The sequence below is a fragment of the Ambystoma mexicanum genome, chromosome 3p, assembly GCF_040938575.1.
Source record: "Ambystoma mexicanum isolate Mex_15411 chromosome 3p, UKY_AmexF1_1, whole genome shotgun sequence".
In the NCBI taxonomy this organism is placed as follows: domain Eukaryota; kingdom Metazoa; phylum Chordata; class Amphibia; order Caudata; family Ambystomatidae; genus Ambystoma; species Ambystoma mexicanum.
Genome location: NC_090925.1, coordinates 448,694,825 through 448,839,003, shown reverse-complemented (window position 1 = coordinate 448,839,003; position 144,179 = coordinate 448,694,825).

Sequence of the window (144,179 nt, the reverse complement as noted above, 5' to 3'; positions counted from 1 at the left end):
TTGCACACTTTTTCCATTTATAAAAAAATGCGTTTCCTAGTCTGTAGCACCACTTTTCGATTGTACTGAAAACTTAAGAAAACATTCTTAAGTTGGAAAAGTGACAGTCTTTTAAGAAATGCTCGTCAGTGCATGGTTGCAGATTTTTCTATCAAAAGGGTACATTTTAATAGCTTTTGCTGTGAGAAAGCACAGCATCTCGCCTCAAATTCCTCCACCCACCTCAGAATGGTGGTGCTGGAAACTGGCAGAGAGAATATATTCTGTCTTCATACTTTTATCTCGAGCTCACATTTGGACCCTACAAATGGACCTGTGATGTCTCTATGAGTGTTCAGTGTTCTGGTAAAGGCCAGCATTCTTAGGCACAGGTCACTGTGAGCTTTGGTATTGGTATAAACTGAACACATTGCATAGTGTGGTGTAGGGTGTTAAAGCAAAGGACCATCCCACACAGTTGCAGGGGGTTCATTTACATGACACTACTCACCACGGTAAAGAAGGTTCAGAAGGTTGAACTTGTATGAAGGCATTGATTCTGTTCTATTCCTCTCCTTACTCGGGCAGTTCATAAAATGATGTTCGCAGCTAATGTGCCTTATGGACATTATTTTATATATTGTATTCATTGTTAAACTCTTGCAATCAACTTGTTTTCACAGACAGCTGAGCTCATGTTTCCATCTTTATTCAACTGCATTGTTAATTCTCTGCTGCATTTCTCTGCTTCTGATACTGTTTCAAACTGTCTGGGAGTTATTTGAAAGATACACGTGGAATTCACTAATACGATCCCCAGAAAGATAAATGAGCCACACGCAAACACCGGCACGAAATTAGTCACCCTCACTCTGCTGCAGATCTATCCCTCGAATAGGAAGGCTGCAAGTCCCACAGCTCAAGCCAATCCTCTCTATCTTGATCCCATTGGCTGAAATGGAGGCACTATTGTTTGGCATGAGCCATGTTCTGAAAGATAGTAAAATGACATCTTACTACTTCTGCCTTGCATGAAATTTCGGTGGGTTTATAGTATGGAAAGAGTGAAAATGCTAATGATGTTAAACAGGATAAATGGCCATAATGATGATGATAATGATTGCAAAACACCTGCTGAACATTTGAAAGAAACAGCCCCATCAGGCTGCTGATAATGAGTTGCATAAAGAGAATGGACTACAAACAGCGCATTGTACATTGATCCACACATAGCGGATTCTGTATCTGAATGCTGCACCAATTACTGCCGCTTCCGTGTGCGTAACTGGTGGGAATGCCCGGCATCATATTAAGCTAATTTGGCTTCCTGTCTCTGCAAATAATCTTATTGTTAAGGTCCCACTGTCTGCCTGCAGACAAGCTGTGAATTTAAAGAAGCAACGTGAAACGTGTTCCTAAATGTACATACTGTGCCTTTTACCCGTAGCATCTGCTCAAATCATTGAAAGTTTAGTTTTAGGGAACAGAAAGTCCAACTGAGGGATAGTGAAGCTTTTCTGAGGCCTTTGAAGAAAAATGATTCGATGCTGTTAACAAGGGGACAGAGCGGACTTACATCGCCTTAACGCTGTTCATCGGATTTAAAAAATGAACACACGATGTACTTTCCATTTATGATTTTGTTACTCATGTGTTTGATAAACTACATACGCAATTACATCATAGTCGTGTTGTTAGGAGATCACAACTCCCAAGTTCACTTCTTCCTATAACTCTTAGTAGCTTTCACGATACAGTCTGCCTCATAGTATTTGACCCAGAAAAAGGCATGTCTGTGTTTATCTGCATCCATGCCATTTTGTTGCTGGTTCCATGCAGGGAATGGGATGCAGAGCGAGCAATCTGTTCTTGGTGTTTACATGCACCATGCAGGGATTGTACTAGCGTCAGTGCCCACAACACACTGATGAGTGTGGAGAGGCATGCATCGCTATGGATTCTGCCCGTTCATTTCCCTTTGGAAAGAGTAGGTTAGGCCCATAGGGATCAGGTGAAATGGCATTGGTCATGTTCATGATATCGATCAGTGTGCGGGCACATACACGCACAGAAGTGATCCAGTCCGATTTCCATATCTAGTGCATTTTAAAATGTGGACCTATGGATCCGCGGAATTCTAGTGTCTATAGCTGCTCACCGAAGATAATCTGGATAAACTATTAAAGTAGAACCCTCCAATGTAATTGGATGTGCTGGGGTAGCCAGCCAGCCTTCCTTCCTTCCTTCCTTCCTTCCTTCCTTCCTTCCTTCCTTCCTTCCTTCCTTCCTTCCTTCCTTCCTTCCTTCCTTCCTTCCTTCCTTCCTTCCTTCCTTCCTTCCTTCCTTCCTTCCTTCCTTCCTTCCTTTCTTCCTTTCTTTCTTTCTTTCTCATCCCCCTCCTTCCCACCTTCTTCCCCTTCCTTCCTTCCTTCCTTCCTTCCTTCCTTCCTTCCTTCCTTCCTTCCTTCCTTCCTTCCTTCCTTCCTTCCTTCCTTCCTTCCTTCCTTCCTTCCTTCCTTCCTTCCTTCCTTCCTCCCTCCCTCGCTTCCTTCCTTCCTCCCTTCCTTCCTTCCTTCCTCATTTCCTTCCTTCCTTCCTTCCTTCCTTCCTTCCTTCCTTCCTTCCTTCCTTCCTTCCTTCCTTCCTTCCTTCCTTCCTTCCTTCCTTCCTTCCTTCCTTCCTTCCTTCCTTCCTTCCTTCCTTCCTTCCTTCCTTCCTTCCTTCCTTCCTTCCTTCCTTCCTTCCTTCCTTCCTTCCTTCCTTCCTTCCTTCCTTCCTTCCTTCCTTCCTTCCTTCCTTCCTTCTTTCCTTCCTTCCTTCCTTCCTTCCTTCCTTCCTTCCTTCCTTCCTTCCTTCCCCACTTGGTGACAAAACTGTGTATGTTTACTCTAAAAGAGCAAATTGATGCAATGTGTCTGGAGTTTGATAAATGCTATAGCTGACCCTCTTTGATTCCCCTATAACATGTGTTGGAGCATTTGCGTTGACGAACTGAAGATAACAAATGCTTCTCTTAGGTTTATAACAGAGCAAATGTTTTCAACATTATAATTTGACTCACGTGATTTAATTGTTTGACAAAATCTGTCTACGATGTATTTATCACAATAAAGACCAGCGACAATTTAGCAACTGAGCATTCTCTTTTCACTGGACGATGGTTTTACATTTTATGTATTTAAATGCCCGTCTGCGTCCTCCCTCAAGATCGACCAGTCTTACTAGATTCCTAAAAAAATTGAACCAGGGCTTCACATCTGAAAACATGATATTAAACAGAAATATATCTAAAAGAGTGGTTAGGGTAGAATAATTGTCTACGGGCTGCATGGCGTGGAACGTGAAGAAATGAACTATTATATTTGAAACTGTCATCAATGCTATAGTGATGGTGTGTGCTCACCCTTTTAAGGATCCTTTCTGCAGACTGAGGCATTCATATATCAGAAAAAAAGACTTTGGCTAATTATTAAAGGAGCACAGGCCCACTTTGTTTATGGAGTGCTTAGGCTGCATAGGTAACAGTGTTCCTTCCATGGAGTATAATATTCGCATACTAACATTGGCCCTGAGGGAGGCTAGTATTATAAGGTGCCTCCTCCTTGACTGAGACCCAGGCACCATCATTTAATGTAATATGGGATCATTCAATGCTTGAATAGTATTTTAGCATGTTTGAAGAGTGGAATGAAGGTGCAGTTTGTAGGACTGCTGTCCTGCTTGATCCTGCATGATTGTAAGATGCTTCCAGAAGAGCGGCTGTGCCATGCACAATTTAGGGACATTGATTAGTAGGAGAAAGGACAATATAACAAGACATTCTAACAAGGCACAAACAACCTTGCCAATCGGTGGAAGGAAGACTTGGAGTAACTCGCCGTTCTACTCTCTGTGGCTAGTTAATTGTGGATATGAATTGCAAGGAAGGCTATCTTTCTTTCTGTAGATACAATTCATATTCTTTGTTATTTCAGTTTCATAAGTATTATCTTCGTTAACCCTGCCTTATCGTAACATCCATAATTTACCAGTACCTCCAACACGACTCGGCACTCTACATTTAAAGTTTCCCATCCAATCACGATTGCTTCCTGGAATTTGAATAGATTAAATAATCCAATGAAACAACGTTGTTTAGCAGCCCTGTAAGATGTTAGAGGATATGTAGTCTTCCATCAGGAAACACCGTTTGTTCCCACAGAAGCGGCAAAGCTTCAACACAAATGGATGGAACACGAATGCCCCAGCTGTGTCATCTCACCCTCTTTCAGTGTGAGCATACTATTTGGGAAGACATTGACAATTATCATCTCAGATAAGGAACAAGACAATACTGGATGATGACTGATCCTGATAGCTGAGATCAAGGAAGCAGAGATAACTTTGGATCATTCTTACTTTCCCTGCAAGAACATACTGGCATAGATAGAAAAACCCATTCCACCCTTTCCATGTGGTAATGTAACTGCGGGAGGCAATTTAAATTAACGCATCCCAAGAAAGAGATAACCTGGCAAATGATACATAGTCCCTTTCTTCTTTTATGCAAAATCGGGGCCTCAGCGAGACCTGGCAAACACCCAACCTTTTAACATGTGGTAGTTCACCCCTTCATAATACATTTTCTAGGACTGACTTCTTTCCGCTAGATCAGCAAATCTGGGAAACATTAAATCAGATCATGCACAGGTAGCCGCTGCTGCCGGAATCATTTTTTTTCCGGTGCCCGGGACTGGGCAATTACCGGGCATTATGGCCCCGGCAGACCCGGGAATTGCCCATTCCCGGGCACCAGAAAATATTGCTCCCCATTCCCATATGAGTCCCATACTGGACTCAATGTGAATGGGGAGGCCAGATGCACCGACACCATTCATGAATGGTGCCGGTGCATCCGACATGGTCTGCTCGCGCGTGCCGGTACGCCCCCCCCAGGGTCAGACCTGGCGGGCGGAAAGGCAGCCACAAGCAGGCCTCGTGGTTTGCCTTTCCGGTAACAACAGTACCGGCATGCTTACTAGTATGGTTGTTACCGGACCAGCAAGCTTATAATGAGGCCCATTGACTTTATACTTAATCTGGCTTGTTTTATTTCCATATTTGGACTCGCTTTGTAAAGTACAAAATGGCTTCTGCAAATGTGTTTCAGAAACAGCCATTCTACGTCTCGGTTTGAACTTTTCAAACAGTATTCAATGGTTTATTTTTGTGGAGAGGGTTCAGGCAGTTTGAAGTGATCTCTCAGTGATGGGTGCACTTGTGGTGGCATGAGATATAAAATAAGGGATCCAAGTCATTGAGAAGTCATTGTGGCAAGGTAGTGTGACAAATCCATTTTATACCAGTACCACTTTATTTTCGGAACCCTGACCACAGGCGAAGGATATAAAAATGCAGCTGTGGCACATCAGCATGTAGGGCAGTGTGACGAGGCAGTTTGGCAGTTTGTCGGGAGGCAGATAAATACAAGCAGATTGTATTGTAATGTACACCTTCCATTTCCCTCTCTCGTTTGTCCTCATGCATTTTCTTTGTTCGTTTTTCTCCATGGGAGTAAGTTCAACAAAATTAAATGAAATTGAGTACTGGCTGGTAGAGTTGATAAAACAATATATGCCAATAACCCAGACAAATATTGTTTGGCCCTGCCGGAAATGCTCTGCAATGGAGAAATCCTACAATATTGGCGAGGCCTTTTGCAGAGGAGATGCATGGATAGATGCTATTTGCTTTTTTGGACCATTTATATTCTGTGAACCTCAATTTAAACCTAAGTTTCACATTACAATTAATATTTTTTAAATAGAATTTTGAGGTAACCTTTATCATGACTAATTTGGTGATGGTGCTATTGCTGTGACAAAACACCTACTAAAATATATTAAACTAGCTGTTCTTGGCGTAACATATGCTGCTCTAGTATATCTTAAAGGTCAGTATTAGTCCGTAATTCATAGGGTCACTGCTGTCCCCTTCTTAAATATCAGAATTATCACTGATCGCTTCCAGGCGTAGGTACCTGTGACGTATAACCTAACATTGATACATTGCATCAGCTGATTACGAAAAATACCTAAGAATTTTATATATATAATAATAATAATAATAATATAAACATTTACTACTCAGTGCACTCTTAAGTGCATCAAACAATAGAGCAGTGAGGGATTGTTTGGACCATGGCAGCCCCTTACCTTATTGGGTGTGCCTCACCCCTATGTGTTAGGTTTTTATTTTTGAACTTGCTTGCAATTGGGTTATGATGGATATTTACTAGTCCTCTTCGTATTTAAAATGAAATCTGAGGAAATGTAATGAAGGTTAATGCAAGTTAAGCTAAATTAACTTTAGTCAGTCAGTCAAATAACTTATATTCAGATTTAAAATAAAATCCATCAAAGTACAAACAGTTAAAATAAAACACAAGAAAATATAAACATGACCATAACAAATATTTCACACAACGCTGCACAATGACTAAATAAGTTCATAAGGCAATCATTAAATTCATTTGTTATTTCCTGACACTCAAGGCACCTTTCAAGTATTGAAGTAGAGTCCAGGCCGCCACAGGATGATTAGCCGCTAAAATAAAAACCATTGCTGGCCTCTCTTCCGAAACTATTTAAAATTATGTAGTATCAATTTCATTGTTCTATCCCTGATTGGCTTATAAACAGGGCAGAAAAATAGATAATGCATAAGATCTTCAGTTTTAGCATCACATAGCAAACAACCTGCATCATTTGAAATGTTCATTTGATCTTTTGACCTTTTAGCAGTAACCGCTGTTAGGAGTCTCACCCTGATTATCATAACTTGCTCTCTTTTGTATTTATTCCACAAAAGGTATTCTGAAATAGTGCACATGAAAAATGAGCATATGAAGGGTTGGACATTTTCTGTAGCTCAATGTATTCACGATCGTAATTCAAATGAGCAGAGATTCTGTAATATTGCTTTCCTATAGAGGATATTGATAATGGAATAATTAACTAGGCAATCTGCAGCATTTATTTCAGTCAAATGTTTCTTAGCATAGATCTAAGCAATTTACAGATAGGTTGCCTCAGACTGTACAATATGGTCTAAAAGCAAACACGTCAGGCAGCGTTCATATTTAGCCAGACTCTGAACCAGAGTTTATTTAATTGCTTCACTGCAAATCTCGTCTTCAATATAGTGCATCCCCACTTTTATTTGGTGTATAGCAAACAACGGGGCTGAGTTAGTTAAGCCCAATAAACATTTAACAATGATTCTCTTTTAGTTGTAAGCCCTTCACATCTGGAGTTGCCCATTAAGTTGTGCCATATATAAAAACTGATTTAGCCTTGGAAGAGTATATATCTCAGGATTATACCTACTGGTTGCGCTTTGTATGACTTACCAACATGCAGTACACCTCCACAGTCCTGTGACATTTTGGTTTTGGATTGCTGAATACGTGAAGTCCCATTCAATAATTATTTCAGGCCCCACAAAAAAGAAGGGAAGATTGCTATTCCTGTGACTGGCCTGACATACCAAAATAGCCGATTTATTGGTGTTGATGGATAGAACCAAATTGGACATAAAATCAATGTAGGCAGTAATCAATATGTTTAGTGATTGTGGGGTTCTTGCACGTAAAATGGTGTTGTCAGAGTACACTATAACTGGGATCGACATGCCACCCAATTTAGGACATCTACATTAAGTTCTACTAAACTCTTCTATAGAATATTGACATATTGAGAAAAGAAAAAAGGGGCGAGGACACAGCCCTGGTGCACACCGGAACTGACAGAAAACTATGGTGTGCAGGTCTCACATAGGATTTATTGTATGTATGCAACCTGGCAAGAAAATTAACAAGCTCACCGGGACAGCCCTTTGAGGCCAAGATCAACCACAGTCGTATCCTGTTTATCCTACTGAATGCCGATCTCACATCCGTAAAGGATAAATAGAGTTTTTATTGTTTTGGAAGAAGTGGTTTAAGATTGTGAGGGACAATTTAAGTGCCTGGTCTTGGGTTCCTAGCCCTTCCCTGAAGCTTAATTATTCACACCAAGAATGTTATTACGTGTAACCCAATAGTGGAGTCTAACCAAGTTCACCATGCAAAATATTTTGAAAGAAGAATCCAACAAAGCAATATTGCGATAAGAGGTTGGTACATTTTGAGTGTCTTTTTTGTAAAGTGGGCACATAATGGCTTTGGTCCAGGAATTAGGAAATACACAAGATGTAAGCATCAAATTAAATATTACTGCCAATAAAATAGCCCCAAACTCCTCCTGTACCTGGAATAATAATACATACATGCGGTCTGGACCAGGGCTCTTATTCAGAAGTTGCTTCTTTAGAGCAATCACCAACTCATCTACAGAGAATCTAATAGAAGGTGGCATAATAGGATGCCCAGTATCAGTGGAAGAGGAAGGACTAACAGACACAGAGATAATCAGGTCAACATCCATTTGTTTATACAATGAGGAAACATAGTCAGCCTAGTCCAAATCCTGCTCATTTTGATTCAGGCAAATGGGCATGAATTAAATATTTGGAGCACCATTCACCAATTGCCAAACATGCTTTGAGTCATTATTCATGGCAGCTTCGAGTTCTTCCCAAGTAAATGTATCCAGTTATTTTTTTCATTGATTTATTTGACTTATCATTGTTTTATACAGAGATCGGCTCCTAATAATAGAGGCTCTGTTCAAAGTCGGTACCTTCAAAACTTGAAATATTCTTCTTTGCAGGTGTACAGGGTTGATCAAACCAATTATTTCTTTGTGTGACAATTAAGAGGTTTTACTTAAAGAACACAGCTGATACCAAATTCAGAAGATCTACAAATCCACAGACAAATCATGAGCCGAGGCATCTGGGTCAAGGATTCTTCTGACTAATTATTGATTATTAGATATAATAACAGGATTAAAAATATTTTGCTTGGACACATCCCACCTAATGTGTTTTACCATGGTCACCATATAATTCTCTAAATGAGGAAACACAATTTCTTAAATGACGACCATCTAATGGTTAAAATTAACTTCAACTTCCAAATAGTACATTTTACATCATAAAACTATTTCACGAAGCAGAGTTGCTCACAATCCCAATCTGCTGATACCTATTGGACTACTAATAGGGATTGTGATAGAGGGTGCCACATCATTTTGTAAGATTGGACAGTTGAGTGAAGAAGATATGTTTTCTGCTTGTGCATGACATAGAACTCACCTCCTCTTCTTGAAATATTGTTTCTATTATAGAAGTGCCTATACCTTTGAAAGATAAATTAGAGTCATCCTTGGGAACTATAGAGCTTGCATTGCATATTGGAAGTAATGTACAGAAATCATAGGACAATGATACATTGATAAAATAAAATAAGGGGCAATAAAATAAAATGTGAAGTCTGTCACAAGTAAATTAAGTAATAGCCTTGGGAAGTGTAGACATAAAAGTTGAATTAATGTGACTCTAGGTTGTATATAATACCTCAGTTCTCCTCATAAGATGGTTGATATGACTGGTATTTCATCAAAAGCAATGGTATAAAGAAGAAAAACTGCACATAAACCATAGATTGTCAATATCAGTCAGTCAAAATGTTTATTCAGATATACTAATCCATAAAGAGACAAGCAGAACCACTCGCAAGAACATTTCATCAATAAAATTCCATATCTTTATATGATTAAAATTGATAATTCAAAAATCACAATTTTCTTACTTTCGGTGCCCCCTTTAGATACTGCAATAATGCCAAGGCCACACAGCCCGAATCAGTTGCCAATACAAAATACATTGCAGGTCGTCATTGTGCAAATGAAAACTCCTTCATTACCGGTACATCGTCCTTGATCTAATGTACGAGTAAACTGGGCAAAACAAACAGAAATGCAAAAGGTCTTCCGGGTCCGTATTACAAATAAGGCAACAGGTGTCCCCTATGGGATTTTGCTATTTGGCTGTTTTTGCATTCAAGCCCATGCAGTCAAATCAAACTGTAGTAATCTCCTGCCAATCTGGTGGCCGTTGACTCAGGATTAAATACATTTGTTAGGAAAATACCGGAGTATAAGTAGCATGTTGTCTGTTTGCAGTATTAGACATCTTCTTGTTCTCCTGTTGTTCCTTCACGTGTCTTTTAACCTTCTCATTATACAATTTTTGCTGAGCAGAAGTCAACAAAGTGCAGGGAGCAGAAAATACAAGAAGGTTACAATTTGGAATTTTGGATTTTACATAATACAGCCAAGGTATTCCCATATGATTTTACTTCTTTGCAATCTTACTGATTATAAAATGTGTAATATGTGCTCTTAGGTTAGCCCAAATGCATATCCAGTGCAGTGAAGGGGCCAAGGAGCAATCATTCTCCAGAAAACAGATCCCCCATTCCGTATCAGCAGAACAATTAGCAGTCAGACATGGGAGACCCAATAAGCATTTCAGAAACTTATTCTCGGCCACTTGCAGATAAAAGGGGAGACACTTGCAGATAAAAGGTGAGACACTTCCCAGTGACTGGTGCATTCTTTCTCCACATGTGTTTCCCTGTCATAGAGGAAGAACATCTCATTCCTAAATAATCAAAGGCCTGTACCAATGTGATTACTTCCCCTTTACTTAGCATCTTACTCATTTTAATATTTCTCTTGCCACATGCACAAGCCATGATTGCTGATTTTGCGGTGTTTACTTTTAAATCCAAATTGGTCACAAACTGAGTATAGGCTAAGATTTCTTTACAGAGCCTTGAGGGTGTGGGCGATTAAGACAGTGTCGTCTACGTTTGACAAAATGGGTAAACCCTATGGCCCAAGCTCAGATAATCGGTCATGGTCTCTACAAGAACCTTCTCCAAACCATTAATATATAGGGTAAACAGGGCTGGGGCCAAACCACAGCCTTGTAAGATTACCAGGGCTATGTCAAAAAAGGAAGTGCACTGACCCTTCTCCCCAGATATTACACATGCCCTATTGTGCATGTGAAGAGACTTCAGTATTGATAATGGATCCAGCGGGCAATCCATGGACCTGAGCATCCTCCATAGTTTACACCTATTCACCTTATCGAAGGCAGTGCTCAGATCCATGAAGGCCAGATGTATGGGTACCCTTTTATAAAGCCTGCTCTGCTGTGCCCACTCCATGTCTAAAGCTCAGCTGGGTATCAGTTAATATGCTATTTGCCTCCATCCAGTACTCAAGTCAGGCCAAAACCACCCTGCCAAAGATTTTGAAGGAGGTATACAGAAGGGTAATGGGCCGGCATGAGATGGGGGCTTGCCCGATTGCCCTTTTTAAAAATGGGGAAAATGATGGCGTCCTTCCATGAATCAGGTATCACATTGGTTTGTACAATGGCATTAAAACAGACTGTTAATAAAGGAGCCCACACTTGTGCCATGTCTTGAAAAAGATCTGTGGGTTACGCATTCAGACCCGGCGCTCGATTATAAGCTTGCTTAAAGATTGCCAGTCTGACTTCCTCCAAAGTAAAGGGGGATATCGTTTTTGAAGAGGCCCCTTCAAGTTTTCACTTGGCCTTTGATAAAATTTTGAGAAATGTTCGACCAACGCCCCCATTCCTACCATTGTTTCTGATCCATTTAGGGTCCTTTCATAACACAGCCCCTTGGCCACAAACACCCCAAACCTTTCTTTCATTCTATTAGTTTCTTTGTAATTCGACCGTCATGAATGATATCAAGCCTGGAAGACCCCCTGTTCTTAGTATAGTAAACAAGGTCTCATAGGCTTGTGTGCATTTCAAATCTTTCTCTAATTTGTAACAGTTAATCAAATGTCAGTTGCCATCTGTTTGAAAAACAGGAGTACGTTCTATTAGCACCCGGTGGAGCAGGGGCATTACCAGTGGTAATCCCCCCACTCCGAGCCGCCTCACGGCTGGAGGCCGCCATCTTTCCTCGCTGGGGAACAAGGTAAGTTTGAAGTTTGAAATTGCCTTAACTCTTTGGTATGATGCTCCATTTTGTAAAACATGTAAATGCTGCATGTTAATAATGCTTTGCAGATGCAATTCATAAGAGATTAAGATGGAATCAACTTCACTTTTAGAAGGTGCTAAATGGAGGTGGAGTCTATAGGGTTCCATTTGTTTTTTGTGCTTGCATGACAATCTCATAAAGGTGTAAAATTAAGTGCACTTTTAAGACGAAGGAGCAACCAACAGCGAAAATGTTAATTCTGTGTCTAGACAGGAGACTTCATATTGTGCATTAATTCTTCACTTCTGACACCACAGCAGCAAAGAAAAACTTTAAACCATAAACAAGTTTCTTCAACTAAAAACTGAAACCGCACTCAATGGTATGTAAGGCAACATGGAGGTCAGGTCATGCCCTGTAGGCAACCAATAGATAGTGACCCACCCCCATATAAGTTCTTTCCTCGAACATCAACTCCTCTTTCTTTGCTGCAGATGCCACACACTAAATCACTTTCTTTAGTTGTGTACTTTGTTGAGAGTCATTGGTTTCAGTCAGGGGATTCCAGTTACATTGTAATGTTTTATTTAGCTTACAGGAGCATTTTTGTGTTTCCTTAATGACACAGACACTCATTAGCATGTCTATTTTGTGGTAGGAACCCCTCCCTGTTTTTTTACCTCACGCTTAAGTTAGACGTTCCTTTTTCGGGCCCTCCTCATGTGCGACCACTGTGTTATTTCATTTTAGGTGGCAGCAGTAACACACGTTCTGAGCTCCACCTCTGGGCGTTCTCTCTTCCTGATGCTTCAGGCCCAACGCGTGCAGGCCTGTCTTTTCATTGCACATAAAGTGGGCAGGCTATCCCTCATTTTGGGAAGCTTTCCCGACGCCGGCAGACCGCCCACGTTCAGCGCATCACATAAAGCCTGCTGGGCTGTCAGGCCTTGCCTGTCAATTGACTGCAAGGCATTTCCCTCCCTGACTGCTTTGTATGCACCCTGCATGGGCCAGCAGCTCTTGAAATTACATCTACTCAGTGTTTGTGTTCAGGTCAGTGCTGTATTTGGAGTGTGCCTCACTGCCATTATTAGCCTGTGCCTGCAGGTCCGCTATTACACAGTTTATTTGTTCCTTTTAAATAATTTTGTTTTCTACTAACTATTATCTTCATTTCTCCCCACACCGCACCCATAATTGTGGTTTTTGTCATGGTAGCTAATAAAGGGTCTGACGGAACCTCTTCAGCCAATGCCAGTACCCAAGTAAGACCTTCTAAGAAAAGTGATAGGTTGCGGGAGGATGCTGTTAGCAAAGCGGGTGAGGTAGCCTTTCCTGCCCAGCCTTCTGTGGCTCAAGTAATTCAAAGCCATCAAAACCAGACTGTCTAATACTTTTAGACACAACTGCTAGGCCTCACCCCTTATCATTCCATATCTGTTCTCCGTATGACTGCAGCTGAATTGTAACCATGCTGCCTACCATACGTGTTCAAACAATGTAAATAAGCAGGCGTACTGTAATGAGACAACTTCTCACACTTTTTTAACTAATGAAGGTTGACTGTAACCAAGCCACTCATCTAAATACCTGTAAACAAGACAAGTCTTGCGTGCTGATGTAACCTAACCACCCACTTATATGATGCAACTACGACATATTCATGTAACAGTGACTCAATGCCCCTGGGCTGTGTGAGTGCTGTATTAATTCAAATAAATAAATAAATAAAACTTCTTTAGACTCTGCCGTTCAGGATCTCAATTCTACGCTGGCCTCATCCTTTGATAAGCTCTTTAATAAGATTTCTGACTTTCACTCTCTGTCTGAGGAAGGTTCTTTGATTCCTGTGCATGTACCCCGTAAGTGTTCCAAAAAATCGAAACATTTGGAAGGACAACTCAGTCCGTCTTGCTCTCTAAGTCACCTGCCCCCTCCCCGGTTAGGTGTCAGAAGTGTATGTTGGCCCAGGAGCTTTCCTAACATGCCCAGCCAGCTCCCTCCTGGCCGAGTCACTCAGGGTTTCCTGTTAGTGCCCCTTCAGTTCCCGTGTCTTCTGAGGACACTTCGGAGGACTCTCACTCTCCTACTAAATGACATAAGAAGAAGGGAGACACCGTGGGCCTCTCTCAGAGGCCATTGTTGGACTTACTGGGTTTCGTTTTTTGACCCTTCCCTCATTCAACATCCGGGGTCAGCGGAATGGCACCCCTCGGGCGGTTTCTGCCTTTTTGAATCATTTGGTTAGACGTCCTTTACCCAGGGAGGACAGGAACAAGCTGCATTCTGAGTGTTCCAGACAAGGTAGCCCTTACCCCAGACATCGACCAGTCCATGACCAGTCCATCGACCAGTTCTACTGCTTCTTATATATTCTTGTTGTTTAATGTAAAGCGATTTGGCGTAAAGCGCTATATAAAAGTTAATAAATACAAATACAAATACAAATACATGATCTCTTTCTGATCTCAGAAGGGTAAAGACCCCAAGAAAGGGGTGGATAAGGCCTGGAGGAGCTGCTAGGATGCGTTATAGGGTGTCTTAGGCCCCTTGACTCAGATTTTTGAGTTGGCAGAGGAGGCCACATTATCATGGGTGGAAAATGGTCAGGTCTAGAGAAGAGGATGCATATCATCTCTCTGGAGTTGTTAGCGGGCTCCTTTGCTGTCAAGAGTCTTCTCAAAGATCAGGGGGATTGCTGTGTCCTCCTTTGGATGGACAATATTTTGTCAGTTCGGTGAATACATCATCTGGGGGGAATCTGTTCCAGGGCTCTGGTGAATTTGGCAAGAGAGTTCTGCATTTTTGCCTAGAAAGGGACATTGTATTGAAGGCGGAATATCTCCCAGGAGTCAAAAATGCATTAGCAGACTGAAATTCCAGGCACCTCCAGGACAGGAGCGACTGGATGTTGGACAAAGGTGTATTTGCCAAAGATCCTTTCCCTCTGGGGTCCGATTCGGGTAGACCTCTTTGCCTCAAGACTCAACTGTCAAGTTCCCCGTTTCTACAGTTGGAGACCCGATCCCAATGCATTGACAACCAATGCTTTCCTCCACGATTGGTCAGTTCCCCTGTCTTACGCCCCCCCCCCCCGTTTGCCATGATAGCCAGGGTACTAGCTCAAGTGTGCAGGAAAGCTGCGATGCTGGTAATAGTGACCCTCTTTTGTCCCTCTCAGGTGTGGTTTCTAGCTCTGGTTGAGTTAGCAGTGGATATTCCTCATCTTCTCCCTCTCCAATCTCATCTCCTTACGGACCCGACAGGTCTCCCTCATGAGCTGGTCCTTCGGGGCATCTTTCCCTTATGGTTTGGAAGATTTCAGCTCTTCCTGGTGATTCCAGGGACTGTCACAGGACTCTATCTGTATCATCAAGGACTCCTGGACAGCCTCTACCAAATCAAGCTACTCTTCAGCATGGAGTCACTGGGTTAGCTGGTGTGTGGCTCAACACTTAAATCCCATTTCCGTCCCTTCAGTAAAAATGGTTAATTTTCTAGTGGAATTATCTAAGGAGGGTAACGCTTACAAAACTATCAATGGGTTTAGGTCAGCATTTCAGCTGGACAAGTGTTGGTAAAACGTGAAGCAGTGGGTAGACAGTTTTTGGTGCGCAAGGCCCTCAAATCTATTTGCATCAAGGTTCCTCCTAGGGCTAAGTATTCCATTTTATGGGATGTTTCTGTGGTGTTGGATTTATTTCATTATTGGCCTCACAATGATGAATTAACTTTCCAGCTATTTTTCTCCAAGTCAGCCATGTTGTTATTTCCATTAAGAGAGTTTCAGATATCAGAGCATTGGATGTTGATAACAAGGTGTTCACTCTGCAGAGGGTTACTTTCTTTGTGTCCAGAAGAACTAAATGTTTGATAGCCTCCATTTCTTACCCTGCTTTTCCAGGAGACAAAAACTGTGGGTGGTGCAATTCTTAAAATATTTGGAGTTAAAGACAGAGGGGCTACGACCCCCAGATACCTCTCAGCTGCTCATTTCTTATAAGAAGCCCCACAAACCTGTGTCCCTGGCCACGTTAGCTAGGTGGGTTATGAAGGAAGCAGGAGTTGACACTTCTTCTTTTGGGCCTCATTTGCTTAAGGGTGCTAAGACATTTTACCACAAACGTATTGATCATGTTCCAATGAATGTGATACAAGGGCTTTAAACTTCCATAATATGAAGTTGAAAGACAAAAAACCCAGAGATCTGCACCAATTTAGATTTTTTTTCCAAAGATGAGGAAAAGAGCCGACGCAAGACAAAAGAATGCAGCAACGTAATTAAGTGATTCAACCCATGAAATGTGAACTAGAAGACATGGCAATTACCAATGGAAAATGTTAGATCTTGCCTGATTTGACAAAGGCAGTATTGCCGAAACACGTCTTATCGCAAAGGGCACCAAATCCTATTTTTAAAACTACATCTTTGGAAAAAAAATCTAAATTGGCGCAGATCTCTGTGTTTTTTGTCTTTCAACCGCATATTTGGGCGTCTTGGCCTTCCTCCGCCTAGCCCAGGGAGATGCGACAATTATAATATGATAAAAGGACAATAAAACAATCCTTTGATCAATAAAGAATAATCAGCGTTTAAGGAGTTGCCGACTAGACCAAGCTCAGGAAAAGCCAAATCCTTGGAATCATAATTCCATGATATGAAGCCTCCTGTCTTGACATAGCAAAAAGCAGGCGTTAAACAGCCATCCCGCAAAGGGAACCTTGTAATCAGGCGTTAAGGGTCGGCGCCGTTTACTGCGCCGTAAACCCCTTAACGCCTGAGTTGGAAAGAGGCCCATAGAATGGCTAATCCCCTCTCACTAAAGTGAGAGGGGATTTAGATTCTCTTAAAGACAAGGAGGTGAGTATTATCCCACCCAACTGCCCTTTTCATTTGTTTTGCATACAGCATCGGGGTGAGGGGCCCAGTCCAAGAGATGCCTTTGACGTCCCGAGATGCGGCAGTGTACGAGGTCCTCAGAGCTGGTCGTGGTAAATGTTTCCGTGCTACAACATCTGGTCTTCAGGATTGGCGTCTGGTGTGATGCAGCTGCAGAAGAGAAGTTGAAGTTTGAGGAAAGAACTTATATGGCGGTGAGTCACTGTCTATTGGTGCCTACAGGGCATGACCTGGCCTCCATGTTGCTTTGGGGATTCTTCCAGTAAATATCATTGAGTACTGTTTCAGTTTTTAGTTGAAGAACCTGGTTTACTGTTTAAAAGGTTTTTTTTGCTGATGTGATGTAAGAAGTAAAGAATTAATGAATAATACTTGCTTCCTTGTCTTTAATAGAATCAAACCCCCTCTCACGTTAGTGAGAGGAAATTAACCATTCTGCTTCATGACTCCTCTCTGACTTCATAAGGGGTTGAACATGGGCCGGGATGGTAAAGCGATGTGAAGCGCGTTATGCCTTGCTTTTACGCCTTGGTTTATCTCTCCGACTATTTAACAATGGCCCTCAGTGTCCATTCATTATGAGGCTTCCATTTAGGCACCCAGATGCGGTAGGAACACGGTGGCAAATCCTAATCTTTCCTTTCGTGTCAGAATTTCAATTGAAGCCATATGCTTTCTGGAATCTTGTGGCTTGTCTCTGATGGTGTTCATTTGTTTGCGTCTATGCTGAGTCTTTTCCACAGGACATATGCAGCTCTGTTTGGAAACCAAGTTTTTTACCACTGGATTCAGTACAAACCATTTCTAAGTGTTCAATGTACAAAAGGGCTTCCATTACAGCTCCTAGATGAGCCAGTCTAATATCGATTGAACTCGCTTCTGCGAGCCAATATAGTACGTTTTTTTTTTAGTTTTGAGATCACCAACATATGATATGATATGTTTGACTGAATGCTTAGTGCTAATGTGAGGCTGAATTCAGCGAGTTAAAAAAGTCCAATTCTCATTATTTAAACGGCAAATTATATACATATCACCATGCAACAGCTTTCCAGTAAGCCCTGTTTACTAATAATGCTATATGCAGAATCGCATCATATTTTATGTGCAGTAGGTTGAAATTCAAAGCTGCTGTGTTTGTACTTTCAAAAGCTATTTTTTTCACCGAACCCATTTAGAGGTGTGCTTTGTTCTGTTCAGGGAATCTCACGTCAGATGCACGACACGAAGACATCCTATCCCCTGCCGTACATTGGTCTCACCATCTGTCAGGCTGGATTACTGTTTGCCTAGCAGCTGTTCTGCTCGGCTGTTAAAGGTGCAGCACTTGATCACTGCACGTTTTAGTCAGAAGAATACCAGTTGGCTTAGTGTTTACAAAAACACTTTCAGCTGTTGCCTAATTGCACTGATTAATCGGTCTGCTATCCTGCTGCAAACACATATTCCTTCTCGAATGTTTTCAGATCACCTGGCGCACTTCATTGATGTGCATTTTTGGCAAAAAGTTGAAAGCCTCATATCTCTGTTGCAATACTTTAAAAGTCTGCGGCATTCCATTACCCGGACCATTCGGATAGTTATATAATAGGACTTGCCATGCCATAACTCTTTACTAAGATTCCCGCAATAATCACCAACTCGCACACTATGATGTCAGGCAGCCGACCTAAATGAACCATAAACGCCTTTCTAGAACCTTCAACTCCAACACCCACGCCACACAGAGATGAATTCCTGGCAATGAACAAGCTGCAAAATGACACATGTGGGCGGGGCGGGGTACGAAGTGAGTGGACAATCGAGGATTCTTCCATGAGGGACCAAGGACTTCTGCCCACTTCTCACATAATCCTTCTCTATCTATATCTGCATAGAAGCTACTGTTCTGATGCCAGTGCACGCTGAAAACAGATAGGGGAGCACTGTATGTAGGTGTCAGGCAGCTGATGCAATGTCTTTCACTGGTCCAGCCCAGCTTGATACTGGTTACTCGAGGGCAACGCACTCATTGTAAGAAAGGGATAGTGCCATTTGTTATGTCCTGGACCCTGGGCACAGGAGACATCAGTGACAGCATTGACCATTACGGATACTGCCCTGTTGGAAGGCCCTGCAGGGCAGCCCCTTTGCCTGCCACACAGGGCCAGCATCGCGCTGCAAGAAACGACACAGCAGGCAGGAGTCAGTTGGTTGTGACTGACTAGCGAGAAACCGCCCGTCCCTTTTATTGGTTTAGTCACATGGTGCACACACATGTGACATCAGCACGAGCCCTTAGCAGGGATTCATTATTACATTAAGGGGAAGCACACCCCACTCCTCCTCAGGGCCATCTTAAGCACTTTTCGGGCCCTGTGCATGGGCATCTTTGGGGCCCCCCTCCACCAAACCAAAGAAATTAAGGGATCAAGAATACTGGTCAGGCCCCTCTACCCGCAGCCATCGTGCTCACATCCTATGGGTTGATATGCTGCCTCGCAGCATAATAAGCACATTTACTCCCTTAAGTCCCCTTAGTAGCATTTGAAGACCAACATTAGCATTCTACAAAGGGGTTACTGTTCTAGTACATACAGGATAAGTTTTATCAATAACATCCAGGAAGGTAGATGTAGTGGTAATGCAGGACCGTTTGTAAAAGGTACATGTAACCCATAATAGACAGAGAACTCACATCAGCTACCTCACAGAATGCAAAGGTGCCTTTATCCAGACAGACTGAGATTAGAAGTGGGGTGGATTTCAAATAGAGTTGCTATTAAATATCAAAGGAACAAATGCCTGTGGTGTGAGATATAAATATGCTCTCTGTTAACACAGTGAAACCATGAATAAGGCTTTTATGAAGATCATACCATGAGAAGGAAATCACTCGGAAGGGCTGACAATTTTGAAAGGTTTAGGGACTGGCAATATTGAGAGGTTAGGCAATACAAGATTAAATGACATGCCCAGGATCACACATTGGTTAAGGGGTGCAGCTGGGATTTGTGCCAACTCTGCAATTTCTGCATTTGAATACTTTCTTTTCCAGTTCTTACCATGTACTGAACAATCTCATTTTATTAAAAAAACAGACTTGAAAAGTACACAAATCATTACCAAACATGACCATTTTTGAACAACATATTATAAAAAAAGGGGGTTATGCAAAATGGGAATGATTCTAGCTTCATTCTCTCCATCATTAAGGGAAGTATTTAAGAACCAGCATACCAATCAATGTGATTAACAAATTTAATCTGGGTGTGGCTTTGGTATTTTAAAGCTTTAAATACTTCCAAAACAATGGCTTGTGACATTTGCATTTATAAACGTGCATAAAAACCTTTGATTTTTACCAAAAAGCAAACTGTTTTTTTGTTTCAAACAGACCTTCAAATATGCTTGCCTGAGATCTGCAACATATGGCCCACTCTCTTGTGTCTGGGAGGATAGGTCAGCGGCAACGTGTTCGCCTTAGAAGCAAGACGACATGGAGCAACACAGGTTTGATCCCCGGGTCAGCGCTTAGAAACCTCTGGGTATTAAGCGTGTTATAAATAACCTATCATATCATATCACAACCCTTCCATCCAAGTGGCCTACATATGAAGAAAGATCAAGTAATGGGCTAAACGATACCAGCAGCATGGAAGAAGGCAAACCTCACAGCATAGTAATTTAAGATATATTAGATGATTTGACCAGGATCACTCTATTGTCTGCTGGCAAATCCAGAATACAAACATGAACGCTGTTGTTCCAAGTCTTGAATTTGGATACTTATTCACCTCTTGGACTAACAGTTTATGCCATCGTTGGAGGCGATTGCCTAGGTTTTACAACACCCCATCTGAACAAACCAATTTCTAGACCATCACCATACGGATGATATGTTAGTTTCTATAGCAGCCCTTATCTGGTACAGGTACATTGCTGATAATAGCAGAAGTTGTTCTGCAAAACCAAGTACATATGCAGGCAGGTTTATAAACGTCAGACATAGGAAAGGCTCAGTCAGCCTTGCTGGAATGTCATATTCTAATTTTGCATATGAGCACATATCTCTACAATGGGTGCTTCACACACTGAGATAACTTCTGAACCACTGTGGCACTCAATTTATCAAAATGCATTTCACCATTACCTATTGCACATGATCAACATAATTCCCACAGGAAGACACAAATGCTATAGAGTTGTGCCATTAGGAAACACAAACTATGTATACCACAGTGAACACAGAAAGCAATGCATAATGAATTAATTGATCAAGGCAGAATGCACGTGCCAAAACAGAATGCCAATGGGTTTAGAACCTCAGCAGCACCCCATAAAATATCCTGATGTGTGTAATTTAAAACTGGTGAACAATGGAATCTTACTTCTTCAGATCAGCTAGCCTTGTGTGGCCCCCTCCAAATTGGGGGCCCTGGGCAAGTGCCCCTTTTACCCTCCCATAAAAACGTCTCTGCTCCTCCTTTTACATAACAAAATGAAACAATGACAGGCAACACTGGACACACAACGAATTGACAGTCACGAACAGTAATACTTGGAATCATGGGTGCAAACAATAATCACCTACATTGCGACTGTGGTAGGACAAACACTATATACAAGCATACTTTGAGAGTTTCACACACAACACATATACTGACCCTTGGTACACATTTGAGGGTCAGAATTAATAGACTGTTGGTGGTACATTGGTGGTTCCACCACATAATAAACGGACCCTTTATTAACCTGGGTGAGTGGACCGTAAACCATTAAATGACACCATTGTCATCTCCTGGCACCATATAAAGCAAGCTGGCATCTGCAGGAGCACAGCTTCACATAATCATTTTAACTGGGATTACTTTGAGCATATACATGACATGCGGGTGCACAGCATCAAAATGCATGTTGCTGAGTCCACTTTAAGCACTGGTGGGCTGCAGGAAACCAGTTCATATTTGCACAAGCATCAGTTGAAGACATTAACACCACAGTTCAGGGGCCGGCAAAGCCGCACCGGGGGCCACATCAGCCCAGTCGATAGATGGTAGGGCAAACAGCAGCACTAGTGGCAGGGTGACAGTCCACTCCTTTCACATTCCCTTCCAGGCAGGGGCTGTGGTACAGGAAACAACACAAGCACTCTTGGGAGCAGCAACCCTCATTGCCATTCCCTTTACTCAAAAGTTCTTCTAGCAAGGCACAGACCTTTTTTCCTCTTCCTGTAAATGAGGATGCATGCGCCTGAGCTCTCATCAAGCTTTATGAAGGGCAATGCAGCAGCAGCATGGGCTGTACTATGTGTGCTTTCTGGCGCCCTATGGCGCATACCTCATCTGTCCTCCATATTTCACACTCATCGCAAGCTGCCCCGGGATTTTCGGAGGACTCATGCATGTTATTGTCCTTGCGCCGACAAGGAGCGCCACATTTTATTTCATTGTCAGGTGGCCCAGGATGTCCTCAGTACAGCCGGCCCTTTACTTTCAAAGGCTCCAACACGGAGCATTATACTTTCCCCATCTTGCACTAACACTGGCCTGCTTGATTACTTTCACCGCTGGTGGGCCCAGTCATGCCCCAGACTTGCCATTTTCCTTTTTACCGTAGCTCCAACACAGAGCACCTTGACACTCACCAAGAGGTCGGCGCGAGATCGGCCACTTCTTTATCCTTTTTTTCCATCCCGCCCAGCAGGGGCAGCGGCATCACGGGTCGCAGCAGCATCACCCACCTAGTAGGAGTCTGCAGATACCGCACAACTTCCTCATATTCCTTTCTTCTGCGGGTCGGAAGCATGCCATCCACTATGCAACATCGGACGCTGTGCCACTCACTCTCTCCTGCAGGCAGGAGTTTTATCTCAGTGCACAGAGCACTTTCCTTCATCAAGCACACTGCTCCGAGAACAGCAACCTGGCGACGCACTGAACACCATTCACTATGGGTGCGATCCCCGGTCGAGAGCTGAGGCGCTGGAGAGGTGCCGCAAAAAGTGCTCTAAAAATCAACAATAAATAAAATTAATACAAATATATCTAGCTGGGAATATTTATGTTTGTAAATCCATGTCCATAGGAGAGAGCAATGTGGAGCCTCTGAGCTCTGGCCATTGTGCCATGGTAGGAGATAGATGGATGTCTCTGCTCTGTACATGGCCAGCAAGGAGTGAATTAAGCAACGTGAGGTTGGAGCTGGAACGCATTCAGTCAGTGGTGAACCATATGTTGTACTCACAGTAGTGCAGTTAATTACGAAAAAAGTGAATCTGACTGCATGCTTTCTGCAGAGCAATATTGTGAGAAATTGACTTCTGCCCTGCAAGACCACAAGGATGTTATGTTGATGTCGCCCTCCATTATAATACATTCTGCTGGAGTAAAGGAAATTACGATCAACCATGAGACAGCGGCACACCGCACTTTACAGCCTTTGTTGGGGTTTCAGGGGAGTCCACAGGAGCATATTACTTCTCTACAATGGATTCAAGTTAATGCCACTATATCCAAGGAGCTTAATATGTGTAACAGATTTTCTGATTTCTGTACATGGGTGGAACTTCTGGATAAATGCGTCAAAAAATATAATCTGGTTAAAATAGATACATTTAGCCAAACAGATCATCAACATTTACCAGCAGTCCAACAGCACCCGAATAAAAACAAAACTTTGTGTCAGACAAATATAAAGAAAGTAACTGACTGCCTGAGTCCTCAAACGTATATCAAACTCAAATGCTGTGACATCTTCCTCAGCATTGGTAACCAGCCAGTGACCACAGGATCTGAATATTATGGGGTCGATTCATGGAAATAATGTGTGCCGAAAATTCCCGCGCAGAGGTGCCAAATCGTGCGAATTGCAGTAAAAGTGCGAAAATCGCAGTGCAAGTGCGAAAATCTCAGGGAAACTAGCGCACATCGATTCATGGAAGTCCGTGCACGTGAAAAACATTGGATGTGCGCTAAAAATGTGCGCCGCGCACACCGGCGCATAGGTCATCCAACAGCGTGCGCCACGGCCACTGCGAAATCGCACATAGCGCGGCGCACATCACAAAAGTAGGCGGGTCACGGGGCGTAACACTCGGAATGGGGAACAACGCGTGAAAATATGGGCGTCACGGGGGAAGTACAGGAGGTAAGTGCGCGGAACGCCCACACGCTTACCTACAACCCGTATTCATGGAATCGAATAGGGCAAACCAGCGCACGGTCAAAGACGCGCACAGGGCCAAACAAGTACGCCACAAGAAAGCAGGCGGTAGCGCCCCTGCGACTGAAAAAAATGTGCGCCAAAATGTGCGCTAACAAAAAGCACTTATATACAGCCATGATGAATGGGCCATACAGTGGCCCTCTAGGACAAATGAGGTGCAAAGGGGCACTGACAAACACGGACACCCGCTGTGTGAAAAATAGCGTGTGCGCGTGTTCCCTGGTGCACGGGAAGTTCCACACGCGATTGGCCTGGGTACATGTACTTCGGGGTGCGTGGGAACTTCCACACGCGATTAGCCTGGGTACGTGTACTACGGGGTGCGCGGGAAGTTCCACACGCGATTGGCCTGGGTAGGTGTACTTCGGGGTGCGCGGGAAGTTCCACACGCGATTGGCCTGGGTACGTGTACTTCGGGGTGTGCGGGAAGTTCCACACGCGATTGGCCTGGGTACGTGTATTCTGAGGTGCGCGGGAAGATTCACATGCGATTTCAGCAGGGTACGTGTATTTCGGTGGTGCCGGGGAATGCTACACGTGATTTGGCCATGTGGGTCCTCCCAGGTGTTCCCTCTACACACTCCACGGCCCCTGCAGGCAGCCCACACCACAGGGTACTACCCTGCACCCCTGCTCATGTCCCACAGGCAACCCATCCACCATGGCCATGCCCACCAGTCAACCCACACTTCACCTTGCACTACTGATCACCAACACATGTCTCCCATCACCCCCACCCCCTAGCAGTGCAGGGGCAGCCTCCACCAGGCTCCCACACATGTCCCCCTGCACCCCCACCCCCCAGCCACAAGGGGCAGCCTCCACCAGGCCCCCACTCATGTCTCCCATCACCCCCACCCCCCAGCAGTGCAGGGGCAGCCTCCACCAGGCTCCCACACATGTCCCCCTGCACCCCCACCCCCCAGGGGCAGCCACCACCAGGCCCCCACTCATGTCTCCCATCACCCCCACCCCCCAGCAGTGCAGGGGCAGCCTCCACCAGGCCCCCACTCATGTCTCCCATCACCCCCACCCCCCAGCAGTGCAGGAGCAACCTCCACCAGGCCCCACTCATGTCTCCCATCACCCCCACCCCCCAGCAGTGCAGGGGCAGCCTCCACCAGGCCCCCACTCATGTCCAACTCATGTCTCCCATCACCCCACCCCCCAGCAGTGCAGGGGCAGCCTTCACCAGGCTCCCACACATGTCCCCCTGCACCCTCACCGCCCAGCCACCAGGGGCAGCCTCCACCAGGCCCCCACTCATGTCTCCCACCACCCTCACCCCCCAGCAGTGCAGGGGAAGCCTCCACCAGGCCCTCACTCATGTCTCCCATCACCCCCAGCCCCCAGCCACCAGGGGCAGCCTCCACCAGGTCCCCACCCATGTCTACCACCATCCCCACCCCCAGCCACCAGGGGCAGCCTCCACCAGGCCCCCACTCATGTCTCCCATCACCCCCACCCCCCAGCCACCAGGAGCAGCCTCCACCAGGCCCCCACTCATGTCTCCCATCACCCCCACCCACCAGCCATCAGGGGCAGCCTCCACCAGGCCCCTACTCATGTCTCCCATCACCCCCACCCCCCAGCAGTGCAGGGGCAGCCTCCACCAGGCTCCCACACATGTCCCCCTGCACCCCCACCCCCCAGCCACCAGGGGCAGCCTCCACCAGGCCCCCACTCATGTCTCCCATCGCCCCCACCCCCCAGCAGTGCAGGGGCAGCCTCCACCAGTCCCCCACTCATGTCTCCCATCACACCCACCCCCCAGCAGTGCAGGGGCAGCCTCCACCAGGCCCCCACTCATGTCTCCCATCACCCCCACCCCCCAGCCACCAGGGGCAGCCTCCACCAGGCCCCCACTCATGTCTCCCATCACCCCCACCCCCCAGCTGTGCAGGGGCAGCCTCCACCAGGCTCCCACACATGTCCCCCTGCACCCCCACCCCCCAGCCACCAGGGGCAGCCTCCACCAGGCCCCCACTCATGTCTCCCATCACCCCCACCCCCCAGCAGTGCAGGGGCAGCCTCCACCAGGGCCCCACTCATGTCTCCCATCACCCCACCCCCCAGCCACCAGGGGCAGCCTCCACCAGGCCCCCACCCATGTCTACCACCACCCCCACCCCCCAGCCACCAGGGGCAGCCTCCAACAGGCCCCCACTCATGTCTCCCATCACACCCACCCCCCAGCCACCAGGGGCAGCCTCCACCAGGCCCCCACTCATGTCTCCCATCACCCCCACCCCCCAGCCACCAGGGGCAGCCTCCACCAGGCCCCCACCCATGTCTACCACCACCCCCATCCCCCAGCCACCAGGGGCAGCCTCCACCAGGCCCCCACACATGTCCCCCTGCACCCTCACCCCCCAGCCACCAGGGGCAGCCTCCACCAGGCCCCCACTCATGTCTCCCATCACTCCGGGGCAGCCTCCACCAGGCCCCCACTCATGTCTCCCATCACTCCCACCCCCCTACAGTGCAGGGGCAGCCTCCACCAGGCCCCCAACCATGTCTCCTATCACCCCCACCCCCCAGCCGTGCTATTTGCCTGGGTACGTGTACTTCGGGGTGCGTGGGAAGTTCCACACGCGATTGGCCTGGGTACGTGTACTACGGGGTGCGCGGGAAGTTCCACATGCGATTGGTCTGGGTACGTGTACTTCGGGGTGCGTGGGAAGTTCCACACGCGATTGGCCTGGGTAAGTGTACTACGGGGTGCGCGTGAAGTTCCACACGCGATTGGCCTGGGTACGTGTACTTCGGGGTGCGCGGGAAGTTCCACACGCGATTGGCCGGGGTACATGTACTAAGGGGTGCGCGGGAGGTTCCACATGCGATTGGCCTGGGTACGTGTACTTCGGGGTGCGCGGGAAGTTCCACACGCGATTGGCCTGGGTACGTGTACTTTGAGGTGCATGTGAACTTCCACACGTGACTGGGCCTGTGAGAGTGGGGTACGTGTATTCCAGGGGTGGGCGGGAATATTTACTCGTGACTGGGACTGGGAGAGCATGCTACGTGTATTCCCGGGGTGGGCGGGAAGATTCACACATTCGCCTACGACGTGGTGAAAAATAAATGGTCCAATCCTGAAACACGTACGCCAGCATGAAGCAGGCGTACGTCGACCCGCGCAGCATAACAGTGCGCGCAAACAACAAACAAGCTCATACGCCAGGATGAATATACCGTTCCTAGCAGCAGTGGCCGTGGGTTACCAAAGGAGGAGGAGGAGGATAGTGAGGGCCCGAATTTTCACTCCCAGAACCAGCCTTTTTGGGATGCCTGATGACCAGGTGTATGGGAGGTACAGGTTTCCACCACACATAATACTGGACCTGGTCAGTGAGTGGGAGGATGACCTCACATCACCCGCCCTGTGCTCCCAAGCACTCAGCCCCCTGGAGAAGGTCCTCAATGTACTGCACTTCTTGGCCACAGGATCATTTCAGCGGACAAGTCCCATTGTGGGTGGGGTGTCACAGGCCACGCAGTCACGCTGCCAACACCAGGTCTTGAACATCATCGCTGCACACCCATCAGTCCGTAGGCACATATACCTGCCCAGGACACCTGCAGAAAGGCAGGCTGCCACCCTCGATTTCTACGGTTTGGCACAATTCCCAAAAGTGCTAGGTGCCATTGACTGCATCCATGTGGCACTACGTCCCCCCAGGGCATCTGAGCACATCTATAGGAACCGCAAGCACTGGCATTCCATCAACGTGCAGGTAGTATGTAATGCTAAGGGAATCATCACCTCAGTATATGCCAACTATCCAGGGTCCACCCACGACAGCTTCATTTACCGAATGTCTACCCTAAGCCGGGACCTAGAAGCTGGGCGGCATGGCGATACATGGCTGCTTGGTGAGTATGAATGCCACTGCACATGCATGCATGTCAGATGCAGAGTTATGTCACTACCCCACTAATGATACCCATCACCTCCTCACCAGGGGACAGTGCCTACCCTCTGAGCACCCACATGATGACGCCAATTCGGAACCCCATCACGCTTCCAGAGGTAAGATACAACACAGCCCATATTGCAACCCGGGGCATAGTGGAGCGCACATTCGGAGTGCTCAAGTCACGCTTTTGCTCCCTTGACCGTTCTGGCGGGCAGCTGTTATATGCACCCCCAGTAGTGTGCAGGATCATAGTGGCAGCATGTGTCCTGCACAATGTTGCAACATGCCGAGGCCTGGCTGTGGACATGGTGGTGCCCCCACATCCCCAACCACATGCACGCCCACTGCGCATGGGAGGGGAGAGGGCACGGGGTGAGGCAGCCCGTACGCAGCTGGTGGCTAATTACTTCACATAGAAATCACACCCCAGTGGAGTGCACACAGCCCTGGCACATACCATCTGATAAGCAATGATGACTCGACCTGACAATTAAGACGAACAAAGGGACAGTCAACTGTCAGAACCATAGCAGCCTGAGATTGTTCATGTGGAAGTGTCACAATGTGTGCAACCCTACCTACACAAACACCACTAATGCAGTGTCATCAAAAAACACTTCCATGCTGCAGAAATGATTACCCACTCGAAAAATACTACATGAAAACAGTGCCATGTCACCCAACCCCTCCCCGGCACAGCCACACAACACACCATGGCATGTCATGCAATGTGAGAGGAAAGAAATGAATCCCCACAACATGCCCCAAGTGTCACCAGCTACAGTGTCCCTAATGGAAACATGTCCACACATGAAATGCTCACAGTAATGCAGGACCTACAACACACATTACCAAATACTTACCAAGAATACCAATCACCTACACAACCTCCAACCTACCTTAAACATGACATTGCAGACTTAAAAATTTGCTAGCCTCACTACCTGATGATGCCAGCCCTCCGAACACTTCCAAGTATACAGTGTTAGCGCCACGCAAGAGTGTAGGTGCACTGCTTACAACATGGACTCCACTTCCAAGGTGGACCGCATTGTGAAGACATGAGGAATGGACCTGCAAATTAGGAGGATGAGATGGATGCAGAGGCACATATCAATACACCATGCAGTGTACAATACAACAACAATATGCACTATGAATGTATACACAATATTGACTACAGACTGCCCACACAGCTCATGGGAGTCCAATGTCACCATGTATGTCAATGTCACATGGGCACACCCTTTGCAAGCCCATGGAAACGGGAAGCAGGAGATTTGTGTGTCACAAAAACCCAAGCATCTGAACCAAATTCATGACAAGCCTGCATGTGCCCAGCCACAATGCAGTGTATGCCCACGGGAGCCACACAAGGCAACACACTGTCCCAACAAAAAAAACAAAAAAAATAACAAAACAAAAATAATATCAAAAATGGCCATTAATGGGCCCGGGGTGGGGTGGGGGAGGCCACCCAGGAGGTCCGAGGACAGGGTGCACACCAAAACCCACCTGTGTGGATCTTGCGAAAATAAAACACCTCCATGGGCTCATGGGCTGCACGGCTACCCTACTGTGGGAGTATCACTGCTGTCGCTCTCCTCTCCCTCTGCAGCTGCATCAGGAGGTGGTGGCACTATGGGAGGCAACCCACGCAAAGCCCTAGTCTGTTCCTTAATGGCTGCAAGCATGCGGGTGTGGTAGGTCTCGTTCTGGAGGATAAGTGTGCGGAGGTCCCCATGCAACAACTCACGGGATGCCCGGACCTCCGCCCTAGTTGCCTGCATCTCAGCTGAGAGCGTACGTGTGAGACACTCCAGCTGCTGTTCTGTCCTTCTGTTTGTTGAAGCCTCAAGCTCAACAAGAGTCGTCCTGAGGTGAAGGAGTTCCACCCTCAGGGCTTCCCTGTGGTCCTGGGACTCTATGGAAATGGCTTCCTGCAGAGTCGCCAGTGCCGCCCGCCTGTCCCTGTCGGACGCCAACATGTCCTCCCTGTGTGACTGGCAGATGGAGTCGGTTGCCTGCTGTAGTCGCTCCATCAGCCTTTCGGGGGGGACAATGGAAGTGGCCACCCTATCCATGGCCTGAGCCATCATCTCTGATGCTGCCTGTTGGGTTACCATACCGTATATGGATTGCTCCCATGCGGTATTGCCAGGTGGCTGACGGCCACCACGTCGGCGGGCACCACACCTGTCTGGGGCAAGGCGAACTGCGCCTTGCTGTGCCGGCACTGCCTGAGGCTACAGGACTGCATTCCCCCTCTGATCTGCTGGCCCAGGAACAGGATCAGATGTCGCGGAGTGTGACCCTGCATCCGTAACCACCAAAGGCGTACCTGCCAACACTGACATCCCCATTGAGGGTTCTAACCCTGGTGCAGGTGGGTCGGACAGAACAGAATCCCTCCCAGGAACACTCACCTGCGACGGCACATAGGTCTCATCATCCGAATCGACACCTGAATACAGCTCGGGGGAGGTGCAGCCAGAGACACCCCTTGAGAGCACGACCTGCAGCAGTTGTGGGTTCTCACCCACCACCACACCACGTCCTTCACTGGTGGTCGGTCGGCCCTCAGACCCCTCCTGGGTCTGCACCATCTCCACAACCCCAGCAGTATCAAGTGCGTCATCCCCTGCAAAGACATAAAAGAAAAGAAATGGAAACAGGGATTAGCACTATGGCACACAATTAGGGCTGAAAGGCTACAGAAACAGTACTTGATTGACACATGTCCCACATGACTAAAACCCTCCCATGCATGCACAGTCACTGCATGTGAAGGGGAGGCAGATGGCACACATTGATGACACCCAGATGGAAGATGAACACATTTGCTGCATGCTGCCTAGCAGTGGCATCACACATTGGCCAGTGATTGGCAGGTCAAATACACATGCCATCACACAGATGGCATGTACCCTAGCCATGAAGTAAAGAGGGAGAGGAGGTCACCAATTGTTCATTCAGTCCAGTTTGCTCATGTAATTGATTTTTTCATTGAAATGGTTCAAATGTTTAACCTGCAGCTGCCAGTCCAAAATGGTCCTATAGCACAGGGACATGTCTAAACTAATCATACCACTGTACCATAGCCATGACAGACATGTGACAATAGGACTGAGAAATCCCGAGTAAAAGTGGTGGCATGCAAACAATCTGCCTGAATAAACAGAGGTAAATAAGCAACAATGTTGTGGCAAGATGACACTCCAAGGGCAACTGGCGTGGTGTTGGGCTGGATGTCTAATGTTGGCAGAAGGGATGCTGCTATACCCAAATGCTGGTGCCAAGAATGTATAGGAAGAGGCACATGGGTGACCCAAACCACTCAGGCACACACATCCTCACCTGGCACCCAAACAGAAGCCCTCCCACACACACCATGCACATGGATGACACACACATGCATGTGCACTCACCGGACAATTCCTCGTAATCTGCCAGTTCTCCCACACCTTGGATCTGTTCCTCCGTGATGTAGGTCCCAGCAACCTGCTCATGTGGAGTGAGTTCTATGTCGTCTGCTGGAGACCCACCTCCAGTCACTAGAGTTGCGGCATGACTTGAAGCCAGCTTATTCTTTGCCCTGTGCTTCAGGTCATTCCAGCGCTTGTAGCATCCATTAGCTGTGCACCTCACGATTCCAAGGGCACTTATGATGTCCGCAATGGTCTGCCAGTGTGCCTGACGTTGTGCGGGTGTGGTCTTGGATCCTGCAACAATCACCATTTCACGGTCATGTGCGGACATTCAGTTCGGCCTCATTGAACCTGTGCTTCCTTGATGGTCCGGACTGTGTAGCCGTGTCTGGGGCATCAGCCACTACTGGACGAGCACTCTTCCTCTTCGGCTTGGAAGGTGGTGGGGATCCTGAGTGTGCTACGCCGCTCTGGACACTAGGGGCAGGAGCATGGGATTGCACACTCAGCATGGGAGTTGGTGCAGGCATTAGCTCAAGTGTGATGGTGTCAGGGGGAATGTCAGCATGATGGACTTGGACCGACACTGTCCTGGCTGGGTGTGTGAGAGGTGGGGTGGATGGAGCCGCAACTGCCCCTGCAGCCTCCCCAGCCTGCCTACATGGGGCAGAAGATGACCTAGCTGCCCCTGATCCACGTGGCCTGATGACACCAACGTTCACCTGCGCACGTGGCCTAGACCTGCTGACCTGGAAATCAGCCATGGAGTCACCCTGTGCCAGGTCTAGTTCCACAGTGGGCTGGTCCAACAAGGGCTGAGCATGGATGGTGTCAGCCACGTTAACCTCAACCGGGGGGGGCATGGGTGTCCCTGACTGCTCCTCCACACATGGGGGGCTAGGGGCACCCTGCAAGTCACGGCCACGTCCCCTACCGGATCCATCATGACCACCACTTGGGGCTCGGCCACCTTTGCCACCCTTATGGCTTGGTCGCCTCCCAGCCATGGCACTGATGTTATTGTGCGTATGGGAGTCGATGTGAACTATTGTCCTGGGCAATTGGGGGTCAAAGGGGTTGGGTACCAGATGGTAATCGTACCGTAGTGCTCTAGCAAGTCTGCATGTCACCCCTGGGGAAAGATGACGGGTCACGCAATGCACAGGCACCCCAAAAAAGGGAAATAAGGTGCACGCAACCCCTCCTAGACCACGTGCGTGGAAAAATAAACCTGCACTACGCTGTGGACCCCAGAAACACAAGAATGGACGTATGCGTGTCACACGCAGCCTAGAATGACCTCTGAAGGGGTACGCGACACACCGGGCAAGCACAGATTTTAAATACGTGCGCGACTCACCGTCTGCCAGGAACAAAAGCGTGAAAAATATGCGCGTGTGCGCGTTGGCAACACCCCCGCCAAAAGAAGAATTGTACGCTGCCTGAGGAGACAGGACAACAGTAGAAGGGAACGCTGTTTGAGGAAACAGGCCCAGGAAAAAGAGGAAAAGAGAAAAAGCTGTCAGAGGTAACAGGGAGTACGAAGTGGAAACGCTGTGAAGTAAATCGTGTGTGAACTGACAAGTAGTACAGTTTTCACCCACTCGCTCTCCACGAAAAGCACGTACAAGGAAATGGCGTTCTACACGTACCTTTTATACACACGTCACAGACGCGCATACGCGATGAGGCCATTTCCACCAATTACGCGCTTTGACACTCGGACGTTTATCTCTTTTTTTTTACACGCGCCATTCTCTACGGCCATGCACGTGACGTCACAGCTGCGCATGGTGGCCTTTGGGCCAATGAAATCGCATATTCGAGCACACGTGGTAAAACTGCACGTCCGAGTGTCATTGCGTGTAATCGGAGGGAAATGAGCGTACACGCGATTGGCCTGGGTACGTGTATTTCTGGGGTGCACAGGAAGTTTCACACGCGGTTGGTGGAAATCCACGTGTGCTCTGTCATCACGTGTAATGAGGGAAACACCCGCGCGCATCATGTCACAGACGCGCTTACGCGCTAATGGCCTTTGGTCCAATGAAATCGCATATGCGTGCTGACGTGCATACGCGCTAAGGGCCTTTCCTCGATTTACACGAAGACGTGCAGGATTTTCACATGCCAAATCACTCCGTATCAAGCTGGCCACGCGTAAGCACACGGAAGACCACGCTCCTTCCCACAAGGCCGAATTACTGCCCCCCAGAGCTCCGAGCACGCTCCCACCTTCCATCTGCTGCTGCCTGACTGCCTGCTGCCCACGTGCCCTGCCATTTGCTGCCTGCACATCAGCCAGGGGTGCTGTTGCTGTGACCACCCCTGCTGGAACCGAAGACTCCCGACTGGGATTCCATCACTCCACAGCCCAGCCCCAGGACCCAGTTGCCCACCCACTCCTGCCTCTGGGGTTGTCATGTTGGGCACTGCAACATCTGGCACCACTGACAACCCCCGGCCAGAGAGGCAGAGGGGCACCAGCTTCAGTGCCAGGGAAGTTGGTGTCCTGGTGGAGCAAGTCCTGGGGCAGTATGATGCCCTCTACGGAAGTGTGCGCGCCGACAAGGAAGGACGGACTCGGATCTGGACGGACATCGTGACTGCCATCAACGCGGAGGGGGTGGCAGTCCGCGACTTCCAACATGTCAAGAAGCGCTGGGAGGACTTCAGGTCCAGGACCCTGAACAAGGCCCGGCGCCTCTTGAAGGCAGCAGATGCTAAGGGGCGTCGAGGCCACTTGTGGGAAGATCAGATGAGGGTCCTGGAACGCATATCCCCAGCGCTCCACGTCCAGGTCCTTGAGAGGCAGACCCGTCTGGAGTCGAGCGGTAAATGTACATGCATCATGATTGTAAGCTGTGCATGTGGTGATGTGCCAGTAGTGTGCCGGTTGCACATCTGTTTGTATGGGGCCGAGTATGGGTGGGGGTGTACAGGACCGTGAGGCTAAAACATGCGAGGGCTGTCATGTGTGAGACATGGATGGTGCTTGTGTGTGTAGGCTTGCATGCAAAATGCAGTTGTGTGGGCACACATGTTTGGATGAATGTGTATGTAAGTGGGCATTTTAGTGATGTCACGCATGTATGTTGTTTTCAGCTGCATGTATCAGCACTGTGTATATGTGCATGTGTGTGTATTTGGCAAACAGTGATGCAACATGGATGCATGTGACAGCGGGATGTGGAAGCCTGATTTGCAGATGTGACATGGATGCCCATCGGAACACTGCGACAGTTGGATGAGGTGTACACATGCGTGCAAGTGTGGTGGTGTGTGTGCATGCGTAGTGCACTCCCTGTGTTGCATGTGATGTCTGGCTCACCTTTGCCTGCTCATGCCGTTGTATGGGTATGGATGGTGCTGGCATTTGCGATGTGGCTGTGGTATGGCTCATGTGTGCAAGGTGAAATGACATGTGTGTTGCCGATTGTGATGCCATGTCTGAGGTTTGCCAATGCCACTCATGTGCAACTGTCATGTGTGTATGTGTCCATTGTACAGTGCCCTGATGCCTGTGTTTTATTTCTCCCTGTCTGCAGCGTCAACTGTTGAAGAGGGCGGAGAAGGTGCTGTGGAACACAGCGGCGGGGATCGCACCGCCAGTCAGAGAGGCAAGGCCCGGCTCCCCTCCCAGGTTGTGATCTCGTCGGGGAGTGAGGAGTCCGGTGCCGCGTCCCAGGCCGCAGCTGCCAGGGGGAGGTCCAAGAGGCGGAGGTCAGAGTTGGACTCCTCGGCAGCAGAAGGGGCAGCTGGGACCCCAGAGGGCCCAATGGGGGAAGATGGCACGGAGTCATCCAGGTTGGTGGGGGGTTTGGTGGCGGAGGAGGCCGTGCAAGCAACAGAGACGGGGTCTGGAGGTGGAGATTCCACTGGTGCTAGTGGTGCAGTGCAGGACCAGGGACAGGAGGCAGCACAGGTCGCTGCGGAGGTGCCTGTGTGCAATCCTGTCCCTGATCCTGTCACTGCATCATCTTGCACCAGCAGGGATGCCTACGTCCAGACCCGTTTTCAGGCAGGGGATGAGCTCACAACAACTGGCCTTCTTCTGCCTGCGGACGTGGCTTTCCGAGTCCGGGTTGAGCCTGTCCTGACTGGTGTGGTGTTGCGTCAACGGGCCATGCGAGGTGACCTGCAGTCTTTTCATGAGGAGACTGCACGTCATCTCAAATGGCTCATTGACCGCGTCGGCCTACTGGGACAGGTCACCCAGGCCAGATTCCTCTGTTTGATGGGGCTTGCTACGACCCCCTCCTCAACTGAACCCCCTATGCACCAGTCGTCCTCCGTGCCATCTTCCCACCCATCAGTCACTTGGGTGCCCTGTGGAGCTGCCTCTGACGGTGCGGCCAGGCTGGTGGAGGAGGCATCCCTGCCACAGTCGGGAGTCAGACGTCCAGCAGGGGTGGCCACATCAACGACTGCACCCCAGCCAGCGGAGGATGTGCAGGCAGCAGGAGGCAGTGCACGGGCAGAGGCGCAGCAGCAGCAACGTGGTGGGAGCAATGATGGCTCGGGGCCTTACACATCGGAGGGGCAGGCATCGGCCGGAGGGCAGGAGGACCCAGGATGGGAAGTGTCTTCCGTGTGGCAGCGGTCGGGCCACGCCAAAGATGCGGAGCGGCAGCGGGCGGAAGAGGCATGGCTCACGATGTTCAGAGCGGAGAACTCCATGCGGAGGGCCCTGAGGCGTGCCGAGTGCCTCGAGGCAATCCGCAGGGAGTTTGGGGGGAACATGTGGATGGCCCTGCGGACCCTCGGGGCTATGGAAGAGGAGCGCCTCTGGGACATTGAGCAGGAGTTCGATGATGCCCTGGCCCGGAACATCCCGAAGTGAGCCATGGGACTAGCCCGCTGCCCTTGTAAATAGTTCTATAGTTAGTGTTTGGTTTCCTCTGGTTTAGCATTTTTTTGGACCTTTTGGACAATGGGCCACATTTTTGTATATAGTTATTTTTTTTAGGTAGTGTTATTAGATAGGTTTCATGTCTTCGGTTGGGATCATGGACCCTGGATTGTTTATCTGTACATAGTTGACTTTTGGATTTTCAATTTTTATTATGATTTCGCCATGAAGCAATGGTTTTCGATTTTAATTTTCCATTGGATTTACTTTTGTGGACTGTGACTTTGGACACCTTTACTTTGCATTATGATTTGTGGTTTTGCATTATTTCACGGACCTGCTGTTTTCTTTTTTTAAAATTTCTATTATTGTTTGTTTATTTTTGATTCAATTTATGTTGCTTTTAATACATATTTTTTCTTCAAAGTTCAATGTGTAGTATCATCTCATTGGTTTCATGCATATCATGATATGGGTTTTGACATTCACTGACACCCATTGGGTGTATGTGAGGGACATGTGTTCATATCCAAACTTGCAATTGGGCTTCTATCATGTTTTTGCCATTTCTAAGTAGGTGGATGCAATACTCGGGTGGGTGTTTGGCATTTGGAGGCTGACCATAAGGGCCAGGGATCTACATTGTGGTGACATGTTGGCTGGGGGACATGAGTGGGGGCCTGGTGGAGGCTGCCCCTGCACTTCTGGGGGGTGGGGGTGATAGGGGACATGAGTGGGGGCCTGGTGGAGGCTGCCCCTGGTGGGTGGGGGGTGGGGGTGATAGGGGACATGAGTGGGGGCCTGGTGGAGGCTGCCCCTGGTGGCTGGGGTGTGGGGGTGATAGGGGACATGAGTGGGGGCCTGGTGGAGGCTGCCCCTGCACTGCTGGGTTGGGGGTTGTGGTAGACATAGGGGGGGCCTGGTGGAGGCTGCCCCTGGTGGCCGGGGGGTGGGGGTGGTGGGAGACATGAGTGGGGGCCTGGTGGAGGCTGCCCCTGCTCTGCTGGGGGGTGGGGTTGATGGGAGACATGAGTGGGGGCCTGGTGGAGGCTTCCCCTGATGGCTGGGGGGTGGGGGTGATGGGAGACATGGGTGGGGGCCTGGTGGAGGCTGCCCCTGGTGGCTAGGGGGTGGGGGTGCAGGGAGACATGAGTTGGACATGAGTGGGGGCCTGGTGGAGGCTGCCCCTGGTGGCTGGGGGTGGGGGTGATGGGAGACATGAGTGGGGGCCTGGTCGAGGCTGCCCCTGGTGGCTGAGGGGTGGGGGTGATGGGAGACATGGGTGGGGGCCTGGTGGAGGCTGCCCCTGGTGGCTGGGGGTGGGGATGATGGGAAACATGAGTGGGGGCCTGGTGGAGGCTGCCCCTGGTGGCTGGGGGTGCAGGGGGACATGCGTTGGTGGGCAGTAGTGCAAGGTGACATGTGGGTTGGCTGGGGGGCATGGCCATGGTGGATGGGGTGCCTGCAGGACATGTTCAGGGTAGGCCCCTGTGGTGTGGGCCACCTGCAGGGGCCGTGAAGGGTGTAGAGGGAACACCTGGGAGGACGCACACGTGCAATTCATGTGTGGTGCTCCCCGCGCACCCCTGTAATACACGTACCCTGATGGAATCGCGTGTGATACTTCCCGCACACCCCTGAAATACACGTACCCTGCTGTTTTTGCGTGTGATACTTCCCGCGCACCCCTGAAATACACATACCCTGCTGCTTTTGCGTGTGATACTTCCCGCGCACCTCTGAAATACACGTACCCTGCTGTTTTTGCGTGTGATACTTCCCGCGCACCCATGGAATACACGTACCCTGATGGAATCGCGTGTGATACTTCCCGCGCACCCCTGAGATACACGTACCCTGCTGCTTTTGCATGTGATACTTCCCGTGCACCCCTGAAATACACGTACCCTGCTGCTTTTGCGTGTGTTACTTCCCATGCACCCCTGATGCACACGTACACAGGACAATCGCGTGTGGAACTTCCCGCGAACCACTGAAATACTCGTTCCCCGCTTCGCGTTTGCTGTTTGCCAGCCCTGTGATCTGGTCCAGGGTTAGCGCAGCCCTTTGCGATTATTTGGGGATTTTGAAGGCTTTTCCTTGCGCGAGGGCTTTCTTGGGGGCGTAACTGGCGCTGCTGCAGGGTCGCTGCGCCACGCTGCACCACAGCTGGTTTTGGATGCGAAAATCCATGAATATGCTGTGCGCGGAAATCGATTTTAGCGCAAGGGCACGCTGTGCGCCAGCCGAGTGCGCCACTTTTGTGCGAATTTCTATGAATTACCCTGTATATCTCCTGTCGATGCATGCAATTCTAAATTAAGTCATGTCTGTCCTCGTCGATCCGTAAATGCCTGAACTAATCCGGCCATTTCTCGAAGTCTGCGAGTGGGAAAATCTCAAATGCTGTAAGTGATTTCAATCCGGCACTTCACCTACGTCAAAGCCTAGCCTGTAATGCACAACTGAAATCCTTATTTATTTGTGTCTAAAAGTTCTTTTATTCTGAACGATGTACCACTCATATCACGCCCCTCCCTTGGAACCCCCCTGGTCACACTGAAGCAGGAATCAGGCTGGTTTGCAAAGTTAAAATATGTATTTATGTAGTTACAATATAATCACACTATGTTTAATGGGTATACAATAATCTCCAATGGGGTGAGGTAACACTAAGCAATCTCTTTAATCACAAGGAGTAATAATGAGAAAAAAAATCAGCACAGAAATAATACTCTTGTGTGTGTTCAGATCAAATAGCACTATGGTTACTATTTCCCCCTGCACACCCCTCAATCCCCCTCAATAGGCAATGAAAATAGACAGGAGGAGAGAGAGCAGGTATTCAGGAATGCAGAAGTAAAACAATATATCAATCCCAATTTCCCCCCAGCAAACACAAGAGAGAAACACAAGAGAGAAACAGAACTGATTGGCAAACTGTCAAAATGATTTTAAAGTTACCTTGACTGGAATGTGCAAAACACTAAATATGGGCTAAATTGTTGAAATTGTTTAAATTCTTATGGGAGCCGCTTTAGATAGTTACAGACAAACACTAGCAATGATTTGTCACTAATAAGCAATGTGAAAACTTAAAATTGAGGTTGGGTGCAATCAAAAGCTGTTTTACACATGATAGAATTTTCCTAAAACCAAATTTGCGACAAACTTTTCCATGTGCGGTAATCGCGATTGCGGGGAAACTATACGGATTTGAGATGCGATTTTTGCTTCTATGGAAAGCTGTGGATGTTGGCTATAAGCAGAAGTTGTTTTTGTTTCCAGCATAAACAGTGAGGAAGTTATGGACATTTTAGTGGAGGTTGTTTTTCTGAGATATGCGCAAGAAAGGGAAAACAGGGAAATGCTTTCAAAAGACAAACGGGATTTCTTTTACACTAGGTTATGACTATAGAAAAAGTGAATGCCACACATGAATCTCCATCAATCCTGGCCAAGGACCCTTCATGTGGTGGATAATCAATTTCTTTCTGGGATTCAATATATTTATTCACAACCCTAATGATTTATGATTTTAGAAAACAATTGAGAGAAACTAAGCACAAGAAATGCTCGGACAATTCAAAAATACTCCTAACACTACCGGTTCTGAATATAAGAGAGGATGGGTTTAGGACAGGGAGTACTATGGACAGTACATATGCTAGTGACACAGTCCTATCTATAGATACTCACTATATGGGTTTGAAATGGAACAGTCAGGGATTCTGGTCAGGGATTCTGGTTCTGTGACAGACTGCTGGGCACACCGGATTGGACTGGATCTGCACTGGTTCTGTCACAGCTCGGCACAGGACTGAATCGGGTCTGCAATGGTTCTGGTCATAGCTCGGCACAGGACTGAATCGGGTCTGCAATGGTTCTGGTCACAGCACAGCACAACTGGATTGGATCTTTTGGTTCTGGTAATAATTATTTTAGCAGGAAAGCAGTTACAGCACAGCCCAGCTGTTTCTTTGGTTCCCCTGTGGTCTCTAGGATTCTTTCCGATTCTGGAAATTCAAGGCCTAGTTCAAAATGGTTCAACTAATGGAATGGGCCTTTCTGCTTGCCAAGTTTCTGAAGTCAGGAGCAAGGAAAATAGATGGTTCTCTTTCAGGGTGCTCCGCCAGCAATCGGTTAGTGGGTGAATCTGTGTGTATTTCTGAGTCCTCAGCTGTCTCTTTTTATGCATATGATAAAGGGGTGTGTGTGTTAGTTTATCCTAAGCGTGCCCCCTAGGTGCCCCCTAGGCAGGCAATTGGCTAGAGTCTCTTCTATCCCTTGATTGAAGAAGAAGAAAACAGGGTGTCACCATGATGATTTGGGTTTATAAATCAGAGAATCCTCCCCATGTTCCTTTGAACATAAAATCTACTTTTGGTACAATACATATTTACATGTGTACAATCTTTATAACAACAACATATATAAATCACACATTGTGTGTAGCAGATATTCCTCCAACCCTCGTCGCTGTTGGATCTTGTGTCTGCTTTTGACAGGATTTTGCCCTTTTTGTCTGGAATACAATATTTAGTTTATCCGAAAATGTGTACAAATGTGTGCATTGCATATGGGCATAAGAGTATGAGGTTTTGTGCTTTTGGCATAAATACATTTGGTGTAAACCATATTTTCCGCTACTACTTCCCAGAACATCTGACAGAGTTTTGGCATCTCTTAAACCGTGCATTCATAAATCACATTAACAAAACTTTTGTTGAAATATTTTTCACAATTTTACACAATAATTTATCAGTTTTTTTTAAAATGTAATTTTGCCTTTGTTAAACAGTAAATGGTAGTTTGTCTCCGCCTCCTTCTCCTTCTGGCAGCTCAGTAGCAATCTCCGCCCCTTCCTTCTGGGAGAGGCTGTTGATGACTCTTCACACTCTGCATATCCTTTCCGCCAGAGGAAGTCCATTGTACTCTTCCCCTGCAGCCAAGGATCTCCTCCCCTGATCTACTCATCACAGAGGTGTGAATTCCTGGTGGAGTGGAGCAGAAGGGAGGTGCCTGGCCTTTGTGGGAGGAACTGTGGGACTGGTTTGAGCCTTAATTTAAATGTCATTCTGTTACATTTTTTTACTTGATTTAAAACTTTCAATTTTCAAACAAGCAGGTAGAACACTTATTCCAGCTTCTAAACCATGGGATTTAAATAGTTACAACCTTGGTTACTCTTAATAACAGGTCACTTAGTTTTCAGACATTAGATTTCAATTGCACAAGTTTAAATCTTCTGATGCAAGCTACTGACAGCTGTCATACAGGCGGCCGCTGGTACTGCGCCAAGATTTTGACAGATTTCACAGGCAGGCACATTTTTGCTGTGAATGTTTTGATGACAGATTCCGCTTTTCATGACATTGTATGTTTATCATGATTTCTTGAATGAAGTGACTTTTAACACCCAACAAGCATATTGGATATTTGATGGTGTTTTGGACCGGCATTCTGTAGTTTCAGCAACCAAGAAAAGATTTAAAAACAAGATTCTGGATTTCTTTTAACAAAGCATTGCTTTTCATGCAGGCTCAATTTTTACATGTTTCAGGAGTGTGCTCTCTGTTCCACCACTGACAACATGCATGGTAGATTTGGCAGCCATCTTTTCGTGTAGCAAAGCGCGATTTCCGTGGGTTTTGGCGCACATAGGGGTTTTGCGACTATTTTGAAAATTCTGGCACCATCAGCACACATTGATGCCGCAGGGCAGAGCAAACCACAAGAGACTTTGTTAAGGATTAGCAAATTTATTATCACTAAAATAGATAAGCCACAAGAGAAATAACCCCGAGAGGGCCTACATAACAAAGTATTGTCATGGTTTTGCCAGAGTACAGGGCCGGGGGTTGTTAGAACTTCTGATTTGAAGGTGCTACATAGGTTTGAGGTAGACTGCTGGTGTGCCAAGAAAAAAAGGGATTGGATAATTTTTTGGTGGGACGCGGGAACAGTAACTTGCCACTTTTTTAAGCACTCTTCAATATTTGCCTAAATGCTTTCCTAACTTGAGACTGACAGTGGACTAGCTAGATGCCTAATCGTCCGCTTAGGAATATTTTATATAATATTATTAGAATTTCTGTGATTCATTTGCTGTTCTCAGATGCTTGTTTGTGTAGATCTTATGTTTATGTTTTGTTTTATGTTTGTGTGTTTATTTGTTTTGCGCACTTTATAATAATAATAATAATAATGATAATAATAATAATAATAATAATAATAATAATAATAATAATAATAATAATAATAATAAATAATAATAATAATAAGAATAAGAATGAGTACAGGCTAAAACACCCACTCAGCTCTCAGACTTCTAAAAATCAAGAGCCAATAGAATCATAAAGGTAAAACAGGCACAATCAAGAAATATACCTAGTTTGCCTTTTGTGGTAGCATGGGCCAAGGGAAGGCTATACTTTTAAGAAGGGTGTGTGAGAAAACTGAAGGTTCTGAGTAGTCTGTGGTCAAGTCTTTGTCAAGAGCTTAAAATGAAGTTGGTTGGAAGAAAAGTTATTTAAAAGAGTAGAAAAGGACAAGCCCTCAGATTAGCGAAAGATTTAAAACACTTTCACTGCGGTCAGACGGAATGAACAACCAGATTTGAATAGTACCTTACTAGAAGAAGAATGCTGTAGCTGAGGCAGAAGTTCCTGGCAGGTCCTGCAGGCTCACGGTTCCTGAAGCAACTGTCAGTCTGGCAAGAAGGAGGAAGACTGGAGGGTCCTGCAGTGCCCAGGGAAGAAACTAGCAGCAGAGCAAAGTGATGAATAAAAGGTGTTCTCCTTAAAACCCAAACAGGGTCCGGTCCTCCTGGCTATCCGGTTCACCGCAGCGATTCACAGAAAATTCGAACAGGGGAGGGAGGCCTTGCTTGGTGTTTGGCAAACTGGTTGGTCCAACCAGCTCAAGGGGAGAAAATTCCTTGCAGATCTTCCCTGGCGTTGAAGTTTCAGAAGATTCGGACCCGCAGCAGGGCTTCACCGGGAGGTTCAGTAGTTGCAATAGTCCTCTTCCTTCAGCTTCTCTTCGGTTCTCTCGATCCAGTGGCGACTCTGCCTTCCAAGTCCCAGAGACCTGCCTTTAAGCAGTTTTCCCCATTCACACCGCCTAGCTGTCAACCACACAGCAGGGTGGCTGTCCTGGCAGGACAGCCACCTAGCCAATCAAACTAGAGTGTGACTTGGGTCTCCAAGGAGACCCTGTGCAGGGGGCCTAAAATCCCTCCCTCACATCCTGTCCACCCAGACACTCAGGCACCTAAGGAGGGCTTCTCTGCAGAATCCCACCAAAGGACGGCGAACAAAGGAACAAAACCTGGTTTGGCGCGCAGAGCAAAACACGAGAAAGACCTTTACAAAAAGAAATGGCGAATAAACCCAGCCAGAACCAAATAAAATAAAAAGTGGTCCAGCGGATTAAAGTTTGAGGCTACCACCATAGCCTCTAACAGTACCAAGGCTATTTGCATAGTCCTCGGTAGGAAAAAAATGGTAGATACCACTGACACCAGCCAAATCTTAGAGAAAAGGGGAAGAAATAATGTTCCATGAGAAACAGACAAAAAGGAATAACTATTAACCCTTCCAGTACTCTATGGAAGATAGTTTGTACTGGGTCTGTAGATTTAAAAAGAATAGTAAAGTCAATGGCAACTTTACATGTTCTGGGAGACAGTAGTCAGTCCCATAAAATTGAGTTTAAGGTGGGAAGTCTAAAAAGACAACCCTCTGTCACTGCACTAAAGGTGCTGTGTGACAGACAGTAAAAAGATGATGCCTATGGAGTAGGTGAGACTCCACGGTCTATGAACACAAAAATGTAAAACACATGTAAGAGTGGGAAAAAAGGCTCACACTCTTACCAGGTGAAAAAAATAAATCATAGAAATCCAGCAAAGCTGCTGAGGGACTCAGTAGGTAACGGAAATTAGCCATTCTGGAGAATTCTCCCTAACACGGACAGTTCACTGTGAATGAAAACAGACTAACACCAGAGCTGTATACCCAACATGTCCCACTGCAATGGTCACGCAGCGTCAGACAATAACTGATCATTACACACACCTGACTTCCATCACACTTCCCCAAACAGATAAAAGGCTGAGCACCAAAACACATTCTGAGAGAGGCAAATCACACAATGAAACAGCAGTTACAAGATAGCATTTTAATACAAGGAGAAAGACGATGAGACCAGAGAGGGTTGCAAGGAGGGAAGTACCATTGACCTTTAAAGACCGTTACTTTTGTGAGCCTAGGAAAGTAAGAAACCTAAGACCAGAAACTAAGGCTGACCAAATCTGCACAGTGTTTTAGAGGTGCCCGCAGCTCTCCTGTGCCGATAAGTAATGCAGGGAGGAGCGATTGCTCCTGTGGTACTGTCCTTGGCTCCTACAACAAAGCGGCGTCAGTAGAGACAGCACAGTGGGAGAGTCGGAAAGACTGATTTCAAACCAGTTTGTGTTTTGAACCAAGGTTGCAAGTGACAACATTGTATAAAAAGAACAGTGGGTGAGGCATTAGTAACGGGCAACACAAATATAGTTGGAAACCAAAGGAGTGCTTGAACTTTATAATTGAACTTTGAGAGACCATGGAAAGATACCATAAACAGAGTGGTCTGGTGCCACTTGGGTGATCATTCGAAAATCTCTGTTATGTACCGTACTGATGCTGAGTCTGAAAAAAAGGAATATGGAGATCGAAGTGGTCATGCCAGGGGTCAAGCTAAACCCTGTGCACAGTTGAAAGTCTTCAATAGTTTAATGTACATCAGAATGGATCCAACCCTGTCTGAAGGAGACTAATTGAGTGAAAGAAAGGGATCGGATCCCGGCTCAGGGGGATCTGGGGTGAACTGTGAGTCATCCAAGAAATAATTCGCTGAACATTGTTTTGAGGGCGATTGGAGCCCGGAAGTGGGGGATCCAATGTTAACATTTTGTTATGAAAGGGATCTGACCCCAGCTGAGGGGAACCAGGGAAAACACCCAAATTGAATACCGATAAAAGGAAAAGAATATTTGGTGCATTGTTTTTGTACACCAGGCTCTCTGAGTCAAGAGGCTTGGACACAGAAGGTCCTGAACTGTGAAAATGGAACTGTATCCTCATGCCATAGAAGTCAGAGTGCCTGCTTTGATTGAGTGATCCGCCTATCCCTGTGATGAAAACGAGGGTAAGGGAGACCATCATTACCCCACTTTATTTGTAAATTAGTGGTAAGGATTGGCAATAGTTTTATTTTTAGTATAGGCCCTTTTATTTTGGCAAGACTCCACTAGGACGGCATTATTATTATTTGATGGTCGTAGCTTGCTCCCATCTGTATATTTAGGTTTAGATAGGCGTTTAGCACATCCTTACCAAAGTTCAATAAACACCCTTGAACTGCGGTGTGAATGTGGTCAGTAGCAACCCAAACAGCCAAGGATAACAGTTCAAAATAAAGGAATGTCCAATCAAGGTTCTATAAACATATATGCTTTGATTAGAAACACCATGTACATTACTAACTAGCTCACCTCTTTAAAGGAAACACTGAATATGCACAGATAGAATAGATGTAGTACTCTGGGTGATGAGAACGAAATGCCACAATGTTCAAAAGGATATTTCTTCAAGTTGCAAGAAGGGAGGAAAATTACCTAGTCAGTCTCTAGGGACCAAAGAAGGACCTGGTGGGGGGAGGGTGAGCTCATATTAGTCAAATATCTTTATGCAAATTTCGTGTGGGTTCGACAGGGTTGATGCAGGATTCTCGGCTTGGCCAGCAGTGTCGGCTAATCTCACGGGGTCAGGTCACAGATGCAGCAGTCGCGGTGGTCCAGCAGCAAGCAGGTGTTGAGTCTGGGTCAAATGGAAGGGGAGCTGTGATCTCAAAGTGTCTACTCAAGATGTGCAGATTGCATGATTAAAAGGTATGGTTTGGTGGTTGGGGACCAATGGTGGTCAATCTGGTACCAACAAGCACAGGCGAGTCAGTTTGATGTGACGGCTTGGAGGTCGCTGTTCAGGGAACATCAAGGTCGGGTCATTTGACCCACAGGAGCATTGGTGAAGATGCTTGCATTTTGGATGGCGACTCAAGCAAAGCAAGGCAGTAGTACTTGCGGCTCGAACTGAGGTAAGAACACACTTATCCTTGTGCAGTGTGGCAGCAAGTTAGGTGGAAAAGGAGTCAGCAGTTCAAAGAACAATGGACGACAAAGGGCAACATCGATGGGTTCTGATGGATCGATCAGTGGCAAGGTACGCTCAAATCACAGTTCGGAGTGGATTGTTGTTGACAACATGGATTTCGGATTTTCTGGCTTCCAGGTGCTGTGAGTCCCACTTTAGGGTATTCAGAGCCAATATCAGTCTGTCCTTAGGCTCCCAAACACAGGGGATTCTGGCACACACCTTCAGGCAACCTGCAGCACAGTGATGCCCTAGGTTCACCACCAATGGTCCCAGGGGATGGTTATGGAGCAGATCATGCTTCTGCCTTTAGACTTCTGCCTTCACCCCAGAACTGTAGGACTTAGAAAAGGACTGCATTCTCAGCCGGATCCAACAAAATCTTCAGGATAGTTCAAGGTGAGCACAGATAGTTGGGAGACTTCTTCTTTTATAGGCAAATTGTACTGGTGATTGGTCTAAACTTGTCTGCTTTAAGGGTCCAAATCATGCCCTTGAAATGAGTGGACGTTACTCTTCTAATGTCACACCCAAAGTGCTTTTGCTCCAGAGGAAGTCAAGGGAACAGGAAATAGAAAGAGAGGCAGAGAGAATCAAGATGGTAGGACCGTCCAAAAAGTGCACAAACCCCCTTTGTTTTACAGAGCTCCGCATCTTCCTTTATCAACAGAAATGCAGCCCCCTCGCATGAGGCCTGGCTCTATCTGAATGTGTGTGCCACTTGGCTTTGACTCCAAGGCCAACGCCCTGTGTAGTTGCTGTCCTTACAAAGAATCAAAGAGAAGCAATCCCCCAAGACTAGTCCTGTCAGGAGTGGGCCTTGTCCTGAAGGAATACACATACACTTTTCACAGCTAAACTGGGCACAGGGCTGATACATGTGCACAAATGTAAATGTGGAATCAGCTCGAAAATGAGAGCAGCTCCACACAAGGTCTAAAAATCAAATTAAACCACTTAGATTTACCTTATCATGGTAAAATTAGCTTATCAGTCATTTACAGACGTGCATTGAAGGTTCACCATGATAAGGTAAATCTAAGTGGTTTAATTTGATTTTTAGACCTTGTGTGGAGCTGCTCTCATTTTCGAGCCGATTCCACATTTACATTTGGTAATACCCCATCCCCTGTGGGACTGACTAGTTTCCTCTGTCTCTTTTCCTTGCAGGCTGTTTGCCTGAAACTACCCATTCAACACGGTGTTGAGAAGAATAGTGGATGTTTTAAAGTTTCACTTGAAGAATGTTCGCCCAAAAGGGGCATTGAAGAACAGAAACATGTTGGGATTATATGTTTTTTATTGACACATTTAGGTTTTTGTGTATTGTGATATGTCATTTCGTTTGTGTCTTGGGTACGTGTTTATTTTGAAGCCTAGCTTTTTAGATTTTGTAGGTTTTAGTGTTAGCATTTACACTGTGTTAGGTGAGGGTAGGATTTTACGTTTTAATTTAAATATTTTGAATAAAACAAGAATATTTTTTGAAATTTGGAATGTTGCACGCAGTCTATGATGTCAAGACTTGTAGTGCCTGGAACATCTTTCAGAGGTTTCTATTTGATGGGGGAGAGAGAGGGGTGCAAGTAGAGACAGTTTACCATCTTATCCTCCTTTTATGATATATATCAATATTCCTATTATTGGAGTAAGATGTGGTACGTGTAAATAGGAATTTTTGTACCTATTTGAATACATGTTTACAGAGGCTCTTGTGATCTCGTAGGTTGTGAATAAGGAGATATTGTATCACACTAGGACACTACACTACTTGCCTTACAGCCATACAATATGGCAACAGCCTCAGAAAAGTGCCTAGCATACAGCGAGGATCAGGTGAAAAAATTGTTAGACACACTATCGGTTCTGGCAGGAACTAGCGAAAATGAGATCAATATTAACAACAATGATCAGTGGGACGAATCGGTCCAACTAAGGAAACGCCTCTTATGTACTCAGCTGCATGGAGCTATTATGCTCGAGTATTTGAAAAATCAGGCCCTTCCTCAAGGTCTCAAAGTGAGAAATGAGCCACGTCTATTTCTAGATAACAAGGAATTCAAATTGAAATGGAGTTACATATCAAACAAGTGTGGGATGGATTGGTTAGTCCTAATCATTGACACAGCTACTGAAGTCTCAAAGAACATAGAGATAGATATTATGAAGTTGGAAGAAGAACTCAAAAAGATCTTGATCTAGATGCTTTCAAAGTGAAACTAGAACAACATCTCAAAGGTTTAGTAGATTTTAAAAATGATACCACCCAAGAAAGGGTTAAAAGGTTGAAAAAAAATCTTACCAATTTCACCCATGAAAAGGCCTTCCCTTATGTTGTAGAGGGTCATAAATTTGGCAATACATTTCAGGTTCCCAAAAACAATAGACGTGTACATTTTAGGGACACTTCATATAGCTCAGGTGAAGAGAGCACAGGAGACAATGAACCTGCAGCTCAATCTAACCCGGACAGAGGCAGAGGAACGGGCCAGAGAGGGGGCAATAGACAAAAACAAAGGATGCCCTTTTTTAGGGCAGGGCCCCAATCAAGAAGTTTGGGATAATCAGGTCAGGACACGAAGTCGGACAAGGAATCAGTGGTGATTAACTTGTCTAACCATGTACTCTCCCCCGAAAAAGAGAATACTCTTATCAGGGGTCTTAGCTTTGTCATGACAAAAACCCATGATCCTTTTGAATTTCGTACTGAGTTTTTTACATTCATGCGTAAAGTACGCATCAATGAATACTTCAGTGAACATGAGGGTTACAATAGCAACAACTATAGTGGACAGTGGAATGCGTCGACCTTCTGTGCACCCAGCCATTCTCACACCGCTGAATTGACGGTTTTTGAAAGACAGGTGTTGGCGGAAGTCCGTAAGTTAGAGTCCTGTGAGAAATCCCATAACTCGAATTTCAGTAATCTTCAGAGAGCTTCTGCTTTAAAACTTGCTAAGGATAACAATCTTATCATCAGACAAGCAGACAAAGGGGGAGCAATTGTTTTGATGAATCACAGTGATTACATAAAGGAATGTGAGAGACTTCTTTCTGACAATGTGAGCTATCTGAAACTTACTTGTGACCCGTCTGCTAGACTGATGAAAATTATAAAAGAAAAAGTTACTTTAGCATGTGACTCTGAGATGATCAGCAAACAGGAATATGAGTTTCTAACTAGGGAACAAGGTAGGATACCTGTGTTCTACATTTTGCCCAGGGTACATAAGAGACTAGTGGACCACCCTGGTCGTCCTATAGTCTCTGGGGTCAACTCCATTTTAGAACCGTTGTCCAAGTTCGCAGATTTTTATCTGCGTCCGTTTGTTATGAAAATGCAAAGTTACTTGAGGGATACCACTGATGCCATCAACAAAATAGAGAACATAGAATTTGTCTCAGGCCGTTCCTTACTGATAGGTCTGGATATTCAATCCCTCTATACTATGATACCACAAAGAGCTACATTAGAGGTGGTTGGGGAGATTCTGCTAGGCAGAGAGGACGGACACCCTGTGAGCAGTGCCTTTATTTTGTGGTGTACAGAGTTTGCCCTGACCCAAAACTTCTTCCAATTCCAAGGTACTTTTTTCCAACAAATAGAGGGCACTGCCATGGGGGCGGCCATGGCCCCTAATTTAGCCAATCTCTATGATGAATATTTTGAAAAAATGGTGATATACCCAGCCACTAATCCTTATATCCATCATTTGAGGAAGTGGTTGAGGTATATAGATGACATACTTATCGTATGGGATGGCACGAGAGAAGAAGCTGAGTGTTTTGTGACTTGGTTGAATCAACAGAATCACTTTTTGAAATTTACAGGATCCATATGTGATTTTGAGACTCATTTCTTGGATATTACCTTCTTCCATTACAATGGAGTGTTAAAAGTAAAGCCCTACACCACGACTACTGATAAGAATTCTCTTCTGCACTTTAATAGCCATCATGCAAAGCATTTAAAAACCAATTTACCTTTTGGACAGTTTTTAAGGTTGAAAAGGAACAGCAGGAGGAAAGAGGCGTTCTGTCAAAGTGCGGATGCACTTACTCAGAAACTGTTAAACAAAGGCTTCCCACCCAGAGTGATTAAGACTGCCTCAAAAAGAGCATATAATAAAAATCGGGAGGCACTTCTGGAGAAAAATGTGAAAATGAAGAGAAAGATTGGCACTGTTTTTGTTGACACGTTTTCCAATTTATCTTACAAAATTAAATCTATTGTGATGAAAACATGGAAGAAGGTGTACAGAGGAAAAAGAGCTTTGCCCCCTTTGGTGGCTTTCAGTAAAAGTCAAAACCTAAGGAACATTTTGATTAGGAATGATGAAACTGAAACGAGTACACCACTGGTGAGACAAACTAGGCTGTGGGGTCTACCAGAAATAAAAGGACATTTTACTTGTGGCAAATGTAGTATGTGTGCCCAAACCAAAGAAATCAGATCAATACAAATTTTGCCGAATCTCAGATGGGTGTTTAATGAAATGACCAACTATAATACATCTAATGTTGTGTATTTAATTACGTGCCCTTGTGGCTTACACTATGTAGGCAAGACCAATAGACAATGCAAAGTCCGTATGGTGGAACATCGGAGCTGCATTAGAAATCAAGTGATTGAAGCCCCTTTAGTAAAACATTTCCTTGATATGAAACATGGCTGCAATGACTTTACGTGGCTTATATTGAAAAAATTACATGGCCACGGGAAAGCTGAGACAGACCAGAAATTATTGAACCTGGAACAGAAAATAATTTTTAAATTGCAAAGCAATGTTTTGGGGCTCAATGAAAGTATTGATTGGCATTTGGTTAGCCAAACATAAAAGTATGATATGATTATGTTTGTGCTTAAGTTATCTTTTGTAGTATAAATGTTGCAATTTTGGCCATGCTTGATCTTTTGCATTTATGAGTATTCGCCAAGACTACATTTTTAATATGCTTCTGCCTGACATCTGCAATGTATTGCCAGTTTTCCATGTCTGTTTTTGTGTCCCATTATGCACTTATTCCTTCAACACTGCGTGCATTTGTTGCTGGGTTGTTTCATGCAAATATGGCCACCGTGTTGTTTGCCAGCGAGTGCTCAACTGAATAGTGTAGTCCTCCTTCAGTGTTTACCAGGAAGTTGATAGCGTGTTACAACCCGGACCATATTACTATACTTGGTGTAAATGCATTGCGGGTGCCACACGGTCTGTTTTAATCCCCGCAAGTTATGAGCGAGGAGTATGCCTTTTTGAAATTAGAGGTGAGCATGCTGTCTTTGAAATACACTATTCACGTTACGATCAGTGATTTGGGTTAGTTCTATGCATTCTTCACCGCACTTCTCACCTGCTGAGTAGATGGCTGCTGTATACGGCCCCTTGCAATTTCATGGCTTTTTAGCATGTTAGCGCACACTTTCTATTTTAAAAAATCTTGTGGGATAGGATCACATTTGTACGGCATAACTTTTGCAGTTAGAAGCCCGAATACATGACCATGGGTGTTTGGGGTGTGGGATCTTTTTGGCACCCTTATAGGCATAAACATCTAGCACCTTGGTTTCCACCCCAGACTCTGGTAATCGTGGTGTATCAGTATGATATGATATGATATGGTATTTGTAACGCGCCTATACACAAGTGTTTCACAACATTTTGTTGTGATCCTGAGTTGGCTTGTGATCGCTCTTTTAAATTGCAGATTGACGCTGCGTCATTTCGCAGTTATTTGTGGACTGGATACGGTTGTCACAACAAGGGAGTCCCTCCCTGTGCCCCACGTTGTGGGTTTCTTCACCTGTGTGGAGGTAATTCCCATTTGTCATATTTTGAACATATCATGATTGTTGTTCTTTAGTGACCTGTGGCTGAAATGGTATGGATGATGTGTTCTTTCTAGGTGTGACGATAACACGAAGTGTTTTGGTTTTTCAATGAAGAAAAATTAGCTTATCGGTCATTTACAGACGTGCATTGAAGGTTCACCATGATAAGGTAAATCTAAGTGGTTTAATTTGATTTTATTTTTAGACCTTGTGTGGAACTGCTCTCATTTTCGAGCGGATTCCACATTTACATTTGGTAATCCCCCCTCCCCTGTGGGACTGACTAGTTTCCTCTGTCTCTTTTCCTTGCAGGCTGTTTGCCTGAAACTCCCCATTCAACACGGTGTTGAGAAGAACAGTGGATGTTTTAAAGTTTCCCCTGAAGAATGTTCGCCCGAAAGGGGCATTGAAGAACAGAAACATGTTGGGATTATATGTTTTTTATTGACACATTTAGGTTTTTGTGTATTGTGATATGTCATTTCGTTTGTGTCTTGGGTATGTGTTTATTTTGAAGCCTAACTTTTTAGATTTTGTAGGTTTTAGTGTTAGCATTTACACTGTGTTAGGTGAGGGTAGGATTTTACGTTTTAATTTAAATATTTTGAATAAAACAAGAATATTTTTTTAAATTTGAAATGTTGCACGCAGTCTATGTTGTCAAGACTTGTAGTGCCTGGAAAATCTTTCAGAGGTTTCTATTTGATGGGGGAGAGAGAGGGGTGCAAGTAGAGACAGTTTACCATCTTATCCTTCTTTTATGATATATATCAATATTCCTATTAGTGGAGTAAGATGTGGTACGTGTAAATAGGAATTTTTGTACCTATTTGAATACATGCCTCTTAAAGGTACCTGCTTGTTGTAGCTTGCCCTTTTTCAGGTTGGCTTGAGGCACAAACCTGTGCCCATAATGATGAAAAATCAGCAGCTACATATTTACTGAGGGAGATGTTCCCAATTTTGGGATAATGTGATGAATTAAAGTCAGACAATGGCCAACACTTTGCTTATGAACTACTCAAGGAGGTTACTCCTGGGGGAAAAGTGTTGCCTATGCTCAGTGTACCACCCACAAGCCAACAGTTCAGTAGAGAGTTTAAATTGCTTGCTTAAAGAACGCTTGGCCAAGCTGACAAAAACACTTGGCAAAAACTTGCTACATTGCTTACTGCTCTCTTTCTTTGCACTGTGCAAATCACCTGATCCTCACGTGACACTGCACACAATTATTACTGGCAGGAGAATGCTTGCGCCTCTTATTCCTGCATGTGCAATTTCAAATGCTAATAGATGAGCCCATATTATTGGTGAATAATTCCAGATCTACTTGACAGAACTTACAAAAGCTCTTAAATATATGTCTTGTCAGGTGCACCCACGGTCACGCTGGTGGGCCAGTGACACTGCACTTCCATACATGGCGGAAGGAGAGACTTTTCCTACAACAGCGCTGCCTCTCTACTCAGGAGATAATGTAGTGGTCAAGAATTTCACTAGGAACTGGAAAGAACCTCGCTTCACAGGCCACATGTTGTGGTCTACTGCACTACCACAGCTGTCAAGGTGTCGGACAGAAGGCCATGGATGAACCTTTATGACATCAGCAGAGAAAAGAAGAGAAGCACAATTTTATGGGGAGTATAGCACAGCTTTCATTGACTTGTTGTCTGCTATTAGGTTGTACGGAGGCTTGCAGAGGAGGTAGACAATTAGCCTTGCAGTAGTGCTGGTAATAATATAAAGCAAAAGAATAATGGGCTATGGTTTGTTCTGCCATTTTTCTGTCTCTTTCCTTTCTCTGGCTTCTATTATACAAAGGGTCAGATAGCCCTATAAAAACATATAAGAAGAAAAAGAAGGTTTGTATAGAAGGAGCCAAGTACCCCCACTAAATGATCCGCCCCTATGCTGCCTGTATGCCTGGAGCCAGAATATGAGACACATGCAGTACCAGTGAGGATGCCTGTACCACAAAGAATCATGGAAATAAGGTAATCACTAAGAAAACCATATGTGCACTCACGAAAATATGATGGCCATTTGAACAAAATCCTGGAAGAAGTGTGAAAATGAGCAGGAAAGAAGACTGGTGACATCATGCAAAGCAGAGCTGATGCACCCATAAAAGAGGCAAGAGGTTGAAGAATATAGAAATTCTATAGGATCTAAGGAGGAGGTGTTAAAGATGAGCAACATTTCGAGCTCAAGATGAAGATGCTCATGCTACATAAATGATGAAGAAAATGTGAAGTAATTTTATATTTGTACAGACGCAGTAACACAAGCAGACAAAGTATTCTTAAGGTTGGCTACTTAGTGAATAGATTGCAGCGATGTGCCAATGTATACACATAGGAATGTATGGAATATGGATGTTCCACAGTGAACTTTATCAGAGTCTGGACCCCATGAATAGAAATGCTTTTTTTAGTGTGGCGCAGTTGGAAAACAGATAATGGCCTAGGAGAAATCAAGAAAGGCTTGGCTGGCCCAGCACCAAGAAGTCGATAACACTGTGGGCCTGGGTGTTCATTTAGTAGTTACAAACGTGAGAAAAGAACACACCCCTGTCTGAGGTGGGGTGGAAGAACACTGAGTATGTCAGAGGTTCATCATTCAATAGTATTTAATACAGCAAAAAGCTCTGAAACGTAGTCTCCAGTCACATGGTCAGATGAAAATAGACACTGGGTTGAGCTACACTGAAACCAGGAGACAGACTATGCCTATACTACCTTTTATTCTCAGTCACAGAGAACATTTACAAGGCCACGTTCAAAGCATAATTCACTGGAATCCGGAAAGAATGAAGATGGATGCTAGACTAATTGGGTGGGAAGCTATGGTCAAGACCAGCTCACAAGCACCTGGGGTACCAGCCTGTATGCTGCTAGAGTGTTTGGAATATTACAGAGAGTTACAAGTGTGCCAACCAATTATAGAGGGCCACGTAATAGAGAGCCCTATAGTTTGTATAACCAATAGGACGTTGTGTATTTGATGCGTTGCATCAAGAACACCCTTATCTTGTCAGCCGAAAGATCAATATTTCTGTATTCTTGAGAGATCTCAGGAATCGACCTGTAATAAATTGGCTACTAGAAGAGATTACCAACCACATTTGTCTACTACTTGAGCATCTGATAAACTTGTCTGATTAAAGCTACTTTTTCCTTCCTTAAAATTAATCACAGCCAATATGTGGAGTATTGAATGTAATAATAATGCAGCAGGCAAGAGAGCTCAGTGAAGTGTAAGGAACCATTGCTGTTGGAAACTGATGTACTGGTGTATAATATATGCATGCATTATATTCATCAATATTCTTCTTTTTCTGCTACTAGCGTGTGTGGAATATTACAGAGGGTTACAAGGGTTCCAACCAATTATAGAGGGCCACGTAATAGAGAGCCCTATGGTTTGTATAACCAATAGGACGTTGTGTATTTGGTGACATTGCATCAAGAACACCCTTATCTTGTCGGCCGAAAGACCAATACTTCTGTATTCTTGAGAGATACCAGGAATTAACCTGTAATAAATTGGTTACTAGAAGAGATTACCAAGCAAATGTGTCTACTACTTGAGCATCTGATAAACTTGTCTAATTAAAGCTACGTTTTCTTTCCTTAAAAGTAATCACAGCCAAGATGTGGAGTATTGATAGTAATAATAATGTAGCAGACAACGAGAGAGCTCAGCGAAGTGCAAGGAACCATTGCTGTTGGAAACTGATGTACTGGTGTATAATACATTCATGCATCATATTCATCAATATTTTTCTGTTTCTCACGATACATACTATTTATTATGTTCATCCAAAGAAAGCAGTAGTTCCCATGTTTCTTCCTGCACGAAAAGAAGGTACAGGTGTTGCAATTTGATGAAAACCAAGGCCCTACATGATTGTGCCTAGTCCAGTAGTTCATGTGGAGGTACCAATTTCACTGACATGTGTCCCTATGGTTTCCCCTGGAGGAAGGAGTGCTATTGATATATTTTGTGAGATACTCATAACTACTCACCTGGCATGGAAGAGAGCTAAGCGACTTATAGGAAATGATGATTATGAGTTAAATAATTATCTTGACAGCACAGCACATTTGGGGAACAACATGTGATATCAGCACATGAAAGAGGTGGGAATGAGTACTTCTGAGGAGGATTGCTATGTATGTGCACTCCTGCCTTACACTATGGGAAAATCTAAGATATTCATAGCCATTGAAATAGATGTTCAGGCAGCACATTGCCTGACTCACCTTGCACTCTGCCATTCAAGAGGTCAGTTTCAGGGTCGAACAGCATCCTTGATATGGGTGACAGAATGGTCAGCACCTGATGAAGATGATTATTTTCAAGACATAAAGACAAGAGCAAGAGCACACACAAGAAATCATTTGATAAGATACGAACAGCCTGGTATGAAGGGAGGAGGAATTAAATGGGAAATAAACAGGAAACTCAATTGCCAAGGGAGAACTGAGGAAGAAGTTTGAAGCTGCAAAGAAAGAGGACAAATGCAGATCTGGGGAATAGTGCTTTGTTCAGATGTATAGGAAGAAGGTGTAGTCATATGCAGAGCTGTGGCAGTGACTGGCCATTGCAAACCACTTATTGAACTAGTTGAAAATGGATGCAAACCTTTATGGCCAAAGCTTGCAAAGCTTTTGTCGTGGGTCGAAGACAAAGGAGAACCGTTGCAGATAGTGTCTTTGGCTAGTGCACAGCTATGTTTCAGAAATTATGGCACATGAAAAGTCAGAGAGAATCAGCAATGTGGACAAATCTTTGAGGTGCCAGGAATGAAGCACGGGACAGCAGTGAAAATGGATCACTACTGGGCATGCAGATTTAGAGTTTATATGAAGCTGCTCAGAAATTGGGGAGGACTGTGTTCTATAGTGATCGTCCATGTTCCAGTGTTGTTGATTCCTAAAAGTGATTTGAACATTGGGGAGTTTCCAAAAGCAGATGTTCGCCTGAGGATGAAGAGGTCTGTTGAGCTCCTGAGTCGAATGAAGAGGGAGAAATATTTCTCAGCTAAGTAGATAGAAGCGTTTGATGCCATTCCATATGAACACAGATTGTTCACTCAGACTTCATCAATATTCACGACAATATTATTGCCCAGGATCCAGACGGCAGCAAATACCATATGTTTACAGAAAACCAGTTAGGAACTTTTGCAGATGATCAACTCCACCATGAAAGGATTCAATGATATCAAGGAGAAGCTGAGAGCCATACGACTGATGACTCTACAGAATAGATATGTCCTGGACATGATCACAGCTATACATGGGGCTGTTTGTGCCAAAATAGGAGAACCATGTTACACGTTCATACCTTCTCACAACAAGGAGAATGGCATCTTGAGAGAGGCCATAACGTTGCTGACAAACTTGCATACCAAGATGGAGGATGAAGTAGAAGACATTGCTGATGACAGTTGGTTAGGATCAATCTTTTCATGGGTTCCACAATGGATGGCAAACAATTTAAAATTCCTTGGAGCCCTTTTGGTAATTATTATGTTTGGATTCTATGTGATCAGGATAATAATCACAAAATGCAAGAAAACTGCAAAGAAGGCAGTAGGATTAAAGATTGTGATTGATGTAGAATCAGGATGTGAACCTAAAGATCTGACAGATGAGGAAATCAGAGAATACGTGAAAGCCAGTAAGTATCCATGCTCCTGAAGGAATTACATCCTTGTACCCAAAGAACCACATGAAGTACATGGGGAAAAGGATCGATTGCAGTCCCAATGGACAATGCATGCTTATCTCCTGGAATAAGGATGAGCATGTGAAATCAGCAGGCTTTTCGAAAGGAGTCATAAAGATGTAGGTCCCAAAGAAGCACTTCTTCAGGCAAGGATGTCTAGATGTGAAGATTGATGAGAGAGTGTTTGATGAATTGCCCGGAGAGGGGGGGTGTAGAGAAGGAGCCAAGTACCCCCACTCAAAGCACCTCCCCATGCTGCCTGTATACTGGGAGCCAGAATGTGAGAAACGTGCAGCACCAGTGAGAATGCATGTACCACAAAGAATCATCGAAATAAGGTATCCACTAAGGAAACCATATATGCACTCACAAAAGTATGATGGCCATTTGAATGAAATCCCAGAAGTGTGAAAATGAGTAAAAAAGAAGACTGGTGACGTCATCCAATGCAGAGCTGACGTACCCAAAAAAGAGGCATGAGGCTGAAGAATATAGACATTCTATAGGATCTAAGGAGGAGGTGTGAAAGATGAGCAACATTTCGGGCTCGAGATGAAGATGCTCATGCTACCGAAACAATGAAGAAAATGCAAAGTCATTTTATAATTGTAAAGGTGCAGTAACGAAAGCAGACAAAGTATTCTTAAGGCTTGCTGCATAGTGAATAGATTGCGGTGATGTGCTAATGTATACACATAGGAATGCATGGAATATGGATGCTCCACTGCATTTTAGCAGAGTCTGGACCCCGCGAATAGAAAGGCTTTATTTAGTCTGGCTCAGTTGGAAAACAGCTAATGCAGGAGGATAAATCAAGAAAGGTTTGGCTGGCCATGCACCAAGAAGTCAAGGCCAATGTGTGCCTGGGTGTTCATTCAGTAGTTACAAACATGAGAAAAGAACAAACCCCTGTCTGAGGTGGGGTGGAAGAACACTGAAGACGTCAGAGGTTCATCATTTAAAAGTATTTAATACAGCAAAAAGCTCTGGATTGTGGTCCCCAGTCACATATTCAGATGAAAATAGACACTGGGTCGAGCTACGCTGAAACCAGGAGACAAACTATGCCTATACTACCTTTTATTCTCAGGCAGGAAGAACATTTACAAGGTCAAGTTCGAAGCCTAATTGACTGGCAGACTGCAAGAGTGATGATGGATGCTAAACTAATTGGGTGGGAAGCTATGGTGAAGACCAGCCCACAAGAACCTGAAGTACCAGCCTGCATGCTTCTAGTGTGTGTGGAATATTACAGAGGGGTACATGGGTGCCAAACAATTATAGAGGGCCATGTAATAGGGAGTCCTATAGTTTGTATAACCAATAGGATGTTGTGTATTTGATGACGTTCATAGTGACTTGTATTAGAGGAGGGCTTTGTTGCCCACCTGATGTAAGAGACCCAATCACTATCCCTGTCAGTATGGAACATATACTTAGGTGTTCCCTCTAAGCCTATCACTTCCCCAAGTAGGTTTTTGTAATTTGCAACGTAGAATGACATCACTGATGATGAGTTTTTACCATATAAACTGTGTCTTTTATGAAACTCGCTGAGAGAAATCGAGCGTAGGTCTGTGTACATTTGTTGTGCTCCCTGTTTTAAACAATAGCAAATAAAACAGACTAACTCTGCCATCTTCCTCAGTCGGTCTGATTATTGATGTTTGGGTAAATTCTGCATCCCCCTCTATCTCAAAGTATTGCTACCTTGTCTTAAAGGGCCCTTAGGTACACAGGTTCAGGGTATTTAATGTAGATGTGTTTCACAATGACATTTGGGGCTGGCAGGACACGACATCGGGTAATGTGTGGTATGATGATACACGTCGTGTGGGGTGAGAGAAGGCTAATGCCACTTGTTACGTGTGCTCTCTCATCCCACACATCACAGGGATGCCCAAACTTGTTTGTCCCGAGAAGTGACAGTGGGATAGGAGGGGTGCACAATGCCAGTGTGTAAAACACAAGGTCTTTACAGGGCAGACAGAGTCCATTCACTGGATAGATGAAGGGGAGAATGTATATGCAGATAATTATATACAGCTAGGAAGATTTTCCAAAAGCGAGGCTACCAAGCACATAGTACTCAAATACATAACAGAAAATGCATGGGAAAGCAGAGCAGTTGTTCATGAATCACAGTAGAGTGCACTGCAGAAATGTGTTAGTGCATGATATTCCATGGAGGCACACAAGGCCATGGATGAGTATACAGGTATCAGTGTTTCATAATGGGAAAAACTGGAGGGGGGAATGGTACAGTGTCGAGCTGAGGGATTGAGGAGTTTGAGGGGGATGTAGTAGCAAAACTAAATGATAGTCGTAGGGCAATATGGAACCAATATCTACATGCTTTGACCTGGATAGATAAGAGACATCAAACGGCCCACATAAAGCCTCTAACATGAATTACCTTATGTTTCAGGTCCACTGGGTGAACATATCTGGGGGCTAACACTAGTGGCACCAAGGTGATGCGCATTCCAGCACTGCAGAGTGGGACAGTGGTGGTGATGGATCATTGGTGGGTGTATGGGACCCAGGCCTATGCCAAACTACTGCCTGATTGGGGGGAAATTGTTCTCCCTTGTCACGCTGCACAGGTGTGCCTGGGTAGTGTCCCGAGCAGAACTGATGCCCTTCAACGACCACCCAGTGATATTAAAAAGAAAGAAGATGGGGAAGAAAAGGCACACGAAGCTGGGCGCACACATCGAAGAGGCAGAGGCATAGCAGTAATTACTGGTCAAGCGCATTGTCACAATGTCTGGCTGTCATTGCGTCACAATTTTTATTATTTTCAAAGGCTTCCATCTTGTTTGATTCCTTCTCACTCCCTGGGGTCCAAGTGGCCACTAATGCCAAGTGGCTCCAAGTGACCCATTATGAGATACTGCAACTTGGCAAACTCGACTGAGAAGGGACTCAATGCGATGAAGGAAGAGCTTTGTGCAGCACTGGTGGCACTTTCAAAATCGCTACATATTGGATATGGATACTGGATATGTTAACAGCTATGGAGGGTGGCGTTTGCCACAAAATAGGCATCAGCTGCTACACCGTAACACCAGCAAGTGATGCAGCCAAAGGGCCGTCGATCGAGCAATAGAGGAAATGTGCACACTCCATGAGACAATGAAGCGAGAAGGCATGAATTATAGTTGGACAGTTGGTTTGACTCTTTGATTGCATAGATTTCCACATGGTTAGCAAATATTTTTTTAAGTGACTGCCCCAGTGCTCGTTCTGGTGCGGGCCAGCAGATATTGTGACAATGCAAATATAAAAAGGAAAGGAAGAGTGACATGATGTCCATGAATGTTGGTGGGGATTAGGGTAAAGCACAGGGTAAGAAATTGGATGCCACTCAATCTGGAGGAAAGGAGTGTGATACACAAGTAGTACTAACAGGCCCCCCTTCTAACATGGATGAGCATGATGCTTTTTGGCGGACCTGTTCAGCCAATGGTCAGGAGCTTATTATAATAGATTCATCCTTGAGGGAATATGTGGAAGAAGGGGGGGCATGAACAGGGTAACAAGGTTGTGGATCACCAAGATGGTAGGTAAGTAAGCAAATGGTGGACAGAATAGTGTTGATCGATAGATTGATTGAAGGGGGAATGCGGTAAAGGTGCAGCTACAAAACTGCCAAGTGCAGTGCCCCAATCAGGTGCATGACTGACAGAGAAGTGACAGGGCAGTCCTAGAGGTGGGGACATTGTTGACTGCTGTACAGTGTAACCTATGTGCCATATGCACAGGTGCAGCTAGAGAAGAACATGCGGTAGAGCAGAGTTGGGGGCACCCAGAGGGGCATGGGGTCGAGGGGCAGTTGTAATGAGTAGAAGTGGCAGAGAAGTGCAATATGAACCACAGAACTGCTATTTTGGAGTACAGGTCACAGGTAAGTAAGCAAACCATTTGTCTTTCACAGCCACAGGCAATGTGACTGGGGCGACATGAATTTCTCGAGCACTCAGCTACAGCAGTGTGTTGGAGAAATGTTGGAAGCAGGCCATTGCCAGAAGACCGTAGTCGCTGTGAAATTAGACCAGCAGATACTTTCGAGGTCAGCGAGTCAGGCAACTGGGTGCTCGATGGGAAATGTAGGGATTCAACAAATAAATGCAGTCAAATAAAAGCAAAATCACAGAGGGGCAAGTAGTTTTAAATCGTCCCTTGGCAGATAGGTCTGGGAAGAGGGCTGTGGTGGGAGTTGACCAATCGCCAGGAGAGTTTTGGTATCCCTAGGGATCAACTGAGTTTTGTGTCCTTGCTGATGTCTGCGGGGCACCTCATTGATGGGTTGCCATGTGAATGTTTCCCCTTTGCCGAGCTCAGGTCTTGTGTGTTTCATTAAAACTGACCAATGGCAGGATAATAAAATGTCAGTGGTCAGCACAATCACATAGTGTCAATAAAACATCATTGTGTGGGCAGTGTGGGAAGGTTTGTGATCTCACTAGGGGTGGTGTTGGACAGCAGGGGTCTGGATGGCCTGCTCCAATCATGAGTAAGTACTGTATGCTTCGCTAGAGGGGACTTACATAGTCCCATCAATAAGCTTTGTAGGAAGATCTAACAACTGCTGCAATTTTTATAGCTAAAGGAAGGTACAAAATGTTTGCCTGCAGTTTGCGGCATCGACAGCTCTATTTAAACAGTTTTGTTCCACTGCACTGTTTGAACCATGCTCTCCCATCTGCATCTGGGCCTGTAATAAACTGTGTTACTTCCTGTGTAATGTACACTCCTTTTTGGATTATGTTGGTGTTCAGGTCGTTATTTGCCTGTGGACAACCACTGAAACACTTATAAAGGCACTCTCTGCCTAAGAACTCATCTGAATCCTTGTGCGTGTACCCAAATCTCAGATGAACATCATTGTCTGATCCAAATCCTTGCACAAGTTCCAAATCAACTCATACGAATACAAATTCCAAATCCAGAAGTTAATCTCATAAGTATTCTGGGTTGAGATTTTCATGAGGTTCAATGGCCAGCTGGAGAAGAAATTATGTTTGGTGCTGTACGGTATTCCATGGAGGTCATAGCTATTGGGTTTAATCTTCTCTTTGGCATCTTGAACACACTTGTTGGGTACGTTGGACATCAGGTTGGCTTGATTGGTACACACCCAACGACGTTGCCTCCTCTCTGTTGGCCTACATGCAGTCACCTCTTTCAAAAGACATGTAATCTGATCTCTCCTGAACCCTAATTTGGATTTGCAAAAGTGGGACAATGACCTTAGAGAGTCTTTGGGGCTTACTGAGGTTGTAGTAATGGGTAGGTGTGTTAAGAAGGGATTGCTTTGTTATTAGGATTGGGGTGAAATATGTGCTGTTAAAATTGTGGACTGGGCGTTTATATTTCATTGGGGAGGGAGAAGCATATTGTTGGAATTGTGTAGTGGGCAGGTATATCCATTCCATTGGGTAAAGGGAGCTGTGTTGTTGGGTTTAGGAAGGCGAGATATGATCATTCATTTAGCAATCAGTGATATTTTTTTCCGACTGAAGAGTTGGAGTGTTGTTAAACATGCGATGGAAAACTTCATTGTTTCAGCTAGGGGTGATTTGGTGACTCTTAGCAGGATGCATTTGGAAAACTCAAAATTTGGGTATCTATCGCATTTACTGAAAAAGAGCAATGCCATTGTATGCACATATAAGATTCTGACTGCTGTCAGGTTTTGAACACAATGTCCTGATTGGGTGGGCACTGCTTCTCTTTGGAAATAATGTTACTTTCTATATCAAGTCTAGTTCTGGTTATGTGGTTCTGCTGCCAAAATGCCACCCCCCCCTGCACTGTGGGTTTGTAAGAAATAAGGAGAATGGTTCCTGGGTTGGGATGTCCCAGGAGTTTGGAAGGAACGCTTATGAAGAGCTCATGTATTCTTATCTGTATGGTTCTACATTCTTTAAAGATTCACAAATGGCATTACACAATCATTTTTGAATACAGTACTCTATTCCTTCATATGACCTTCGAAGGAACTTCAACAAGCCATTTGTGGAATGAGTATTTATTACAAAGACACTGGTCCGCATTACGACCCTGGCGGTAGCTGTGCCCTTATTAAGTGCAAGGCTGGAGCTGGTAATCATTTTTTACCGGGTCCAAGAAAAGGGCAATAACCGAGTCATGCCGACCATGGCGGACCCGGTAATTGCCCTTTTCTTGGACCTGGTAAAATGTATCCCCATTCCCATTTGAGCCCCATAGGGCTCAATGGGAATGGGAAGGATGCTAACAATGGGCCCGTTAATGACAGGCCCCTTGTTAGCATCCTGGACTGCTAGCGGGACACGCTAAGGACGCCTGGTCTGACCAGGCATTCCTTAGCGGGTTCCACAGCAGTTCTCGGAATAGGGCAGCCCGTAATGAATGGTGCCGGTCCCGTACCGGCACCGTTCATTACGGGACCGCCAGGGTCCTAATGAGGCCCACAGAGTCTTTTAAAAAGTCCAATGCATTTTGGTCCTAATGACTACTGTCCACGTGTGCCGGCCAGCAAGAGAAAGAAAAACACATGGACACACGGTAGGAAGAATAGACACCACTGCTGAAGGAAACTGTGCCTTACATTAAGGTCTGGAAGACAGATATAGGTGGGAAGAAATAGCCCCTGACAATAAACCAAAACATTATGCTGAACTTGGAAAACATTTGAAATGTTGTATTTTAAGGACACCACACCCGAACGTTTTCCCTGAAGATGGTCAACATGCATTGGACCTTTTAATACAGCCTGTGCCTTTGTAGGATTGCCACTCAGTCTAGACTACCCATATAGGAAGCGTGAGGGAGAGGCCAGGGACCTACACTGACTGAAACTAGTTAACACCAATATGGAGTCTGACAAGTGGACTCACAAAGAGCCCACTGGTCAGACCAGATATGTGAGCCTACTTTGTAGTGGTCCTGTGCAAAGAAGTCCCAAAATACAAAATGTCCCATTCACATTAATGCACTGGTACTCCAGTGGGTACCAAAAAGTACACTGGGCTACAACAACACTTACTGAGACCAAAACAAAAGTACAGCTTCCACAATCCTACACCCTAAAATCAAGGTATGGTGATAGAGTCATCGAACAGCGAAAATAGAGTGCCTGAGAGGCACCCCTGATACTGGGGTCCAGAGGGGAATCCCAATTCCATATACCTTAAATAAGGCAAAATGTATTGGAATGGCATGGGGTCTTCAGGAGAAGTCTATAAAATAGAGGGGGAAACCACAAACAGAAAGGTTGTGGGACCCTAGGTCCATAAAAAAGGGATTCCTTCTTAACACACAACCTCCCCAGTCATTAAGCATGAGTAACACATCCTTCGAGGGCTAGATCCTTTGACTATTCATCTGGCCAGATATGCCAGATAGCATAGCGAGTAGAGTGTTCATTTTGACATCCCTACAGAGCCTGCTAAGCAGGTTCGAATCCTGGCAGGGCCAAACCAAAACTTTCATCCTTGGGAGGTCGATAAATGAGCACCACACACTGTGGGTAATAATAAGCAGCGTTCAGATTCCTGCTGGTTTGTAGTGCTATATAAATGCAAATTGTTATTATTATCATTATTGTTATACCTGAAAATGAATCAAAAACGCTGCTGCTTAGGAGGAGAAATAAGGCCCCTGAACAATGCCAAATTCATCCTACTTGAAGCTCAGCAGAGAGAACATCCTCACACTGACCTAGCAGGGCCAAACCAAAACTTTCATCCTTGAGAGGTCGATAAATGAGCACCACACACTGTGGGTAATAATAAGCAGCGCTCAGGTGTCTGCTGGTTTGTAGTGCTATATAAATGCAAATTGTTATTATTATCATTATTGTTATACCTGAAAATGAATCAAAAACGCTGCTGCTTAGGAAGAGAAATAAGGCCCCTGAACAATGTCAAATTCATCCTACTGGAAGCTCTGCAGAGAGAACATCCTCACACTGACATACCGCTCTCACCCTTGTTCAATGGACAATTAATAAAATATGCTACCCTCTATTTCCTTTCTCATGATGTGCCTTCTATGACCATGTACACAATTAAATATTGTATTCAATGAATGGTTGGCTATGCATGGTCTGGATATCTAAGTTCAGGTGTGATGTAATACATGCCAGGACATTCTGGCAAGCTGATCCCTCCAACACCAGAATGAGCTGCTGGTGATCCCCGTTCTGATCTTCTTTCCCATACATGTTGATTACTTGTGTGCTTCCACAGCTAAATTTTTATAGCTTTGGCCATGAGATTGTCATATATAATATAAAGTGGGAACTTCACTTGGGGCGTGGCTTAGCGGCCGATGTAGTGAGACGCGCTGCCGAGGAGCTCCGGAGCGATCCTGACAAAATCCGAGAAAATCTAGCATAAATTGATTCCAGAAGACCGCCAAAGTCTCCCCGCAGAGACAGGAACACCTGCTGCCCACTCGGCGAAGCCCCCAGAGGAAACCGGGCAGTGGAAAAGCAGTTAGACCGCCGGAAGGAAATCGCCCAGCGAAATCAAAATGGCAGGCGTGCGAGCTGTGGGAGGAGCCCGGCCGCGTAATGCAGAATGAACTGGTGAATCCACAGGAGAGGGACACATCACGCGCATACCAAAAAGTGCGGGGTGGACCCGAGCCTGAATCGACCCCGCAACGGAGATCGGCGCAGCCGTTGGAAGCGAAACCTGGAGGTGGGAAGGCCCCTGACACGGTGATGCGACATACGCAGCAGGCACGAGAAGGCCCGACCCTGAAGCAACACCTGCGAGAGCCTAATGGATACACCCGCCGGAAGATCCGTAAAACACCGGGAGCAGGGCGGTAGACAAGCAGGGACTATGGCACGTTGAGTGTAGCCAAGACCGGTACCGGCGACGCAGGCAGAGGGCGGCTCCTCCGCGATGCTGAACAAGAAAGCGGAGGGGAAAACCAAGCAAGTAAGCATGGAGACTTTTACGACGGCGTCCGGACATAAACTGTTGCCGCCGGTGGATGACATGTCGCGCCCTGTGGAACCCGTCAACGAAGGCACGATACTGGAAGCAATCGCCTCCATGAAAGAATCGCTTGAAAACAAAATGGACACAGCAATCAGGGTCCCGAAAGCATCTCTAGAAAATAAACTGGATACAGTAATGGTAGATGTGGGCCTTCTCCGTCAAGATGCGAGGAACCTAACAGAGAGAGTGACGGCGACGAACAGCAGGTGCAGCAAAATACGGCGGGGGTTGTGGTAACGCAGACACAGATGTTGGAGGTACTACAGAGAATTAAGGTTCTAGAAAGGAGAGCAGAAGACGCAGAGGGGAGAGCGCGGAGGAACAACATCTGCATAATTGGTATTCCGGAATGTGAAGAGGGCAAAGACCCCACTGAATACATTGAGAACATGCTCCTCCAGGAGGTCGGAGTAGGTGCATTATCCCAGGGCTTTGTGGTAGAGAGGGCACACAGAGCCCTGACTGGAAGACCCCAACAGGGTGCCCCCCCGAGAGCGATGATTGCTAGGATCATCAATTACAAGGACAGGGAGAAAATACTAGCGTTCTCAAGGAAGGGGGGGAAATCATCAGGAACTCTTCCAAGATCACAATGTATCTGGACTATATGGCCATGGTACAGAGGCAACAAGCACAGTTCGGCCCGACAAAAGAACGCCTCAGGACCGCGGGGGTGAGATACATGCTCCTCTTCCCCGCTAAACTCAAGGTGATACACCAAGGCAAAACATGTTTTTTCGACTCCACTGAAGAAGCCCACAGCTGGATGGACTCACAAGGCTTCCCCCAGTTGAGGCAGAGAAACGCTAATAATCCTGGAAATAGACCCCGATGAGAAGCAACAAAGGCAATCTGGAACAAGAATATAAGCATTATATAAGTTAAATGGAGTTAGCAGTAAGCATGGAGGAGCAACCGCCCCACTTTAGCTGCATTGGCTGAGAAAGGCGGCGCCCCCGAGAAGAATGAACTATCAGTTTGGATGTCAGTTTTAAGGCATCACGCTGCGGCGAGTCTGCGCCCATTACAGGAGCATGGCGAGAGAAGCGGCGGAGCCCGAGCAGAGGGAGGGTGGCTGGGCGTTAGTTTTTCAGTTTTTGTTAAAGTTATGGACGTTGGATGGAGTGAATGGGCAGTACAAGGCACAAACTATGAAAGAACCATTGTAGAGAACACTGAAATAATACAGACAATTAGCGACCGGAGCAACATGGGACTGGACCCATGTGCAGCAGCAGTCGCTGCATCGAGAGGCATAGATCCGCGACCAGGACACCGGGGGAGATGGGCACGAGAGGAATAAAGCGTAGGGTGCAAGGACATGGCAGTGGGACACGGAAGCCAAGCAAACAAAGGAGATCATGGAACCGGATGAACTGACGATAGCCACCTGGAATGTGAGAGGACTCAATGCGTATGTCAAGAGACTTAGGGTTTATGCCTGGCTAAACCGGATGAAAATCAAGATAGCGATGTTGCAGGAGACACCTCACAAGGGACAGGCAGGCCAAGGTGGACAAGAAATGGGGAGGACAGATTTACAGCGCCACATATTCAAGCTACGCACGAGGTGTACTAATATGGATCGCACCGGGGGTCCCATTTCAGCTACTCAAACAAGAGACCGACACAGAGGGACGGCTGGTATTGGTGTATGGCATACTAGAAACCAAGGAGGTGTGCCTGGTCAACACCTACGCACCGAATACTGATGCAAGGGACTTCTTCAGGAAACTAGCGCCGAAGTTAGCGCAATATAGGGAGGCGACGTTCATCTGGGCCGGCGACTTCAACTGCACCTTGAATCCCCTCCTCGACAGATCTGATAATAAACACAAGAAGCCGGCACCTCCAGCCAAAGAACTGTGTGGGATCCTGGACCAGCTACAGCTAGAAGACGTATGGAGGCAGGTACACGGGGAAGGGAGGGGTTATACACACTACAGCGCACCACATGGAACATTTACACGCATAGACTACATATTCGCGGGCAGGGAATCACTACAAGATATCACGGGAATCACCATTAAAGCACGCACACTCTCTGATCATGCCCCAATAGTGGTGACATGGGCGCACACCAATAGGAAAGCCCCTATCCCAACGTGGCGACTTCGAGCAGAGGCCCTGAGGGAGGGCGAGTTTGAGGAACACCTCCGTGAGGTGATCGATGATTATTATGAGCAAAACGAGGGCAGTGTTGAGAGTGGTGCCGTATTATGGGACGCATTCAAGGTGGTAATTAGGGGAGCGGCAATAGGCAAAACAGGAGGATTGACAGGGGCGGCCATGAGGGAATTGAATGAACTCGAGAGGGTGATTGAATTGAGAGAACACCGAGCGGGATTAGAGGGGGAGGAACCTGGAGAGCTGATAGAGCTGCGGACCAAATGTATGTTACTTTGGGAAAAACTAGGGAGGCTAAACTATGGGAGGTACCTACAGCGGTTACACGCGGAAGAGGACAAACCTAGCAGGCTCCTGGCCTGGCTTACCAGACAAAAGAATAAAAAAGATCCCATAACGGTGTTAGAAGATCACACTGGGGCAGAGGTCAGGGACCAAGGGCACATTAACGCAATGTTTGCGCGTTTTTATGAGCAACTCTACGCCCCGAATCCGGAAATAGACCCGGAGGACATAAAAGATGCACTGGTAGAAATAGGGTTGCCGAAGCTGGAGGAGGAACAGGCCGAGATGCTGGACGCACCCCTCACCGTGGAAGAAATAGAGATGGTGATCGCAGAGCTTCCCACCGGTAAAACCCCGGGCCAGGATGGGCTTCCGGGGGAATTCTACAAGACGTACAAGAGCGCCATTGTCCCGAAATTGCTTGAGACATTCCAAGACGCATATGAGACCATGCGTCTCCCGATGAGCCTGTCGGAATCGATAATTGTCCCGATTCTCAAACCAGGGAAGCCCCCTAGGAAATGCGCCTCTTATAGGCCAATATCCCTTATTAATCAGGATGCCAAAATATTAACGGCGGTCCTAGCCAACCTCTTAAAACAAGTAATATCCACGCTGATCCACCCAGACCAAACGGGCTACGTTCTGGGAAGGAACACGTCCTGGAACCTCCGCAGACTTCACCATGTGATAGATGAGACGATTCGACTGCCAGACGACAGTGTAATAGTGTCCTTGGACGCTGTCAAAGCTTTCGATTCTGTGTGCTGGGAATAGCTAATGGGTGTACTCGCCCACTTTGGTATCGGGGAGGGGTACCTCCGGTGGATCAAGTTACTATACAGGGAACCCAGAGCAAGGGTGAAAATGGGGCGATTCATCTCCGAGGAGTGGAAGATACACAGGGGAACCAAGCAGGGGTGTCCGCTATTGCCAATGTTATATATCCTGGCTCTAGAGCCATTCGCAGTATTCCTTAGAGCAGAATATAGAGATACCGGACTGGACATAGATGGGGTGCTCCACCAAATCTCGCTATACACGGACGATATGCTCCTATTCGTACGCGAACCAACCACTAACCTACCCTGCCTCCTAGAGGCGATCGGGGCGTACACTAGGCTCTCGGGCATAGCGATCAATAAGGAGAAGTCTCTCCTCTTCCCTTTGGCAGGACTGAAACACGGCATTGTTTGCCGGACCTGGGTCTGATGTGGGCGCCCCGCACCTTTAAATATTTGGGTATAGGGATACATCATAATACCGTTGATACCCATGCATTCAACACACTCGCCGCTCTAGATAAAACACAGCGGTCAATGACCTTCTGGGGGACACTACCACTGGGAATGATGGGAAGAGCAGCCCTCCTGAAAATGGTGGTGCTGCCCCGCCTACTATACTTCCTCACGAACATTCCATACAACATACCCAGGGCCTTTTTCACCAAACTAAATACAATAGCGCGTTCATTCCTATGGGAAGGAGGGAGAACTAGAATCGCAATAAGGACCCTGCAGAAGGACTATGGAGAAGGGGGTATCAGACTACCGGACTTTGAGAGGTACTATTTAGCGGGGCAGCTGCAATTTGCAGTAAAATGGCTGGGGGAAGACGAAACAATAGACATTTTCCAACCTGCATTGAAACAGTATTACCTAAGGGAAATACTATGGCTCGATAGACCCCGGCTCAGAACCCTGCCGAATATGCTTAACATCGCAGCAGACTTATGGAAAAGAGTGTGGAAACTTCAAGGGGTAAACGATCCGCAGTCAACGCAAATCCCACTAGCGGTTCTCCTGGGGGGGAACACAAATACATTAGCAACATACCGAGCACACTGGGAAGCTAAAGGGGTAGCACAAATTGGAGACCTGAGAAGGGAGGGAAGGTGGACGGACTTCCACGAAATGGTAGATGAATATGAAGTACATACGGGTCAATTCATCCTATATACCGGCATGCTGAGAAACATCACAGGAAGATGGTCAGATTGGGAAGACCAGGACGAGGAAACACCATTAGATGTATTTTATGACATTGCAGAGTGAACACATACGACCTCTTGGTTGTACGAACAACTATTGAAGTCCAAGGACCCACAGGAACAACACACGAGGCAGCGTTGGGAGGAGGAGTTGGGGAAGCCCCTCAGCGATCAAGAATGGACTAGGGCCTTACGATACCCAAAAAAGGTATCCAGAAATGTGAGTTTTATGCAGGCGCAGCTACACGTCACGCATAGAGCGTATCTCACATCCAAGAGGATGAATAAAGTCCATACAGGGGCTCAGAGCGGGTGCCCCGCTGCTCGGCAGGAGGAGCGGACATGTTACACATGTTTTGGTCAAGATAGCAGGAAGTGGACTTTGAATCCAGGCGGAACACCCTGAAAAGTACCTGCTGGGCCTCTTCTCGAGAGGGGGTAAGCATGATTCACATTTGGCAAAGATGAAAGATTTGATAAGCATACTGGCCAAGAGACGGATAGCGATGACATGGAAGTCAAAGGAGGGCCCGCGTGTGGAGGCATGGTGGTCAGACCTTCAGAAGTGGGCGCAGGCAGAGACAGTGGTGTGGGCAAGAGCAGTGATAAGAGGGGAAGGGGAAACTGCGCACAAGCTGTCTGCATGGAACATACTAATGCAAGACCTTTTTGGCCACTCGGATGAGGGAAGCTCTGAAGACCCCTTGGAAACAGAGGACCATTAGGTGAAATAATAAGGCCAGCACCAAGCCCAAGAATGGAACATTGTGCATACCAGACCTGGTGCTCGACTCCACGGGAGGTCCAGACCGAACTGACATGGTCGCTGGGGAAACTATGAAACCACAATGGAAAGACAAGTTCCGCATGAAGTGCCAATAAGCCATCTACGTTAAAGTTGTTTGTATGTTATGTGTTTGTTGTTGTTCAAAAAAACCAATAAAGAAATTTAAAAAAAAAAGAAAAAGTGGGAACTTCACTTCAAAATCCAGGAAAGGTCACCTTATCTTTAGAGCAATGTATCTCAGACAAGGAAATGCACACACTAGTTCTTATATCATACCAAATCATTATTCTAGCAGGGTTTGAGAATGAGATGTTAAGACGGCACACATGACATGCACACCACTGATTCTCTATTTTTTTATCACAAACGTAGTCTCATGGAATCTTAAAGTTAGAACCTACAAAGTTAAAGAAACAAAATTGGTATTGTTGAATTAGAAAACACAATTCAAAAACTGGTAGTATTGATTTGATTTTACAATACATACTCCATGCATAGTCTAAATATGTGTTTACCTGCAGCTATTTCAATGACCAATTAAGCTTAACAGTGACAATTCACCACATTGTGCTAAAAAAAAGATTTTAGTCAGGGTAAAGTCCGTGTGTAATGCAGGCTATTTGTATTGCCAGTACTGCTTCGTGATTTTCCTACAGCTCCGTATGCGTATTTGCTTCCAAACTATGACAACATCAACATATTTGACCAATGTTTAAATGGTGCAATGCAAACTCATTTCAGATTGCTTCATGCTTAACAACGTTTGCCAAACATTTGAGTTTGAACACCCAACAAGGGTGTTGTTGAGGTGTCATACACGCACCCTTTGGAGTGCTAAAAAGTAGTTCCCTCCCAATGTTTGGTGAGAGGGGAAACTGGCAAGGCACCCACACATCTTGGTTGTATTCTGCCACTAGTGTCTTGGTTATCTTGATAGTTCAGTGCTTAAACTTTGACATAGTGTGTGATAACATATATATTTATGATAAGGCCTAGAACATTTTAGTTGATTAACTTGAAGAATTTGAGCGACCACTGACGGCTGTATCTTGTGCTCGACAACAAACCTTTCAATACCATCATCCACAGATCCTGCTGTATTCTTCTTTACACACTAACTTTATGGAGACTTTATGTCATTTCAAACATGGGAGACTGCTTATTTTGCAACAATTTGTAAGGAGCTTTGGTGACCACGATGCGATCATTTCTCTCATTTGTACCAGATTAGGGCAGGCAAGAACCATCAATTTCAGAAGGTTTACATTATTTCTAGCACATCAGCCTGATTCTTTGTAGTTCTGTCCATTTTAGGGAGACTAGTACTCAACATCAGAATTAGGGTGCAGTGTAAGGCAAAATGCAAATGATGAATCAGGGGAGAGGATCAGGGGGGCGTTATTGAAAATAGCCATTTGTTGCACGTTTTCACCTATTGTTAGCTAGTGCCTCAGCCCCAGCTGCTAATATTGAATTCACAGTTTGAATGTGAGTATGCTAGATCTTTATATCCATCATATACTGTGAGTTTTCAAACATTAATTCTAGCCACTCACCCAATCATTGAGCCAGAGGCATGGAGAACTTTGTCTGCAAGGTGCGAGAGGATACACAGCATTTACTGCTTTTGGTATACCATTTTCAGTCATGCATTTTATGCCTTTTCTTGCCTTGTTATATGTGTTATGCTGTGAACTGAAAGCAGGCAATTTATAGTAAAAGGGGTGGGAGCTCACTTCTAACTGCCCACTGACACCTCATAGATATGAGGTGTTGGGATGAACATCCAGCGTCCCACATGCGAGGGACAATGTAAAATAAGAAAACCTATAAAACCTGATTCTGAAACCACACTGTAGGCCAGAGGCACACACATCAGGTATAACGCACTGACAGTCCTGCCATCCCCCAGAAACACACACACATATAGACTTAGCATTCAGCTCATGCAGAATGATGACTAGGATTACCCAAGCGTGTGAATACATAGAGTGGTCCTCAGAATAAAGGTCGTTTGTAGTCCACGTAGGTTTCAGTAAGCCTCAGAAACACATGGATTATTACACACAGTAAAATGCATTTGGTTTCAGCTCATACCGCAGAGAGACACAGAAAAGGTCAGCAGCCTTTGACTGGGTGTAAAGTCCCACTGTGACTGGTCAGAATTATGAGGTGTTTTTCTTTCCCAGGCACAAAGTAAGAAGGCATGACTTAATCAAATGTTGCAGACCCTGTGAGGGGAAGTTGTAAACACTGCACAGGAATTGGCTACGAACTGGAAGGTGCAGCAAAGTCCGAAACATCTAACAAATGAAACATGCAACCAATGAACTTCCTGACCATGTTCTTAGAAACTAACAAATACACGGCCCAAGCTTGGTGGAAACGAGGTAATGTGCAGAGACACGCACAAGTCAGTCAGGCAGAAGAGTCACACTGCCCTCTGTAAGAAAATATCTACCTAGAAGTAGAAGAAAAACACCAGTCAACGTGTACACCTTGACCAAGAATACACAGAGATAGGCAAACTAGATGATATGAACCAAGGTATATATTAAGTTATGTAGGAATATAACCCATAGAATGTCCTGGCATGCATTACATCACACCTGAACTTAGATATCCAGACCATGCATAGCCAACCATTCATTGAATACAATATTTAATTGTGTACATGGTCATAGAGCAAGAGGCCAAGGAGCACACCCCATGAAGTCATGAAGGCACATCATGAGAAAGGAAATAGAGGGTAGCATATTTTATTAATTGTCCATTGAACAAGGGTGAGAATGGTATGTCAGTGCCAACCTTTTGAGTTTCATGGGAAAGCATGTGAAGTATTCTTTGTAGTTGCCACACTGTTCCCACTTCACAATTGTATTTGTTGAATATGATTAAGTGACCCTTCCCAGGACTTCTGAATGGTCATAGCCAATCAGCATTCAAGATATATGTGAACATTTTTAACATGTCTACTGTTCTATCAAAATTGTGGGAAACTAGATGACCCCAACATGAGATCATTACCACAAGATAGTCCTTAGAACGGTCACAAGGGAAAGGATAGGCCAATGGGGCTAGGTATTGTATAGAATAACCTATAGAGCAACCAAGATTGTCCAATCAACGAAAGTGAATTCAAATACATCTTGAAACAGTGTGTAAATCTTCACTCCAATTCTAATTATACCATTATTGAATGATTTGTGGATTGTTTCCCGCTGTGGTTGCATGTAATACACTGCTTTTTCTTGCTTCTGTGCACTTCATTGACTAATTTTGATTACTTTTTCAATATGGATTTTTGGGTCTTACCCTACAGAGGCCAGACATGTTCATGTAATTGTTTTAGCCAACTACATTCCGCGTTAGAGGGGCTCTCCCCAGAAAGTAATCCAGAAAGAAGAACACAATTTAGCACAACCCAGTGCAAGAAAGAACATAGCTCTATAGATCAATCAGCTGGTAAAAACAAACAAACAGACTCAGCTCCAGAGAACTGAACTGGACAAGCATTTCTTGATCTGCACCTAGTAGCTGGTACATTTTAAGGAGAGAAAACACATATTTGCATCAATCATATTTGTGCAATTTTGTGGGCAGTTCTAACATGGTGCTTGGGCACTCCTCCTCGGGCCACTAGGGAACCCTCTACATTGTCCACTAGCTTTGGCTGCCCCATTTCTTAGACCACTAATCATCACACCCTTTCATGATGTCATAATGCTACACAACCCGTCCCTCCTTCTCCTCTTTCTCCTTACTTGTGTCCTCTTCCCAAAATATGAGGTCTCTTTCTGTCTCCTCTTCCTCCCCTTTGTCATGCTCTACCAGACAGTCATTTTCTGTTGACTTTCTGTCCACTGATTCTACTGTGGGGCAGCCTGCAACTATGCAGGGCATGCTATCTAATTATTTTCCCTGATGTCCATGTATCTGAGGTGGCGCTGTGCGCCAACCCTCCTGCTTCTCTCACACTGCCCTTCCGAGCTCCACTTCTGCTTCCTTCACCACATCCTCTATCTGCTTTCATGCATTCCTTTCTATCTCTGCTAGTTGTTTGAATTTAAATGTATTTGCTCAGGTGTGGGTTCCCTTCCTATCTTTCCTGGTATTTTCTAAGGGAGAGTCGCTGACACCTTTCGTTTTCGAGATTGCTGCTTTGTTGTTGTCCCCCATTGGAGGTTCATGACAGGGTTTGGTATGCCCCGCTGCTGCTTGTAATGTCGGGTACACCCCATACAGGGGCAGTGCAGATGGATGGATACTCGTGTTTATGTTCTTTACGATTTCTTTAGGGAACTTTTCTGTCTGCTCCTCACACATTTTCCAGAGCTCTAGAATGTGCTGCCTGCTCTTCAGCTTCTCCCCTTTGTCTGTTAGCTAAGAGATATGCATAGATATGTTCTACAACGTCGCTTCCAAAGGTACCTCCTCTGGGCCATTCTATAAAACATGGCAAGCGTTTTCTGGTGAAATTCACTCAAGGCTGTGAACTGTGCTACAGCAGCCTATTGATCTTGGCTAATTGGCACTGCGAGCCGTCCGAGGCTCTTGCAACTACGAATCGTCTACGCGCTTCCTGGAGGAGGCGTGTCCTAAACTGCACATGACTGCATCACGTGTCGGGTTGCCACTTTAAAGCCCGGAGGCTGTCGGCCGCTCAGTGCAAGCGTTTTCTGGTGAAATTCACTCAAGGCTGTGAACTGTGCTACAGCAGCCTATTGATCTTGGCTAATTGGCACTGCGAGCCGTCCGAGGCTCTTGCCACTACGAATCGTCTACGCGCTTCCTGGAGGAGGCGTGTCCTAAACTGCACGTGACTGCATCACATGTCGGGTTGCCACTTTAAAGCCCGGAAGCTACCGCCCTTGTGGCTGTAAACCCGGTGGATATAAGCCTTTTGGCTGTTATACGGCTGTTGTGCGCTGGTGGCGCGGTCAGTGGACGGGAGACTGTGGAGTTGTTCCCTCTTTGATCCCGAACTGTGAGTTAAAACTTATGCTCCTTTCTAACCTATCACAGGAGTCCCTCTGAGCATGAGGGGTTGTATATTCATCTAAGTGTACACTAATACCTGCAAAGTGACTCCCTTGTAGGCACATATTTTCTCCAGCATAAGATCGAAATTTCTCCTTCGTTTGTCATACCTGAGGAACTTGAAAATCAAGCTGTGTTGCCCTGTGATTAGTAACTAAAGCACCTTATAATTTATATCGAGCGTTATGTCATCTACACCCAAGTCTGTAATATTTCCTGTGCTGGATGCAGCAAACGGCCCAATGGTCGCTGTTGCTACGCGATCCAAAAATAACAATCTGCAGAAAATTCAGTCAACAACGTCTATAACTCTGACACCGCGTGCAAAAACACGACAAAAAACTCAAATGGCAAACAGAGATATAAGACAGTTTTGCCCAACGGTTAAAAATTTCTCTTCGTCTCAACCTTTACCTGTTACGTCACAAGAACCTAATGACGAACCTATTGATCAAACTTTGTCTAATGCTGCTTCATTATTACAAACAGAGAATGTTACAAACTTGTCTCCCTGTTGCCATGACAAATCCAATGAATCGAGTCCAAACATATTGACTCTCGTACCAGTCTCAAATCAATTAGACCCGGTGATAAGTGAAGCCTTGCCCGTGCACAGCAATGGGGTTGATCAAAATAATCTGCCAATTTCCGATAACACCATGATCCAGTCAACTACCCAGTTGGATCACAAAAAAGATCCAAAAGTATATCTGGATCAAATCTCTGAAATTCGAGAGGAGGAAAGCATCGCAACCAATGAAGATGTTTTTCTAGATAGACAAAAGCAGAATATGCAGAGACCTGCAAATATATCTCCAGACAAATCGAATGTCGATTACTATAAACGTGGCTCCATGGATTCATCCATTTCGGAATCTGCATCTTATATACTCCCTACACCAAGACATCGTGAATCTTCTCATGAAAAAGGACACGTCCCTCCAAACACAGGTCTATTGTAAATCACTCTTACAGCAGTAAACACGACAATTCAAAGTTTGTACAAATTATTTGAAACTCTTGAAAATAAAATAACCATACAATCTGCCAAAATCGACCAAATATCGGCTTGGATTCAAGCTCAAGCGAAAGAAAAGGAGACTGTGTGTCAGTTTACTGAACCTGTGAATGATCTGTCTCAAGACATCGAGATCATGACCATCCCTGCAACCCAGTCTACCACTTTGCCCATGTTCAATGAAATTATATACCCAATTGAAGAGGCGGTCAATGAAAATTCACACAAAAACACTTCTTGGATAAGTGTTGAAAGTTCTCCTAAAGCATCAAAACGTCAAAATGATAGAGCTCAATATGAACTTTTTAATAAACATCAACGAAATAAGGGTCGATCTAGGCACCTGGTAACCAAACCTTTTCAATCTACAAAACGAACCACTAAAACAAATAATCGAATCATGCGACCACATACAGTGGACTTGACTGAAACTGTAACTTTGCACATAGATCCAGCAAGCGAAAATGACATATTGAGACACAAGTCTCCTGTTATAAATCCAATACATCCAACATTGAATACACAAAATACACTTCTTAAACAGTCACCTTTAAGTCAACTCGTTGCAGTATTGGAAAATCGGAAATTAAATGACCCTTTATCGTCCAACAAAAATACGACTCTTGATACTAATTTAAGAGCAAAATCAATTAATGTCAGTGAAAGTATGGATCATGCATCGTCGCAGCCAGTGGAATCTCAAATCGATCAAATCAAAGCAGCAGTAGACTTATATATCCTGCGACGTACGTCTGAATTAAGTGATCTGACAGCTAAAACAAATCTGCTGAATTGTGAGGGGCAAAGTCAAGTGAATAATGCCCATCACATTGAACAGGCTGCTGACCATGACAAGCTGAACTGTGCAGAATTCAGTGAACATGCATCTCAATGTACATCGGAGATCTACGACGTAGAAGTTAAAAAAACTTTCCGGAATAGTGTGATAAAATGCTCTGCGGATAATACCCATCTCACCGAACATGATGACGAACATGAAAACAGGATCTTCTCAGAACATAGAAGCCAAACTCCATCAAGCCGTAGCGGTGGACTGCCGCCAGTACATGCATCACAAATGGTGGACCCTTGGAATACTCAAAATGAGAAGATCAAATTAATGGTCGATTCCTACTTGGCAACTCATATGGGCTTAGCTCTTGCCACACAAGGCTCCATGGAAAAGTTGACAAAAGTTAGGTTCTCTGATGACGTTAAAGCGGTCAAAGACATTAATCCATGCCGAAAAGAAAAAGAAGCAAGCAGTGACTTGAACCACAATCAAATCCTTAAAAATCATGGTTCAGTGAGCAAACAACAAAAACTCGAGCTCATAAGAAAAAAAGAATTAGCGAGCTACCATACACTAATCCTGAAATGTCACGCGGCTCCTCATCCTCAATATGATTTGTCCCGTGCGAGTGTTTTAAACATCTTTAGCGATGTGCCTGAGCTAGGTGATCTTACATCTTTTGATATTAATCAAGTTGAATTTATTTGTGACACCAACCTGGGTATAGTCCGATTATGGATGAAATCAGGGTTAGTATTGAACGCTCTATGGCAGGCTCGAATGAAGCTTTTTGCAATGGGATTTTTACTTGCCCAAGATCCCGAAAGAAGAAATTATGAATATATCGTCGAAAAAGACGCAACTACAAAGTTATCATCAAATACCTGTCAGTGTGTAAAATGTAACGGCATTGATTTGGCACCTAAGATTCTGGGCATCTCGCAATCATAACCATCACTGACGCCAGAATTTACTGACAAAAGAAATGGCTTGATAACCTTGGTTAGCTGGAACACCAGAGGTTTTTCCCATCTACTCTCCAATGTCTATCCCGTTCTGGTTGACGCAGATATTATAGTTCTTCAGGAAACTTGGTTAAGTAACCCTCCCCTATGGGATCATCATGATATCTTAGTTAACCCGGCGATTATAGCCCAAAAAGGGCGACCCATGGCAGGATTATTAGTCGCTGCTAAACTGGGATCTAAATTAAAATTACAGGCATGGGACAATCCAAATAAGTTTATACAGTTGGTAAAACTTTCAAACGAAGTCCAAAAATTGGCATTAATCAATATTTACAGAAATCCAGCCGCTATTACAGATGACCGATTCTATAAAGATCTGTCCAAAATATTTGTCTTAATTGCACAAACTCCAGGAATAACAGATATCATTCTGGCTGGCGATCTCAACATTGATTTGGTCGCAAGCGCATCGAAGAGTAAAACAGCTGAATACGTCAAGTAGAACCATATTATGAAACAATTTAACATGAGAATGGCCAATGGATCGCTCCCGGGTGATATACCTCATCAAGTTACATGGTATAGAGGAAAGATGACAAGTACCATTGATTATATATATTTATCCGCAGGGTTATTCATGGCATCTAAAGAATTTGAGGTAATAACCCAATCCAAAAGTGATCATCACATGCTAAGATTGACATGGACGGGAGCTAACCAACAAGACCACGCAAAATCTGAATGGATGCCACAAAATCTATCAATTAATAATGCTAAATCTCGTTTTAGGTGGACACCGATTAAACTTGCTGCACTGAATGAAAGCATTATACAACAAAATGATTTTTCGATATCACAGTCCTATGTGGACACCTTGTCTATATACAGAACCTTTTACCTCCCTTCAAACTGTTCTCACCAGCATACATTTGATCAACAATTATCACAGAAAAAAAAGGAGTATCATAGAGAGCTGAGACAAGCCAAACAGCTTTCACGGCCCGAAAGGCTTCAAGTTTGCAAAAGGTTAAAAGTGCAGTACAGATCCTGGATACGTATGTATAAAGGAAAACTATTCCAGAAGGACGGAGAGATCTTTCTTTCAACCATAGCAAGCAAGAACTCTGCTCAAATTTGGCAGATACTCAATCTGAACTCAAATTTGAACAATTTAAATTCACAACTTAATGGAGTTTCAGAAAATCTATGGGTTTCGCACTTTGCTCTATTGTACTCGGATAAAGCCTTTCATATACACAACTATGGATCTCACTCCTCAGGCTCATGGAATTTAGAATGCTCGGAAAACCTAATTGAGGCGCTCATTCTTAAATCGTCTTCCTCCCGCGCGGCAGGCCCAGATGGTATCACCAACTTTATGTTTAAGCAACATCCTCAGATATGGGCGAAAATCCTGAATAACATCTTTCAACGCATATTAAAAACTCGCAGCATTCCCGATTCATGGTGCTCATCGGTCATTGTGCCAATCTTTAAGAAAGGGGATCGCTGCGTACCAGCAAACTATCGCCCGATTGCACTTTTGGATGCTCCAGGCAAAATCTTTAATCACTTAGTGCTATCGGCCTTTAACATCTGGACATGTAAACACAAGCATCGTGATAGCAATCAAACTGGATTTGTACGTGGGTTGGGGACGTCAGTAAACCTCATGATTCTCAACTCATTGAAAGCTCAAGCTAATCAAACTAAAACATCACTGTTTTTCGCATTTATAGATTTAAATGCTGCATTTGACTCGGTTTCTATAAAACTCTTTCAAAAATTAATGAAAGCTCATTGCCTCCAAGACATAGTGGACATCATTATTGCTCTTCACACAGACACTTCCATACGAGTCCGTCTATCTACTGCTGGCCTGTTATCTACAGTCATTAAAACATCAAGAGGATTAAAACAAGGGTGTATTCTGGCACCGGCGCTATTTAATTTTTTCATTCATGATGTACAAGAATTTTTTCTCAATCTATCCTCTGATTCACCAAAAATGAATGGCTCTACAATCCAAGCGCTCTGGTATGCTGATGACCTAGTCTTAGTATAGAAGACACCGACAGGCCTTCAAAAACTAATTGATGTACTTTCAACGTATTTCGATGACAATGAGCTATCCATGAATATCAAAAAGTCGCAAATTGTACCATGCGTTGCGAAACGATCTCAGAGAACAAGGTTTGTGTGGAGGGTAAAAAACATTGCCCTTGACACTGTGTCGAGCTATAAATACCTAGGAACTCAATTTGAAGCCAGCTCGGTGACAACAGAGCATTTTCAATTACTTCAAAGTAAAGTGACAACTGCGATATCACAATCCAAATTGATATTACATAAATATGGTAAGTTTTCTGTGGAGTCTGTTCTACATTATTGGCAGCAGAAAGTAATACCATTAATACTCTATGGCTTAGAATCACGAGACATTTCAGATGTGAAGGAGCTCGACAAAATTGAAGCCAAATATTGGAGAACCCTTTTGCATCTGCCACAATCTGTACCCATCGCGTGTATCAGATATGAACTTGGTCTCATCTCTCTCAGAGCTAGATATCATTGGCAGCTCTGCGCCTTGCTCAGAAAATGTTTAATGAACATTGAATCTGAGACCATAATTGCTGTTCTAGCAAAACACCTATTTCAATCACCGCAGAAATTCGCAGTGAAATGGACTACTTATGTGTACGAAACCATGGCATCAGCAGATGTTGATGTTGAAACCTTGATTCTGAACCCCGACCGTGCAAAAAATAAAGTGTATAGGTACGATTGGCGGACGAATCGTGAACTCTGCTTGAAATATAAACATTTCGATATGCATTTTTATCCTGATAAGAACATGAGATGTCCAGAAAAATATTTGCTAAAGTCACCATCCCCATACATACGCAGTGTATTTATGCGAATACGACTCAATCTATGGTTGACTAGAGATTTCCTGGCTCAGCGTAAGCTAATACCTATGTCGGAGAATTTTTGCTGGTTCTGTCTTGTTGTGTCTCAAAAAGAAACTCTAGAACACCTATTAGTAGATTGCACGGCACTCTGCTCAATCAGAAACAATACATTTGGGAAAAATATGTGTGTGGTTGCTTCGGTTCAGCCATCCTTGAGATGGTCTTGTCTTTTAAACTCAGCCAACATGAGTTTATCTATTGCATCAGTAAACTTTTTTAATAAATTGCGCTTAGATACCCCTGAACCTATCTAAAATCTAAAATCGTAATAAAATTAAAATATGTGGAAATAACCACATAAAAACTGTTGAATATGTATATATTATGCACACAGATAATGTAAATTTGTATGTTTTAAAGAATACCAACATCATTTTTAGCTAGACTATTGTTAAATTGGAAATGTTTGAAATCTTCTTATAAAAATGTTCTTGTAAAAATCTTATGGTTAAAACAAGAATAAAAATAAAAATTAAAAAAAAACATGGCCCTGCTCTATCTATCATCCACTCATAGTGATACATAATTACTGTATTGTGGCAACTGGTTACAGAGATACTCCAGGGAAGTCTCCATATTACCAACCAACCATATCCCTCCCACTATCCCTCAGGCCTAATATGCTAGTTTTTCTGTTAGATCATTCAGAAACTTCAAGGCCTAAGAATGATTACTGTACTCCCTTGTTCCCTTCCCACCTTGAAGTGCGTTGAAGCACTCCACCTGTGCATAAGCGCTGTATAAATAAACAATTACAATTAAAATGACTGCGTATATGCCAACACTATTCTACAGGGTCATGTTTTCCGCTCCCCCCTCCGATGCCTTTTGTACATGCACAAATGTGCAGTAAGTCTTGAATTGTTAGCTAGTTATTACATGTTTAAAATTGCTCAAAACTCTGATAAGGTAGCATTCATTATTTTACTATCCAAAATTACAATATTGTATATATTGTACTTCTATGGTGCAGGCTGCAGCCATTGCCTAAGTTTATGTATGATTAGATTTGTATATTAACAACAACAATCCAGTATAATGTTTTGTTTAGATGAGTACATTCTTGAATATATTAAGTAGTTCACGACAGGTTCCCCAATCACCCCTGACTGCTTGTTACCAACATTATAAACACAAACCCTTGTTGGGACTTTTCATCAAAATGGATTTCATATGTGATGTCATCAGTTATGTCATCAACAACATTTGTGATGTTATCTTTGATTTCCTGGGTGTTAGTCTTAGCAATGCAGGGTGGTGGCACGAGTTATGGTTGCTTACCATAACAGTGAATTTCTGAGGTTTTCTGGTTTTACTTGTTTCCATAACGTTCCTTTAACAACGTTTTTTCATTGAATTTCATGGGTTTTTTATTAGTGCAACATAACCATAACGTCCCTTTAACAAAGCTTTTCAGTGAATTTCATGGGTTTGTACAAGTGCATGCTGATTTTCTACAATTTACTAATATCACGCTTGCCCCAATATAGCAGCATCTTTTTCCAGTTTAGAAAGTTTCACCTCAAAACTTTGCTACTTACCGCCTTCTAGCATCATTTTTAACACTTCTACACACTTTTTTCAAATGTTCCCACTGTTTATCCATTCACCCACATCCGCAAACGTCTAAGGTCATCACGGTCATGTCGGACAGTTTCACGTGACCATGAGCACACACGCGGCATGATGACCTGTCCTCAAACGTGCCCACACTTCGTGGTTTGGTCTGTGATTCACGGACAGTTCGGAACTGCACTTTCTACTGATCTGGAAACTTTCAACCTCAAAATGTACCCTCACATAGCTCGTACAACCATTCTTACTCATTATCCACTAACAATTTAGCACATAGCACATCCTTGGATGAATATTAGCAAAACTGCTATTTGTCTTAAAAATGGCATCATCTTCTGCCATCTCTCATCGCCAACATCAGCGCTACCACCTGCAGGACGAGCACAACAAAAATAAATGCTGGACTTTCAAAGATAAACAAGAGGACCAAGAAAATGAGGAAGAGCAAGGACCTACCTCTCCAACCAAGAGACAATCATGAATGTAGCAGTTCTTTACCACTGTTGGGAATGTACCAAAGGCTAAAGCTGCCAAAGTGAAATGCACAGACTACTTGACAATACTCCTACGGGACCACATCCATGCGCCGCCACACCCAATCCAACCATTGCAATGCTCTCCTTTCTTAGCAAGTAATAGCCTGTCTTCCTCCACCTCATCTTCGTCACCCAGTACTATAACCACACAGCCTAGTTCTGTGGGACACAACATTCCACCAGCTACCTTGCAAGCAATAAAAGAGGCTGTTGATCCATATCTTTCGAAGACAACAGTCCTCTTTTTATACTGAAACACATCACTCTGCAGGGGGGAGCAATTTCGAAGTGCTTTTCAATCTGTAATAAAAGAGCATGAAAATGACTACCCCTACCTTACATGTAACACACATGCTACATCCTCCCCTGTCCACCTGCCCCACCATATTAGTGCCTGGCGCCTATTCCCTCATTTCTTGCCCATCTTACATTGCCAACTTTCAGAGGAAAAAAGAACAACTTATGTTGCAGTAGGAACCACCTCTCAGAGTTAAAAAATAAAACTAACAAAGTAATCTTATAGAATTCATCTACTTTGCATGTTCAATAAAGTATACAAACACAATAAGATTGTATCTGCCGAACTACATAGAGCTGTGCGGCACTGATTACATTTGCCCGCCCCAAACACAAACAGCACTATACGTTCAAAATGAGCTCCCCCTACTTCAATGACGTTAGTGGTCACTGTAGCAAAACGTACAAAGTCATCACCAACGTCATAAACCTATGTTACTCACAACGCTGAAGTTAAACACAAACATCCACAACAAATGCAAAAATGGGGTCTTTTTTTACTGAATTGATGGAAAGATTTTATTTTGAATAAAACAGCAGTAGTGGGGGGCGTAAAAAATACATTTTATTTTGACAATGCAATGAAAACATTCACTTAAGTCCATGAAAAGATTGTTAACTTCTTGTCTTGCGATCATCCCACACATGTAGACGACACATCTGTAATTGATCATTATTGTCCAAACAATGTTGAAAAAACCGTCCATCGGTAGACTGAATTTATGACACACAAACAGCTGAAGTATATAGCTATATGAAATAGAGGTCAAAAAACATATTTCAATAAAGACTTTACAATTCCATTTAGAAGTACATTTATATTTTGCCTATAATTTAAAGTTTCTTGTAACATTTGCTATGTCTACTCTTTGTGGCAAATTCAACATTCATGCATCACAGCATTCAACATATGGCAGACAGTTACTTTCCACACTTCATTACCTTTTATGTAAAATGTTGATTACATTGTGTTTTGCAAATCCATTTTTCCAATGTTGTAGACAACAAACCGCTTCTCAACACAGTTTTCTAAAATACAAACTTTCCTTTCCAATGCCTGCTTTTAATGCAGTGAATCTTATAATTTCTTTGCAGACTGTCGACACATTTAATCCCACAAATTGTTAGTGCACGTGAAGGCCACATAACAATGCCACCCTTCATGTACTTAACCCAACCAACAAGACTGCCTGCACAATACCATGCTCTGCACACGTTCAATTTCTACATAAAGGTTAGAGGAGAAATATAACAAGGACCAGCGCCATGAAATAAAGCCCCCTTATGTAGGTACGAGACATGGTAACATACGCGGGATCTCGGGGAACCATATGGCGAGTACAGTGATGCTAACACTGTACAACGTGAGTACAGCACAATAATTACACAATAATGCCTGTTATCACCCTGTTCCAGCCTAAGATTCTGATATCTTCTCTTCCCTTTTCCTTTAGCCACAATACTAAAAGAGCACCACCAGGGGAAGCAAAAGGCAAGTTAGGATCTCACACCATGGTGCCAAAAGGGCCCAGTTTTCACTCAACAACAGAACAACAAAGGAAGGGAAGCAAGTGCAGCATATGAGGACAATGAAGCAACACCACCACCAAACCAATGACCTAGGGCCACAAAAAGCAAATAAAAGGAGCCCTACCAGCAACTGACTCCAATTCGCACATCACTCCGAACGGAGCACAAAGGAGCTGTTCTGCGACTGCAGAACACTTCCACTTCTTCACCCGAACCCACCCACCCACCCAGAAAATAAGAATTATAAAAGAAAAACATGAGCACAAAGAATAATGACAGTACAACAAACTTTGTCACACAGTTGTGGGAAAACAAAGTGGCACGGGCCAAGGATTGAACCCACTATCCTCGTGCTCAAAAGGACTTTTTCATGTTTTTAATGCAACATTTTATTGATTAAATTGTATTATCATATATATTAAATTGTGTAGTAAAATACACAGATTTTTATTGCCAACACTAACTACAATGTGTCTGTGGTCGTTGGACAAACAACCCAATAAGCTTGGGAGTAGGGGGTAATAACACAAAAGGCCCAGGGGGACATTGCTGCTCCTCAGTTTGCAGTGTAAGCGCAATAGGCCTAAGACATCTTTCAATGGGCTCATATATATTTTGACTGCACAACCAAGGTCTTCAAAAGAGAGTCTGCACACACCAGCACTGCGATGACCATTTCCACAGTAGTCACACTGCATAAAATACCTTTGTGGTGCACATGGTTTACCACACCTTCAGCGTCTCCATCCACACTGCCACCTTTCTAGCACACCATCACAGCTACCAACTGTGATTTATACTAGACGGGTCGGGGGTATGTAAGGGTAATGCGGTTGCCATACACCAATGCATGTGTTATTGCACACCACTATGTAACAATACGCTTATTTGTTTGAATGTGTATTGCACTTACACAACGCTTTCAAAAGTGTTTATCTGCAACTATTTGTAATGTTTGTATTTATGTTTTTTTTTTAATCCAGTACCATTTCTTTCCCAAATGACTCAATTTCATAATACCTCATATTACAAACACTTTATACTCCCACTACATTACTAACAATTACTTTACACATATTGCTGCTCTGATGCTTCTAGCCAGACTCCTACTGCATTAGCTATAATTACAATAAACATACTACTACTGTAGTGATTGTGCAAAGTGCACACATTCTAGGGGCCATGCCATCCAGAATCTAGCCACAATTAACTGCATGCCAAATACGTATCATACACTGTGAACTAATGGACTTATAAGCATAGCGCCCAGATGCCTCCGGGCTTGGTGCGCGTTACAAATAAATAAAATAAACTAAACTAAACTAACTAAACTAATGAAACTCACCCTCACCCCCTGCAATCCAAATTATATCTGCAACATGTTCCCAGACATCTGAGAAAAAATCACACCTGTTTTTGTTCTGCAATGTTTACGGACACAGGCGAATGTCTGCAAATCCAACATGGCGGACATTTCCAAAAATCTGACGCACCTTGCGCTTTTCACCATCCAATGAGCGGGCGCGTCCAATGTCCGCGAACCTCATGCCCACCCACTGGCCAATCGGGCGCCCATCCGCGGGAAGTCAACTCACGGACCGAATCCAGATATCATGAATTTGTCTTGCCTACTTTTGGTTGTTTTAAAAATGGGTTTACACCAAATTTACAAAAGCACGCTTTCAGGACCAAGCCGCCGCTCCTGCCACAAATATGGAGAAAATCCATCCAGCAGTTTGGCCTGTAGACGTGAGCAGATCTTTTTTTCCATTGCGTCTATGGGATAAACAACACATTTAGGCACCCACCCTCTAACTTTGCACCCCCAGCACGAAATCTCACCAAACTTTGCAGGATCAATTGGACGGAGCCATATACTTTTTTTGCAATGTTTCGTGCAGATTCATCCAGGGAGGGTAAAGTTATAAGCCATTCTAAACATGCTCTTCCGAAGGGTTGAGCAATTTACCCACAACAACAAAGCCGCTACCTCCAGGCCGTGTAACGTGATAAAATATAATTACATGTGAAAAATGAAATAAACACACAACGAGGCATAGGGCACATCACAGTTATAGCCATTCCCCAACATTCACATGTGCCTCTCTCAAGCTGGAACCAATGGAAGTCCTACTGCTCAGCAGTGGCATCATGCCATGCCACACAGCATTCATCTACTTAATTTCACACACTGAGCAAGATATGCTGTGACCATCAGCAGAATGTCAAAAGCCCTGACTAGATGGCATGCATTCAACAGAGAGCAACCGTCCTGACTACTGTGCAGTATGATGCTCATTTTTAGTCCAAATAGGCAGGCCAGGAGAACAAACATTTGGAATGGGTATTGGCATTTAGAACCTATGAATAAGTGGCATAACTGCAACTTACACTCCACCCATCTTTCTATATTGTGAACAAGGTAATTTACACGGTTGAAGTTTGGAGAGCTGGGGTAGTTGCCTGGTGAGCAGGAATGTTGTGTGTGAGGAGTTAGAGGCATATATTTGCTAAAATACACGGTCTACATCCGGTTGAACAACGTATTATTGTCATCTCCGTGTGTTTTTGCGGGCCGCCTGAGTGATAATGTTGAATAAGCTTAAGAATTAATTGGAAGGACCAGTGTGCATAGTTTTTCCACCTAATTAATTACATTAAGGGAAACTAAAGTAGGCTGTACAGGAATCTTATCGGAACTACAAAGAGGTGTTCAGACTGACTGGTGGATGTGGTGGTGTTTTGTATAAGCGCACAGGCAATTGGTATGCAATTGGTTGTCATCCATGTAGATCTATATGCTTGTATGTACAAGTGGATGGCCTCCAATAGTGCCATCTAAAAGACGTTCAGAAAACAGGAAACATAGCGCATAGAAATACATTCTGGAGGATGCACAAGTGGTAATTCACCAAACTAATAGTAAGGAGTCTGTTAGTTGGAATAGCCTCCCTGGGGACATCAGTGAAGGGCTTCCTTTGTATTATTCTGGACATATAGGTCCTTAAACGTGTATTGCTGTGACAATATATTTTTGTTTCTTTGTTTAAATAGTTCATTAATGGTTAATTTGTATTCAGATGTATGTTGTTTTTTGGTCTACCACACAATTTAGCCTAAATGGGTGGCCTTGATGATACACAATTTTCATAATTTATAATAGAATTTAACATCTAAAAGAGTATGGGCCTCATTAGAAGTGTGGCGGTACCCTTGCCGATAAAACCGGCAGGCTGTCGCCAAACTTCCGAAAATTTCCAGTGCCGCGAATGGGCAATTACTGGGTCATTACGACCCTGCCAGACCCGGTAATTGACCTTTTGCGGGTGCTGGAACCAGTGGCGTAACAGGGGCCCCTGCAGCGCCCGCGGTGCGGGGGGCCCCGCCAGTACATGTCCTGGTAGGGGCCCACACTTGTAGAAGAAAAAAAAAGAAAAATATTTTTTTTGCAAAAGAAATTTTTTTTTTCTTTTTGAATTCACTCTGCATTTATAAAGAAATTATTTATGTAACAAAAATAATTTCTTTATGAAGTCAGAGTGACTTCAAAAGAAACAATGGGCCTCATTACAGGTTTGGCGGCAACCGTGCCATTGCTGCCAGCAGGTTACCGCCGGAGCCGTAATGATTTACCGGCGCCCGACTTCCCGGTAACACCGGGGGATTACAACCCCGGCGGTCTGGGAAGTCAGGCGCCGGAAAATGTAAGTCCCCATTTCCATAAAGTCCTATCGGACTCTATGGGAATGGGGACCACAGAATCACCGGCACCGTTAATAACGGTGCCGGTGCTTCTGTGAAAACTATGCGGGTGGGTGCCGTTCTGCCCGCAACCGCCCGCAGAGCTGTAATATGCTGGCCCGAAAACAACGGTGCTGGTAAGCTTACCAGCACCATTGTTTACAGCCCGGCATAGTTGTAATGAGGCCCAATTTCTTTTTTAAGTGTTAGGGCTCCCCTCAACCCCATGATGTGTGCGTGTGTGAGTGTATGTTGAAAGGGTGCACACATAAATGTATAGGTGGCTGCATGTGCGAGTGTTTGGTGAAAGGGTGCACACTTTAACATATGGGTGGCTGCCTGGGTGTGCCTGTATGGTGAAAGGTTGCACACTTAAATGTATAGGTGGCTGCCTGTTTGAGTGTATGGTGAAAGGGTGCACACTTAAATGTATAGGTGGGTGCCTGGGTGTGTGAGCCTGTATGGTGAAAGGGTGCACACTTAAATGTATGGATGGCGGCCTGGGTGTGCCAGTATGGTGAAAGAATTCACACTTAAATGTATGGATGGCTGGGTGTGCGTGTGTGTATATGGCGAATGGTGTGTGTGCTTGCGTTCAGGGGTGCAACAAAGCCTACATTTTGGGGGCTAACCTTTCAAATGTTGGGAGGGGTGCCAACTTCATGGGCGGTGGAGGAGGGGCACACTTATTTGTTTGGGTCATCTAATTTCTTTATGCATTTTTTATGAGACTATTCTAGTGCAGCTTCAATGTTACAAGCAGTTACCTCTCTCCTTTAAGGTTTAAAGCACCCACTTATGGACTGCTGTGAGAATGAGTGGTCTCCTGTTCCCTCTCTACCTTTCCAATCACTCCCCTGGCATGCAAGTCTTAAAACCACATCACAATTTCAATTGCCTAAACAATTTGGCATTTAAATGCAGGTACTAACAGTGAATTGCTTCATGTTAGTAATTGGTGGGTTCTTGTTAACAGAGAAACCCAGGTGCTGTTTAACATATGTGTCCTTTTCTGTCTGGCAACTGCTCTGAAGGTCAGCCGGTCTAGTCAACATAGCCCAACTTTTCAGGGGGGGGGGTGCTGAATCCCATTCAACTCAATGGTGTTGCACTGATACTTGTGTTTAATGCCTGGATTACTTATTGGTTATCTTCATTACTCCTAGCCCTATTCTTCCTCGTCCCAGTGTGTATGAGACAGTACTTGTGTATAAGGCACTCTGCCTCATACACAAGTACTGGGATGTGGTAGAGGTACATGGAGGTAATGCTTGATTTAGCTACCTGTAATCTTCATTACTCCTAGTCCCACTCTTCCTCATCCCAGTACTTACCTATGAGTCAAGGAGCCTCAACCGTAAGCTCTGGGGCAAGGAAGAGGGACATGGAGGTAATTCTGGGCCAAGGAGCAAATTTTGGAGGTTGGGGTGTGAGGGAGAGGAGATGTGTGGGGGGGGCAGGATTGTATGACAAATTATAATGGCTATCCATGTCCAGGCTAAGCAGGCATGATATGTGGTATTAGTGGCTAGAGAGGCATTTTGGTGCAGCCACTCTAGTCATTCCTCAGTTTGGTATGACTTTTTTTTTACTGGGCATTTATGATAAAGCAGTCCTGCTAAGTGAATTACCTGGCTAGACTGCCATTTGGGTGCTGCCAGTCTAGCCGTTTCTTACTGCGGCATTGTATATTTTTATGGGCATCTGTGATCATTTATAACGCACCTGCACACAAGTGTTTATAGGCGCGACAAGACAAGGATGGAAGATAGAGGAAGGACAAGACAAACAATCTTACTAGGCCTTGTGTCATGCAGATCGTGCAAATGCGATAACGAGAAGTGCAAGGGGAAAGGGATGGGGGAAGTGCGAGGGAGAGGGGAGGGAAAAACAGGGCAGCAATGCTCTAAGTAAGTGCTGTCAGGGCAGCACAGCTCTGGGTAGTGCAAGGAGAACAAGGGACTGTAGGGTTACAGTTAGAGCCCCTAAGTGCATGGTAGGACCAGAGGCAGTGCAAGGGTGACTGATCAAGAAAGAGTCTCGACTCAGTGAGACTCTGAGGGTAGCCAAGCAACCAGTCGGTACAGCAGACAGGTAGGTCAGGTAGGCCAGCAGGGGAGGGAGAGAGAGAAAGCAGAGGAGAAGAGGACAGTTTTGAGCTGCTTCCAGAACTTCAGGTGGTCCGGTAAAGCTTGAGAGGGTCAGGGAGGCTATTACAGAGGGAGGCACCTGCAGAGGAGAGAGATCTACCCCCCACTCTCTTCCTGGAGAAGCGTCTAACCCTTAGAGAGTTGTAGGTAGATGAGCAAAGGGCTCGAGAAGGAATATATTTTGAAAGAGAGCGTTGGATGTAGTGCGGGCCCCGGGCCCAGAAAGCCTGTGGACAATGCAAAGGGTCTTGAACTTGATACTTGCAGCAACTGGGAGCCAGTGGAGAAATTTCAGGGCTGGAGAGATACGATTCCTGTGCTTGAGGCCAATGATAAGTCTCGCAGTCCTGTTCTGGATTAGTTGCAGGGGCTGGATAGTAGAGAAAGGCAGATTGAGAAAGAGGCTGTTGCAGTAGTCCTACCTAGAGAGAACCAGGGTGCTGCAGACAGTGAGCTTCCGGGGGAAAGTGAGAAAGGGAAGAGTCCCTTTGAGGAGGAGCAGCTGGTAGTGGGACTTCTTGGCGATGTCCAAGATGTGAGGAGAGAAAGAGAGAGTGGAGTCAAAGATGACACCAGTGTTGTTTGCCTCACAGGAAGGCAAAGGAAGAGGGCCCAAGGCGGGCGGCCAGAGTGAGAGTGGGAAAGCAGGGGCAGGAGTCCAAATGAGAAGGATCTCCATCTTACTGACATTAAGGCAGAGATCGTTGGAGGCACACCAATCCTGAATCGCGGATAGACAGTCGGGAACGAGCGAGAGATGAGAGGAGTATGAGGGGCGCCTGAAGGAAAGCGGAGTGTCATCCGCATAACACTGAAAGTTAGAGGAGAATGTAGAGATCAGGTGGTCAAAGGGGCCACCTAGAGGTTGAAAAACCAGAGTGAGAGGATGGAGCGGGCAGAAAGGGACCAAGTTGGACCTGGGAGGGGCAGTCAAAGAGGAAGGAGGTCAACCACTCAAGGGCCTGATCCGTGATACCCAGGTTCTCATGGAGTCGATTGATCAGGATTGATCAGGATGGCGTGGTTGACCGCGTCGAAAGCAGAGGAAAGATCCAGGAGGATGAGGACAGAAGGAATGCTGGAATCAAGGTTAGAGAGCAGAACTTCACAGGTGTTCAGGACAGCAGTTTCCATGTCTCTGGCAGCTCTGAAGCCAGACTGATGGTCATGGATACAACCAACAGATTCCGTGTGGAGAGTAAGATGGCCAGCTTTTCCATCAGTTTGCCCAGGAAAGGGGTGATGGAGATTGGGTGATAGTTTGCCGGGCAGGCATGATCGGCAGAAAGCTTCTTGAGGAGTAGGTGCATAAGGGGGTGCTTAACAGGAGAGGGGAAAGAGTGATTACATAAATCGGTCAAGGCTGGAGCGAGGGTGTCAATATGGTTCTTGATGGTTCTGGTGGGGCAGGAGAGCACCTGTTTGGATGACACTTTCATAGGTTGGACTTGTCTAGAAACCTCGTCAGGTGTTGTCAGAGAGAAAGAGGAGAAAGGAGGAAGAGAGGTAACGATGGCCAAAGGGGGGCCGAGAGAGGAAGAGGGAGAGGAAGAGGAGATGGAGGACAGGGTGTCCTGAGTTTTAGCGTAGAAGTGAGATGACAGAGCCATACAGAGGGCCTGGGAGGGAACAGGAGACGTAAAGACCGCAACAGGATTGACCAGTTCTTTTCAGATTTTAAAGAGTTTGGCCGTGTTGTTAGAGGCCACAGAGACACAGGCTTGAATCTGTGTTCTTTTCTCGATGAGTGTTATTGCTTCGACTGACATTTTGGTGCAACCAGTCTAGATGTGTCTAAATGTGGCCTGGCAAGCTTTACTATATTGTTATTACATGTATACACTGGTCTACATTGTGCAGCCAGTTGGACATGTTTTCATTGTGGCATGGAATTTTTAATAGCAAATAATTAATGTTCCTGTGCACTGTTGGTGACTTGGATCTATTGGATTGGTGTTACCCTACAAAACAATTACAAACACTCTGGTTTTTTAGCCAATTTTTCTCAGACAGTGTGCTGTATGTTATATTAAAATACATATTTATATCTTTCTCCTAGTGCAGTGTGCGGCATATCCGTTCAGCAGCACGTTTGTGAGTATTGCGCAAGTGTGATAATCTAGGCCGGCCCAGAGTGTGGCGTGACCCTTGATTTATTGCTGAGTTGGGGGCCCCCTAAGCATGGCTCGCAGGGTGGCCCACACATCTTGTGTTACGCCACTGGCTGGAACGAAATGCTCCCCATTCCCATTTGAGCCCAATAGAGCTCAATGGGAATGGGGATGTCGGATGCACCGGCACAGTTATAAACGCTGCCGGTGCATGCGACATGCTGTGCTCGCGGGTGCCGTTCTGCCTGCCAGGTCATACCTGGCAGGCAAAAAGGCACCTGCGAGCACAACTCGTAGTTTCCCGGTCCGGGAACTACGGTACCAGCAAGCTTACTAGTACCATAGTTCTTGTACCGACAAACTTATAATGAGGCCCTATATCCCAAACAATCCTTAATACTTCAAAATAGATAATTACCAGCTGCTTTTATATTTAGTACAAGGAAGAGAGCTCAGCGGGTTGAGGGCTACTTGATGCAATCTGTGCATGGTATGCAAGTCGCAGGTTTAAATCCCAGCAAAGCTAAATCAGCCTTGCATCCATACGAGGTCGATAAATGAGTACCGACTTTGGTTGGGTGATAATTGCATGTAGATGTGTTCCCTGTGCAGCGCTTGGGCGAGAGTGCTACTTAAATAACAAATCATTGTCATTATATTGCCGGCACACACATTTTGTATTTTGAAGGTTCGTTAAGAAATTAATAACCTATCAATTAAACAAATTGGCAACAATGTAGCAACACAGACACACACACAAAACAATACTACATCAAAAGCACTTCAGGTGCCTCAGGGTCAGATTGTATAAGACGGCACTGAGGGAGTGTGCCAATTGTATCACAGTTATCTCACAAAACTGAAATAGTCAGTGGTCAAAGTGTACAAAAGAAAGTAGTGGAACGATGTTCTTCGGCACCAGCCCCTTGTATGCCCCGCCCCTTTTTTCTGCTCCATTCAATCCCCCTTACAGTCATTCCCCCCACCCCCTCAATTCAAACCACCTATCCGGGTCCTTCCAGTCCTTCCCTCTACCCCAAAACGTTCTGATTTACTAAAGTTCTCTCAAGACTAAAGAAAAAGCACTAAAATATATACATTTATATGGCCACCATTAGTGTGTCATTGCCCCCTCAGCATGCAGCTTTATGTAGCCTCCCCTTCTCTTCACCCATCATTCACAGCTCTTAAGGGGCGTGTACATGACAATAGCCACTGATACGCTCGCCCCTCCCATACCTGCAAACACCTCTGTGCCTAAACAAGCCCCTTGTGCTTACAGCAATTCCCAAATTGATGCTTGACTGCCTGGAAATAGGCTTCATTCACAAGCAGACCTTTCAAATAAACAAAGCTTAGCAAGCACTCGTGAGATAGCACAATGCCGTTTAGCACAGGATTGTTAAACCAGAGCATAGGTTCAAATCCCCAGCAGGGGGACTGTTACTTTCTTTTTTTATTAAGTGGCCTTTCCTATCGTCCTGGAACGGTACTCCAGGTCACATAAAGTAAGGGAACTATGACCGATTTCCCTAAGAAGTAAAGGAATGTTGTACCCTTTAGTTCCCTTCCACTTTGACCTCTGGAAATAGTCATCACGTGTTGGTTCATACAACCCAATGGCACTCTTCCAAGCTGTCATTAGCACTGAAGTGCACCACATGCTTAACTGTTGGATGCTTGGGCAAGAGAGAGCATGGTCCAGACTTAGCACAATGTGCGAGTGAGGTCAGTTTAGGCTACGCAGAAAAGCAAACCTAAAGCAAAAAAACGTGTATATTGTTGCAGATATTACAGGATAATTAATCAAATACCAGGTTTCTCAAACACTACTCTAAATCCGCTGGAATGGCCACTACACACCAAAACAATGGGCACCCTACTATGAGTATATGCTGCCAGGGGCTCTATTGTAGAAACGCTGCGCTGGTAACGGTGCAGTTTTGCATGGTATTAAAAAAGGGGCAAACGTTCCGCTTCCGGTTACGCTAGTTCACAGTCTTTCAATGCATTGTTGCACGGTTGAATTATGTGCTCTACTGATAATACCTTTGGAAAATAACACTGTACTTTGTGCAACGTTTCTGTAGAAAGGCCCTGGAGTACATTATAGCAGAGCCACATCATGGACCTTCTGAAGATCAGTGGCAAATGGGCGGGAAGGCAGAGCCTGATTTACAAAAGCTTTTTACAATGACGCCATCGCATTGGAAAACACTCTGTAAATCTGGCCCACAATTGTTTAGGATAAGGCAAATGTTGTCTGTTATCAGTAGATACGTCACAAAATAAAGAGTACAGAGCCAGCACACCATTATGCACATACACAGCACCAAAGAAGCTATGGTATCATTTTCAAAATAAGTGCTAAATCTGTATTAACTACTTTGCACGAGAAAGTACATTGTGCGGACGAAAACAATAGGATGGGGAGCTGATTCATAGAATCAGAAGTGCAAAGAAACCTGCAGCACAAACAATAGCGAGTTGACCCAGAACGCCCACAACACGCCCCTATTGCAAGCAAAAATGTATATTGTCAAAAAAACTTTGTGCCGTTCCCATGTAAAAAAGTAATCAAGGAATACTTACAAGCAAGCACCATTGCTCATCTCGTGCGACTCACAAGATCTCTTCCCAGCACCCTACGAAACTGCGCCCAACTCCCTAACTCAAAGCAGCAACCATGAACCTGGCATGTGGCCACATATATATGGCAACAAATCATACCACATCACAATTCCAATGCTGTAGTACCCAAGTGTATTCCGCTGGAAGGGCCATGGGAAGTGCACCTGGGCACATGTTGCAGTAGCACCATAGCATGGCTTGCAATATCACCTTGTTTGCTTGCATAGACGTGCTGTGTGTGAAAGAATACACACAGGACTAGCATGATGCACCGCTCTCTGCCCCAACTTTCAGTGCTATGCAGATGACACTGAGCTCATTTCATTTTCAGGCTGCCTTCGGCCACCTCTTCTCCTTCCCTCATCTCTGACTGTCTTTCTGCTATGTAGGAGTGGTGTGCCGCCACTGTCCTCTGCCTTAATGCCAGTAAGACTGAGATTCTCCTCATTGGCACACCCGCTCCCTCCTTTCCTGTAGCTCTCTGGCTGTTCTCTCTTGGCCCTCTTGCTGCTCCCACCTGCAAGGCTAAAAACCTTGGGTCATCTTCGACTCCACACTCGCCTTCTCTGCTCACATCTCTGACGTCTCTAAGAAGTCACACTACCAGCTGCACCTCCTCAGAGGTATTCTTCCTTTCTTCTCCTTCCCCCAGAAGCTCACTGTCTCCAGAGCTCTTGTTCTCCCTAGGCTGGATTACTGCAACAGCCTCTTCCTAAATCTGCCTGCCTCTACTCTCCGCCCTTTGCAACTCATCCAGAACAGGACTGCAAGACTTGTCCTTGGCGTCAAGCCCAGGGATCGTATCTCCCCAGGACTGAAATCTCTGCGCAGGCTCCCAGTGGCTGTGAGGATTAAGTTCAAAACCCTATGCATTGTCCACAAGTCCTTCTGGGGCACGGGGCCTCAATACCTTCAAATCTCTTCCTAAATATCTTCCTTCTTGAGCTCTTTGCTCGTCCGCCTCCAACTCCCTCAGAGTCAACCGCTTCTCCAAGCAACAAATTGGTGGTAGATCTTTTTCTTCAGCTGGAGCCTCCCACTGGAACAGCCTCCCTGCCTCCCTTAAACTTGAGGAGAACCATCTCCGGTTCCGGCAGCACCTCAAAACCTTTCTCTTTGCTTCTGCTTTTTCTCCTCCTCTCCCCTGCTGACCTCCGGGCTGTAACTGGAACTTCACTGGTTACCTGGACACCCTCAGATCTCGGGCCCAGATCACTCCCCCACCAGACTCACACACCTGCACTGCCTACCAACTACCCCCGCACATGGGGACTGTTTCTGTATCCCTAAAGTCCCCCTACCAGCACTTGATTTCTGATGTCTGCACTTACCCTTGCACTTGCCACTAGCTGACCATTACTTTTACTTATTGTTCTTATCTATTCCCATGTATTGCACTGTCCGTTCTCCCGTCCCTGCAATTGCGTGATCTGAATGACACCTGGCCTAGTAGGATCGGTGTCTGTCCTCCTTTTGTTCCTCCTCCCTTGCCTTGTTGCGCCTTGAAACACTTGTGTATAGGTGCGTTATAAATGCCATATCATATCATATCATGGAAAATGGAAACTTGGCAGGTATGGTCTAGCCAGTGGCACCCAAGTGCAGGCCTGCATCCTCCGCAATACGGGGCTCTGCCACTGACTCCCTAGACCAATGTCCTCACAAGAGGCTTGGAGAACTCGACTGCCTTGTGGAGCCCCTTTAGCTTTTCCCAGTGACTCCTACCAGAGCCTGTGTGCCGTCTGGGCCAACAACTGCTGGGCTTGTTTAGCCACTCCCACAGGAGCTAGACCCATTGCTCCACACCTGCTCTGGTGCCCCAGTCGAGCATGTAGGCGCCCCTCCGGCTCCCAAGCCACACATCCGTCCCACAGGGAGACACTTACCACAAACTATTTTGGTTGCATAAAGGGGGATCCATGAAGTAGGAGAAAGCCAGAAAAGCCTCGCCTCAGGCCATCTGGTGGGTTTGGCGGAAGGAACAGATAGCCGTGCAGCCATGAGATTGCCCCTGCCGTAAGGTCACCATCCAGGCTCCTGGTCTTAAGCCACCAACACTGCGTTGGGGACACTAGCGGCATAACTCCATCTGTGGGTTGAGCTCGATCAGAAGGACTTGTTCCCCCTTAGCGATGATGGGGAGTCTGCCACTGTACGCCAGATTCCCTGCATTCGCTGCCAGATGGAAATTTTGCACTGAGCACTTTCCTTCTCATTCTCCGTTACTGAGGGACTCCTAGACATTTAATTTCCCTCCACTCAGTAAAATGCTTAAAAACACTTGTCGGCCACATCTGATCTGAGTTCATAGTCAGGTAACAGAAGCTCAGGTGGCTGGCCGCTGGAAGATCATCCCACCCTTGGGCCTGTCTGTAGGACCCGAGTGTCAGAGCATGGCCCAACATTGCAGGTTAGGGGTCAGGTCAGTTGTGCTGTTGCCAACGGCATAGAGGGAAGGTTGGGTGGCTATAGTTCACATTAGCCCACACCCACCGAGCGGTGTCAGGGCCTGTGGCCAGCCCACACCCCCCTTCTTTTCAGACATGACCACTGGAGTACTGCCCGGCTGCTCTGACTTTGCTCTGCTTGGAGAGGAGAGCCACACATGTAATGGGGCACTGCCAATGGGGGACGCTCTGCAATCTACACTGTCCCCAAGCAGGTGGACGGTCATTGCCTGTTCCAACAGCTAAGGCCGGCCAAGTAGTCCAGCCCTAGATGGACCGAGTGTGCCAAATGATTGGGTAGACTGTGGGGGGAAGACAGACAGGCTGTCTGCTGTTGAGTTGCAAGTCATCTGAGGTTCTCTTGTTTGTCAGGCACCTTGCTGATCTGGAAATTAAGTTTGCCTCTCAGAAGTGTGCTTCCCAGCATGCAAAGCTCTCCTGATGCATTAGATGGGGTACAGCCCTTGGCCTTCATTAGGATGTGCAGAGCCTGGAAGTGGCAGCAAGCACCAGGTGGAGCTCACACAGGAACCATACACACTGACTAGATTAAGCCAGAGGAAGGCAACTATGTATACTTGAAATCTGTTAACACAGAATGGAAGAAGGAGGTCTGGCCAAGAGTGTCCTTCCTCCTCATCAACCCAACAGGAGTACATTTCACATTAGAGCCTATCTGGACTTCCACAGCTGACCTGCCATTTGGACCTTCCATACATTCCTATGGTCAACTACCATATGGCTGGTAATGGAGAGTGGCCAACTGGTAGTTCAAAGCATCACACTGGGCCCTGATGGATTGTGCCCATGGCCTCATGGCAAAGGGCCCACAGAGGAAATACACAGGTAGGATGGGCCACCGCTAAACCCAGGTAAGCATAGTATGCAGCTGGGTAAACCATAGCTGTCAAGTTACCCTGTTGCATGCATGACCCCTCAAGCCGGTTCTTATTTGAGTCTGCACAGCATGGCCATGCAAGCAAGCAGATAGGTCTTACGAGACTTGCTTGGGCACTTGTCCATCCAATTACATTTAACAACATGCACCCATGTCAGTCTGACCTGAAAGCATGCAAAACATGCAAGCACACATTACTGGGGATCAAGCAGCACTGTTATTGCTCCATCCCCAGCAAATGCCACAATGATCTTGCAGTGGGCTGACAGATCCCACAGCTATCCCTGAAAGTCCAATGCACCAAAATGTCATTACTAGACATCCATACACATGTGTAAGTCTCAACTGCTGAGTGTGAATGATGCAATCATCATTTGCAAATGAGCAACCCATAGAGGTGTCATGCATGAATGTCCCTCACATGCCCCCAACATCTCAATATTGCAACTGTTCTTGTCTCAGTGCTTGCTGTCAGCAACTCACATTGCATGCACAGGAGAACACTTTCTCACCAATAACTGAGAGTGGACATACCTACACCTCTCCACATCACAGATGTCTGCCATCACATATGGCCAGCAGCGGCATGAGGCTACACGCTGGTTAAGATTTGTATAACACCCATGCCGTGTACAAAAGAGATTACTTCAAATCATGCATATGCATGCAGAACACACAAACAATGTACAGTGGTACACCTTGTGGGTACTCACCTGCAGCTTTGATCAATGGGCATGGACAGCTGAGTTGACCCTCTTCAGGACCTGGAGGTGAAGAGTTGACACTTGATGGCAGCCTGCATGGTGCACCTCCACAGTGGCACCTGCCTAAAGGGCCACCATCGCCTTCTCCTGGCTCCGGAGCCTAAGTTCTTCCGAGCACTTCTTTCTGTAGTCCACATTATTGACTGGCACCCCCTCTGCATTGATGGCAGCCGTGATGTCCTCCCAGATCTTCTGACATCTGCACATCCCAAGCCAAGGACCTGCTCACCCAGGATGCCAACTTTGGTGGCAGTGAAGTTGACAGCCCTCAGTCTCACCTTGAGGGTGCTGGTTGATGGAGTGGATATGGCTCACCCTAAGGCTGTTGAGGTGAAGATGGGCCATGACGATGCATGCTGTAGAGTTCCGGTGGTGGATCAGATAGGCGGAAGTCCCAAGATGGCTGTTGATGTGGTCAAAGAGCCTGGCAGGTAAACCACAGGAGAACAGGCAATGGGGGGATAACAGGTACTCCAAGGCAGTGCTGGTGGTCAGCAGACACTCACACAATACCAGGCAGCAAATAGAGGTTTGGAGGCATTCTAGGGCAGGAGGAGGCAAGAAATGGCACGAATTAGGAGGAACAGGTGTCTCTCGTGGATTCACAAGGCAGCCGTGTGAAAATCAGACGAAGGGGACTAGGTGCATTATTGACATGCTGCACACAGCACCCCTACATGCCTGATGCTGTGCTAGAGACATTTAAGGGGTGCAACATGCATTGCCTATTGTGTGCAGAGATGAAGACATTTAGGCGGTTAAATATGTGCGAACATGCAGACGGACACATTTAAGAGGTTGAATGCATATCATACAGAGATAGTTTGGGGTTGGAACGCATTCCTGTCGTGCCTGGAGATGGACATTGTTAGGCCCGCAATGCACACTTTGTGGAGCCTATTTTTTGGTTGGGGTCACATGTGGATTTTGAGGCCAGATTTAACTCTACTTTGTTCTGGCTGTACCATGAGAGAGGGCTCTGTGATGAGGGAGAGGATGAGAAAGAGGACGAGGATGGGGAAGAGGACAGAAGAAGGATTGTGGTGAGCCTACAGGTGCCCCTGAACCCCCAAGGTCTGCTACGGGCAAGAGGGGCCTGCCTGCAGAGCGGGAAGACGCAGAACCCCACAAAGTGGCACAGGTGAATGAGAATGGACCACCAAGGAAGAAACAAATTTCAGATGAGCTTCTAACAATCCTCACTGATTACTGAACACAAGGTTAATCCTTTCCCTTTGGCTGGCAGTACCCTTCCTATGAAGGACAGATCAACCGTATCATCAAGAAAAATCCGAAAATCACGAGATTGGACCCCCAATTTAGTAGATTATTACCAAGCCACCCATGATAGTCTACACTCAAGGTAGAAACCTCAGAGACAATCCAGTGAAGGCAGAAAGATCTGATCAGACCAAACAAACATTGTTGGGCAAACCCAAATACAGAACATTCCTGTGTCTGCACTGCAGCTAGTGCAACAACATCCAAAGGGGTAACCACATAAGTCATCCCAATATTGGACAAAAAATGTAACTTAAGCATTATGCCACCTGTTATTCCACATTTCTAAAATATGCAATAATAAACCCATGTGGTAAATACTATGTTGGTCCAACTACCGAGAACAATCAGGGAAAGAATTACAGAACATAAATGAAACATCAGAATAATCTATCAGAAATCCCCAGTGGCAAGAAACTTTTCGAAAACAGTCAATAGCCCAGCTGAAGTATGTAGTAATTCACATTCTATTCTCCTTTCTTCTAATTTGTATTTGTATTTGTTTTATTTGTATAGCGCAAACCAGGCCCGGAGGCTACCGGGTGCATATCTTAGCAACAATGGTTACATAGTATTCCGACATAGCAACTAACATTTAAATTGACATAGTAATCAGCAGCATTGATATTTTGTACATATATACATAGGTGATCAAGTATTCACAGTGCAGCTTGGACCTCAGATGTGACGAGCCAATGTTTGGCTTTGTATTTGAAGAGATTCAGAGAAGGAAGGTTTCTGATAGTAAGGGGGACAGAGTTCCATAATTTGGCTGCCAGAACTGGGAAGCTGGATCCACCGGCTGTTTGGAGCTTGTATTTAGGGATCATTAGGTTCCGGTTGTTGGTGGATCTTAGAGATCGAGATGGTGTATGGTAATAACCTTGTGTGCACCACATTGTGACTTTGCCTTACATCTTGCATCTTTTTTGTGCACTGCATTGCATTGTATTGCATTTTTGAAAATTTGAATCTAGGTGGGTGTGCTTTCTATCTTCCATCCTTTGTGTGCATTGCATTGTATTCCATTTTTTAAAAATTGCATCTAGATGGATGTGCTTTCCATTTTCCATCCTTTGTGTGCATTGCATTGTATTGCGTTTAAAAAAAATTGAATATAGGTGGGTGTGCTTTCCAACTTCCTTCCTTTGTGTGCATTGCATTGTATATCGTTTTTAAACAAATGGAATCTAGGTGGGCATGCTTTAAATCTTCCAGCCTTTGTGCGCATTGCATTGTATTCCATTAAAACAAATCTAATCTAGGTGGGTGTGCTTTCCATCCTCCATCCTTTGGGTGGAATGCAGTGTGTTCTTTTTTTTTTTTAAACTGAATCCTGCATTTCACTTCTTGCTCTGCATTTGTATTGTGCCCTCCTTAACTACTAGGCTGTCTTTGAGTAAGGGCAGAGGACTGTGCAATGCAGCCCACCTCTTTCTTCCTTCTCTCATCTATCTTCTGCCACTGAGATGGCACTCACCATCTCTCCAATATTTATTAACTGCTACACTATCACCTATCCTCCCTCTCTCATGAAAGCTGGACAAAATGAAAAAGAAATCCTGGATGCAAATCCTGGCCTTGCATCGCAGACACCTATGTCAGTACATCCTCCAGAGAGATCTTCACTGATATCCTCTTCTCTGTCCCCTCTCCAGACCTATGGACTTCTCATCTCATCTCTACTCTCTCCCCTTTCACATCCTCTCAAATGAATGGTGGAACCAAGAAGGAAGTCCTCTTGGTGGGCTTCTTCTCCCCAGCTGCATCATTAATATCGACCACACTGGCACTATTCTTGTTCAGAGTCCTCAGGCCAATCTCCTTCTCTTTGACCGGATCGTACCATCCCTCATTAACTTTCTTCATTCACCTGCCTTTCCCCCAATTTCCCCTGTGTCCCCCACCTCTCTGACTGAAGTACCATGCCCCGTACTCCACCTCAGAAAACCTTCAAAGGCAGAGACTGCCTCCACCTGGCACTCTTAACACCCACTTGGCCAGCAAACACTCAGCTGACATCTGCTTCCTTGAAGACGCTGACCTTGACATTCTCGCTCTTACTGAGACATATTTTAATACCAGTTCAATCACCGCTTTTGAGTCCCTCCTCCCTGATGGCTTTAAGATCATTTCCAAGCCACAACCTCACTGTACTGGCAGTGGAGTTGCCATCATCTTCCTTAAGTGGGTTTCTTCTTCCATTTACCCACTCAGCGCTACTCTTCCTTTGAGAGCCTGGTGTGCAAGCTGGTTTTCTGTCCCTCCTCCACCCTGACAATTGCTACCATGTAATGGCCTCTTGGAGCTACCTCCCTGTTCCTCTCTGAATAGGCTGATTTCTGTTCCTCCTTACTTTCTACCTCCTCCAACCTGCTCATTCTGGGTGACTTTAACATCCAGTTGGACTCCCCTGGCACAGCATCTACTCTTTTCATTGAGCTCTGCACCTCTCTATCCCTCCCCATTCTCCCTTCTGGTCCAGCCCACTCAGCTGGACACACACTCTGGATGCCCTCATCCACTCCGACCTGTCTCTCATCTCCCCTGGTCACCCCTCTCTCTTGGTCAGACCACTCCCTTCTCTCCTCCCACCTGGGTCCCCACAGCGCTGTGAGCTCACCTCCAAATGCCCTGCCAATCTCGTTCACAAACATCCACCCAATTAAACGAGTGTCAGCCGCTGCCTTCACTTCCAAATTTATCCCCCCATTTTCCCCCAACCCAGACTCTAGCACTGACACTGCTCTCAGCAACTTCCACCTGTCCATCACCAACACCCTTGACATACTTGCCTAGTCATGAGGATCCGCTTGAAACCCGCCTCTAAGTGCAACACCTGGTATGACTCTGAACTTGCAGCCCTGAAATGAAAGTGCAGAGCTGATGAACAGAAGTAGCATACCTCGGCGCACCCTCTGACAAACTGGCCTGCTGCCGGCTCCTAAGGCAATACAGACTTTCCATCCATGCCAAGAAAAGGGCCCATATTGAGGCACAGGTATCTGGCACATCCAACAACACGGCTGAATTTTTCAAAATCTACAGGGAACTAGCCAACCTATCCACAGTATCCTCCTCCCCCTACTCCCTCTCAGGCCCTCTGCAATGCACCCGCGACTCACTTCACAAACAAAACTCAGGACATCCTCAACAGCCTTTTTAAACACTCTCCCAACCCATCCCTCACCCCCTTGCCTCCCTTGGCCACTCACCCTCATCCTTCCTACTTCTCCTCCTTCGACCTTGTTTCACCTGATGAAGTCACCAGAGTTGTCTGGTCTATGAAGGTCTCTTCCAAACAGGTTTTCCCTTGCTCATCCAAAACCATCAAGGACAACATTGGCTCTATTGCCCCTGCACACACCGATCTCTGTAACCACTCCTTTGCTACTGGTTCTTTCCCCTCCTCTCTCAAGCACTCGCTTGTGTGCCCCCTCCTTAGAAAAACATCAGCAGACCCTACCTGTCCAGTCAACTACCACCCTATCTCCATCACCCCTTTCCTGTGGAAACTGCTGGAGAAGTTAGCTCTGTCCCAACTCAAATTTCACACTGAACTTGTTGATGGTCTCCATGACCATCAATCTGGATTCTCAGCATCCAGAGGCCCAGAAACTGCTCTTCTGAACACCTGTGAAGAACTGCTTTTATCCCTGAATTCCAACGCGCCAGCTGTCCTCATCCTTCTTGGTCTCTCCTCTGCATTTGACATGGTCAACCACTCCATCCTCATGCAAAGGCTCTGCGACACCCTTCTTATCTTAGAGTGGGCACTAGAATGGTTGACCTGCTTCCTTACTGACCGCTCCTCTCAAGGCATCCTGGGCACTTTCTCATTGCCTACTTCTCCACTTGAGGTGTCTCCCAGGGCTCTATCCACTCGCCTTGGCTCATTAACATCGACCTAACTCAGATGGCACTCCTCATCTCCTCCTTCTCCCCCAACTTCGAGTGTTATGCGTATGACACACAACTCTTCTTCAAACTTCCAGCTGACCCTCTTGTACCTTCCATCAACCCTGACTGCCTTTCTGCCATCCAGGCCTGGTGCACTTACAATGATTTCTGCCTCAATGACAGCAAAATGGAGCTCCCTCCCATTGGGACCCCTGCTCCCGACTTCTTCCCTTCACTCTGACCTTCCTCCATGAGCTCTCCCCCTGCATCCTCTCCTGATTCTAGAACTCTTGGAGTCATCTTCGACACCTCTCTCACACTCAGGACATTGCCAAGAAGTTCCACTTTCAGCTCTTCCTTCTCAAATAAATTCTATTTTCTCTCACCTTACCCCAGAAGCTCAATGTTACCTGAGCCCTGGTTCTCTCTATACTTGAGTATTGCAATAGAATACTTCTGGATCTATCTTCTTCCACTCTGTGACCTCTCCAGCTTATCCAGAACAAGGCAGTGAGACTTATCCTTGGCCTCAAGCCCACGGACTGCATCTCTCCTGCCCTAAAAAGTCTCAATGGCTCACTTGGTTTCACGGATTAAATTCAAATCCCTCTGTATCATCCACAAGGGTGTCTGAGGCCAGGAACCACTCGATCTGCAACGTTCTCATACTAAATATTCCCCCTCTAGACCTGTGCGCTCCTCTGGCACCAACTCTTTATGTAAGCATTTTGCTACACAGAGGGCAGGAGGTTGATCACTTTCCTCAGCTGGCTCCCTTCTTTGGAACAGCCTCCCCCTCCCATTTTGCCTTGCACAGGACTTTTTTAAATTCCGTAAACTCTTCAAGACTTTCCTCTTTACCTCCTCCTTCCCACCTACTCTCCTCTGCTAATCTCACAGTTGCTTGTTTGGTGTTCCAGGCCCCTATGCATCCTCAGGTCCCTGACCTCCTACACTGAATCGCCCCCTTCTTCTGTCTCTCCTCAACACTTGCCTCGGCTCACCCTCCACCCTTGAGGCTCGCACTCACTTAACTTTACACTTCACCTGTTGCTCACCCATGAGGAACACAACACCTATCCCATTTCCCCACCCTTCTGCGCTTGCATGTTCTGAACACTCACAAGGTATAGTAGGTTCGCCCCCCCACCCACTGTATTTAATATTTTTTCATGTATTTTAATTGTTTCACATCCCTTTGTTCCCTCCCTGTTGTCGTGTGGGCTCTTTGAAACAGTATTTACTTCATGTTTAAGCGCCTACCAAGCAAACAATAAATACACAAATAAAGAGAGATTGTGAGAACCCCACCAAGAGGGGACAAATGAACACACGTTTAGCCAAAAGAGAAACTTTTTGGATTCATAAGTTCGACTACATGGGCCCCACAGGACTTAATGAAGAATTTTCATTAACAGCATTTCTTTGAGCACACATTCCTCATGACTATGCAGGCATCTGAGTATTTGTAATGCCATCAGAAATATCTAACATCATATTAGCACTTTTATTACTACCTCAATCTGATATTGGAATTGTAAATGCCAAGATAGAAGATGATCTACAGACCCATTACAAACACTCCATTTCTGTTAAAAATCTTAGACTGGGTAGCTATGTGCAGATCTCTGCCCATCTTAATGCCCATCCTATTCTTGTTTTTTTTCCTAAAACATTTTATTGATTTGACAACATACATACATTGACATTACACAAGGCACATGCCAAAACTAGACAAAACATGGATCCAAAGCATTCGAAAAGCACAGTTTGTTGCCCCCCCGAAGGCATATATATTCTCATTCCGATTGTTGACATTGTGCTGTACACTTATTGTGCATCTGCCCATTTCTGCCAAATTTTCCTGGCCTTCCCAGGATACCCTCTGGCAGTATAAATACACTGTTCCATCAGCATGCAAATGTCCACATCCGTAACCCATTCATCAAAACTGCGGAGTCACAGTAGATCCTTAGAGTTTGGCTATATTGTGTTTGATTAGTCCCGTGGTTGTGGAGATAAATAATTTCTTGAAGCGTGTTGCCTCCTCATCTCCCTCCATCCCCAGCAGCATCAACCTAGGGTCTCTAGATATGGTGCGGCCAAGGACTGCAGAAAGAGTATCACAGCAGTGTTGCCAGAATTCCTGTATCCGGCAGCAGTCCCACAGTATGTGAAAGAAGGTACCCTCCCCATGTGAACAACGCAAACAGTCGGGATCAGTGGCCCTGTTCAAACGATAAAGCGCAACTCGTGGATAAGGGGGGACATGCCATCTGAAGAAAAGGTGCCCCAGCCAAATGAATGGGGACAAAATGGTGTGCCATGAAAGTTGGGGGGGGACAAACACCCCTGACCCCCCTAAAATTACACCCATGTGCCTTCTCCCTCATCAACTCTGTTTTCCATTGTTTTAAGGCGTGCCATGACTCTGGTCATCTGCTGTTCTATGTTGCGTAGCCCATCCTCCGTCCCGGAGATGTGTTGCTCTGCCTCTCCCATGTGGGAGGTTAGTTTCTGCAGGTTGTGTCGGAGGAATGAGACATCCATGCTGATGCCATCCATCTTCTGTTCCATGGATGCATGTGAATCTGCAATAGAAGCCATGACATCTTTCAGAGATAGCACATTCCCTGTATTCTCCAAATTATCCGGTTGCCACTGGTCTGCAGGGGTAGGTGCTGGGGTTGTGGTAAATTGATCGATTTTGCTCTGGGTGGGCAACTTTCTGGATTTATCCTTGCCCATAGCGGGCTCAGTTGTAGGGCACTGCTGTTCCGTGTTTCGTTTCCTATGGCAGAGTGGAGCACTGCCTTAGTGGTTGTTGGCTCTAGAGTTGGATAAGATTGACGTGCAGGCAGAACTTCGGTATTGTCCCCTACGCATGGTCAACCTGTGCCTCAGCACATCAGAGCTGGCTAGGCCTGGGGCATTCAGGATGTTGGCTAGCGGTGTGGACCGCGAAGGGACTTGCCAGTTGCCTAGATTGGGCAAAGGCACCGGTGCTCAGTTGTTTAGACTTGGTTGTCTAGCTGTCTGTTAGTCCTTGTCCTCTATGTGCCATTTCCTGTATTGTGGGGGACTTTGCCACCCGGATCAGAGTCTCTTTGCATGTCATTGTGCCATCCGCTGCCTCCCCGAATGGTTTGCTAGGTTTAGTGGATGGTTCTACTCTCACTCGTCTCCAGCAGTCCCAGTTAGTGTGGCTCACTGGATCCACACTCAATGGCCTCCCCTCTGCAGGGGTCAGGAGTCGCATTGGGATTCGTGGACAGGATCACAGTGACCACCAGACAGGGGCCCCATTCTTAGAGATGGTAAGTGCAATCGCGATAGGGACCCCTGTCTGATTGCATGCATTTGGGCACAGCCGATGAGATTGTTGTGTCGACCATGCAGGGGCTCTCCAGTTGTCAGCGTGGCTATTGATGGTGGTCAGTGGGATCTGATTTGTCTCCCACCCTGTTGGAGTTCAATCACCACCAGGAGGGGGCAGTGGTCTCCAGACTCTCTCCCAATGTGGATCTGCAGCATGTGCCAGATGGCAGCGCCTGATGGCAAAACACACACCCCACCACAGTACACTGTTGGGTTTATTGTGTGTGGAGCTGAGCGCGGGGTGGTCCACCATTCGGGCACCCAGATTATGGCCCTAGCTGGTCAACAGTCACATCATCCTTGTGTTGGGGGAGGAATGGGAATGAAAGTGGGAGGGGGTCCACAGTGCCATCCGACCCAGGTCTTTACACAGGCAGCAAACAGGTCACTTCCTAGGCTGTCGGAATCAGCTCCTAGGTTGTGTGCTGGGATAGTATGATAGGGTGTATACATGCACTCACCAGCCGTGTCGCCGGATGCAGCACTCCGGTGCTTCTGTTGCCCAGGTGGTCAGACCATGTCCACGGAGGTCCCACTGCAATTGTTCTGAGTCCTACACTGAATATGCTGGGCGGTATTCCCAGAGGTTGCACGGCAGGCTGGTGTGTTCGGGGCACTCCCTCAGCCCAGTTATGCTCCGCCAGGCTCCCGATCAGGGTTGATATGCAAGGTTCTAGCATTCAGAGGTCTGTGGCCACAGGGTGGGGCAGTACAAAAACCACCTTAATCCAGACACTCAAAGCATGGAGGCTAGCTGGCCAGGTGGATGCAGTGTCTCATTGGGGCCGTGCCGGGTACGGGCTTCGGGTCAGGCGGCTCTCGGGCGGGAGGCTGCAATCCACCTGAAGGGATTGACAGGGCTCGCTTCCTCGTCGCATTGCCTCAATATTGCTCTATGTGATCTCGGGTCGCACGGGACAGTCTCCGTCTCCTGGCAGGGCCACGTGGGGCAGGAAAGTGTCACCAGGAATTTCAGTTGGCCCGTAGTATCCGTTCAGAGCCCATGTTGGTGAACGGGAAGGGCCTCAGCACACCTGCATCAGGGCACTGAGTGTTGGAACAGCTATCGCCCGCTCTAAGCACTCCGGGTAACCCTGTATGGGGGCCAGTTCCAACCGTACCATAGTGCCACGGATTTCACCTCCGCTGATGTCTCTCATTGATCGCGGGGGATCCTAGTTCACTGCAATGTGCAGAGGTTTCCAGCCCCCAGTCATGGGCAGCTTCAGTTGGTCTCCGGCAGTAATTGCACAATCTTAGGCTGCTCCGCCACCCCACGCCTGGCGCCTCACAACTATTCCCTCGGTCTCAGACTACCATCCACATCTCGTGGCCATCTTGGAAGCAACATCTCGCGCATTCACCAAGTTTGGTCCGCCACTCCTCAGTCGGCCAGGAGTTTGTCATCAGGGCTGGCATTCCTCTCAGTGATGCTCCCCATATTTATCTTCTAGCTGATGTTTTTAGTTGCATTTCACCATTCATAGCAGTATATATTAGAGGATGTCTTTGGCAGCCTCAGGAGCTTTGTGGACACACGTCTCATTGCTCTGCTGCTAGCCACACCCCCATCCTATTCTTAATATGTATCAATCAGGTTTCATGCAGGGGTTTGGGCCTGAGGCTGTCCTGTTGGAATTGAAATCTAGGTAGTGGATTGCCTGGATAAGGGTTTGACATCTCTCCTTATGCTTTTGGATTTGCCGTCGGCCTTCAACCTGGTTGATCATTTCATCTTGATCCCCAGGTTGAGGGAGGTGGCCAATTTCTCGAACAGGGCAGCACAGTAGCTCTCCTCCTTCCTGAGTAATCAGGAGTCTATGGTCTACTGTGGGGAGGCAGAGGCCCCTCCTACAATTCTAGAATTTGGTGTACCACAAAGAGCGTGTATATCACTGTGTGTTTACAATATTTTCACGGTTCAATTTTTCACGCTCCTTGAGCAAAATGTTATAGCGTTCACAAACTACACTGATGATACTGAGTGTGTCATCCCTCTTACAGGTAACCATGATAAATATGAACTTCATCTCAATAAAGTATATAACATCATCGAAAATTGCACGGTTCCACATAACCTTGCTTTAAATAGGGAGAAAAGCTTCTGGTAGTGGGTACCCAGAACATGATTAGAAAATGGAACTGGTTTATGAGAACTTTAGTTTAGAGGACACTAACATTGTTGTACAAAAGAAGGCCAAGTCGTTGGGTGTTATTCTTGATCAGCATCTCAGCAAGAAGGCTCATATTAGTAACTTGGGACATCTTCGGCCTATTACATTAAGCTCCGGACTCGTCTCCATCCATTTATCACTCAACCTAATGCCAAGACCATTGCAAGGGTGATAGTGGGTGCGAACATAGATTATTGTTGTAGCCTATTGTTTGGCATCAATAAAGGGGAGTTTAAGCGCTTAGAGGTTGTAAAAATAGGGCAGTTAGAGTAGCCACTGGTACTGCGTGGAAAAACCATATCTCAGAGGCTCGACGTGGCCTACATTGGCTACCTGTTGAATCCAGACTACTTTATTGCCTGATGCTAATTGTTCATAAATGCTGCCTGCATATTTACAGGCCCTGATTGAAGAAAAAGTCCATGTGAGATCTTTCAGGTGTAATAATACTGATCAGTTGACACTACCCAAATGAAACACCATTAAAGCCAGCAAAGGAGCATTCTTGAAAGCGGCTACTATAGCCTGGAATGGACTTCCCCCAGAACTGAGGGGACTAAAATCGACTGAACTTTTTTAGGAAGTAATTAAAAACTTTGCTGTTTAACTGAACTCATTCCTCACGAGACTCTCTTCTATGTTATTCTGTTATTTGTTGATCCATTGGACGTATTTTGTATTGATGCCCTTAAGCCTACAGGTCCATGGTTTGAACGGTATAAATTAATAAAGTAAAGTAAAATAAAGTAGTCGTCTGATCCAGTTAGAATATCACTACTAATAAATGTATTGTAGTCAATGGTGGAAACTGAAACTGTCGGAAGCGGCCAGTCAGTCAGTTAACCGAGCCGAGACCGAGACTGAGATTGAGATTGTGCAGGTGCAGCTTGGTGGTCCTTAAGGTACCTTTCTCTAGGTTCCCTCTCCAGGCGTGTTGGATGGCATCTAAAGGCGAGCTGAGAACAGGCAGCTGTGGGAGCTGCGGAAGCCGTGAATTGAGGGCTGTAAGCAGCAGCGAGTGGCAAGCCGTGGACTGCGGATCGTGAGCAATGAGCAGAGGCAGTGAATGAGAATCGGTAAGCGGTCCTTGGATGCACCTTACGCTGTACGAAGCTATTTTAGCTCGCGTTACTGCCTCTGAAAGTCAGAGAAGCCTGCAAAGCCTATTGTGTGATCCTGTTTTGAATTGACCTAGCAGGTCCTGCCTCAACCAGGGTGCCTCGTATTTCAAATACCATACGTGCGTTGTCCTTTTGCACACACCTGTTTGATTTTTATATTGTGTGTAAGTGTGTGCAAATGCACTACGACCTGAGTGGACCTGTGTTCAGGCCTGCCCACTACTTATACTTATACAAGTTTCTTTTTTGGCACACACATGTGGTGTCCTACGTAAGTGAAATACATTTACAATCTGCAGTTCCCCCCGGGTTGTCGGAAGGGCCCAGTACTCTCTAATTTGCTGCTCAAACATCAACGCATTTTGAGGGCTTTCTACTTATTGACTGTTTTGGACGCTGGTATGCCTTGGGGGACTTTTTAGCCTGTGATGGATGGCATTTAAGCCCTAAGCAAAGGGGAAAGGTGAGCAGTGCTAAAGAGGGAGTGTGTTGTGTGTGGGGAGTGTGACAGTATGCTGCCGCCATAGCCCACCGCATTTATCTAGCACTTAGCCTCGCACTGCTACCTAGCTTGCAATGCCAGGAAAGGTGGCAAGTCGCTGTAAAGCGGTGGGACCTCGGGGTAAGCATTCAGCTAAACAGTGACATTTGTGAAGAGCCAGTGAAGGCTGATAAAGGAGGGAAAAAAGGGTCTAAGCCACAGGAGGAGTTGGCACAAAAAAAGGCCCATTGGATGTCTTCTTTCTGGCTAAATCCCCAGCCCATGTTACAGCAGTATCCGCTCAGGACATTATTCCTCCATTAGCAGAGGCTGAAAATAGTTATTTATCTTTGGACCTTGATAATGACTCATTGCTACAATTATGCTATGCCCTTCAGGAACGCTCCACCCCCTCTGTCAGTGGTGGGAAAGGAGGGGCTGTGGATGAAGATCATTTGGGTCCTCAGCTTCCTGTTTCTGACCCCTCACCAGGGGAGGATGAACAAGCACCAACTGCACGTAAGAGTGATGTAATGCTGGGAACAGCGTCTCCTGCCATGGTGGCGGAGGACATACCTATGGTTTTTTAAATAGGGGATACTCCACAGCCGGGTTTGTTTGCCAGCCCGAATCTTTTATACGACACTGTATTACCAACAAGTGGTCTTACTGAAGATGAATACACCACACATGAAACCTCTATAAGCCACAACAATGGCATCTTAAATTTTGCTGTAAAAATTTGATTAAAACTGTGTGGCACAATACATGAAGATTTGAAACTCCAGGGAGAGGCTAGTGCAATCTTACATAAACATTTAATAGCTCTCAAACAGCCCACAGAAGGACCAGTTATTGACCTGCGCGGGGAAGCTATTCAAAAACAACCCCCAGTGATAGGAAAAACCCCGGATTGTGCCATTGTTGAGCCACCAGGGGTGAGCTATGAAATGGCTTCACCACCTTCGCTTGCCGCCCTGATCAAGGGTTTGACTGATCCTGTACCTGTTATATCATGCTTAACTAAACAACAGGTGAAGCTTGTAAAGCGGAAATCAAAGACACAATTGCAAGTCGCCTTTGACTTACCTCGTCAGAATGTGAATTGTCCTCCATTGAATTCAACGTTGCACCCAAGCAGCTCTAATATGTCTAAAAAACAACGGAAATGAGCTGCGTGGTTCAAAAGATGGTCGGCACAGACCGTAGGCATGCTCACAAGCTGGTTAATAGAGGAGGTCACTACTAACCCGGCATTACCCTTGGAGGAAGACAAAGGGTCTCATTACGAGGATTGAAGTGCTTTTAGCGGCATGGCTACGCCCATACCGGGTACTGGAACTGGGTTCCTTGAATGAGGAATTACCGGGCCATTCCACCTTGGAGGGCCCGGTAATTCCTCATTCATGGAACCGGACCTGGTAAATCTCCATTCCCATTCGAGCCCCCATAGGGCTCAATGGGAATGGGGATGATGCTAACAACGGGCCCATTACTAACGGGCCCGTTGTTAGCATCCTAGCCTGCTCGCGGGACCCGCTAAGGATGTCTGGTAAAACCAGGCGTCCTTAGCAGGTTCCCGCAAGCAGACCTCGTAATGGCGCGGACGGCTCCGACACCTTCACTGGCGCAGTTAACACCTTACCGCATTCCTAGTAATGAGGCCCAAAGTCTCTAATCAAGTATCTGCAGCCTGTAATCATGCAGTGGGCCCAGTATTCCTCCTCAGGGGCATCATCAACCACCGGCCGCTTTTACCTCTGACACCTGCAACATTGAAACGGAGGTGATAGTTTCCTCTTCTATTGCCCTCCCCCCCTCTCCCATTGCCTCAGAAAACTTTGACTATTGCACTAAAGGTAGTTGCTAATGGGCAGCAGTAAAATCGTGCCTCCCTCTTATCTTTGTTTAACAAGTTACCCTCTCTCATGATACTCAACACGGGTGAATTTGACTTTGTGGAACCACTACGCACATTGAGATCAAAGACTACCAACGTCCGCCGTAGTTTGCCCGAGACTATTGTACTTATTAGGTTACAAGCTGAATCTTTGGGCTACCTAGGTTATGTCTTGGATATACTGACAACCGGGGAGACCACCCCGGAAGGATGCTTTAAATGCAATTTTGTTGGGCCTTAGCCAGTTGCCCCTAAAAGTGATCCCAAGACTATAACCAAATATAGTGATAACCAAGGTTGAGAATGGTTAAAGAATATTATTGCTCTAAAAACATTTTTGGATTGAAATTGGTCAGTAGTGAGCTGGAACACTAGGGGTTTCAGCCATTGGCTAAGTGAGGGCGGTGCTCAGGAGATTTTGTTCTCACATGAGATTTTCACATTACAAGAAACCTTGATTACTTTTGAGGTGCAATTTGATTGTGATGTGACTTTCCAGGCATTGGCCACCAAGGGGGAGCTTGGGCGCCCTAAGTGTGGCCTGCTGATGGGAATAAAGCAGTGGTGGTGACGCCGCCTAAGAGAGTTGGTAATCAACAGGTGATGTTAATCATTGGTGTATATGACCCACTGGGTTTTCATTCACTGAGTCTATATGTGATCAATTAGACACCATATTAATGGATTGGAATACTGACAAGGAAAGTAATCTGGTCATTTTATGTGGAGATCTGAATGTGAGATGTGTGGACCTGGGGGGCTTTGGAAACTATCCCAATGTAGCCGACTATTGTAATATGCCACAAGGTACATCTAACCCTAAGGGGAAGGTTTGGATGAACTATCTAAGGGAGTGGAAGTGTACATTCCTGAATGGCCGTACAACTGGGGATAGCCCTGGCCAAATGACCGGGGCAGTGGGATCTAAGAGGGTGGTCTTGGATTGTGAGGTGGTGTCAGATTGCCTATTAGGCAATGTCATTGATCTAGATATTGCTTTTAAGCCCTATATTGACCATGCCCCGGTCACACTGACCCTGAGTGGGGGAGGGGGAAATGGACCTGGTAAAGTTTGTATTCTGGTAACCGGATTTGCTGGACCCAGACCAAGACCAACATTGAAAGAATGAATCTTCTGATTTTCCCTGTAGGGTGTAGGATGGATAGTGTAATCCGGGGGGAAAACCAGCAGGAGATTGAAGTGTGGATTCAGTCCCTTACTCAGGCCCTGTTTAAGGGGCCGCACATGGAAAAGATTAGATGGAAAGCAGTGGAAAGCAGCCAGTTTGATATCAAGATCCGAGGCCGCAAACGATTAATGCAGCGGGAAATCAGAGCTTGTAGATTGATTGACCATAGTATGCTGAATCAGTATGGGAGGGCGGCTCAGATTAAGCATATTAAGCGCCAGCTTTATACATGGTTATGTCACTATCGTAAGACCCAACAAAGAGTGAAATGGGAACATTTTATACAGACCCTCTGCAGTAGAAATGTGTGTAAGTCCTGGCAAACTCTAGCAGAGGCAGGAGGGGAGCAGAGGCTGAGAATTTTTAATCCCATTAGTGGGGAGCAGTGGGTAGAAAATATTAAGAACAAGTTCTTTAATGTCAATGTGCCTGCTCCATCTACTATGATACAAATGGACTCCTGGCCTCTCCCTCTTAGCCATAAAATGGTAAAGCAAGCTATCTTAGACCTCAAGCTCTCAAATGAGCCGGGCCCAAATGGGCTAGCAAACGCAGTGTTAAAAAAGGACCCGGATAATTGGGCGCAGGTTCTTCTGACTCTCTTTTCACATGTCTGTAGATCCGCTGTGATCCCATCAACATGGAGGAAGTCAGTACTTATACCTGTGTATAAGAAGGGAGATCGGTGTAATGTCGGTAACTACTGACTTCTCTCCATGCTTGATGTTACTAGTAAGATATTTATGACACTTGTCTTAAGAGAGTTAGAGACTTGGGTGGTAGCAAATACAATCTTGAGTTATGCACAGACCGGTTTCAGACCTGGTTCCGGGACAACATTATGGTCTTGGACCAATTAATTAATACCACACTGAGTAACAGTATATAGTATTTGTCGATTTTTATTGTGCCTTCGACCAAGTCAAATGGGACACAGTGTGGGCCATGCTAAGTGGGTTACATTACCCTAGCTGGATATCACATATATTGTTGACCTTACATAGTGATAACAGTTCTAGAGTTAGACTTGATAATGAGGGAGAGGCTACTGGTCCCATCTGTGTTAACATGGGAGTGAAATAGGGATGTGTGGGGGCACCCATGTTATACAACTATTATATAGCTCATCTACTACCACGGATGGCCACTAAAGCAAATTGCCCTCCTAAGCTAGGAGATACACCCATAGTAGGGATGCTCTATGCTGACGGCCTGATACTGTTTGATCGAACGCTATCAGGTGTCAAGAACATGCTAGAGGAGTTGCCCCTTTATTCGGGCCAGCTGGGCCTAACTATCAATCTGGGGAAAACTAAGATAGTGGCGATTGCCAGAAATGGGCCTAGCCGCTCTGGGGTTTAGACAAGTTTGGGCAGGATTAGTATTGATCAATCCTATCCATATTTGGGTCTGGAATTTGATGCCCACCCAAATTACAGTTTGATCATTACCCAAAAAAAGAGACAAGCCAAACTCCTTATACTTCAGGCCTGTAAATTCGCCAAGGGGACGCGGGGTACAGCATTACTGGGATTATAAAACTTTACCAGCAGTGTTTCGCCCGGCCATCCTGTATGGCCTAGAGACATTAGCAATGCAGGACCTGAACTGGCTTAATATTCTGGGGGGTCAGTATTGGCCAGCAGTATTGGGCATGGGCCCTGCCTGCCCTATTAAATTTGTAAGGCTGGAGTTGGTTTTACATCACTCAAAGGCATGGCTTTGCATGCACGAGGAGTATTTTATTTGAAAGCTCTCACTACTCCAACTTGCAAATGACTTAGTCTGGCAGGCAATAATTGTGTAGCTGAAAAGGCCCCCCCATGTACTTAGCTATAAACAGTTAAATGAGTCCCTATTTGCTGATATAGACTGGTCCTTTGACAAGAAGAGAACAAGGTCATTTGTGCATTTGAAAAAATCTTTTATGCACAAAATGAATAGTTGGGATTGGAACCAGAAATATACCCACTTGTCTACCCAGAAGGGATATGAGGCTGTTACACACGTCATCCACAGATATAGGAAGACCCAACACTACCTGAAGCTCTGCCCTGACGCAGAGGTGAGACAATTTATGTTAAGGTTGCAAACTAACCAACTACAGGTATTAACTGTTGTTGGTCCGCGGCTGGCCATTTTGCCTAAAGATAGGTGCTTTCGCATCTCTGGGACAGGGGATCATTTGCAGACAGCTAGGCATGTTTTAACACAGTGTCGCCGACTGGGTCCACTGTACATGCGTCTGTTGGGTACACTGGTATGCAATTACGACTCTATCATGGGAGAGCCCTTTTGGGACTACTGCTTAAATTCAGACTCTATTGGGACACAGCTGGCACTATACAGGGTATGGAACAATGTTAAAAGTACGCTATTGAAGCAGCCATTTGCCATAGAGCCTGGAGTGGAATAAGATCAGGAATGATAATCCCTGTAATTGATAGCATCCTGAGGGGCGGATGAGTAGTTTGCTTAGCACCTCCTAGTATTATTATTTGACTGCATTATACATGCCACACTCTTATGTTTTATGTTCTTATGCTTTTATATTTTTGTGTATTTCTATTCTGTTTAAATATGTATGTATGATTGTATCTGTTTATTTGAAGTTGTGACTGTATGTATTAAGTTAATGATGTATTTGTATTATTTGTGTAAAGTTCAGATTTTGGACTAATTCACAATAAAATTATTATTATTATTATTATTATTATTATTATTATTATTATTATTATATAATGAAATAGAACGTATGTGTATGTGAACCGATTTATCTGCTCTTAACATAATGTCACTTGATTTTTAAATATCCATTAACAGACCGTATACCCTTACTAAATATGACCATGGGTTGGTTACACATTTATAGATTTACCTAAACAGCACACGTACAAATTGAAGAAGTTCTAAGCAATAAATTGATCGATAAATACAGCATGTCACAATCTACAGAAATGTAATTGATATATATATATACGTAAAGCGATTTTATCTGTTCTGAACGAAATGTCACTTGATTTATTATTTATAAGCAGACGTATACAGAACATCCACACTGTGGATCCTCCAATGCATTCAAATTCTGATTGACTGATAGAAGCGGCACAACATACAGACCTTTATTAGAGGCATTGCACAGTAGACCAGCACACGGTTAAAACAAACATTAAATGATAGGCACATTTTACTCTCCCAAAAACGATGTTGTTACTGGAATGTGCTTAGCCACCTACACGCAGTGGTTTGTTGACATATGACATCAGTGTGCCAGCGAGGACGCACTGAACATCATGTTTCTATGTTGCCGTTTCGTAGCAAGAGCTTCCCCGTTCTTGAAGCCGAACCGACGTATGTCTATGAATCTCCAAGTTAATAACTGGTAAGCTGTTACACAAATGTGGTTCGAGGATAATTTAACATGGATATACCAACGTGATAGCTTTATTATGCATCCATACGCCACCCTTATATATTTTTTCTATAGATTTGTTGTCCATAACCACATGCTGTATTTGTGTGCCACGCAACTGTGGATTCCTTAGCCAACCACGTGTCGTCATGTGCATCGTCAGCAAGTCTGAGGTAAGACTGCGCTTTTACTATTTATATATTTAAAAACCTTTACTACCCTATTAGTCTTACATTAGTCAATAATATTTTTTTATTTACAAGATATTTCCAGAACTCAAGCCTTGGTCCTGTGCTCCAGTAAACACGTACCCTTAGCATGTCTAAGGTATGATGGCTACTTTACCATTCAGATACTCATGAGCCTCTGACTCATACAGCTTATACATTTTTTGTTCAATCTTTTTTGATAGATATCAGCAAAAATGCAAACATTTGATTCTCCAAACTCTGTTATAAGCTGCATCCGCACAGCAGATTAGTGCAGCCAGAGAACATCTTAGGTAGGCTCCTCTATCTTTAGCCGCATTCAGATATCATGTGTATTATTAGTAGTACCAGCTTGTGATATCTTATTCTATATGTTATAGAACCACTAGACAGGAGGCCCCAGTCATACCCAAGAAACAGAACGAGAGGATCCTTGGAGCTTCTATACACAGATATATATTTTACAGAGACTCATACAAGGTGACATACATATATATAAATGAAATGAAAAAACTTTGGGCCTCATTACGACTCAGGCGGTAAGGGGTTTACGGCAGCGTAAACAGCGCCGACCCTTACCGCCTGATTCCGAGGTCCCTTAGCGCCATGGAGGATTTAACACCTGCTTTTAGCAGGTGTTAAAATCCATGGCGCTAAGGGACCATGTTGTTAATTACGCCACCGTAATTTACTGTGGCGTAATTAACGCCTTCCCCACTCCCATTATGCCCTATGGGGCAAAAATGGGAATGGGGAAGGGTAAATGGGGATTAGGGACTTACCGCCCCGCCGACCTCGGAATGGGGCGGTAAGTCCGCCAACCACCATGGCGTAAACATAGTTTACGCCATGGTGGTAAAGGTACGACCCAGGCGGTAACTTACCGCCTGGGTCGTAATGAGGCCCTTTGTTAAAGGGACGTTATGGTTCCAAGTAAAACCGAAAAACCCTTGAAATTCACCAGTTATGGTAAGCTAAGCAACCATAACTCGCGCCACCACTGTGCACTGCTAAGCCTAACACCCAGGACATCAAAGATGACATCACAAATGTACAAGCACCCCTATAAAAGACCACGCCCTAGAGTTTATTCTCATTGTGTTTCTGACTATTCTTCAGAGCACTGCGATTTTTGCTGCCATTTGCAGACATCCATCATCAACCTGATGGCAACCATGGCTCCACTGCTGCCAGCCTGTGCTGTATCTGCCTCAGCACCACCCCCAACCCTCCACCACCACCACCTTCCCAAGGGCCTGAAGAGGGGAACAGGAGTGAGGATGCAGAGGAGGAAGAAGAGGATGACGAGAATGAGGTAGAGGAAATCCCTACTAACCGCACTAGACGTGAGTCTTGGGTGTGGCGGTTGTTTACCATTCATGGGAATGGTCCTAAGGCTCGTGCAAACTGTGTCACCTGCAATGAGTGCAAAATGATACTCAGTCGTGGGAGGCACGGTTCGTACAGCTTTGGGACCACGACCATGAAGCGACAGCTGAGGTCATTTCACTCTGGGGCTATTCGCAAGGTTCTACCTTGCGAAGAATATAGTAGGTTGATTTCTTCTACTTCATCCTCCGTTTCTGATCCTATCACCATAAGGACCACCTCTGTGGGACAGCGTCTTCCTCAAGCTGCCTCACAGGCCATACAGAATTCTGATGACCCTTACCTTTTGAGGGTCACAGTTGTATGTATGTACTGTGACACAGTACTCTGCAAGGGGGAGAGACTTCGGAGTGCTTTTGAGACTATCATCTCAGAGCATGAGAAGACCTGCTCACTACCCAAATAAAACCCACGCTACATCTTCCTCTCTCAGCTCGCCCTTTCTTATCCATGTGGTTGGTGTCCCCCCATTTACCCTCCTTTCCCCTCCTCTCCTAGTGTGTCGTGTATAAAAAAAAACAAAAAAATACAAAATAACAAAAATCAAAAAAACATAAGGCTCTTTTCAGAGCCGACTTTCACAGTTAAAAAATAGAAGTGAAGATAAATGAAGCAGGGCCCTTTGTATTTTTTAGAGGTCCGCAGACAGTTCGCGAACATCTAAAAAATTGGGGTGCTACCCTATTAAAACCATTGCATTCTTCTCTGGGAGGAAGTGGTGGCTCTGAAAAGAGCATTTGGGAGGTGTTTGTATGTCAAAAATTATAAATACTTAACACCTACTTAAAAATGGATGCTGTAAATTTAAAAAAAGGTCGCAATGCATTTTGTACATTTCTCAGAAAAATCTGATTGCCAGCATAAGTAAGATGGACTCCATCTCTGCGAAAAATGTATGTACTACGAAACATAATATTTTCAATGTGAAAAGAGGACATGCCAAAATCTCTTAGAAAGGCACAAACAGCCTTATTAACATTGCGCCGTGCTTTTTCCATTTGTGGACCAAATGAAGAAGAACAAAGCCACATTTTTCTCTGCGCAATCCGTGAAAATATTACTTGATAATTAGGAAACATGTCCATGACCTTCCCAAGTCCTTCTTTCATAGCAAATTGCAAAGAAATTCCAGACACATGTCCTAAACTGTTCCCTCCACAATGAATTGCAATTATGTATGGATGTTGCTCTGTCTTCAAAGTAGCACAGAGAGGTAGCAAGTCCAACCACTTCATTCCACGTACTCCATTCCAGGGTACTTCCACGTGTGGAAATTCAAGATCTACAGCTATTCCACAGCTTTCTGCATGCACCTTCAACCAATGTATCAACAAATCTCCCAAAATCCAAACAATCTGTTTTCTGAAACACTCAGCCATAGCTATCTGTTGTTCTCTCAGCAAAAAGAGTATCTGAGAATCTCTCTACTGCCACAAGACACCCACTAAACTTTCCTGACCAATCCCTTTCAGTGCTCATTCTCATTTGCATGACTTCTGAACCCAAAAATCCCCGGATGTAACACCTGATATCCGCGAACTACCGCTGTGTCCGCGAACATATCGTAACATGAACAGCCCTTCTACCATTTGCACTTCACTCTCTGTGCAATTCCCTCATTGGATGTAGCTAAGAAGTCACATGACCATCCACCAATCACATTCAAGACCTCTACATCTAACTGCATCATCATAGATCAGCACTGCAAATGTACTGTGAATCTCTCTGAGTACAAGTGTCATATCATTGGCAAGCACCATCTACAAGAAATACTGTACAAGTCTCCAAGATTTCTACTTGCAACTCCATGCATATCCATATACATGAACACAAACTACAGGTATGCATATTTTCTGTACAGTACATGAACATATTTTCAAACTGACTTTTAGCTTGTGTAATCTGTAAAATGAATCTACTGTCTTTTTTTCAATCTCCTAAAATCAACTGTCACTTGAAAACCTTTCTACTATTTACTTTCTTTATACACACACACTCTATGTACAAATCTCAAAAAATATTACTTATACAATTACATATTTTTTTTTTATTTCTTTATTTATTTAATTACTTTAACTTAAGCATGACATTGAGGCACTATTACCTGGAAGTGCTTAGTTACAGAAATAGTGGTATTCAGTGTTACATTATGAATTTCACAAGACATAGTAAAGATATTTTGTTTGCTACAGTTAGTCATTGCAATACAATCTGTTCATTAAGAACATATCATATGTATTAAACTGGTGTGACGTACCTTACGTAAATTAGATAGCTTTAATGGTTTTGAGGAAGGCGCTGAGGATTTCAATTAAAAAAATCAATGTCTAAATTAAAAACAGTGCTATATACAAACAAAATTACTAATTTGTTTCTTTTACAATTGCAGTGAAGACAATTCTCCTGAAAAGAAGCAGCCGCATTTGAAGAACAAAGAAGAACTAAGAAGTAACCTGTTCATTTTAGAAAAAAAGTAAGTAGAATATCACCATAATATTTGTTTTATTACTCAAACACACTGTAAAGTTAATTCATGCTATTTTTGTGCCTAAAAATAGAGATTGTGCACCATTCTGTCCAAAAATCCCCAAGTCTTAAACAGCGATTTACAGCCAGAATGGCCCACAAATTCCTATTTTTGGACACACAAATTACCCAACTCAACCACTAGAATTTTTATATTATAGAACAAACAACTGTTTTAATTGGATACATTAGATTTACTATTTGTACTTCTCCACACCACTAGCTTACATTTTTCTGTCATCTGAACCCCAGTTAAGTAGCACATAAATTCAAGAATACCTATCCCTACTAGTTGTAGTTCCCAATGCACAATCACACACCATTACATACATCTTTATCATCTTACTCAAACACTCATGCACACAGCACACATACATTGCAGAACACCCCAACCCATACCTTCTTTATTTTTTTCAACAGACCCTAAAGAATGCCTACCAAAAGTCAAGTCCGTAGAAAGCAACGCAGTAGTAGAGCAAATGAAAATAAAAGTGTCCAACATAAGCATCCATCTCTAGCAAAATTTGTAAAATAAAGTTGAAACAAAACAGCTAATACAGTCATTTAGTGAAACACAAGAAGTTTCAAGTACAAAAACTGTGCCTCCTCTATCAAAATGTAAAACAAACCAAAAAACAATTAACAGAAAATCAGCTATCACTACAGATAAAACTGCTTCTTTAAATGTTGATATAATTCAAAGTAAGTATACCAAGAAAAGTATTTTAGCCAAAATGTACCGTCACAAAGTCCTTCAAAATCTTATAAAAACAGGAGAGAAATCAAGTTCAATGCTTAAAACCTATCGTAGGAAATTAATCTTAGAAGCGTTGATGGACAGTGCAATTCTTCTAAAAAGAAAGTTATTTATTTTAGTGTTAAACAAAATGAAACCACTAACAAAACTAATAACTAAATTACAAAAAAGACTTCTCAATAAACAAAATGTCAACAGAAAGAACTTCTTAAGTATCTGCGGAGGTGAATGGAATCACACTATGAGCACAGAACCATACTTTAATGAAGAAGTGTACAAACAAAAGCAAACAAATACAATTGCCATACATAGCAGTGGTCGAGGTTATGAAAAAGTGAATAATACCATAATGGAACAAGAAGTACTCCTTACAAAAATATGCCCTGAAAACGTAGAATTACCCCTGCATTCAACTGAATCAGAACATCTAGTGTACAAATGGCCATGCACGTCAATGTGTAACATTCCCAAACAATTTTTCAACTCTTTACGCCAATTCCTCAATCAATATGTAAAAAGCAACGACAAAATGAAAATGAAACTACTGCAAAATATGGATACCTGTCCAGTGCGCAAATACACAGGACTACAAGGACATTCATTGGCCTGCATTACAGGACCTACCTGTAAAACCACCTTCCATGATATCAAAAGGATATCAACACATCATTCAACTATAAGAAATCTAGTCTATAAACTGTACTATGCTAAAATTCCTGCTTTAGCACTAGCAAATTTAAATAACATTCTTCTACATGGTACAGCAAAAGACCTACTTGAAGAATTGACTATATCTAGAAAAAATATTTTGGAAGTGAAAGGCATTTACAGAATGAAATAGCTTTAAAACAAATTAGCAACAATTCTACACATGGCAACCTTTTGCTAAACACATACAAAAAAGAAATACTAAAATTTAAGAGTACATCAGCTGATGTAGCAACCATGTATGTGTATGTTGCCGCAGAACTTTTTATAAAAGTAACACAAAATCTGTAGACCTATCATACAAAATAGAAGACAATGAAGATTCTAAATGGTTTGCATTAGCTCTCTGCCTTGTAGCAGAAAACAAATACAAAATAACTGACCCCTTAATACGTTGCAGTTACTGTACTACAAAACTTGACAACAACCAAAATCCTTCACGTGCTATCACAAATAATTTGGAATTATACCCACTACCAAAACCCCTACAACAACTTAATGTATATGAGAGCATCATAATTCAAACAGTGCACCCATTTCAAGCAATAATACACCTTCAACCAAAAACAGCAAAATTACCTCCCTCTGAATTGGTAAAAGGCATTTGTGGAAAAGTAGTTTATTTATCATTAGATCTAAACAAAAATGTGCACACTCTAGGAGTGCAACATACAATGCAGCAATCTTTAACTATCTTAGTAAATGGAGTACCTACAAAAGACAAAAAAATATGGCAACAGCTGGTAGATTTACATAAAGTTAGACAAGCCTTGCAATATCTTAAATAGAATAATGAATATTACAAATAAATTAATATTGAAGAAAGCTTGAATGATACAACTGAAATAATTCAAGAAACCAAAGAAGCTGGTCAATTTGAGCTCCTAGATCCTGCTACAATATCTAATACTTTAGACCATTATACAATTCATCCTTTACACTCTAATGACACCATAGAAGATGCACTGGAAACGTACCAAATGCGTCAAACAAAAAGATCACCAATCAGCACATGGGAAAAAAGTATAGAAGCACATGCTTTTCCTCTACTCTTTCCTACTGGCAAAGGAAGAAGGTACGATGATAGACCTATTCAAATATCAGCTTCAGAATACCGCTCATTACGGATGTATTCTGAAGATCCCAGATTTAGACAAAATGTGGAATACATATTCAACCTACTCTTTCAAAGTGAACTAGCAACTGTATGTTATGGAGTTGCACACATATTAAAATCAGGATCACACTTTCAAAATATGACAGCTACACAATTATTACAAAAAGTGCAACAAAAGGATGAGGTTTTACAATCAAATGTTACAAATCTATTAGCAAATATGCGTAGTACTAAAGAGTACTGGTTTCGACATCATGGAGATGTACATTGTATGATCAGAAACATCGCCCACCCACTTGGTTTGTTACATTAAGTTGTGCAGAATATGCATGGGAAGATTTACATGATTTCCTCCGCATATCAAACGAAAACAAAACAAACATAGATATACTAACTCCAGGAGAACTTTGTTCTTTGGATCCTGTTAATGTTTCAAGATATTTTCACCATCGCTTCATTGATATGCTACATTTTATTTGTAATAAAACTGTTCCTCCCCTTGGAGAAGTGCAACACTTCTTTTGGAGAAAAGAATACCAAGCCAGAGGAGCACCACATATCCACATGCTTTTATGGATTAAAGATGCTCCTAAATTTGGTCAAGACAGTGATGCCACAGTTTTACAGTTTATTGAAAAATATGTCACTTGTGAAATTCCATGAAAAGCCACAAATAGTGATCTTCATGCACAAATTTTACAATTTCAAAGACACAAATGTGGAAAATATTGTCGTCGCAAATACAAAAACAAAGGGAAATACTACACCAAATGCCAATTTGGTTTCCCTAGATCAGTTACAAATACAGGTCAAGTGAACAACCTCATGTCTTCAGTTAGACATAGTGTTAAAGGTAAGTCACCTAAAAATACATGTTACATAAAAAGAAAAGAAGAAGAAAAATATATCAATGGTTATAATGCAATCATTCCCCACTTATGGAATGCAAACATAGATGTGCAGTACATTGCAGACAATTCTACTGCAGTTGCACGATATGTCACAGCATGCTTAACCAAAGCAGAAAAGACAGAGCTCCAAGACCTCTGGAATGAACTGTCATCAGATAAAACAGTGTCTCAGAAATTATACAGCTTGGGCATAATAATGCTCTCCCATAGAGAATGTGGATCATATGAAGCAGCTGATCGTTTAACTGGTACTGCATTGTATGGTAAATCTGAAAAATTAATATGGCTAAGTCTTGGTCCAGCTAAATATAGAAAAAGAGTTCTAAAATCATACGAAGATATAGAAACAATAGCCAAACGTGATCCCAACAGCCAAGACATTTTAAAAAACAATTTATTGGACACATTCTACCCAAACAGAAGTAATACTTTGGAAACCATGTGTCTATACCACATAGCCCAAAACTACACATACAAAAATATTATAAAACCTGATGAAAAAAAAGGTAAATACACAGTGACAAACTGTGAAGGCAGCTTAGTTAAACTCACTAAACCAAATTTAATTAATCATATGAAATTGTCATTAAAGACTGCTCAACATAACGAAGTATATTACATGTCCCTGCTACAACTCTTTAAACCATGGAGAAAAGAAGAAGAAATACTAGATAACTATGACCCATATGAAGATGCTTTCAAAGCAAATGAAAGCACTATAACTGATGTAAACTTTAAAACAATGTTGCACAATGAACAGCAACAGGAAGAAGAACTTCAGCCCAACTAGATAAGGACACTCCTGACAGTAGTCAACCTTCTGTAACAGGAAGCCAAGAACGACTGGGAGAACCACTAATAATAAATGAGGCAGAATTAGCTATGATAGAAGTAGAAAACACCATGTGTCAGCATGAAGATAAAGAAGACTTAACTATATTACAATCAAAACTAAACAACGAACAATGTAGCATTTTTGAAGAAGTAACAAAACAAATTGGACATGATATACAACATGAAAATAAAGAATGTTCCTGCTATAATTATAAACCTATACTACTATACGTCAGTGGTGAAGCTGGTTCTGGCAAAACATTCCTAATCAAAATCATCAGTAAGTTCCTTCAACAACTGACAAACAACTAACTGTCAGCTGTTGTCAACATAGGTGGTGTCACTTTACCCCGATTACTACTATTGCCAGTAGAACAGCAGAACAAATTAGACTATTACAAACTTTCTGCAGAAGCTGCAATGGAACTATGCAGAGTATTGAAATAAATGAAAATGCTACTAATAGATGAAGTGAGCATGGTCTCCAACCTAATGTTGGCTTTGATTCACCTCAGATTACAAGAAGTACTCAAAACAAACTATGAAGAGCTCTTTGCAGGAAAACACATTATTGTTTTCGGAGATCTTCTTCAATTGACACCAGTAAAAGGTGAGCCTATTTTTAAAACATTAGGACACAAACTCTGCCGTAAAACGGTTGGCAGCATTGGAAATGTCAACCTTTGGCAATATTTCCAATACAGAGAATTAACAGAAAACATGCAGCAATCTGCAGATCCCACTTATGCCAAAATCTTAAAAAGTATCAGAGTTGGTATACTTTCTAAAGAAGCAGAAGCAATATTGAAAACCCAGCACATTCATGCACTTTATGGTGATAATGCATGTGCTACAGATGTTATGGAACAATTAGCCCACAAAAATGTCAATTGTATGGCCTTAATGCCAACTCTTGCAAGCTGTCTCAAATTCAATGAAGTAATGTTAAGTAAAGAAATGCAACCAATAATGGAAATTAGCGCCACAGACAAACTAGATGTACATGGTATGACACTACCCATGTGTGACCAAGCCACAACAAGACTAAATAAATAGTTTAGAAAAATCAATCTCAAACACAGCAAGCTTAGAAAAGATATTAAAATTATCCTTAAAATGCAGAGTAATGCTTAAACGTAACCTTGACTGGGACGAAGGACTAGTTAATGGAGCACTGGGTACAGCTGTTGGCTTTCAAACATACCCACGTGACAACAAAATTCAGTTTGTCAATATACTCTTTGACAAACTTTCAGAAGTAAAAAGGATAGGACGCTCAACAGCTCGATTCCTTCTCTTCAAAGACATGTATGTACACAGAGAACAATTTTCTCTAACTCTTGGATACGCAGTCACAATTCATAAATCACAAGGTCTTACCCTAGACAAAGCAATGATAGATATTGGTAACACAGTCTTTAAAGAAGGCATGAGCTACGTAGCAGTAAAATAAACACTGATATTCCGTGCATTTTAGAATACAATAGACTTCGCTCACTATACATCCCCCATCTAAACACATATTCTGTTCCACAAAAAGTAAAACGTTATAAAAGAAAAATAAATCAAACAGAAATGCAACAGGATGTCACTGCAAATCCTCCAAAGAGAGAAAAACAAAGTAGTACTTCATCAAGTACCACAAGCAAAACAGAATCAATTAGGGAAAGTAAACCAGGTACTTCTTCAAAGAAGGAAGACAAACTCCAAAAAAAAGCAGTCAGATACAGAACTACCTGGTCCAAACTCTCAAATATAGTTGGTGTAAGTTGCTACGCAAATGTAGCAATGAATATTCTATTTCAATTACCACCAATTGTTGACAACATTTACTTACACAGTACAGACCCATTTTGTTTGCAAATGTTAGTTCTTCACAGAAATGCAGCTAACAATCCTGATAACACATATGGGCCTCATTACGAGTTGCCCGGTAAAACCGTGTTCATTACCGGCATGCCGGAATGAGCGTGTCCTCAGATACAGAACTACCTGGTCCAAACTCTCAAATATAGTTGGTGTAAGTTGCTACGCAAATGTAGCAATGAATATTCTATTTCAATTACCACCAATTGTTGACAACATTTACTTACACAGTACAGACCCATTTTGTTTGCAAATGTTAGTACTTCACAGAAATGCAGCTAACTATCCTGATAACACATATGGGCCTCATTACGAGTTGCCCGGTAAAACCGTGTTCATTACCGGCATGCCGGAATGAGCGTGTCCGTGCACGTATGAACCCGCTAATAGCGGGTCATCACGAGTGCACGAGCACGCGCGTTCTCCCATGCCGGTAGTGGCAATACCGCCATGCCGGTAAAGGGCCTCCAAGCCCCCTATACCGGCATCGCGGGGTCCACCCATTGCGCTACCGCCTCACACTAACCCATAAATACCGGCACGGTAATACTGTCATGTTATTACCGTGTTCGCAAAAAACGGACCCGTAAATTATGTCATCACGCAGGAACGGGAAATGGGCCAGCGCCCATCTTTAAAAACACAATCCATTGACATCTTCCATTACTACCACTACAACCGGGTTGTTGAGTGCCAAAACACAACCAGGATGTCAAAGGCCACTGGAAAAAGCTCACAAAGGAAGAGGAAGCAGCGCTTTTCAGATGCTGGATTGACAATGCTAGCGGACACCCTACAACAGCATGCTGACATAATCCGAAGAAGGGACCTGAAGCCTGCGGCCCAAACGCGTAAAAAACAGGTGTGGCAGGAGGTTGCGCAGAGGGTAACAGCAGTGGGGTGCACCCCAAGGAGTGTCCGGGATTGCAGAAAGCGCTGGGACGACCTCCACCTCCGTGTCCGGAAGATCGTTGCGGAGAACCGGAGGGCCGCAATGGCGACAGGCGGTGGCACACACTCCCCTGTTAAGCTCACCACATGGGAGGAGATTGCAAGTGGATTCATCGATCCAGAATCCATAGAGGGGATCGGAGAGCAGGAGTTCGGGGCAGCTACCACAACAGAGGAAGGTGAGTGAACCATCACATCCACCAATAACAAAACATGATGTGACACAAGTGAGGTGGGAGTCCGATTAGGCAAGGCAATGCCTTTACCCAAGGTAACATCAACTCACCGACAGAATACTGATTGCCACCCCCTGCACCACATGCATGCTGCATGTAATATGTAAACCCAACAGAGGTGCAACATGACCCATCCATGCCCATGTCCCCCCTCCCCCACCTAGACAATCCATTGCCACCAGCCATGCAATCATTGCCAACATGTCCCCTCAGTAAACCAAATACCACACAACAGAAATGAAATCATGCCTGAATGTATCAAGATATTACACTGCAACAAATCACAGCTGCCATTTGGCAATCTCACTGATGACCTGCATCTCTTCTATCCCCCAGGCACCGATGAGGAAGGTGGAACCCAGGACAGGGGGGCAAGCACATCCAGCGCACGCAAGGGGACCAGGGCCACCGCAACCCCCTCCTCCAAACAATTGCCTGTGACCACTCCCAGTGTGCCACACAAGGCATCATCTCTGCAGGGTGCACCTGCTGCGATAGTGCCAGCTGTACCACCGGCCACCACGGACGTTGTGTCCCCAGAGGTGGTTGAAGAGGCCGAAGAATCTTTGGGATTGCCCAGCCCAACACCCATTTGCACCCCCTCACCCCCTGTGGAGACAGAGAGCCTGGATGACCCATGTCTCTATGACTCTGACCTAGGAGATTCGGACATCAGCATTTTCGCGGACGACAGTGCCCAGGACGAGGGCCCCACGCAGGTGCCTGCCACCACCCAGCCTTTCACCACCCTGCATTCCACCACCCTGCCTTCCACCACCCTGCCTTCCACCACCCTGCCTTCAACCATCCTTCCTTCCACCACCCCACCAGCCACCGGTACACCTGCGACAGAAACCACCTTTGAGGTCCGTCTTGCAAGGGTGGATGCCCGCCAAGACGAGATGCTGCAGATTATGCGGCAACAGGTTGTTGCCGGTAATGAGGCCATGAAGGCCATAGCCACGGCCATTGCTGCAAATACAGCTGCCATGGAGGAGTCCACATCTGCATTCAGGCAGTGCATGGGGTCACTGACCGAGACCCTACTACCCAACATCAGGCAAGTGCAGCAGCCACACTATGGGTCTGCAAGGGGATTGACAATTGACACATCCATCACGTCAACACCTTCCACCTCTGTTCAATCTAGCCCTGTGCGCTTAACGTGCAGGAGTGCACAGCGCATGGCCATGGAACCCCCAGACCCAAAAGTCGCCAAAAAGTGACTTTCTGAAAATTGGAAAAAATGTGAGGAGTAACATTGGTGAAGGCAACACTGTTTGTTGCGCACATGGGGACATTTGGGATCTGTGGGGTGGATGAGGGAGTTTGTTTTGGGATTGTGGGAGGGGGGGAGTGGGCACAGTTTTGCACTTTCATATAATACACAAGTTTTCTAGAGAACAATCCCTGGCTGGACATTGTTTTTTTTGATGTGCATCCAATTAATGTGTTACGGTGTTCAGTGTCCAAATTACAACATTCCCTTTGTGCATGTTCACATTGGCCCAGTGTCTGACTGACAAAAGTCATTCATGGTCCCTGTGTCTTAAAAGTATTTGTCAATTAGTGCTTGGCGTACAGCATGGCCATCCCGTGCATCACGTGCTGGCAGGGGGGCTCCTTCGCCTCCATCTCCATCCCCTTCATCCTCACCCGGGCCATGCATGTCAATGTCAGGTGGCAGTGGTACATTCCTTCGGGCGCACATGTTGTGCAGCATGACACAGGCCATGGTGATCTTTGCCACCTTCTCAGGCCTATACAGGAGTGCCCCACCAGACCTGCTTAGGCAGCGGAACCGCACCTTCAACAGGCCAAAGGTCTGCTCAATCACAACACGCGTTCGAGTGTGCACACGATTGTACTCCTCTTCATGGCTGTTCTGCGGTAAGTAGCCACGGCCTCAAGGGATATCCTCCATCACCTGCAAGCAGATACAAATAGGTGTGTGTCACTCTGAACTGACACCTTCAGTGAGCATGGTCATGGCAGCAGCTATTAGGTCTGAGCATGCACATGTCCCTGTACCTGTACCAAATAGTCACCTATATGGAATGTATACTGTGAAGAGGTGTGGAACACTGGATGGGGTTGAATAGATGATGCAGGGTATAAGCATGCATGCTGAGGCAGATGTGCTGTGGCAGTGCGACAATGTTTAGCCTCCAATTCATGCAGTATACTCTTTGCTATGCATGGTCACACTGGCCGAATTGGCACAGTTGCCATCCTGTTCAGTCATGCATTGCTTGCCATCACCATGGTGGCCTGGTTGTGCCTCTTACTTGTTGTCATCCATTTGCATCATTTGTGATATGTGGCCCAGTGATGTGTCATTTTCAGTTTGGCTGTGTCAGGTGAGGAGTGTTTAGCTCTGCATTCATTCTACACTCACTGGCTATTGCCACCCAGGTGTACTATCCCCCCCCCTTTCCCACCCAGGTGTACTATCCCCCCTTCTGCATCTGCACACATGAGTACCCCACAGCATGGCCATGGGCTTGTTGTGCAACTCACCGAGCAGCCAGGCACGTGGTCCAGCATGCCGCTCCATGTGATGGGGTAGCGTGGAGTTGCGCAGTACCATGGCATCATGTGTGGATCCAGGAAATCGGGTGCAGTAATGAGTGATGATCTTGCTGGAGTCACATACCATTTGCACATAGATGGAGTGGTATTGCTTGCGATTGCGGTACACAGCCTCTGTGGCATGGGGGACTACCAATTCCACATGGGTGCAGTCGATGGCACTGACACAATTGCGCATGCCTGCCAGTGCATGGAAGCCTACTTTGATTTCGGCTATCTCCTGGGCAGTCCGTGGTAGGGATATGTGGGTGCTTGCGTGCTTCAGGAGGGCATCCAGCACTTGGTTCAGCATGCGTGAGAATAGTGGTTGTGAAATGCCATGCAGCTGGCCCACTATGTGTTGGTAGGTGCCTGTGGCCGGGAAGTGTAGCACAGACACCACCTTCAGTAGTGGGGGGATGGCAGTGCGTATTTGTATGTGGCTGGCAATGTCATTCTGTATCATGTCCACTATGGTGGTGATGGTGTCACGGTCCAACCGGTACTGGGTGTGGATCTGCTCAGGGGTTAGGTTGAATGGGCTGGTCTGGTGCGAGGGATTGGTGGCTGCCTACGAGGCGCTGGTGGCTGCGCTGGTGGTAATTGCTGGGCCTCTCTCACCCTCCTTCTCCTCCTGCGTCTCCTCTTGCTGCCTGTTCTTGCTGCTGTTGTTGTTGTTGTTGTTGTTGTTGTTGTTGTTGTTGCTGTAGTTGTAGCAGTATAGGCATGTCCTCCTGCGCCATGATTGCAAATGCTAGTGGTAGCATTTTGATGTAGGAAGGGGTGTGGTGTGTGGGTGTGCTCCTTTTATACTGGCCCACTCTGCATTGCCTACACCTGGGGGGGGTGTGCTCAGTTCATACTGGCGCAGCCTCCTTTGACTCCACCTGTGGGGATTGTGTGCACCTGTGGCAGCTGCCTTGTACCTTGGTTGCTGTTTGCGGGTGGTCCGCGATGCCTGTTTTTCCGGCATCATGCAGCCCCTTGTTACCGTGTTCGCGATGCCGGTATTTGCATGTTTGCGTGGGTTGTGATTACCCCCTATTACCGGCATGCCGGTATTTACTACCTGAAGAGGTGCGTGTACGCGCCTATGCCGCTATTAGCGGCACCGTAAATAACGGTGCAATTCATACCGGGTTTGCGGGTCAGAATGCTACGGAACGTTAAATGATGCCGGTATTTACATACCGGCATCATTTTTCCCTTACCGGCATGACTCGTAATGAGGCCCATAGTGTTTATGGAATAAGACAAAAATTGGACTACTGTGCTGGATTGGTGAAATTCACTATAAACTCACAGGAAGACCCACAAGAATTTCTAATGTACTTACTACAAGTACTGGAAAATAAAAACATACCTATAAATGAAATCTTCCAGATTTCATACATGTGGAAACATACATGCACTCTCTGCAACATTGTGACACAAGAAGAAATCCCCAATGAACGCTTCATATATATATCAATACCTAATTGTGAATCCATTCCATTTCAGCAACTAGTATAAAATGCAAACCATGCTAGATTATGTTCTACATGCAATTCAGATAATCGCTCTACGTAAGTAATACAAACACACAGTAAATTCGTAATACTAATGCTTCTACGTTACAATGCAGATGGTACCAAAAACAACTGCAAGCTGACTTGATTCACACATGGTCAAATATCACTTGGCAAGAAAACCTTCACAACAATAGGTATAATCTACCACGCTGGAGCCACAACCAATTCAGGGCACTACACTGCATATATAAAAAAGAAATGTGGATGGTTTGAATGTAATGATAGTACCATTTCCCTAAAGTAGAGATTACCACCAAAATCTTACAAACGCTTATTTAATGTTCTTAAAACCAAAATTTGATAACTAAACTGTTCTTAAACCTAAACTAAACTAGTAGTAAAAAAATATAAACTGTTAGAATATTCCAAAAGCTATCTAACTGCCCAAAGATTCTACAACAACTAATCAGATAAATAAATACCACTAAATTAGAGCAAAAAATAGACAGTTAGAATACGCCAATTGGTATCTAACTGTCCCAAAATTTAACAATATCCAAACAGATAAATCAATACCACTAAAATATATCAAAGAATAGACAGTTAGAATACGCCAATTGGTATCTAACTGTCCCAAAATTTAACAATATCCAAACAGATAAATCAATACCACTAAAATATATCAAAAAATAGACAGTTAGAATATGCCTACTGGTATCTAACTGCTCCAAAATTTTATAATATCCAAACAAATAAATAATATGTTACTGCCCCAAAAAGATGCAACAACCCAATGTATAAAGCATTAGCCAGAAACAACAAGTGAACACTGAAAACAAACAAACAAATAAACTGTAGCATAACAGAAAAAGTATTTTTTTTAATCCAACATGGATTTTTTTTTCTCCCACAGACCCAATGATTTTAGCAACGAACACAGAAACTGAGCAAATTGCACAGTAATCTACTAAATATGAGGGTCCAAAAAAAAATGTTGATTATACAATGTAATAAGTCATTACAAAATACTAATACTAACATGCTCTTTTCTTTTATCACAGAAATGAAAAAGAAATACATGTACTCAAGTTACTAAACCAAACAGTAAGTATATTATACACTCTTTGCCCTGGCCACAACCATCGCAGCATATCACACCCATAGTATCTTATAACTTTGTTCCTTGTAAATTTGTTTTTGACACAAAGTTATAAGCAACTATAACTCTGATATGCTGCGGTAGTTGTGGCCAGGGCATAGAGTGTTGGGTGTATGGCCAAATGGCCATACAAACAATACGAACAGCGTCCTCAGAACACCTCCATTTTGCTTATTTACGAACATTTCAGGACACCCCGAGAGTTTTTAGAACACTTTCAACTTGACAACGAACAAAACAGACAGCGTCCTCAGAACACCCCCATTTTGTTTATTTGCAAACATTTCAGGACACCGCGAGTGTTCTTAGAACACATTCAACTTGCCATCGAACAATATGGACAGCGTCTTCAGAACACCCCCTACGAACATTTCAGGACACCGCAAGTGTTCTTAGAACACTTTCAAATCGCCAGCGAACAATACGGACAGCGTCTTCAGGACACCCCCTACGAACATTTCAGGACAACGCAAGAGTTCTTAGAACGCTTTCAACTTGATAACAAACAATACGAACAGCCTCCTCAGAACACCTCCATTTTGTTTATTTACGAACATTTCAGGACACCCCAAGAGTTTTTAGAACACTTTCAACTTGACAATGAACAATACGGACAGCGTCCTCAGAACACCCCCATTTTGTTTATTTGTGAACATTTCAGGACACCGCGAGTGTTCTTAGAACACATTCAACTTGCCATCGAACAATACGGACAGTGTCTTCAGTACACCCCCTACGAACATTTCAGGACACCGCAAGTGTTCTTAGAACACATTCAACTTGACACCGAAAAATACGGACAGCGTCCTCAGAACACCATTTTGTTTATTTGCGAACATTTCAGGACACCACGAGTGTTCTTAGAACACATTCAACTTGCCAGAGAACAATACGGACAGCGTCTTCAGGACACCCCCTATGAACATTTCAGGACACCGCGAGTGTTCTTAGAACACATTCAACTTGCCAGAGAACAATACGGACAGCGTCTTCAGGATACCCCCTACGAACATTTCAGGACACCAAGAGTGTTCTTAGAACACATTCATCTTGCCAGCGAACAATACGGACAGCGTCCTCAGAACACCCCCATTTTGTTTATTTACGAACATTTCAGGACACCGCGAGTGTTCTTAGAACACTTTCAAATTGCCAGCGAACAATACGGACAGCGTCTTCAGGACACCCCCTACGAACATTTCAGGACAACGCAAGAGTTCTTAGAACACTTTCAACTTGATAACGAACAGCACGAACAGCCTCCTCAGAACACCTCCATTTTGTTTATTTACGAACATTTCAGGACACCCCAAGAGTTCTTAGAACACTTTCAACTTGACAATGAACAATACGGACAGCGTCCTCAGAACACCCCCATTTTGTTTATTTGCGAACATTTCAGGACACCGCGAGTGTTCTTAAAACACATTCAACTTGCCATCGAACAATACGGACAGTGTCTTCAGAACACCCCCTACGAACATTTCAGGACACCGCAAGTGTTCTTAGAACACATTCAACTTGCCAGAGAACAATACGGACAGCGTCTTCAGGACACCCCATATGAACATTTCAGGACACCGCGACTGTTCTTAGAACACATTCAACTTGCCAGAGAACAATACGGACAGCGTCTTCAGGATACCCCCTACGAACATTTCAGGACACCAAGAGTGTTCTTAGAACACATTCAACTTGCCAGCGAACAATACGGACAGCGTCCTCAGAACACCCCCATTTTGTTTATTTACGAACATTTCAGGACACCGCGAGTGTTCTTAGAACACTTTCAAATTGCCAGCGAACAATACGGACAGCGTCTTCAGGACACCCCCTACGAACATTTCAGGACAAACTTGACAATGAACAATACGGACAGCGTCCTCAGAACACCCCCATTTTGTTTATTTGCGAACATTTCAGGACACCGCGAGTGTTCTTAGAACACATTCAACTTGCCATCGAACAATACGGACAGTGTCTTCAGAACACCCCCTACGAACATTTCAGGACACCGCAAGTGTTCTTAGAACACATTCAACTTGACACCGAACAATACGGACAGCGTCCTCAGAACACCATTTTGTTTATTTGCGAACATTTCAGGACACCACGAGTGTTCTTAGAACACATTCAACTTGCCAGAGAACAATACGGACAGCATCTTCAGAACACCCCCTACGAACATTTCAGGACACCGCGAGTGTTCTTAGAACACATTCAACTTGCCAGAGAACAATACGGACAGCGTCTTCAGGATACCCCCTACGAACATTTCAGGACACCAAGAGTGTTCTTAGAACACATTCAACTTGCCATCGAACAATACGGACAGCGTCCTCAGAAAACCCCCATTTTGTTTATTTACGAACATTTCAGGACACCGCGAGTGTTCTTAGAACACATTCAACTTGCCATCGAACAATATGGACAGCGTCTTCAGAACACCCCCTACGAACATTTCAGGACAACGCGAGAGTTCCTAGAACACTTTCAACCTGACAACGAACAATACGGACAGCGTCCTCAGAACACCCCCATTTTCTTTATTTGCGAACATTTCAGGACACCGCAAGTGTTCTTAGAACAGATTCAACTTGCCATCGAACAATACGGACAGCGTCTTCAGGACACCCCCTACGAACATTTCAGGACAACGCAAGAATTCTTAGAACGCTTTCAACTTGATAACAAACAATACGAACAGCCTCCTCAGAACACCTCCATTTTGTTTATTTACGAACATTTCAGGACACCCCAAGAGTTTTTAGAACACTTTCAACTTGACAATGAACAATACGGACAGCGTCCTCAGAACACCCCCATTTTGTTTATTTGTGAACATTTCAGGACACCGCGAGTGTTCTTAGAACACATTCAACTTGCCATCGAACAATACGGACAGTGTCTTCAGAACACCCCCTACGAACATTTCAGGACACCGCAAGTGTTCTTAGAACACATTCAACTTGACACCGAACAATACGGACAGCGTCCTCAGAACACCATTTTGTTTATTTGCGAACATTTCAGGACACCACGAGTGTTCTTAGAACACATTCAACTTGCCAGAGAACAATACGGACAGCGTCTTCAGGACACCCCCTATGAACATTTCAGGACACCGCGAGTGTTCTTAGAACACATTTAACTTGCCAGAGAACAATACGGACAGCGTCTTCAGGATACCCCCTACGAACATTTCAGGACACTGTAGGGGAGGACTGGCCGCGAGGCCCTCCTCACCTGCAGCCTTCTCCCCAGGTGAGGACCATGACTCGGTGGCCGTCCCCTCATGCCACCCGGGCCCAGGTGGAGGAGGGTTCACCCACCGACGACATTGCCCACACGTATCCGTTCCCTGCATATACCAAAATTCAGTTAGGCCTAGAAGCCATCTTGTCTAGCAAACATGGCGTGAGTTCAGCACACTGTAACAAGGCCCCCACCTTTGGAAGGCCTTTCATGCATCTCTGCCGCCGCAGTAGCCCTGGTAGATCCGCTGCGAGCGCGTTCCCATGAGAAAGTCGGGTATGAGCTAACCCGAGATGCTAACACTGTAACATTTTATCGTTCACAATGTAATATTGCACCCCGCACGACCTGGTCCGCGAGGCCAGGGTGACGGGAAAAAAGCTGAAGCATCACTATCTGAAGAAAGTAGAAAATAATTCAAGTATTGGTATTAACGAACTACCTCTGTTTAAACAGATCCTGTAAACTGTGAATAAACCATAAAGATGTAACGTTACATGATACCACCCCAGGTCTGGACTAGTGCTGCTATAACCACAGAGAAAGATGTCGACCAAATGTGTAGCCTTTATCTGTATAAGTGTTCTTACAATTTTATGTAGAAACCTGAACTCATATATGTTTTTTTTTAATCACCTAAAGCAGCGAGCATCAATCTCTGTAGGCCATAACCTAGAACTACCTCGTGTAACGTCTAATGTACATAAAATAATCACACCATGTAGTAAATATAATGTTAGGTAATGAAAAGGTACTCGGACCGACTGTATTAAAGAAATGTGTAACGAAATTGAAATATATATGTGTGTTTAAATAACATCAAAATAAGGCGGAACATTATAAAAGTTCTGCATTCAAAAGTTAGCAACACACGAGGAAAAAACCTTTGTGAATATATGCAAGGCCATTCTCCCTCCCACCCTACCAAGCCTGCCAGATAAAGAAGCTAAGGCATGTGCCGCGCTCCCTCACCTCCCCCAACCAAGCTGGAGCCGCTTCAGAGAGTCGGAGGCCCCGGTACCGCACCCAAGGCCACAGCCCGCCACCTGTGTTATTTACAGCACGGTAATAAACCCACGTTCGAATCTACTGATCTACCAGCACCCTCTCGTAAATCCCACAACCCCCCTAGACCACCCCAAGAATCATGACGACCCCCATCACTGGGACAAGACACAGAGACCCATTTATATAATAACTTCTAACGCGGCAGACAGACATATATCATTCGGCCCAGGCCCCAGAGCCCAGCCCCTCGACCTAAAATACCGGTCAATAGGACACAGGTAAATCTCACCCCAACCGGCAACCACCGGACCTCTCACGAGGTGCATTCCTCATGTGTTGCGTTTATTTTATAAGACAAACTGCTGAGCGATTTATTGATGAACTTAGATGTCATTTCTTGAATAACTGCAGTGTGCATGGCCTAGGGCAAACGAGTCAGGAAAGGTATTCATCTTTGTCACAGGCTGCCCCAGCATACCAACACCGCTCGGATGACCTCAAGCTGGCCTGCCAGGCCCAACCCAACCCACGAGGCTGACCAGTGACGTCCTCACGCCAAGACCAACCACGCTGCAGCAACACCTATAGTTAGTCGACGCCACCCAATCCCAATTAACTTGTGCCCCCTATAGTGTGTAGGTTCTGATGACGTTTTTTGTATTAGAAATACGCCTGTCTTTGCTATTGTCAGACAGAGCGCTCTCGGAGGTTGCAGAGTTCTTTGCATGCCCTATTCTTTGGATAAACTCCCACTTACGCTCACCTGCACTCTGTCTTGGTCTTATTCCCACTACGGGAGAGTCCCTTATTGTCTCTCATTGCGGGGAGGATCGTGCTGAAATTGGGGGCGCTTCCTTTCAGTGGTGACCCCGATAGCGTGATATCTCCAAATTATTTTTCCTAACTCCTTTTTAACGACCCCCTTGTAGCACGAGAATCTCCGGTCGAGAAGGGATACGCACGGTGAGCCGGCTCCGGGAGGCTGCCCGCCAACGGCGACCGGCACAATAAGAAGTGCGCACTCAATGAGAAAGGGTACGGGATCCCGATTGGAAAAAAATCCCCTTTGAGTGCCGCTCGCCGGAGCCAGGGGCTGACCGTTGAGTTACCGGTGACACCGCCTGGACGGACCCAGTTCCGGAGACTATCGGTTCAAGACGGGCACGTGAGTACTGAGTGCGAGCGATCGTAAAGGGGAAGGGAGGGGAAATTGTGAACAGAAGAACGGGGACAGGTAGAGGAAAAGAATAACGGGGGTCTACTAAAGACGGGTCTTGAAACTTTCTTTATCTTTTCTTTTGCATATGGCCATTAGGAGTAAGAAATAAGTGAAGTGGTAGAAGTGACGGAAACCTAGCTCCGAAAGGGGGTGGAAGGCGGCGCCGCATAGTGCTATCTAAACTAGTACTGGGAATATATGAAGAAGTAAGAAATAAGTTATTGGTGTCTGGCAAAGGGAGACACCGGGAATATTTTTTAGTGATTGCTACTCTCTCTATTTCTTTTTTCCATTCCACGGGGCAGGGGGAGAAAGCGAAAAGGGTATGAGGTAAATATACTTGTAGAAGAACTATAAAATAGGGAGCACATTTGTAGGAGTGGGGATTAAGTAGTGGCACGTACAGACGTGAACATAGTAACCTTAGCAGAAAAACAGGGACAGCTGGCCAGGGAGGAAAGGGAGGAAAAAAAAAAAAGACGAGGTGTGAGTGGAAAAGCATTGTGAAGGGTGCGCGCACCGTGTGAGTGTTGGAGACGAACGGTTGACCGCGAGAGTGTTGACCATAACTAGTACTTGATCAGTTGCAAGTGAAATCACATGAGAGTGTATGGGAATGGGAAGGAGATGAGCTATGGTGAGTGAGAAAGGATTTGCGTAGTGAATAAAGTTGGGTGATAATTTTTGAGACGTCCGCTCTTGTCTGTGCCATACAGGTATACATACACATATCTACACCTAACTAAAAGTAAAAAAGGTGGACACGGCTGTGTTAGTGATTTAGAATATGGGGGCCGAAACTCCCTTGTCACATATTTGTAAGAGCTTACCGGGATACGCTGAACGAATAAATAAATATCACGATCAATGGGTAACAGAATTGAAAGGGGAGGGTCTGCCCCAGATTTGGCCCGAGGGAGGGTCTTTTGACAAAAGCGTTCTTGATATGGTACGAGCATGCATTAGCCTCAAGTATAAGGGGAAACAATGGCAAAATAGGAAGGAGATATTAGACCTCTGGAGATTGTTTGAGGAAGTACCCCCACCCAAAGCTCCGGCACCGAATATTGATCTACCTTCCACCACAGATAATCCACTGATGATTCCAAGAGAGGAAAAGGAACAGCTAAGTACAGAACAACCTACGGAGGTGATTAGTTTGTACCCGATATTACCTAAACCAGCCCCCGCAGCAGGATATAGCGACCCTACTTATGTGCCTCCCCCCACAACTGGTACACTACAAAGACCAACAGCCCCCCCGCCATACGAAAGCACCAGAGAGCGCGCCCAGGGAAGCACACAGAGGGTGGATATAGAGAAGCTAACGAGTGACTTAGAGTTGAGGCTTACTGTGGCAAGGGATGAACTCTCAAGAATAAAAGACATATGTGAGCGCACGGCGTGCACCCCTACACAATCAGGACGCACGTCTAGAGCG